Here is a 143,185-nt window from a genome sequence, read left to right as displayed (position 1 = left end):
GTGACTGTCACAGCACGCTGTGTGGCACGCAGTGGGTGCTCCCTTTGTATGACATCAGCGCTGAAGCAGGAGGCGGTCCATGGAGCTTCCTGGGGAGCTGAGTTGCGCTGGGGGCGTGGGAGGAACGCAGAGGGGCGCGTTCCAGCCTGAGGCCACCCCCGTGAGTCTCCCTGAGAGACCCAGGGCTGCTCTGAGCGGCTCCAGCTGGAGCTCTCCCCGTCCTGATCCGCCCACTGACTCACAGTCTCACCCAAGCCCTGGAAAAACAAACCCTCACTGTTTTCTTTCTGGGCCCCTTTCCCCGATTCTATCAGCTTCTTTCAGGTAGAGAAGGTTTATACTTCATCGGTTTAACACAAAATCCGCCCCCTGCACACACCCACACACGCCCGTGTGTCTCCCCACCCCTATTTTATTCCCCTAGGGACCCACACTGGCTATTTTTCCACAGGTACCTCCTAGGGACACAGTTAATGCCTGGGGTGCCCCTCACCGTGGGACTGCAGGCCCAGGGGAGCTCGGCTGCCTCCCTGTATCTCGAGCTGTACCAGCGGGCCCTGGGCCCCTGGTCATTCCCATCGTGCCTTCCTCACAGTTCCTGTGACTGGACCCAAACAGAATTTCCTAACTCAGCCAGGCGTGGTCGCTCATGCTTATAATCCCAGCACTTTGGGAGGCTGAGGCAGGAGGATACACTGAGGGCAGGAGTTCAAGACCAGCCTGGCCAACATGGTGAAACCCCGTCTCTACTAAAAATACCAAAATTAGCCAGGCATGGTGGTGGGTCCCAGTAATCCCAGCTACTCAGAACGCTGAGGCAGGAGAATCGCTTGAACCTTGAACCTGGGAGGCGGAGGTTGCAGTGAGCCAAGATCGTGCCACTGCACTCCAGCCTGGGCAACAAGAGTAAAACCCCATCTCAAAAAACAAACAAAAAACAACAACAACAACAAAAACAATTTCCCAACTCAAACCATCATTTCCCACTAAATCGAATTCATAGAGAAATGTCTTCCTCCCCAGCCAGGACACCTGGAAGACTGGAAATGGTGAGTGTTCGGGGCCAGCTACCTGAGACCCGGCGGGGCTAGTTGGAAACGGCCGGAACCGGCTGTGGCAGGACCCCAAGCTCCCTGCAGGCGACTTTGGGGTTTGGGACCCGAGTTCTGGCGCAGCTCGGCCCTCGGGCTCCTCGGCCTCAAGGTGGGGTTGGGCCAGCAGCCAGGACCCCGGGCGTTCTGTCCCCTGCCTGGCGACTGCGGCCCGGAAGCCCTCTCCGAGCAGCTCTGCCCCGCAACCTCGCGTCGTCTTCCCAGATTGTGCGGGGGCACACATGACATAAGGAGAGTCCTGCCTTGGGTGTAGGGTTCGTGTGGGAGGAGCTGCATTCCGTGGGGTCCCCAGCACGTTTCTTTTCTGTTAAAAATTAAACTGAGGAGCTTCTGGGTTGCTGAACACATGGCGAGGCTGGGATAGTGGGACGCCCAGAGAGAGCAGGGAGGCTCCGTATCCCCCACTCCACATCTTGCTCTATCATTCTCATCATCTGGCTCTTCATCTATGTGCTTTGTAATGTCTTTTATAATAAATAGGTAAACAAAAAAAATTAAACTGAGGCACTAAAAAAAAAAAGTCTTCCTCCTTTCCCTTCATTTTCTCCTCTAAGAACAGCATTTAAAAATATGGTATTAATGTGGTTTTTAAAGCCTGCTAGCTAGTGTGACTAGAGATAAAAATCCTATGAGAAACATGTTCTGACAGACTGAATTACATCTTGTTTGCTAAGAAGGGAAGGAACGCTTGTTGAACACGTGCTATGCATCAGGCCTAGGGCCTGCCACTGCCTCCAATCACTCTCTTCATCCTCAACAACGCAAAGGTAGGTATGATTATTTCACAGGTGAGGAATGAGGCCTAGAGAGCCCAAGGGACTTGCCCAGGTCACACAGCAAGTTGTGTCTGGGCCAAGGAATGGGGCCCAGAAGCCCTGACTCAGAAATGGAGTAGGGGTCTCCTCCTCTGGGGGATGCAGGAGGCTAAATGAGTCCTTTCTGGAAATGCTAGCCCAGTGAGCCAAATATGGTCTTTCCTCACCTTCATCTCACTCTGCTTAACTCAGCTCTGTGCACACAGTAGGTCCTTCTTACCTAATGACTTCTGTGCTTCATCCATCCATTCCTTTGTTCATTTGCTGAGCACCTACTGTGTGCTGGCTCTGTGCTAGGAGCCAAGGACATAGCAGTGAACAGACGCTGTCTTAGTTGGTTTGGGCTGCCATAACAAAATACCAGAGACTGAGTGGCTCACAACAGGCATTTATTGCTCTCAGTTCTGGAGGCTGGGAGGTCCAAGGTCAAGGTGCCAGCAGATTCCATGTCTGGGGAGGGTCTGCTTTCTGGTTTCAGAGATGGCACCTTCTTGCTGTGTCCTCACACAGTGGAAGGGGTAAGGCAGCTCTCTGGGGTCCCTTTTATAAGTACGCAAATCGCTCATGGTCTAATCACCTTCCAAACGTCCCACCTCTTAATACCATCACATCGAGAACTAGGATTCCAACAGAGGAATTGCTGGGGGACACCAACATGCAGACCTTAGTAGATGGTTGTGGCCACTACCTGCATGAGCTCACACACTAGGGGAAAAGGCAAGAACCAAATAAGCTCGTGAATAAATGCACACTGGGACCCATGAAAGCTGCCACTAACAACAAATGGAGGCAGGACACCATGGCTCACGCCTGTAATCCCAGCACTTTGGGAGGCCGAGGCAGGCAGATCATGAGGTCAGGAGTTCGAGAACAGCCTGGCCAATATGGTGAAACCCCGTCTCTACTAAAAATACAAAAATTAGCCAGATGTGGTGGCGGGTGCCTGTAATCCCAGCTAGTTGGGAGACTCAGGCAGGAGAATCGCTTGAACCCAAGAGGTGGAGGTTACAGTAAGCTGAGATCCCACCACTGTACTCAAACCTAGGTGACAGAGCAAGATTCCATCTAAAAAAACAAAACAAACAAAAAAAAGTAAAAAAAAGAACAAGTGGAGAGGGGTCCATGAGGTTGCAGCAAGTGGGGAGGGAAGGGAAGGGAGGTAAAGGCCCTGCTTCCTCAAAGTCTTCAGGATGCTACCTGGACAAAGGAGGAGAGATGGGAAAGACCAGGTGCCTGGAGAGACAGAACCAAGAGTGGAGAGAGAAAGTCAGAAGATGAAGAGAGGTCAGGCCAAGCCAAGCTCAATGGGCCACAGATGGGAACTGGGGTTTGATCCCAGGATGATAGGGAGTCACTGAAATGTTTTAAGCATAAGTGTGAGATGATCGGATTTGTGTGAACGGCATTCTAGGTGCTGTGGAGGGGAGAGGTTTTGTGTGTGACGGGTTAGCTTTAAGTTTGGAGAAGCTGCCTGGATCAGATGCTGGGAAGGCAGAAGGCACTGGGACAACAGACATACAGTGCAGCCACAAGGAAAATCAGTCTCCTCCACTATCCCTCTATTGCACCCGCACCCATGCTCTTTCAGAGACTTGTAAGAAATGTTGGTCCCTTTCATTATTCCTACCAGGGCCCCTGACATAGTCCCCACCTGTAACTCTTACAGGCCACTTCCCCACATTCCAGACATGCTCACACCCCCTAACAGGCCTGAGAGCCAGGTGGTATTTGATACTCATTTTCTAGAGATGCGAATTGGAGGTGGAAGCTGAGAAGCGAACTGCCCTAGGTCATTGGCCTCTAAGAAGTGGAGCAAAAATTGAGGCAGGTTCTAGTGGGTGGATTCTCTCAGCCTCACTGTCAGTTCGTTGGAAAATAAACTTGCGCTTCCTGAAAGAGCAGAAGGAAGTGCACGTCCACCTGGCCACAGCCTGCCACTCCCCTGGCTGCTGCCATGGCAGGGCTGTGGGCCCCCTGAGGCCCGGGGCCTGCCTTCGTTCATCAGTGGGCACTTTGTGAGTGCCAGATAGATGGATGTGACATCGCAGCAGCCTGCTCTGTCCTTCAATTCATTTGTCACTTGCTCAAAATCCCTCTCCAGCTCCCATCATCCTCTGTGAGACCTGTCAGGACCAGGGCCTCTCAGCAGCCAGGCTCTCACTGCCCTCTCCAGCCTCGTGTTTGGGACAAAGGATGTTTGAGGAGCCATAAGAACATCAAGCAAGGCTGTAAAAAGGAGAGCTCAGAAGTGAGGCCCAGGCCCTTTGGTTTTTCTATAAGCCATTGCTAGACCACCCGCTAAGTGCTAGGAATGTACACAGAAGCACTGCCCACCCCTACACCTACAACCAGCAGCTCGCAACAGTGCCTAGAACCCCACCATTAAAGCTGCTCCTTTGCAGCCCTCGGGAACATGCAGAATGATGAACAACCCACGCCTACACTGCAGACCTATACACTACTGCCCAGAGAGGGCTGGGTTCTTGGGGAGCTGGCTCGAGTGATGAACAACCCACACCTACACTGAAGACATGTATACTAGTGCCCAAAGAGGGCTGGGTTCTCAGGGAGCTGCCTTGCAAAAATCGAAGGGCTGTGGGAACAGGAAAACGAGTTTCAACTCGAGTGGAAATGAAAAGGTAGCCAGCCTGGGTGCAACTGTGCTATCTGCTAAGAAGCATTTGGGCTGGTGTGCTTGCTATTGTACTGCTTTCCCGCTTTACAACCAGAAAGGCACTGATTGGGCATTTTTCAGAGACTCCTTCAGGCCCGTCCTGCTGATTGAGACAACTTTTTTTTTTTTTTTTTTTTTGAGATGGAGTTTCACTCTTGTTGCCTAGGCTGGAGTGCAATGGCGCGATCTTGGCTCACTGCAACCTCCGCCTCCCAGGTTCAAGTGATTCTGCGTGCCTCAGCCTCCAGAGTAGCTGGAATTACAGGTGCCCACCAACTTGCCCGACTAATTTTTTTGTATTTTTAGTAGTGACAGGGTTTCACCAAGTTGGCCAGGCTGGTCTCGAACTCCTGAACTCAGGTGATCCACCCGCCGCAGCCTCCCAAAGTGCTGAGATTACAGGCATGAGCCACTGCGCCCGGCCACAAACTTCAACTCTAAGGCTTAGAGCAGCACTTTGCAGCATTCCCGACAATGGAATCACAGGATGGGGTTGTCAAAATGCAGATTCCAGGGCCTTGCCCACACCTACAGAATCAGGATCTCTAGGGCAGGGCCAGGGAGTCTGCATTTCAAATGCACGGCCCCTCGTGACTCTTATGCCTATTGAGGCCTGAGAGGCCCTGACACAGGAAGTAACCATCAGGGTGATTCTATCTGTAACACCGCAGACGGACTGGATCTGTAACACCGCAGACGGACGGGGGGATTCTATCTGTAACACCGCAGATGGACCGGGGGATTCTGTCTGTGACACCGCAGACGGACCGGGGGATTCTGTCTGTGACACCGCAGACGACGGACGGGGGGATTCTGTCTGTGACACCGCAGGCGGACGGGGGGATTCTGTCTGTGACACCGCAGGCGGACGGGGGGATTCTGTCTGTGACACCGCAGGCGGACGGGGGGATTCTGTCTATGTTGCTGCAGACAGACTCAGTTGCTCTCCTTGGAGAACTTATTAACCCCTTTCTGGGTCACGCTGCAAACAAGAGTTCCTCCTACTGAGAACTGAAGCTGGGAGAGCCACAGAGGCGGTTGTGTCTGGGCTGGGTCGGGGAAGGCAGACTGTAATTCAGCAGGCTGAAGTGGAGCGGATGACCAGAAAGGGCACTCCAGGCAGAAGGAACAGCCTGCAGAGAGGCTGGAGGCTGAAAGCACCATGGAGAGGAGAGGGAGCTATATATACTAAGCAGTCTGGAGGACCTCTGTTGGGGGTCATCACTGGTCCTCTCTGAGCAGGATCATCTTTGTGAGATGAGAATACATTTTTGTTTTGTCAATTCTACAAGACACATGGGTGTGCATTTCGACCTGTGTGAGATCAGAATGCCCTTTACAACAAAGAGCATCTTGGGTTGTGCAGTGCCGTGACCATACCTGCCTCCCACGGCCACTGGGAGGATTTGAGGGGAATGGAAGGAAAGCACCGCAGTGGCGTTTGGCAGCGCAGGAGCCCCATCAGTGGAGCTACACTCTCTCTGAGCTGGGGAGAGCCTTTGGGAGTTGGCTTGGAAATTTCCTAAAGGGCTCCTCTCCTCCCACTTTCATTCCAATGCCCTTTATGGCCCCAGCGGTGCCCTGTAATAACTTGACTTTATGACAACAAGCTCAGGTGAGCTGCTAGTCACAGCTGCTGGCCTGAATGGCACAATCATCTGTGTGGGTGGAGTTCTTGTCCCATCACCCATGGGCTGGGATCAAAGTCCTGTCCTTGCTGCCTGGCAACCCCCGAACTAGTTAATTAGGAGAACATTCAGCCTTTCCTTCCCTGTCCCATCAGGGTTTATTACTGAGGAGCAAAGGAGGGTGTGGGCTCAGCGCGGGGTTCCCAGCCCCAGCCCCACGCTGCGGCCTCATGGGGCCCGGCAGGATGCCTATGACTGGGCTGTTGTGACCTTGGGCAAGTCACTGAGCTTCTCTGAGCCTATTTCTTCTCTCTAAAATCGGAGAAAGAGCATAGCTTTGGTGAGAGTTGCTGTGAGGAACCATTCATTTGTATATTGAACAGATATGTATTGAGCGCCCACTGTGTGCACTTAGGCTCCAAAGATACATCTGTGAACAAGGCAGATGAGATGCCTGTCATGTTGCTGACCTTCCAGTGGGAAGGAAGACAATACATGGGTAACCGTATCAATATAGTTTCAGAGTCTTTGAAGAAAATAAAACGGAGGGCTGAGATAACCCCATGCTGGAGGGAGAAGGAGCAGGAAGCTTAAATCTATCTAGTCTGAGAGGCCCCTCGAAAAAGGTCACACTTGAGCTGAGCCCCTGGTGGTAAGATGAAGCTGCTTTGGAGATCTGGGGAAAACACTCAGGCAGGGGGACGGCAGGTGCAAAGGCCTTGAGGCTGGGTGAAGCTCAGTGTTGCTTCAAGAGCAGAAAAAGGCTGGTGTGGCAGGACCAAAGTGAACACAGGCCAGGGTGGTGGGAGACAGGCAAGAGGTCCGCAGGGGCCAGGTCACAGGGGACCATGTGGGCAGGTCAGAAAGTGGACTTCTATCCACAGAGCAAGGGGACACCACTGGGGGGACTCAACCAGGGCCATGCCATGGAGTGAGGACGCTGGCCCTGAGAGAATGGATCCAGGAAGCCCAGCTCGGTGGTGTAGATCTCACTATGACTGCTGTCTCTTCCCTGGGGGATCAGGAGAGCTGGGATCCCTCACACAGACCACTAGGATTGAGCACAGTCCTCCCACACCCACTGAGCTCGCGGATCTGTTCCCCTTATCCCGATGCCCCAAATGGTGATTCACGTAATGCGACAGTCAATAGCTGATGCACTCAGGTTAAATTTATGCAGACCTCGTGTGATATTAAAAATCCAGGGAGCATATATTTTGAGCACAGGGGATGCCAAAATGTATCTGCTTATATTTCAGGAATTTATTTAAGGAATTATTGGGCTGGTGTGAGCGGATGTTTATCTGAGCTTTTGCTCCCAGTCGGGAAGAAACAGGTATGCACAGCTTGTTTGCTAAAAATAGGGGGATCCTCAGTCTGCTTTCATGTAATGGGTCCTGAAATATCACCCCCCACGTTTCCCACCCCCACCTCAGGCTGAGCAGCAGAGCAGATCCACGGAGATCTGGCTGTGGAAGAGCTTTGCCTGGGAAAGGATTTGAGGCCATGGGGCCTCGCTTCAGGGTCAGCAGCTGCTGAATAAATTCACACACTCAGTGCACACCTATAATCAGGTCCCTCTGCAAGGCAGGTCTTTGGAGTCCCAATCCCCTGCTTGACTCTGACTCTGTTCCCCTGTGTAACTTTGTGCTAGGATGCTGGGTCCAGGTGGTTGCTTCTACCCCTAGAAGACAGGGACAGCGAGGCCCACCTTGCAGGCTGCTGAGAGGCTGGAAGTGGTGATGCTCAGAAGTGAGATCTGTGCTATTAGCAGATCCGCTCATCCCAGGGTCTTCCCTGGTTCTAGTGGGGGCAGGGCCTTCAGAGCCTGACTGCCTTTGGCCAGTGGCCAGAAGAGAACCAGAAGGAGGGTGAGGTGCTCACTGCTCGGAGAGTCCCAGATGAGTCCGTTTTATAGATGGCACAGAGGCCTGGGAGACGAGGCTGAAGGTGGCCTGGCTGAGCCTGGCCCCGGCCTTCGTCCCCCTCTGACCTTCTCCCCTGAGCCTCCTGCCAGCCTACACTCTCCACGCTAGCTGTCTGCCTGGGCATTCCTTGCATTCATTCAGTTACTCCATCATTCATTCATTCATTCATTCATTCAGTTACTCCTTCTTTCTTGCATTCATTCACTCACTAATATGCAGCAACTGTTTTTGGGCCATTTCACAGCCCTGGTTCAAGGCCTTAACTGGGGCATCTGAGGCCAGGAAATTTAGACTGCGGAGGGCTTTGCCCCCCAGCTGGGCTGGGCAGGAGCTCCACTCTCTGACAGTGGCTCAGAGTGGCCAGGGTGGGCCAGAGGAGCATTCGTTCTAGAGCCCCTTCCCCAGGGGCCAGCTCAGGGGAGGCTGGGGGACTGGACAGATAGGGAAACTGAGGGAGCTGGGGAGGCCCCCAGGTTGGGGCTGGGCAAGACTCCTTCTGAGCTCACTTTTCCCTCTTTCCCACAGTCTTCCAGGGAGGGAGGAGCACCTCAACCTCTAGTTATGGTGAGGCTGGTAGTCAGCTTCAGCTGGGGACACTTCCGGGTCAAGGCCTTTGGGTGCAGAAAGATCTGGGTGAAATGTCTCAGCTTGGCCACCACCCTTCCCTCAGGTAATACCAAGGTCATTTGAGAAGACACCTCCCAGCTCATGCAGTCCCCTCTGCCTGGTGTATCCTTCCTCACACACCCACCCGGCTTCCTTCCCGCCCCCTCACGGATCCCCTTACAGGTCCCCTTTGCAAAGAGGCCTTCTCTGACCACCCTGGCTGGAGGGGCCGCCCCCACCCACACATCATGCTGATTCGTTTGTCTCACTCCACGTAGCACCCTTACTTAGGGCAGGGACCCCAGCTCCCCTCTGAGTGGGGGAGGACAGTGGTCAGTGGTCAACTTTCCTCCCTATGGGACACACCCACTGGCTTCAACTTTGGTGAGGGAGGAGTGGGGAAAGGGGATTCACAGTGTGGAATGTTCTGAGATCGGTGCTATTCCTAGCCCCATTTAGCAGGTGAGGAAATGAGGCTCAGAGAGGTAAAGCACTTGCCTGAGGTCACACAGCAGGAGCACAGAAGGGTAGACACCCAGGTTGGTTGACTGAAGCCCTGGCTATTTTCTCCTGGGGAGGTTTGTGAAGAGGTAAGGGGATGACTAGAACCCACAGCAAACTGGCTGCAGTAGAGACTGACCGAGCGCGCAACATCACTTCAATCTGTCTTCCACCTGGGCATTATTAGAATTTTTTAAAAATTTAACTATTATCTTTTGTATTGGCAGTTTGCTGAAAAGAGATATAAAGGACAGAGTGGCCCAGGGCCTGCTATGTGAAGTCTCCTGCTCAGTCTCTGTCCCCAGGCTGGGTGGCACGGTGGCTTTCCCCTCCCCAACCCCCATCTGGCGAGGACAGGGCCTGTGTTGCTGGGAGACCCTGGCGATCATAGGGGATGGGGTGGAGGATGCTGGCAGATGGGTGGGCACAAGGCCCTTTCAAGGCAGCTGCTAGGATAGGGGCCTGCTTTGTGGGGTCTTTTCAAGAGCTGCAGCCACACACAACAGGGGACCAGAGAAGGCCCTTTCTTTGCTTTCTTCTTCCACACCTGCTCAGCCACCTGTTCCTCCAAAGGCTCCGGCCTCTCTCCTTCTCCTCTTGCTGACTCCACTGGGCTCCTCCTCCCTCTCCTGAGCCTCTTCCTGCTCCCCCACTGAGGCCCTCAGGGTTCCCTACACACTGGACACCTGCTCTTCCTCCACAAATCCTCAGCACAGTGCACAGCTTGCCTCCCAGGCCTTTGCCTGTGCTGTTCCTCCCCCATGAGTGCCTGTCCTGCTTGTCTTCGCTTGTCAGAGTCTACTCACACCCCCGTTCAGAAAGAGCTCTTCTGGCCTGGTGCGGTGGCTCACACCTGTAATCCCAGCACTTTGGGAGGCCGAGGAGGGTGGGTCACCTGAGGTCAGGAGTTTGAGACCAGCCTGGGCAAAATGGCAAAAACCTTGTCTCTGTTAATAATACAAAAATTAGCTGGGCATGGTGATGGGCGCCTGTAGTCCCAGCTACTCAGGAGGCTGAGGCAGGAGAATCTCTGGAACCTGGGAGGCGGAGGTTGCAGTGAGTCAAGAGCGTGCCACTGCACTCCAGCCTGGTTGACAGTGTAAGACTCTGTCTCAAACAAATGGACAAACAAACAAAAAAAAGAAAGCGCTCTTCGTATTTGGGGTTCACATAGACCCTAAGGGAATTTTGAAAACCACGTCCCCGACACAAACGCTTTTAGTTGGCATCTGAATGTTTTGTCCTAAGTGTAAATAGTTGCAAAGGTAATTTCTAGCATGCTGTATGCTTACCATGTGCTTTAAATAAAATCTCATCAAAACTTTGGAGCGTAGGTTCCGCTCACTTCTTTGCCTGAAAACTCTTCCATGCACACTGAGTGGCAAAGCCACACCATGCAGCCAGGTCAGGCTGACTTTCAGGCAGAAAACTATATGAGTTCATTTTCTAATCTACAAACATGCTAATGTGCATGTCTGCATCAACCCTGTCTTCTGAATTTTATTTCTAAGTCTAAGATGTACAGGGCGTTTGGCACCTGGATGGAATGAGGCTTCATCCTTCTGGCTTTCTTATGATGCTATCTCACTCTCCTGCCTGGGGATGTTTCCTTAGCACCTGGATGCAAATTTCCTTCCGTTTAGTGCCCTGGAAGATGTTCTTTTAAACTTCTTATTGTGAAATTCCACACACAGAGAGAGGGTCCATTGCGTATGGATAAAATTCACATGAAAACTAAAATGCGCAGTTCAATAATTTATCAAAAAGCAATCATCAAGTGAAGAAATAGAACATTTCTAGCTCCCCAGAACCCCGCCTTGGGCCACTGCTAATCACTACTCCTCCCTCCTGTTCAAAGGCAATCACCGTCCTGCATTTTATGATAGCCATTTCTTGCTTTTCTTTTGAGTTTTATCACCTACACATGCTGGGCTTTGAACATCATATAAATGGAGTCACGTAATATGCATTCTTCTGTGTCTGGCTTCTTTCACAGAACATTATGTGTGTGAATTACTCAGGTCGCTGTGTGTAGCTGTATTTGTTTTCTTCTCATTATGGCATAGTATTCCACTTTGTAAGTGTCTCCTAACTTATCGATCCATTCTACAGTGGATGGGCATTTGGGTTGTTCTCAGTTTGGGGCCGTTTTGGATAGCATTTGATGAATGCTATGATGCATTCATCAGCAGGTCTTTAGGTTCATATAAGTAAGTATTTCTGTTGGGCATACGCCTAGGAGAGGAATTGCTGGATCATGGGGGTAGAAGTATGTTTAACTATGATAGACACTGCCAAATACTTTTCTAAAGTGGTTGTACCATTTTACACTCCTATCAGCCAAGTAGAATTCCTGTCAACTCTTGGTATTGTCAAAATTTCTTCACATTTCTGTCAACTCTTGGTATTGTCAAAATTTTAAACTTCAGCCAGTCTAGTTGGGGTGCTGTGGTTATTTCATTGTAACTTTAATTTTTATTTTCCTGATTATTGATAAGATTCAGCATCTTTTATATATTTATTGGCCATTGGAACATTCTTGTTGTGAAGTACCTGGCTTTGCTCATTTTATATTGAGTTGTTAGTTTTTATCATATTTTTAGTTGTGTTTATTCTGGGGGAAAAAGTAGGCTCTCTTGTAGTTGTATGTGGGCAAAGTATCTTTCCCCACTCTGTAACCTGCCTTTTCACTCTCCTATGAATGTCTTTTGACAGAAAGAATTTAAATTTCAATGGAGTTGATTTCATCAATCCTTTTGGTATGGCCACCACTTCCTGTGCCATGTTGAAGAATCTGTCTACTGCTCTGAAGGCATGAAGCTATTCTCTACTTTCTAGAAGTTTTACATTTTGTCTTTAACATGTATGTCTACAATTCCCCTGAAATTGATGTTGTGAATGGTGTGAGGTCGGGATCAAGCTTCATTTTTTTTCCATATGGATGGCCAATTGACCCAGCACCGGTCACTGAAAAGCTTGGCCTCTCTCCCACTACTTGGCAGTGTCACATTTGTCATAAAACATGCATCCATTTATGTCTGACTTTTTCTTCTATCCCATAAATAGATCTATTTATCTATCCTTGTGCCAACACTGCACTTATTTACCATTGCTTTATAATAGATGTTGATAGCCAGAAGAGCTATCAACTCTTCTGGCTAAAAGTTCTTCCTTTTCAAAAATTGGCTATCCTTTACCGTTTGTGTTTCTACATACATTTTTTTGAAAACTAGAATTTGTTTTCCAAGTTACACACATAGAGACACACACACACAGACACAGACACACACACACACACACACACACCTGTTAGGATTTTGATTAGAGGTGTATGTGTTGAATCTATAAACCAGTTTGCAGAGAATTGACTTATTTAAAATATTGAGTGGTCCCACCATGAAAATTATATATCTATTCATTTATTTTAGCATTTTTTGCTTCCTCTTAACAATATTCTATAGTTTTCTGAGTATTTTTTAGGTGAACCAATTTTTTAAAACCTATTAAGTGAGTGATAGTACTGGCAACATTTGGGTATAGCAAAATCATGAAGACAGCTTCTATCCAGAAATGTTTCCAGAATGTTTTCTCTGTACCTCCAGCTGGCCTGGTATCATAGGGACTTCAAACTGTACCCATGTCTGGGCCCTGTCACTGGCCCCTCTTCCCCAGCCCACTCAAAGGCTAGCCTAGAGCTGGGGCCCTAATAAACATGTACTGAAGTGAACACTGCCTGTCGCAGGCTCAGCCCCCAGTGTTCAACTCATTACTAGAAAACTGACAATCCAATCCATGCCAACATACTAAGGACAGGTCTGTTTCAGCTCACTGTATAAAACTGTATCATTTCAAAAGTAGTCTATTGAGTTCTCTCCCATTAGAAAAGTTTTGGTCAGGTGTTGTGGCTCACACCTGTAATCCCAGGACTGTGGGAGGATCACTTGAGCTCAGGAGTTTGAGACCAGCCAAGGTAACATAGTGAGACTTCGTCTCTTAAAAAAAAAAAAAAATTAGCTGGGCATGGTGATGCATGCCTGTGGTCCCAGCTACTTGGGAGGCTGAGATAGGATTGCTTGAGCCCGAGAGCTCAAGGCTGCAGTAAGCCATGATTGCACCACTGCACCCCAGCTTAGGTGACACAGTGAGACTCTGCCTATCTCCAAAAAGAAAAAAAAAGTTTTATACATACTCATTACAGAATATTTAGAAATTGGCCAATAGGTAGACAAAGGTGGAAAAAAATCACCCATATTCCTGTTCCTCAGATATCATCACTGGCCAAGTTTTGCTGTATTGCCTTTCATCTTGTTTCTATACACATTTTGTGTTTGCTTATTTTCTTTTTACAAGCTTGAAATCACCCTGAGTTTAGAGTTCTGTGTTCAGCCTTTCTCACTTAACATTAAAACGCAAGCCTTCTCCCCGTGACTCTAAAAACTCTGGGAATATCACAGCCAGAAGCTCTGTGATTGTATTGAGTGGCTAGCCTGTTTACTAAGCCACTGCGGTAGGAGGTGTTTGTGACTTTATGTGGGTGTACATGGTGTACAGTGAGCGTCTCTGGCCGTCAATTAGCTTCGTCCCTATCTATCTGGGATTACATCCTCAGGACAGGTTCCTAGAAGTGGATTCCAGACTTGAAGAATGTGAACCAAAGCCTGTGAGGAGTTTAATAGCAGGAGTTCGAACCTGCAACCGTGGCTGTCATGGGGCACGTGTTTCTTGAAGATTTACTATTGCCAGACACTTGTGTAAATTCTGAAGCCTTATTAACTCATCTAATGCCCATGGCCCCCTCAGCTAGTTTCTGTTATTTGACTCATTCTACAGATACAGAACCTGTGGCACAGACAGGTCACGTGACCAGCCCAAGGTCACACCCAGTAAGTGCCCAAGCTGGGACTTAACCCAGGACCCTCAGGCTTCACGACCCTGCCTTGACACCCCAAGCAAATGGAGGATCCCGCTGGCTCTTGAGACATTCGCACCTCCTCTCGTGGGCTTCTTCCTCTTGGCCTAAGGAATCTCTTCCTTCTGCAGGCGAGGAGTCAGTGAGGTGGAGGACGGGCCTGAGTCCACTGTGTCCCAGCTGTGTAGCCAAAGGGCAAATCCTTCACCTCTCTGAGCTGCAGTTTCTTCATCAGTGAAACGGGCAAAGAGGGTCCCATAAGGATGAAAAGAGGCCACAAAAGGGAAATGGCTCTGTGAACTTGAAAGTGCTCCCACAGATGGGCTGTCAGCATGAACGTGCTTGGGGGAGGAAGAAGTCTCTGTCCCTGTCACCCACTCCCAGCTGGCCCAGGCCTGCAGCTCTTTCCACTTCACCTTAACTGACTGATTCTCTCAGAGCAGCATCCTGACACCAGCTGGGCTGTGATGGGCAGTCCTTGCTGGTAGCTGAGCAGGAGTAGCTGCTCATCCCATGGTCCCCAGGGTCTGAAGCTAGGTGCTGCACAGAACAGGTGCTCCAGCAGCAGTCATGGGATGGAGTTTCAGAGAGCCCCCCTGGGATGTCACCCAGTTAAGGGACCAGTGGTAGCAAACAGGAGTGGCAGGGGGCCAGAGATTATCTTTTTACACCTCTGATGACATTAATGACTCTCCTTTATACAGTGTCCTTGTGTCCCAAGAGTTTGGCCTGTCACTGAGACCCCATTGCTCTGAGCAAGCTAAGGTCACTTGCCCAGGTCACACGGCAAGTAAGAAGGAGAGTTGGGATTTAAATCAGGGTCTGTGTGACCAAATGCTAGATTCCCTTATATAGGTGGGCCCTATATATCCCACCTCAGGACTGTGATGCCCACAGCCTCAATGTCACAGTCTCATTAGAATCCCATCTGATCCTCACAACACCTTGCAGCCCTGATCTTTTCATGGCCATTTTACAGATGAGGACACTGAGGCCTGCCTGAGGTCCCCCCAGATGGGTAAATGCTGCAGCCTCAGCTGGTCCTGGACTTTCCGAGTCCCAGCCAATGTTGCAACTCCTCCAGCCTCCCAAGACAGATATGTCCCCTTGAGAAGAGCAGACAAAGTGATGAAGAACGGCCCTGACACGGTGGCTCACGCCTGTAATCTCAGCACTTTGGGAGGCTGAGGCGGCGGATCACCTGAGGTCAGGAGTTCGAGACCAACCTGGCCAACATGGCGAAACCCCATCTCTACTAAAAATACAAAAATTAGCCAGGTGTGGTGGCATGCACCTGTAGTCTCAGCTACTGAGGAGGCTGAGGCAGGATAATCAGCTTGAAACCAGGAGGCAGAGGTTGCAGTGAGCTGAGATTGTGCCACTGCACTCCAGCCTGGGTGACTGGGTGAGACCCTGTCTCAAAAAAAAAAAAAAAAAAAAAAGATGAAGAACAAAGACTTGGAGCCTGAGCCAGATTGTGGTAGGAAGGCTCCAGTATGGGCCAGGGTGGCTCCTTGGGTCCCTAAATAAATAAGGAGCATGGTCCCTTGTCACAGAGAGCAGTCAGGGTTCCACCGTCTCTCCTGGGATAGTAATGGTGGTTCCCAGAGATGAAGAGTGTGGTCTCTACACTGGGCCATGGGGCAACAGAAGGGACACACACCTGGTTTCATTTATTCTCCCAGTGACCTGTGAGACAAAACCTGCACCCTCTTCATTCTTCAGAGGAAGAAACTGAGGCTCCGTGAAGGAGGCTGCTTGCCAGAGGCCACGTGGCTGGGAAAGACAGAGCAGTGCTTTTGAGCCCAAGCCAGCCTGGCCCCAAGTCCAAGCTGTGCCCTGCTGCACTTTCCTTTCTTTTTTGAGACAAAATCTCGCTCCATCGCCCAGGCTGGAGTGCAATGGTGCGATCTCGGCTCACTGCAACCTCTGCCTCCTCCCAGATTCAAGCAATTCTCTTGCCTCAGCCTCCCGAGTAGCTGGGATTACAGGTGCCCACCACCATACCCAGCCAATTTTTTGTATTTTTAGTAGAGACGGGATTTCACCTGTTGGCCAGGATGGTCTCGAACTCCTGACCTCAGGTGGTCCCCCCACCTCAGCCTCCCAGAGTGCTGGGATTACAGTCGTGAACCCCGTGCCTGGCCCCTTGTGCACTTTCTGAGGCCTGCTGGGTTGCACCCTCCTGATCCTCCACTTGTCCCGCCAAGGTCTGCCTTTGCTCTCCTGCCTTTTCCAACCCCACCAGCCTCCTAGCAATACCTCACGAGATGCAGCCGAATCTCCCTTTACACGACAGATGTGCTTTAGAGAAAAAGTGTGCACTACGCTGGATCCTATTGTAAACATGACGGGATTTTAACCTCAGTCTTGACACAGCCTTCACTCTGCACCAGCTCCTTCCCAGGCTTCTTCTCATTTCATTCCCACTCTAGGTGTTTCTGTTCTCACTCTACAGATGAGGAGCCCGAGGCTCAGAGCAGGAACATGACATGGTCAATATCCTCCCAGCTGGGTAGAAGGGGGCTGGTTGCATACCCAAGCCAGGGGCCCAGAACTGGCCTCTGGCCTCTGTGGCATCTGTGCCAGAGCCAGAGAAAGGCCTGCATCTACTCCCCAGGGAGCCCAACTGAGCCCATGGGTGGCATATGAGGGTTGGTCTCCTGGACAAACAGGGCCCAGCACACCAAGGTTTGATTCAGGAGGACACACATGTCCCTGCTGTCCAGGACCCCGGTTCTGCCCTAAATCCTTCCCAACTTGGGATCCCCCTACTCAGGTTCCTGCTGCAGCTTATGTCACCCTGGGTGCTTCTGTGACTCCCCTGGTGCTCTGAGCCCAAATGACCCCAGCTCAAGGCAGCTGAGAAGGCCCGAAAGACCACAGAGCAACAGAGGCACCCAAGGGTTCAAGGCCCATCAGTCATGATTCACTTGCACAGTTCAGCGTGGCATCATCAAGCCCCTGGCTGGCCAACCCCTCCGGTTCCCTGCTTGGGTCCCCAACCACTTGGCTGCTCCTGACCCCGCCCAGCACCAAGACATGAAGACACCATAGTGATCAGAGCCAAGAGAGGCAACTTCACCTACCAGGCCTGCCCTGTGTCCCCACTCTGTTCTTTTCCTCTAGGAGAAATGTGCCTCCACCCAAGCAACTGACCCCAGGAATAATAATAATTAATAATAGTGGTGACTTCCTTCTATTAAACACTTGCCATGTGCCAAGCACTATTCTAAGTACTTGATACATATTGTCTAATTTAATCCTCAGAACAATCCTATAGGGCTAGTACTATCATTAGCTCATTTTACACACGAGAGAAGTAAGCACAGAGAATTTGAATAACAAGCTCAAGGTTACACAGCTAGATAGGCGGGAGGCCAGATTATGAGCCCAGATGATCTGGTTCCATAATCTGACCCCTTAATGAATACCCCATAACATGTGAGTGAACCCAGCCCCTGCCACTGGGTTCATCCATCCACTCATTCATTCAGTAAACATTTATTGAGCACCTACTCTGCTCTGTGCTGAGGACTTTCCATGCTTTGCCTCATTGCAAGTTTGTATCACCTATGAGGTAGATACTACTGTCATTCCCACTTTACAGATGAGGCAACTGATGTTCAGAGAGGTTAAATACATGCACAAAGATACACAGCCAGCAAATTGTTCAGCAGAGCAGGAGGATGCAAGTGCTCAGCCTTCAGAAGGTGGCATGAGCCAGAATATAGTAGACCTGGTGTGCCCAGCCAGGAGGCTCGGGCTCTGCCCTGCTCACAGGTGATCTCTCTATGTGGCAGAGGAGGCGGAGTGGCCGCAGAGGACTGAAATGACTTGCCCAGAGTCACCCAGCCAGAGAGTGGCAGAACCAGGACTCAGACCCAGACTGCTGGGCCCCATCTAACCCCTCTCTGCAGGGGAAGGGAGTTTTAGCAGAGAAGGGCTGCAATCAGCTTATGGGCATGTAGGGGTGGGTTCGGGGGGGAGATCCTGAGAAGGATAAGGCCTTCCCAAGCTCACATCTACTGACTGTTCACTGTGTGCCAGCCCCTTTTGATCCCTGCATCTATTTCTCCAAATGCCGTATGACATAGACTCTCAGCAGCTCCATTTTACAAGTGTAGACACTGAGGCACAGAGAGGACATGTAACCCTTAAGGTCACTCAGTTAGTGAGTAGCCAAGCCAGGATTTCAGCCTGGGTTCGTAAGAGTCACACAATCCAATATTCCAGTTTTTTTTCGAAAGTCCACGTCCCCCTGGGTGGGTTCTCTGCTGCTCCAGGAAGTCAGGAAGGGACAGCGGTTTATCCCAGGGCCAGGCCACGGCTGGGTACAGGACTCAGATGAATTAGTACAGCCCTGCCCTCAAGTTGCTGCAGGTAGGATGAGCCAGGCCCTCTACAAACTCTCAGCCATCTGAAGGGCCAAGAGGAGGAAAGCACAGACTCTGGGGTCAGAGTGGACTGGGTTCTAGTCCTGATCCTGTCGCTTTTGGCTGTGTGGCCTTGGACAAGTTGCTTCACCTCTCTGAGCCTCCCAGCATGCACTGTAGAATGGAGATGATAACAGCCCCTACCTTGCAGGAGGAGGTGAGGATTAAATGAGGAGACAAATACAAAAGTCTGAGAAGCAGCTCCTTAACCCTTAACTTCCTTTCCTGCTAATAGGGTTATTATGAAGATGAAAGAAATCAGAACCTAAGATGTTCAGCTAAACTGTTCTCTGCCTACGTGACTGTGGCCAAGCTATGTGCACTCTCTGGGCTTCAGTTTCCCCATCTGTAAAATGGGCATGTTGACAGTACTATCTCATAGGGTAATTGTGAGCTTGATACATCTATTGTGAGGCTTAGAACATACCTGGCACTCAATAAATGTTAGCTATGAGGTATAGTCATTATCATTGTAATCATACAGTGGATGCTAATTATTGGGATGATAGATTGATTTCCGTTCAGTTCAGCCCCTGCCGCAGGCTTCTATCCCATGCCCATGACATGCATTTCAGAGCATCTAAGCTCTGTCCCTGTGTTGTGAGAAAGTTGAGTGTGGAGCACCCATGACCCCAGCTCCCAGCAGGGCTGGCTGCCTCCCTTGGGTTTCAGGAAAATGTCAGTCCTTGGCCTTTTTAGATGTCTAGCATGGGACTATCCATCTAAATGCTGTTGATGTGTCTTTGGCTAGACTCAGGAAGAAGTTCTGTCTACTACTGTGTACCACAGATGAGCTTCCTTTGGAGCTGGCCCCAGGACCAAGCCTGTGTCTGCATGCACAGGACAAGGAAAACCAAAGGATGAGCCTTCTTTCCTTTTTTACCTTGGCCGCTAGGTACATGCTGCCAGACTCTACTACATAAAAGTGACTTGCTCAGCCTGTAATCCCAGGTGAGCAGTGGCTCACGCCTGTAATCCCAGCACTTTGGGAGGCCGAGGCAGGTGGATCACGAGGTCAGGACATCGAGACCCTCCTGGCTAACACGGTGAAACCCCGTCTCTACTAAAAACACAAAAAAATTAGCCTGGTGTGATGGTGGGCACCTATAGTCCCAATTACTCAGGAGGCTGAGGTAGGAGAATGGCGCGAACCCCGGAGGCAGAGCTTACAGTGAGCCGAGATTGCACCACTGCACTCGAGCCTGGGTGACAGAGCGAGACTATGTCTCAAAAAAAAAAAAAGTGACTTGCTCATTGGGGACAGTGCAGTGAGAGTACCAGGGTTTTTTGGTTTGTTTTTGCTTTTTCTTTTTAAATTTAAGATTCATGTACAGGGGGTACGTATGCAGGTCTGTTACATGGTTATATTAAGATTCGGGGGTTTAAGATTCGGGGGTACGTGTGCAGGTCTGTTACATGGTTATATTGTGTAATGGGGAAGTTTGCGCTTCTAGTGCACCTGTCACCCAAATTGTGACCATTGTGCTCAATAGGTAATTTTCAGCCCTCACTCCCCTCTCACCTCCTGGCTTTGGGAGTCCCCGGTGTCTATTGCTTCCATCTTTATGTCCATGTGTACCTATTGTTTAACCCTTACTTATAAAGTAAGAACATGCAGTGTTTGATTTTCTCATTTGTGTTTGTTTGACCTGGAGTCTCGTTCTGTCTCCCAGGCTGGAGTGCAGTGGCACGATCTCTGCTTACTGCAACCTCCGCCCCCTGTACTCAAGTGATTCTCCTGCCTCGGCCTCCCGAGTAGCTGGGATTACAGGCAACCACCACCATGCCTGGCAATTTTTGTATTTTTGTTTTTTTTTTTTTTTTTGTAAAGATGGGGATTCACCATGTTGGCCAGGTTGATCTCCAACTTCTGACCTCAAATGATACGCCCACCTTGGCCTCCAAAAGTGCTGGAATTACAGGCATAAGCCACTGCGTCTGGCCAGTGTTTGATTTTCTGTTTCTTAGTTATTTCACTTAGGATAATGGCCTCCAGCCCCATCCATGTTGCTGCAAAAGACATGATTTCATCCTTTTATATGGCTGCATGGTATTCCATAGTGTATATGTACCACATTTTCTTTATCAAATCATCGGTTGATAGACACTTAGTTTGGTTCAATGACTTTGCTATTGGAGCACTGGTATTGAAGCCCGAGGGATGCGGGCTCCTGGCTCCTCTGCTCACTGCTGTGCCACGTCAAGCATGTGGCCTCATCACCTGAGCTTGTTTCCTTTGTAGAGAGGACTAAGAACCCTCTGAGTTCTGCCTCCTTCTAGCTGTGTGACCTGAGCAGCTCTTTTCCATCTCTGAGCTTCAGCTTTCTCTCCTGCAAAATGGGAATTGACTTGTGTTAACGACCATGCTGCCAGGCTGTGACAAGGATCACTCGGAGGGTGCAACGTGGGGCCCACTATGCGGTTGGCACTTTGTAACCAGCAACTGAAAAATGATGCTTTTTCAGATAAAGACCTGTTGGAAATGGAAGGTTTCATAGTCAGGGTTTGCAGAAAAGCAGAGCCCTCCTGCAGCCATTTTAAAACCGAGCTTTGCAGTGTGACTCCAGATACTCGGCTCTTGAGTTGTGAGGAGGAGGCTGGGCAAACAGCCTGAAGGAAGGGGTCATTTCACGCAGGTGTCCACAGTGGGCATACCCCCAGCCTGGCCCGGCAGCTCAGTGTGCACCCTTTTTACAACATGCACCTGATGGCCTGTTATTGCATGGGGCAGAGCCTGCCAGGGCATGCCCCCAGGGAGCAATGCCAGGGAGTCTGGCCAGGGCACTCCCACTACCTAACGCCCTGGGAGGCTCTGCTGACGCTGCATAATCAAGAGAGACAGCCCCACCCAGAGGCCCCTGCAACCCATGTATGGGTACTGGTGCTCAAGGAGGGTGGCACAGTCTGTGCAACTCTGATGTGATTGGTGGAGATGTGTATGTGTGTGAAAGTCAAATCCAGGAGTGGCTGTGACTGGAGGCTGCTGCCCGGGCCCGAGGATGTCCCCACCCCATGCTCTGTCCCACAGGCTCTATGAAAGCCGTTAGTGTCTGCGGGTTCTGGTTCTGAGACCCCACCCATTCCTCTCCAGCCCCGGGGGCCTGCTGCCTTGGCGCCTGGGCAGAGCTGTCCTCTCTAAGGGACACTGCTAAGAAGATGAGACTTGGATATGGGCACACATAGGTTCACATTCCAACTCCTCTTAGCAGCTGCAGAGCCTTAGGCAGCCTTAGCCTCTCTGAGGCTTGGTGTCCTCATTTGGAAAAATGGGGATGCTAGAACCTATCTCCTTGGATGTGGTATGACTATAATATTTGGAGAAGGAAGAGATTCAGATTCCATTCCTGTGGTTATAAAGGCTCCCGTGCAGCAGGCACTCAGGGTCCAATAGTCCCTTCCCTTCCCTTGTTGCTATTAGACATAGTGCCTGGATCCCAGGCCCCTAACACATGCTGACAGCAGTTCCACTGTGTCCCGGCCAGCCCTGCTTGGGAGCTAGTGGGAAGAGGTGAGATTGGAAGAGGCAACAAAAATGGGAGGCCCACATCCCAGGAGATCAGCTTGGTACACAAGCTGCAAAGACAGGGGAGCACCTCTGCAGTCCTCTCAGGGTCAGTAGAGGCAGGACCAATCAGACTCGTAAACCTCAAACCATAAATCATCCCCATGGCTTCATGTGGGTTGTAGGGACTCAATGGATGATTGTACTGGAAAGTATACTTTAGAAGACACGTGACTCAAGAAGCCCCTCCTCAACTGGCTGGCAGGGAATATATGGTTTCTATTTGCACACCTCCTGGAACAGGGATCTCCCTCTCTCCCAAAGCCACTCTTCCACCTTTGTGGACCAGTTTTGTCTTCCTTCTCTAGTGTGGTGCCCAGAGCCAAAGCGACTTCTGGAATGGTTTAACCAACATGCACTGGAGCAACAAGCCCCTCCTTTGTCCTAAAGACTATACTTCTGTTAATGCATCCCCATTTTGCTCATTTGCTTACTTTCCCTACACATATCACTATTCATCAAACCAGGCTATAGGGCTACTAGCAGCTAAAACTCATTCCCTCACCGCCCTTTCTCTCCTCTCCCTTCTTCTCTCCCTCTCTTATTCCCCTTCTCCCTTTCTCCATTCCTTCTTTCTTCCCTCTCTTCTTCTTTCCTGTTTTTCTCTCGGCTCAGGGCAATGCATCTCTGCAGTCAATTTATACAAATGTGTATTGAGCACCTGTGTCTGCCAGCCCTGTTCTGGGCACTGGGGTTTCATAGACTATTACAGCTTGCTTCCTGCCCACAGGAGCCTCCTGTCTGGCAGTGGAGGGGATAGAAAGGTAACAGCTACAACACCTGTCTTGAGCGTGTAATTGAGGGACAGCACAAAGTGCAGAGGCACCTCAGAGGGGTAAGCAACTACTGTATGTGCCCAAATATAAGGCAATCCAAATAAAGGTTACAGGCACTCCCCCTTCTCCCTGTGAGAAGATGCACTTTATTGCTGAATAATATAAACTTAATGGGGTGAAGATGAAATAGACATCTACTTATAATATTTCATTTATTACTTTAGTTATATAAACATATTTACAATTATTCCCATATAAAATATTAATATGGAAAGATCGCTTTTGTCAGTTTCAAATTTCAGGAAACAATTTGATTCCAATTCATTTCTGTATGGCTTTGACACTAGTGCTACCATCGTGTGGGGTGGGGGGCAGGCAGCTTTTTATTAAAGCACGTCCTACTGTCAGAGATCCAGATGCTAACACACAGCGCTTTCGAATCCATGTGTCACGCAACCGCTGGGCACTGTGTCTCCACATCACAGGTCCGATCCGCATCACATTTTGACAGTGGGGATTCATTGGCTGCAGGTGAGCATATGTGATCTGTACAACATGGCCACTTACTAAGGTATCTGAAAGTGGCCTTTAAAAGGCCTATTCCCAACAACCTCTAACCTTTGCCGTCACAAAGTCACGTTTGTTTGCATTGCCTTATCTGAGGAAAATTCCCTCGATTCCCTTTATAAAATTGCAACCTCCATATGCAACCCAATCTCACATAGATTAAAGGAGGATCAGCCGGGTGAGGTGGCTCAGGCCTGTAATTCCAGCACTTTGGGAGGCTGAGGCAGAGGAACCGCTTAAGGTCAGAAGTTTGAGACCAGCCTGGCCAACACTGTGAAACCTCATCTCTACTAAAAATACAAAAATTAGCTGGGTGTGGTAGTGGGTGCCTGTAATCCCAGCTACTCGAGATGCTGAGGCAGGAGAACCGCTTGAACTCAGGAGGCAGAGGTTGCAGTGAGCCAAGATTGTGCCACTGCACTCCAGCCTGAGTGACAGAGTGAGACTGTCTCAAAAAAAAAAAAAAAAAAAAAAAGGAGGATCCCGCTAACGGACCTTTCTCAAACAGAACTTTGGGGTTAAAAATTAAGTCACTGAGCGAGCACCTGTAATAGGAGAAATTTGTAACTCAAATACAAGGCAATCTTATGTTCAGACATATGACGTCAGGGTGGGGTGGGGAATCACGTTTCCCGGAAGTGGAAGCTTGGAGCTGACTTTAAAGACCCAAGAACCCTCTGGGATGGGTCATGTACTGTAAACAGAAGGCACCGGAGATCTAGAAGGCTGTCTCCTGAATATCCCGCTTTTATTCGCATAGCTTTCAGGCCAGTTTTGCCCTGTATCATTGGAAGATCTTGGGCACCTCTCTTCCACTCTCAGAGCCTCAATTTCCCTATCTGTGAAATGTAAGTAATAATACATATTTCATAAGGTCTCAAGGGATACAAAAGCATGGAAAATAGAATTGAAAAAAACAACTCATTTGGAATCGGGTCTTCTTGGGGAAGTCATTGCCCTTCCTGGGCCTCAGTGTTCCAGCCTGTGAAATGGAGCTGGAGAAGGTCACAGCTGCACTTCCCACTGAGCGTGGTCCAGGTGCCTGAATGAAGAATGCCTGTTACTGCCTCTGCCAGGAACACTCTACCTATCTCTTCCCATGGCCAATGCCTTCTACTCCATCATATGGAGCTTATGTGCCCCCACCCCAGATTCTCCCTAAGCCCCCAAATAATGTCATCTCATCACTCTACTGGAATCTGTTTTATTTTCTTCTTGGCTTTGATTATTATATAATGTGATCGTAATTGCTTGTTATTTCTATCTTCAGCATGCCATCTCCAGGGCAGTGGGGACCTTGTCTGTATCTACCCGGCCCAGCACAGTGCCTGGCGCATAGAATGTGCTCAATAAATATTTTAACGAATGAGTGAATAAATTAATGAATATGGGTTCCCTCTTCCCAATCTTTGGACTCTAGGTTTCTTCTATTCCTCGGCACGTGGCCTAAGGGATGGAAAAGCCTCCACCCAAACCCGGGAACCCTGGGTGTACTGTCTCCAAGCCCTTTACGCGGTCTCAGGCGCCCTTCTGCCTCTGTGTAAGTTCCCCCGCGGCCGAAGCACTCTCCAAAGAGGTCTGCCGGGGCTAGGACTTGGCCGGCTGGGGTCCCGCGCCTGGAAGAGGGCCTGGCACACAGTGGGCCTTCTCAAAGTGTTAGAACAAACGGGTGACAGGCCAGCAGACTGCCGATCCTGGCACCCGAGGACACCCAGCTGCCCTGCGCGCCTTCCCGGCCCGGGCGCGGGAGCGGCGAGGGCGGGAGGCTTGGCTGTGCTTCTCCCGCCGCCTGGTGCAAACTTTCAAAAGATGCGGCGGCCGCGGCCCCGCCCCTGCACTGTTGCAGGCGGTGGGAGGCGGGGGCGGAGCCGGCGCGCCCGGGCCGGTGGCTCCGCCTCCTCCTCCCGCAGGCGCCGCCGCCGCCTCCTTCCCGGCTCCCGCCCCAGCTGCCGCCCGCCGGCTCGCCCGTGCAGCGGCGATGCCCCGGAGCGTCGACCCCGGTCCTGGTCTCTGGCCCGCCGCGTAATTAGCCTCCGCGCGCCCAGAGCGCGCCGCCGCCGCCGCCAACGCCGCGCCCGACGCAGCGATGGGCAACACGGTGCACCGGACCCTGCCAGGTACGCCGGGGAGCCCTGCCTGGGAGGCGGGCGCCGGGCTTCTCTCCTCTGGGGGACCCGCTGGGTGACTCCTGGAGAGCCACCCCACGCCCCTTGGAGCCCTCGGCGCGCAGCGGGCTGGAGTCTCCGGTACCTCCCGGACCCCAGCTCGGCGCGCGCCCCGCGGCTGGGCTTTGCACTCCGGGAGGGCGGGTGCCGCGTCCTGGTTACCTTGGGGACCCCAGTCCTCATTCTCCCGGCTTTGGCCAGATGCGCAAAAAAGGCCGCTGGGGCGATGCCGCGCGCCCCCTCGCCTTTGTTCCAGCCCGAGGGCGCTGATGAGCAAACTCAAGGCGACCTGGGTGGGGGTGACTGGAGCCGGGCTCGCCAGGGCTTCCGACGGCCAGAAGCCACCCGTGGTGCCGAGACTGCAGCTGCCGAGAGTGAGGGGTGTTCGCAGGGGCACCCCAGTTTCCAGCCTCCCAGCGCCCCCGCGGCACATGCTGCCTTGCTTTGGCCACGTTCCCACGCGCACCCCGGTTGCGCCCCCCTCTGGTGTCCGCTCCACTGGGGACTCCTTCGCCCCCTCGGAGTCGCTGCTGCAGATCGCTTCGCCCCCTAGTTAAAATCGCCCCAGAATTTCTGGGACAAGAGTGAGGGGATCCGGAGCAGGGTAACGGGGTAGGAGGAGGCCTTACTGGAAAATACATGGTAACTGTGGGAACAGAGCAGCGGTCCCGCGCCCGCGCGCGCCCGTGGAGGCTCAGTGCCCAGCACTTTGCATACCCCAGCTCGGTATGCAAAGAAGCTTCGCGATAAAGATGTGTATCCCAGTTTTACAAATAAAGAAATTGAGTGTCAGAAGAGGTGAAATGACTCACCCAAGGTTACACAGCTAGTAGTGGGAGAATCTGGAGTGGGACCTGTGTCTGCCCTCCCTCCCCTCACACGCCCAAGTCTTTAGAAGTATTTTGTCTTAAGGCTGAGCCTTTGTAGCATCCTTTGAGCAAAAGGTGAGAGGAGTGTGTGTGTGTTTAAAGCACAAAGGCTCGGCTCGGTGGGGAAGCAAGTCAGCTGTGAGGTTAATTGAGTGTGAGGTTCTGGAAGAGGGACATATCACCCCATCTCTGCTATAACACTCCCATATAGCTCTCCCTTCTAGGCATTACATGCAGTTAAAGAATAACTTCCCCTGGAGCGGGTTGGAATGGACAGTGCTGAGCCCAGGATTCCCAGGGTCAGCTTAAGGAAGAGGAGCCAACTCCTACTTTACAAGCCTCTGAGCTACTGCACTCAAACGTTCAAGTTCCCAGAGAGCTGAAGTCATCAGCAGAGTCACCAGCTAGTCAATGGCAGAGGTGGAATTAGAACACAGGTCTGCTTACTGGAGGGTGGCCTCTACCTTCTGTGGACAGGGCTATTGCCAGGTTGGGGGAGAACCCACCCGCGGGTCAGGAGATATCTGGGGATGTTGGCAAATAGGGCAGCAGATATTCTCGCCATAAAGACCCTGGGATGAGGCACCTCAGCACAGGCCCGTTTGCTTGGTTTCTTAATTTAAAAATGTTTATACTATTCTAGTAAAAAGCCATTCTGCCACCTGTGGGTCAGCCTTGGGGTGCGTAAAGGGACAGACACACGCCAGGCAGGCTAAATATAGCTGGAGATTTATGTATTCTCCATCCCTCTCAACCCTCTTTCTGTGGGCTGGGCCACCCTAGGCTGGGAGCCTGCAGTTAAGGTTGGTTACCCACTGCAGTGTCTAAGTATGGGGAAGTCAGACTCTCCTCTGGGGCTTGAAGCTTGCACTGAGTTTGAGGAAGGGGTCAGAACTGGAATTCCTGAGTCACATCGGGTGGCTGGTGCCAAGAATATGAAGAGCCGTTAATTGTTTTCCGACCTACCAGTAATGAGTTTCTTTCACACCCTGTGCTGTTTTTTATACCTCTGTGCTTGGCATGTGACGGTCCCCACGCATGGACTGTCCTTTCTTGTCTAGTCGGCCTTTCAAAATCCAGTTGTCGTTACCTCCTCCAGGAAGCCCTCCCTGACCACCCACAGTCTCATCCTTTGCTCTGCTACCTGGATACCTGAAGTCCCTTCCTGCTCATCATTGCAATGACTGTATTGTCATTGCCTGTCTCTGTGACTCTTTGGGGTTCCCTGAGGACAGAGCCCTTGTCTTGATCATCTTGTATCCCTGGTTGCCTATCCCAGAGACTAGTGCCTGGCAAGGGCTCAAAAACTGGTGCTGGAGCTCAAATGTTGCCTGAATCTTAGGCTGAAGGAACACTTGGCACAGTCTTGCCCTGTAGAATCCTTGTGCTTTCGTTCTCAGGAAAAGGACACATGCGTGGGGTTCTTTCTGCGGGACTTGAAATAGAGAGCTGGCATTTGCTGAGCACCTGGATTCCATGCCAGGCTTCCTGCATATGTGGCTTCATTTACACGCCAAGCATGCTTCTCCTCAAGGCTTCTGCACTTCCTGATCCCTCTCCCCGGCACATTGTTCTCCCCTCCTCCCCATGGCTCCCACCAGGCTTCCTTGGGGTCTCTGCTTGAATGAGGGGCCTGCTGTTGCCCCAACCCCACTCACTCCTTTGACCCAGCTTTAAGTTTCTCCTTAGCATGTGTCACTATGCGACACGCTGTATGTGTAGTTAGCAGTTTCTTATGTCTCCCCAGGGAGATTTTGTCCATTTTATTCACTGCTATACGTTTAGCACCTGGAGCAGTGGCTAGTGCAGAGTAAATGTTCAGTAAGTATGCGTTGGATGGGATGAATGGATGAATTTAATTCTTCTGACATCCCTGGAGTGTAGGCATTATCATCTCCATATTACAGTTGAGAAGCCAAGGCTCAGAGAGGTAAAGTGGCTTGTCCCAGCTCACACAGTTCATCTAGTTCGCAGAACAGGGATTGAAATCTAGGTTAACTTGGCTCCAAAGTCCTGCATTCTTATTCTGACATGCTGTGGCCTCCCAGCTCGTGATTTAGATAACATTTATTGGGTTCCCCACCATGCACGTGGCATACTACACAACACAATAAGGAAATGCCAAAGAAAGGGAAGATTCTTTATGATCGATTGCGGAAACCTCTTAGCAGCTCTTGCAAAGTGCATCAGCATAATCCGAGAAATGCCCTTTAAACAGAACTGTGCAGCATAGGACCTCATATCTACTAAGCTCCTACTGTGTGCTCTACATTCTCTTTCCAGTTGCAACTCAGCCCTGCAAAGTAAGGTGCCATTCTCCTCCATTTTAAAGAGATTAAGACACTTTGCATACAGTTAAACAGCGGCAAAGCTGGGCTTAGAAGACTGAGACCTGTCTGACTCCTAATGCCGTGTAGTCCTTCTCTCTCGAATCCGTTAGCCTTCATCTGGGTTTTTGAAGGGAGAAAAAAAGCGTAAGCAGGTAGGGATAGGGGAGGGCACCATTCCAGGATGAGAGTGAGGGGAGGTGGAGGGAGGAACTCATCCCCTTCTTCTCCTAACAGCATATTCCAATCCCTTCCCTCTGGCCTCTGGGGCTCGCCCGCAGCTCTGATTGGAGAATACACTAAATTCAAACTGCAGGTTGGCTTTAATCATTAAGTTGGCCCACCCTTGACCAAACCAACAGCTTTTTCGTATTAGCTCAATAATCGGGCATTCCGGAACTTTGGAGTGAGGAAAGTGTGTTGATCCCGCTCTATACCAAGCCCTTGGTCAAGGGCTTTACCCATAGTATCTATTTGAAATCCTCATTACAACCCTTTAGAGGAACTATATTTATCCCCATTTTACAGGGCAGCAAGTGGAGGCTCAGAGAGGTCAAGGACACAGAGTAAGGGGAGAAGCAGCCTCCCCTAACTTATGTGGACAGTCTGCAAGTGCTGCATCCAGACAAAGAAGCACTCGCCTACCCCAGACACTCTGACATTCTCACTTGCAGAGCCCCTTTCTCTTTTTGGCCCAGATAAGGGGCCATGTGGATGCTGAGCCTACCCGGGACACATCTGCTGCTCCCTGCCTTCCTATCTGAGCCATGGGTGGTGTTGCTCCTAGGGCCTGGCAGCCACTGTTTTCCCTGGATCTGGACTTTCTCAGCTCTTGGGAGGACAGCGACCCTTGTCACCCTCCTTCCAGCCACCGCAATACTGCATGGATGGCCCACGGAGTGATATTGCCTTTTCTCTTTCCACCTCTCCTCCTCCTTCCCCAGTCACCACTTCACGTTCAGTTGGGCTTTACCTTGCTTGTCTTGTCCCATCTTGCTCCCTTCTACCAGGTCATTAAGAACCACCTCTATCAGTGATTCTGTAGAATCAGAATCACTTGCTACCCTCATGAGCTGGCCCTAGTGGAAGGGGCCAACGTGCTCTAACAGAACGGGACACCCAGTTGGTTACATCACTAAAGAGCACAAGGTACTGCTACCCTGTGACTCAGAGAGGGACAGTCAGCACCCAGCACTCCAAGCAAGGCCTGGCCACCAGACCATGTGGTCTCTCCACCGTGGGTTGTGACCAGCTGTAAAAAAATCTTTAATGACATAGAATTTAAAAAATCTTGTGTATTTATGTAGTGAGAGTATTTTTGCTTCATAAACTTTTCAGTTGCGCATGCGGGTGTGTGTGAGATGTATGTGTGTGTTTTGTGTGTTGCTATGTAAAATGCATTTCTTTCCCTGGGTCACAGCGGGAGCTGTTGGGAGCTGGAAGGCCCCTGGCCTACAGCAGTGCAAGGCTGGTGTTATGGTGTTAGACTCACATCTTACAGTCAAGCTGCCTGAGTTCAAATTTCAGCTCAGCCAATTCCCAATGGCATGACCTCTCTGTGCCTCAGTTTCCTCACAGGGAGACTAGGGGTAGCTCCTTCATGGTTGGTGGGGGTGGGAATTATGTGGAATAGAGAAAGTGAGTGTTCAACACATGCCCAGGATGGTAGCCATCGTGGTTCTGGGAAGAGAGGCCTCGGGCCTGCTCCTGGAGTCCCTGGACTCCAGGGGGTGGCTGACAGGTGCCTTTCACTCCTTGCCTTGAAAACCCTGCCCCAGGTGACCACAAGCCTCAAACCAAGGGGCTGAAGATGGGGAGGCACCCCTTTCCTGTCTACTGACAGCAGTTCCCAAGGCTTCCTTGGGCTCTTTCCTGAACACCTGATTTCTGCTAAGAAGGATCTACCTGGTGGCTTGCATTTACCGTTCTCCTGTGTTCACCAAACCTCTAGGCCAGGCTCCATGCTAGGCAGGGGAACACAGCCTGGGTTTAGGGACTCAAGTTCTAGCAGGAGAGACCAACAAGGACACAGCAGTTAAAGTACATGGTGTTGGGGGAGCTCAGGGAGTTGAGAGCCCAGAAGATGATGCAGGGGAGGCTTCCGGGAGGAGGTGCACTCTGTCTAGCTGACACCAGAAAGAAGAGACATCAGCTAGGAGAAGGGAGTGAGAAAGGCTGTTCAGGGCACCATGTGCAAAGGCCTGAGGGAGGGGGAGCAGCACCGGTGGGGGGAGCTGTGGAGTTCTGAGGACTCTAGTGCAAATGGGGATGGGATGTGAGGTCACAGCAGTGGGAAGGGCTGGAGGCAGGGCCGGGCAGAGGAGGGGGTGTAGGTGGAGGCTTATAGGCCAGGCTGCAGTCAGGAGGCTTGGGTTTCTCAGCTGGCACACTCCCAACCGGGATAATGTGCTGTGTTTGCCAGCAGGGGCGTAGCATTTTCCCTGGGCTGGACCTCAAGGGCCGCTCAGAACAGGCTGTTTAATCTCCCTCATGGAGAAGAGTCAGCTCTGCCTCTCTTTTGGACCAAAGGGCTTTCTGTACTTATGGTGCTCTCTGAGGGCTTAAAATAGAAGCCCAGAAGCCAGGTGTGTGGTTAGAGCTTAAAGCAGAAAGGGAAGAGGGAGGGCGCCAGGTCGCAGCCTGGCAGGTAGCACACGCTCACCTGGGCGGCGTTGTGGGGTGGCCCAAGCTCGTGCACACCTGCCCCGCACTGGGCCGTTTATTCCATCCCATTGAAACCATCATGAGAGCCTTGCGAGGCAGTCTTCTCATGTCACAGAAGGGGAAACTGAGGCTCAGAGGGGTAGTGAGACCTGCCCAGCCCAGGTGGCCAGAAAGTGGCAGAGCGAATTGGATCACAGGCATGCTGGGCTCCACACCCCTTCCCCCCATCCCATGGGGCACTGCACCCTGGGGTCCCTTGGGGCTCCTCTTGCTGACTTGCTGCTGCCCCTTGTCCTCATCCTGAGCACCTGAGCCCCACCCTTCTTGCAGGTGCACCCCCTTTGCCCTCTGAAGATGAATTACTTCTGTCCCCAGCAGCCAAAATGAAGCTGCACCTAGAAAAGCCCCCGCCCCCACCCACCTCAGCCCAGGCCTGCAGACTCTGGAAATCTTGCCCGAGAGGAGAAGGGGTGAGCTGAGTTCTGTGCTCCTTCTTCCTGCCCAACTAGGACTCAGGCTCCTGACTCATCTGCCTGGTAAAAACTGGCCCATGCTGCCACCCCCAGCCCCCAGTGGCAAGCATCACAGTGCTCCCAATACCTTCCCTGGGCCCAGGGTACTCGCAGGCCCTTCCCCCACCCCGGACCTCCAGGCAGCCCCCAGCAGTCAGTGAGCAAGGGCCCAGGTGAGGGTGAGAGCCCTCTGTCATCCAGGCCTGCATCTGTCCTGCAGGTGAGAAGCATCCTGTCCCCATGCTGTGCCCCCAGCAGCAGCAGAGTAACTGCACGGGCTGGGGTCCTTCCTTCTCGGGTCTGAGTCTGGGCCTCGCCCCTTTTTAGCCAGACAAGTGACTTAACCTCTCTAAGCCTCGGTTTCCTCTTCTACGGAAAGGGGAGAATGATGTTACCTCTCAGGCATGCCAAGTGTCCAGCAGATACTAAGTGCTCACACGTAGCACCTGCTAGGATTATGTATTCACTGGGAGATGAGCCGCTGCTCCACACTGAGCTTAGGATTGGGTGCTCTCAAGGGAGACAGACACAAAAGAATAACCACTAACTTGTATCACGTAGCCCGTCTGTGCCAGACAGTGTTCTCAGCAGGCACATCCATGCCTATCAGGACAAGCCCTGTAAGATGGCTCCTATTATTATTGCCCCAACTCTTGGGAGAACATAGGCACAGAGAGGGAAGGTAACTTTCCCAAGGAGCACAGCTCAAGCAGTCCCACGTGATTCCAGCTACAGGGAAGGAACGTCAGTGTGGACGGGAGTGTTGGGTCAGGGTGGAGGGTTCCCATAGGGGCCATTTCCCATTTGCACTGGAAGCCCTCATCGTATTTGGCAGAAATCTGTAAGCATTTAGAAATCTTGGCAGGTTCATTTTTAATCGCTCACCTAGTTCTTTTAGTTTTGTCTCACATTGTACCTCTAGGCATGGGTGGGGGCCCTCTCCAGGCAGCCTGTGGGTTCACCGTGGAGATTCCCAGCAGGTAGTCCCCAAGGTCTGGTGTGCGGATCTCCGATTCCCTGCCAAGGCAGGTCAGGGGAGAGCTGATGCCCTGAGGGCTTTCTGGGCAGCAAAGGCCATGCCATCCCCGGGGAAGAAAAGACTCTCCAGCAGCATAGTCTGGGAGGGCCATGGTGACCTGAGAGCTGCAGACCTGAAGGGGAAGGGCACAGTGGACCCAATGCAGACATGACCAGTGTGTAGACATCACAGGAGAGCAGATTCCGGTTCAGCCAGAGGAGGAACTGTCTAACTGTGGGAACTGTCTGGAACTGGAAAGCGGGGAGAGCATGCCTGTCACTGGAGTACACAGGTAATTAGCCCAGCTGGGACTTGACATGGTTCTTGCAAAAGCCCTGGAGTATCCAATGCATTTCAGATAAATTGTCCACGAAGATGCCTTTTGACCCTGGGGTCTTCCGGGCAATGCCTTCCAGTGCCCATCTGCTGAACTCCTGCAGAACCCTTCACCTTTTTTTTTCTTTTTTTTTTTTTTTTGAGACAGTCTTGCTCTGTTGCCCAGGCTGGAGTGCAGTAGCGCAACTTTGGCTCACTGCAACCTTTGCCTACCGGGTTCAAGCAATTCTTCTGCCTCAGCCTCCCGAGTAGCTGAGACTGCAGGCACCCACCACCACACCCGGCTAAATTTTGTATTTTTTATAGAGATGGGGTTTCACCATGTTGGTCAGGCTGGCCTCGAACTCCTGACCTCAGGTGATCCACCCGCCTCGGCCTCCTGAAGTGCTGGGATTACAGGTGTGAGCCACCACTCCTGCCTGGCACCCTTCACATCTCACTTAGACAGTCCCCCTTTCAGTTCTGTATGGTGGAGGGTTTAGCACCACTTTATAGATCAGGACATATAAGGCACAGGACAGTGATGCCACCTGCCTCAGCTCGGTTCTCATACCTCCCTGCGTCCACCCAGCCTCAGAACTTTTAGACAGCGGCAGGTGTTTCTGAGCAGAGTTTGGGACAGCCATCCCAGGACCACAGACCCAGCCCACTCATCCCTTCTTTGTTCACTTTCTTATTACCAGGACTCAGGGCCACCCAGAGCTGGCCTCTTGCCTCACTTCTAGGCAGAGGGGAAAGTTCTTTAATGAATAAGCCATTTGGGGAAATTGGTGGGGTGGAGGTGTCTTGGGCAGTATTGGCACTTGGCAGAATGCCCACAGCTATTAAACAGTGCACTTTGTTTACAACCTCAACATTACACATTGTTTATATCACAATTGCATCCCTCAGGCATGTGCTTTCTTTCCTTCTGCTACAAGGATGATGGATTTATGAGATGGGTCAGCACTGTACTCGTGTCTCCATGGCCAGGTCTGCCTGGTAACTTTCCAGTCCAAACAAGCAGATCTCCACGTCTCAGAAAAGCTTCACTTCCCTTAAAGTTTGGGCCATTCAAGAGCGGGAGATGGTAGAGTGGAATTTCCATGTTTCTGCAAGAACTTCAGCCCTGCAGATAGGTCACTCAGGGGCTCTGTTCCCAGGACCAGAGGGTACTCCACATCCCCATTCCAGCTCCCATGTGGCATATGGGGATCCTGAGGACCAGAACCTGGCACAAGGTCACCAGGTGATTACAAATGGGGTCTTTGGCTGGAATCTCAAGAAAGGTGGTAGAAAGGGCGTTGGTTTGGAGGCAGTCCCAAGTTTGAATCTCAGTTCCACTGTCTCTAAGCTGTATGATCGTGGGTAGGTCTGATCCTCCCTGAGCTGTTACATATAAAGTTTCAGTGCCGCAAAAGGAATAGCACTCAAATATAAAATTTTCTTTTTAATTCTCAGCAAGGCAAGTTACTTCATAGAAGGATATGCCCTTACAGATGGAGCCATGATGAGCGCACACTTGGACAAGGGGAAGGGGTTCGTATCCCTGACGCACCTGGCCTCTGCTGCTGTGTCTTTCCGCTATTGGCTAGGATTAGACCTTGCAGGTTAAACTAATTCCGATTGGCGAATTTAAAGAGAATGAAGGGGTGAGTGCTTTGGCGGGAGTCAGGGCAGAGCAGGTAGCAGGTGATCGGAATGAGTCAGGGTGGAGCAGGTGATCGAAAAAGTTTGCTTTACGAGGAAGTTTAAAAGTAGAAGGCAAAGAATTGAATATACTGACATATTAATTATTTGAAAAGAAATTTAGAACTCATATCTAACAACCCCTCCCCTTGTATTTCCTTACAGCTTTCTTTTCAAACTATTTTTTTTTTAACATGTCTTGGCTTAGTTGTTTTGCTTGATTTTCCAAAAGCAGCAGCTTCTCTGGATAAGGTGGAGGATAGTTAAGTGAGGTTTTCGTAAGTGCCGTTTTTATGAGCCTCTGTATCAACTTACGGATGCATGGTATGACATAGCACCTGACAAAAATAAGTACACCTATTATGGCTGTGAGGGAAATAAGCATTGAGGGTATTATTCCTTTCCATTTACCGAATTACTTTTTTAGCTATCCTATAAAGAGGTCATTTACCTAACTCATTGGATAGAGCAGTCAGACCTTGCAATGCCTTTGTTATACTTCCATCGGGGCGGTGTTATTTGGGATGAAGGTGCAACATTGAGTTCTAATCATGACGCAGACTATTCCTCTTTCTGCTAATATCATGTCTAAGGCTATCCTATTTTCCTAAGCCATCTGGCTAGTAGTCCCTGATTGTTCAGCTATTCCTTTAACAGCATCTCTAGTGTAGTTAATAAATCGCTGTTGGTTGTAATATATGTAGTTTATCCAATCTACATTTTTATTAACTGTCACCTACCAAAATATTGACTCAAATCCTGTAGCTATTTGATTTCAGGCTTTAAATTGATCTGGTATTTCCTGTGGGACTCCAGTTGCTTTTAAATAGATGTGTCAAAAGACCCATAAGGGCTTCTCTTGCTTTATGTCTTATTTTTCCTCCCACTGGTTGATGAAATACCAGGGTGAAAGGGATAGCCAATTGGACTAAAGCACAAGTGCCACTCCAGTGATTCGGCAGAGTGTCCAGTAAAGGTCCACCACACCACCACCACACATCCACTCAGGGAGGAACAAGAAGGGCTGACTTATTGGTAAGCTCTTGAAAGTTCTTAAGCTCACTGCATCCCTTCAGGTCTCCAAGGAAGGCTAAGTTTCCTCCCTGTCATGAGAGACACCAAGTGAACTTACTGGGAGACGGAAGCTGGATGGCCCTCGGGGGCTGACCTGCAGGGTTCCGAACTTTGGGATATAGCAGAAAGAGCTTGGCACGACTTATTACTCCAGGCTGTAGAATCCTGGAAAAGAGCTACCATGCAGTCCATGCCTGGTCGACTGGAGGACCACCTTAGTGGAAAGGGGACAATTTGGGCCTCTGGCCTGCCATGTACACAAGCATAACAATTGCTTTTGTTTAACGCGCGGATAGAATATTTGATCCATTCCAACCAGGCATTTGCATCTTGGTATTCTGTCTTAATTGCCAAAGTTTAAGTCTTTAACTTATATGGTCCTCTAGTAAAATGAATGTATGGTTTTTAGGAAATTACAAAAACCGGTTGGGGCAGTCCATCCTTGTTCTTTAGTGGTCCACAGAACATTGGACCAACTGTGGCATAAAAGCTCTACATCAGGTGGCAAGACTCCTGGTTGACACTGGCGTCTTTATCGAAACCTTCCCAGATTAAATGGTCTCAATTTACTAATGCCCAGTCTGAAGAAAGTCAGGAGGGACAGAGGCACTTTTCTGAAGTAGAGAGCTGTCTTTGACTTGGCAAGTCCCCGCAGGGTATAACAAGGCAAGCATTAAATGCAATAGTTTGAGGCAAAATTGACTCGGTTATGTTAATAACTAGATGGTCAGCAATAGAGTGAGGAAGAAGAAAGAGTGATAGATGAAAGAGTTTAGCTTTAGTTTGGTAGGGTTTTCTCCTGGGACTATGGTCCACGACTCTGGAGGGGGTGGTGCTTTCTTGACTCAGGGGTGATGAGTCCATCCCTTTTTCACTGTACGAACAGCAGTCTTGGTGGCAAGCAGCACAAGGTAGGGTCCTTCCCAGGCTGGCTTGAATTTTCCTTCTTTCCACCCTTTGATGAGAACGTGATCTTCAGGTTGGTGCCGGTTTACCGGAAATTCTAGGGGTGGTACATGTGCTAAAAGACTTAGTTTTGAGGGAAAGGAGAGTGGGAGATAAACCAAGTATATCATTTCTAAGAAATTGACCTTTTGTTTTAAATTTGGAGACATCAGCAGTGGACTTTATAGTGCCTGGTGCCTTCTGAGAAATTTCCTTCAGCACCTATTTTTATTAGTTTTTATACTTAAGAAATCCAAACACCATTTTATATTTGACAATGCTTCCTATGATTTTTATACCAGATAAGCTAAATTTCATCTTTATATTAGTGTATCAATGTTAAACTTAGTTTTAATAAAACTTTGTAGACATATTTAATTTTTAATGTCTGACCATGAGGTAAGATTTTTTATAGACTCTTAACCTTTTATAATTCTTGTTAAAGAGCAGGTTCATGCTTTAAGAAAAACCTATTGTGTTATTTTATATAATTCTTGTTAAAGAGCAGGTTCATGCTTTAAGAAAAACCTATTGTGTTATTTTAATGTCCAGTTCACAGAAAAACTGGATACCCTTTTAACTTTAGCCAGTATGTTTACACACAGAATTTCCTTTACAATTAACATTTTAAAACTTGCTTAAACCTTCGAAATAAAAAAAATTTTTAACCTTTTAATGTAGGTAAAAATCCATTCTTAGGCCTCTTTATAATCCTTTTACTAAAAGTCTATTTTACTTTCCTTATACACCTTGCACATAAACTTTTTTCAATAGTTTTACATTCAGGAGGCTTAATTACTTTTAAATTATACAACATTTCTTGCATAAATTCCTTTTTATAATACACTTTTTCTTTCACGACTTTCACAGATAATTCTTCAACATGCCTCAACTTTCTGACTTATTGCAAACATCTCTTTCTTTAAACAACCAGTTATTTTAGGACAAGAATTTACCATATAACATTCTTTTTATATAAATTCTCCCCGACTTTTTTTTTTTTTCTTCCTAAAGATGATAACCATTCTTTTCCAAAGCGAACTTCCTTCATGTCTGTGGACTAGACTACCTAAAGCCATAAGATTAGAAGTTAGGATAATACATGTTGCACTGTCGACTTTTGGCAAACTTTACTTTTGTTGAAAACTGTATAAGTTTGGGATTTCAACTATCCTTTGCTGTTAATAAGACCTCGTTTAGTCCAAATTAACTTAGAATTGGTATAGAAGGTTCCTTCCTGGTTCTGTAAGTACTTGAAGACTTGGCTGAGTGGAAACAGCTCACACTTTGAGCAGACCAATTATCAGGCAATTTTCCTAATTCTGCTTTTACAACAGTTTCCTTATCAATTACTGAATACCTATTGTGTCTTTTTCCCTCATCACCTGGGAGGAACCATCTATGTCCAGTCCTGAAGGGAGCTCCTCCTAGGTCTGGTCAGACTTTGTATGGTAATTAAGATTTAGATCCCCTGTTAGGAAACCTGCTGGGTTAAGGGAATTATCAGTGGTTAATGTTAAATCATCTAACAGAATAGCCCCATACTGTAAGATTTTTGAGTTAGTAAACTATTTTTTTTTTTTTTTTTTGACTTAGGATAGTTCTGAACTGGTGAGGTGTACTCACAATGAGGTTTCCTCTAAAAGTTATTTTTCTACTTTTTTCTGTTAGCAAAGCTGTTGCCACTACAGATTGGATGTATCTGGGCCATCCGCAGGGTACTGGGGTAAGGATTTTTGATAGAAGGCTATGGGGTTGTCAGTGGCCTCAGTGCTTTTGGGCTACGCTCTTGTTTACGTCAACAACAAAGTGGTATTGGAGTGTTACACGGAGAAGACCTTTAATTATCAATTATAGGTTCTAAATGTACCTTGGCTTTTAAAGGACTAGGCTACATTATTTTCTTCTTGACTACTTGTATATCTCTCCCTTTCTCTTGACTGTGTCTCTCTGACTCCCTTTTTGTCGGTCTCTTCCTCTCTCTCTTTCCCTCTCCTCTCTGCTGGTCTTTCCTTGCCTCTGCCAGCCGCTTAGGCTGCTGTTCTCCCCTCTCCCTCTTCACCTAGGGGAGGGACCAGCAGGAGTGGAGCTACTCTTTCTTCCCCGAAGAAGAATGTGGGGGTTTGTGTGACGTTCAGCCCTTGAAATTAGCAGAAGGCTCAACACCTCAAACCAGGGATGTCTCATCTTGCCTGTCCCAGAAGGCTCAGCCCCTCAAACCAGGGGGTGTCTTGCCTTGCTTGTCCTGGAAGGTTGACCTGTTTCCCCTCTTTCCCCCTCTGAAGGTCCTTTGCACACTTCCCACTCGTGCTGTCCTCTCTGGCTGCTCCCCAAGGGAGAATTAAGCTCCTCTTTGTGTTGGTGTGCTGGTATAAATCCTATGGCAGGATCCGCCCCAAGCCATATGAGGTAGCTATGGAACCGCAAAGAGGACCCACTCACTCCGTCCAGCAGTAGGACTTGTCACCATCCACACAAATGACACCACAAGCAACGTGGTTGGTGATCACTCACGCACACACACATTTCGCCCTCTAGAATGTGACCACCAAGGAAGTACTTTACCAGCTTCCACGGCTTCTCCTTCCTTGGTCTATGCACAGAGTCATCGCTGCAGTATGTGAGGATCCTTTAAGCTAGGTTGCTGGCCAGGTTTTTGGCTTTTTTTTTTTTTTTTTTCCACCTACTGAGAGCTCGGGTTATTCCTCACACTGGGTGGGTCTTGATTTCTCACCCTTGAGGCTGCCACAATAGGACGGGGTGCACCTCCTCACGAGAACCAGAGACCACCCCTGGAGGGGAATGTAATCACGGGTGAGCCCCCAAATTGTTGTATATAAGGTTTTGGTGCCACAAAAGGAATAGCACTCAAATATAAAATTTTCTTTTTAATTCTCAGCAAGGCAAGTTACTTCATAGAAGGATATGCCCTTACAGATGGAGCCATGATGAGCGCACACTTGGACAAGGGGAAGGGGTTCTTATCGCTGACGCATGTGGCCTCTGCTGCTGTGTCTTTCCCCTATTGGCTAGGATTAGACCTTGCAGGTTAAACTAATTCCGATGGGCTAATTTAAAGAGAATGAAGGGGTGAGTGTTTTGGCGGGAGTCAGGGCAGAGCAGGTAGCAGGTGATCTGAACGAGTTAGGGTGGAGCAGGTGATCAGAATGAGTTAGAGGGGAGCAGGTGATCGGAATGAGTTAGGGTGGAGTAGATAATCTAAAAAGGTTGCTTTACGAGGAAGTTTAAAAGTAGAAGGCAAAGAATTGAACATACTGACATATTAATTCTTTGAAAAGAAATTTAAAACTCATATCTAACAACTGCCATGTCCTCATCTTTAGGATGGGGATAATGACAGTCCCTCCCTCCCTAATGGGGCTGCGATGAGGAATAAATAGGAGATTCTAGGAGAAGTCCAAACCCAGCACAAGCTGGGAACTCTGTAAGTGGCCATTACCTTTTTTCCTTGGAGGCAAGGGATCTGTGCTCCCAAAATTGATCTGAGCGGTAGAACCAAATAATCCTGCTATAGACTATTTGAGTCAGCACCTCACATCCCCATGACAGATGACTGCTTGGCTGGGGAAGCAATTCTGCACGATGACCGACGGCATGCATGGGCTTTGGATTCAGACCTGAGTCGAATCCTCACCCTGCTGCTTATCTGCCTCATGAACTTGTGCCAGCCCTTTACCTTCTCTGGGCCTAATGTCCCTGTTGTGAAATGGGCTCATAGGGCTATAGAGAGGCCCAGTGAACCAAGGACTGTCAGATCACCAGAACTTAGGACACATGGGATGGAGATTCTAATCAGGGCTCCTGTGGGCGGAGGATTACCCAGGTGCCGAGGCAAGAGACTGAAGGCACAAACTGTTTCAGTACAATAAAGAAACTAGTTAGAATAAGAATAGCCATAATACAAATTAGATATAGAGATGATCATGGAAAATTATCAATCATTATAAACATTATTAATCATTAACTTTTAATATTACTCTTTGTTGCGTTACTAATATAACCTATGAATAACTGGCGGGTATAGGGTCAGATATTGAAGGGACATTGTGAGAAGTGACCTAGAAGGCGAGAGGTGAGCCTTCTGTCACACCCGCATAAGGGCCGCTTGAGGGCTCCTTGGTCAAGCAGTAACACCAGTGCCTGGGAAGGCACCCGTTACTTAGCAGACCGCGAAAGGGAGTCTCCTTTCCTTGGAGGAGTCCGGGAACACTCTGCTCCACCAGCTTCTTGTGGAAGGCTGGATATTATCCAGGCCTGCCCGCAGTCATCTGGAGGCCTAAACCCCTCCCTGTGGTGCTGTGCTTCAATGGTCACACTCCTCTTCCACTTTCATGTTCCTCCCATACTCCTGGTTCCTCTTTGAAGTTCGTAGTAGAGAGTGGTAGAAGGAATAGTGAAAGTCTTGAAGTCTTTGATCTTTCTTACAAGTGCATAGAAGAAAACACTGAGGTATGCTGCCTTCTCTCTCTGCTTCAGCTACCCTAGAGGGAAGGGCCCCCTGTCCAGTGATCACATGACTTGCTTCACCTTGTCAATCACTTAGAAGATTCACCCTCCTTACCCTGCCCCCTGGTCTTGTATGCAATCAATAAATATCAGCGCGCCCAGCCATTCGGGGCCACTACCGGTCTCCCAGGCCCAGCTGTTTTCTCTTTATATCTTTGTCTTGTGTCTTTATTTATTACAGTCTCTCGTCTCCGCACACGGGGAGAGCACCCACTAAGCCCCGTAGGGCTAGACCCTACAGGCTGCAGAGCATGCCTTCCAAGCACGTAGCCCTTTACCTCTTGGGGAAGGGACAGAAGGCCATGTGGGCTGCCTGCAGGCATCCCCAGTCCACGCTCACCTGCTCTCAAGAGCCCTTCAGGCATCTGGGGGAAGCCCTGCGTGGTGGGTGAGCGGGAGAGAGAAGAGAAGGCTGCATCTTCAGAGAAGGACGAGACACGCATCAGAGTCACTCCCTGGGGGGCCTCAGAGGCGAGCATGGCTGGGAAGATGACATTAGCTGACCTACCTTGTGTCAAGCACTGTGCTGTCCTCCTCCCCTGCAGGGATGACTTCTGCACTTTGCCGGCAGGAGCCACAGCGTCTTTGTCATAGCCTTGGGAGCCAGGCTGGTATGAGTTCAAACACCCGTGCCACAATTCCTGGTCATGGGCAGCTCACCCAACCTCTCTGAGCCACCCTCCTCCCTGGGGTCTGGTAGCCATCACCTCCTCCAGCACCGTCAGGAGGTTCCCGCAAGGTCCTATGGGTGGGGGGCCATTGTCCCCTGGGAGGTTTGCCTCTCCCATCAGGCCCTACCCCCAATTCTTTTTCCGGCCTCAGGGACACTCATCCCTGGGGCTCCATCCCCCTGCTGTAATCAGTCACTTTCTTCCTTTTTTAGATTCTTTGCTTATTGTTTGTCCCAAGTTCCGCCAAACTGTGGTCTTTGAGCAGCTCAAAACAAGCTGATTGATGACATCCACCACCATCCCTGCCCCACCCCCAGCCACAGCTTCCTGCCTGAGACGAAGCCAGGGCATTGCTCACCCTCTGTGCCAGAAGGTGGATTAAGCTACTTGTACGTAGTCTAGCTTTCTTCTTGCAGGTCAGGATGTGAGAGACCTTGGGGCCAGCAAGCATTTTGCCCAGCTGTTGGGGTTGTAAAGAACATTTCCTCAGTCCAGGAGCAAGAACAGCATTGCTCCAGGGGAACTTGGGCCAATGGGTCTATTGCTCCAAAAATGCTGCCTTTCAGGCCTTGCAGGTGCTCTCCTGGGGCTGAAGTTGGGAGCAGTCAGGCTTCTGGGCACCACCCAGGCTGGGGGAGTGGCTGTCCTCAAGGCAAAGAGAAGGAGAAACGGCAGGCCTGGCAACCTCAGCCAGCTTATCACTGGGCAGCTGCCAGGGGCTGCCAGGAGGAGAAGCAGGCGCTGAGGGGCAGGACCGCGTCAACCGTTGGAAGAGAGGTTCAAAACCTGGACTGTTTTCTCACGCCTGCCATGCTGGGTCACTTTGACTGGCAGGGAAGAAAGGAAGGCCCAGGGTTTCAATCTCATTTTTCAGAGAGGTGGATCCACAGGGGTTTCTTCCCTGATCCAAACCCTTCAGCAGCCCCCAGAACCTCCTGGAGGACTTCAACCTCCCTGCATGGCCTTTAAGACCCTTTGTGATACTGCCCCTGACTCCCACTCCTCTCCCCTCTCCCTTCTGACCCGTACTTCTTGCAGTTCCCCAGTGCTCTCAGCTGATTCTCATCTCCAGGCCTTTGCGGGTGCTGTTCCCTCTGCCTGAAACACACTTCCCCATCCTTTATCAACCTCCTAGCCCTGCTTCCTCAGTCTGCAGCTTCTCAGTTCCCCTGAGAAGCTGTCGCCACTGCCCCAGCCCTCCCTGGCCACCACCCTGTGCAGCCATGGGGTCTGCTTATGTCCATCCTTGCGGCTGGTCTCAGCTCGAGGGGGCAGGGACAGTATGTGACTTGTCAGTGCATGTACCCAGCAGCCAGTGCGGGCCCTGGCCCAGAGCAGATGCTCTGTAAATGTCAGATGAAGGAGGAAGTGATGTACTCGAGAAGGAATGAGGGCACATTCCCCCCACCTCTCACTGTAGTGGGGCCCTAGCCCTGGGAGCCAGTGCCTCTGAAGTTGGAGTTTCCTGGGTCCCTTTATCAAGAAGAGACCTCAGTCAAGGGGCCCGGCAGAGGGTCGGAGTCAGCTTGGGAATCCCAGCCCCTGCTAAGCATGCTTTGAGGGGGCGTCGGGATGACCTCACCCCCTGGGAACTCTCGCATCAGAGCCCACTCAAGCTGAGAGGTCTGCCACTTAGGCCTGGAGGGAGTGGGCTTTTCTCCCCACAAGCGGCATCACGACCTCTGGCCTCTCTCTGGGATGTCCTTGCAGCTGTTGACGGGGTTTTGTTTGCAAAGCAAAGAGAGCAGAGTGGCAGTTTCCAGCGCGGGCTGGCCCTTTTCCCTTGGGGATGCTGGCCAACCAGGCCTCTGAAAAAGGGAACAAAGTCCCAGTAAGCTAGTGTCTGTCTCCTGAGTGCCTGTCACTGCCCCATTCGGCAGAGGTGAGGAAGGGTTGGTTATGTTTTTTCTTTTCTTTTCTTTTCTTTTATTTATTTATTTATTTATTTATTTGAGATGGAGTCTCCCTCTGTCACCCAGGCTAGAGTGCAGTGGCATGATCTCAGCTCACTGCAACCTCCGCCTCCTGAGTTCAAGTGATTCTCCTGCCTCAGCCCCCCGAGTAGCTGGGATTATAGGTACCCGCCACTACGCCTGGCTAATGTTTGTATTTTTAGCAGAGGCAGGGTTTCACCATGTTGGCCAGGCTGGTCTCGAACTCCTGACCTCAGGTGATCTGTTCACCTCGGCCTTCCAAAGTGCTAAGATTACAGGCGTGAGCCACCGTACCCAGCCTGGTTATGTTTTTTTCCAGCCCACTTTTAAACCCATCAATGGAAAATGGAACTTTGTTGGCAAGGGTGACTGATATCTTGACCCCTCTGGATATGGCAGGAAGCCTTGCTCACTACCAGCCTTGCCTTTTCTTCTCTCTAGGGCACAGCCTGCCCTCCTCACCCCAACACACATGAGCGCCATGTTGCTTCCTACTGCCAACAACGCTGGTTTACATTTTGGACTTGGGCAAATGTCATTTGAACCAGAGATTTCTCACTCAAGATCTATAGTCCAAGGACACATGTTGTGAAGGTCCAGGTCCAGGAAACCCCTGAAGTTGAATATCAGATTGTGCATGGTGTCTGGGTGTGTTTCTGGGGGGAAAGCCTCTATACATTTTATTGCTTCTAACATGGTCCATGAACCATTCCCCACACCCCGCCAACACAAAGGTTATGGCAGTTGCCTTGAAGAAGGGGTGGGGTGGAAGAAAGCGCATGAGCCTGGTCCTCTCAGACCCTCAGTTTCCTCATCTGGGAAATCAAGGTGGTAAAGCTCACTCTGGAGAGTTTTCCTAAAGATTAAACCCAATCAACCAAGACATGTACCCAGTACATAGCAGAGGCTCAGTGAAACTCCAGTGTAATCCTCACGTTCAAAGGAAGAGGCAGAATAGACCATTCTCCCATTTGGCAATTCCCTTTCCTGATGGAGAGGAATCTGCCGAAAACCTCAGCCAGCATGCCATCTGCGGAACGCCGGCAGGCTGGAAGCCGGCGTCTCGGGGCCAGAGTATCGGGAGCTGTTGCTTCCTGCCATCCTCCTGACGGTGACTGCCATTTCCTTGGGCTCTTTTTAGATCAAAGGAAGGGCTAGGCTGGGGAGATGAGTGAGGATCATTCAGGGGGTGGCACAAGGCGCATTTAGGACACCTGCTAGGATGGCTTAAAAATAGGCCTCTGTCCTTGGACACCAAGTGGAAGCGACTCCAAGGTTTTCAAGAGGCCTCTGCTGGCCAAGGTTATGAGCCCTCCACGGGAGAAATGTTTCGGAACGTATTTTCCCAGCTGCCACAGGTAGGCATCTCTGACCCAGGAACAAACCTTTCCTAGTCAAAGGAACTAAATAAGGTGGTTAGAGGAGGAGATGAAGTGTTTAATGAGCACCTACTACATGCCACACACTGTGTGTCTGATGGGTTTGCTCTGTGCCATCCTCACAACAACCTTGCAGTGTAGAGATGACTTTTCCTACTTCTCTAGGTTGTTGGGGGCTGGGGGGGAAAAAGAAGTTAAGTATGGACCTCAAGATCACACAGCTAATAAATAAGCAAAACCAGAATTTAAACCCAAGTCTGACTCCAAGCCTGTGCTCTTTTTCACCACCTCTCAAACTGTGATGTAGAAATAAAAAGCAAGAAAGAGATGGAGGTGAGAGGGCAGGGCTTACCCAGCGGTTGGACATGTTATTTCCCATGGGGAAGGGAAGGGAATGTTGTTTATTCAACATCTACTATGTGCCAGCACTTCTGCTGGGATTTTTCTATGCTCTCATTGCCCCTGCCAGCAGCCTGAGACAGGGGTCTAAGGTCACGTGCCATTTACAGATGACAAAACTGCAGCTCTGGGAGGTACAGTGACTTGCTCAAGGCTTTCAGACAAATCAGTAGCAAAGCCCAGGCTTTCATCCAGAGCCCATGAAGAAAACCTCCCAGCCACTCAGGTAGCAGTTCTTATGTTGACCTGCCTTCCAGAAAGACTTGCCAAGGCTGGGCAGTGGTGACCCTCACAGCCAGAGCAGAGTTCCCCCTCCCTAACCAGGGGCAGACACTCATCACCCACCCTCCAAATCTCTGCCATGCATTTCGAGTCTGGGCACTGTTTCCTTGACTAACTCCTGGAAAGACACTGCCCTCTAGTCTTGGCGGGGCTGGAGCAGCCTGTGATTAACCGTGGAGGTTGGGCTGGGCATGGTGGCTTATGCCTGTAATCCCAGCACTTTGGGAAGCTGAGGTGGGTGGATTGCTTGAGCCCAGGAGTTCAAGACCAGCCCCAGCAACCCTGACTCTACAAAATAATAATAATAATAATAATTAGCCAGGTGTGGTGGCACACACCTGTAGTCCTAGCTACTTGGGAGGCTGAGGTGGGAGAATCACTTGAGCCCAGGAGTTTGAGGCTGCAGTGAGCTGTGATCATGCCACTGTACTCAGCCTGGGAGACAGAGCAAGACCCTGACTCAAGAAAACATTTAAGGCCGGGCGCGGTGGCTCAAGCCTGTAATCCCAGCACTTTGGGAGGCCGAGACGGGCGGATCACGAGGTCAGGAGATCGAGACCATCCTGGCTAACACGGTGAAACCCCGTCTCTACTAAAAAAATACAAAAAACTAGCCGGGCGTGGTGGCGGCGCCTGTAGTCCCAGCTACTTGGGAGGCTGAGGCAGGAGAATGGCGTAAACCCGGGAGGCGGAGCTTGCAGTGAGCTGAGATCCGGCCACTGCACTCCAGCCTGGGCGACAGAGCCAGACTCCGTCTCAAAAAAAAAAAAAAAAAGAAAACATTTAAAAAGCCATGGGATTGACCAGGTGCAGTGGCTCACGCCTATAATCCCAGCACTTCAGGAGGCTAAGGTGGGTGGATCACAAGGTCAGGAGTTCAAAACCAGCCTGGCCAATATGGTGAAACCCTGTCTCTACTAAAAATACAAAAATTAGCCGGGCGTGGTGGCGGGCGCCTATAGTCCCAGCTACTCAGGAGGCTGAGGCAGGAGAATCGCTTGAACCCAGGAGGCAGATGTTGCAGTGAGCCGAGATCACACCATTGCACTCCAGCCTGGGTGACGGGCAAGACTCCATCTCAAAAAAACAAAAACAAAAAAGCCATGGGATTTGGGCCAGGGCTGTCCCTTCTCCCTTCTATGAACCAGAAGGGCAACTGCAAAGGTCTCCACTGAGTTCCCACCTCACAGAAACCGCACCTCCCCGACTTCTTCTTGGAGTCCCTGGACTCAATTCTTGGCCACTAGTGGGGGGCGCGGCTCATTGGCCAGGGGCCAGCACCCACCCAAGGCCAGCAGGGCCTCAGTCTTTCATGCGAGGGTGGCCAGTGGAATTTAGTCGCTGGTGTGGTTTGGGGGCCTCTTCCTGGCAGATGAGGTTTTATTTATTATTATTATTATTATTATTATTATTATTTTACCAGCGACAGGGTGTCTGTTTGAGTCTAGTCCTGGTGCCAGAAGCTAAGAATCTGCACCCACAGACTTGGCCATTTGGGGGACTAGCTGTAGTGACTGCCAGGAGGCGAACGGTGGGGGACATTTGGCCCTCGATGGAATATTCCACAGCCATGAAACAAGCAGAGAAGGCCTGGGAGCGATGCGGGGAAATGCTTTTGATGTAATGTTGAGTTAGAAAAGAAAAAGCAGGATACAAAATTGGCTGTGCATTCTGATGGTAAGAAAGTCAGGAAACTACTTACATTACTGAGTACTTCAGTGGTACTTATGGAAAAAAGTTAGGACAGGGGAAAAGCACGGGCTGGGGATCAGACAGGCTGGGTCACATCTCAGCGCTGCCCCCTTGCAGCTGCGGGGAAATGTCTTTGCTGCCTGGAGCCTTGTTTTCTCCTGGATAAATGGAGACACGAATCCTGTAGGTGAAGGTTTGTTTTAAGAATTAGCTGATATCATGTGTCAAAAAAAAATCCAGCACAGCCATGGTACATGGTGAGGGCACAGCCCATGGTTCTCATGTGAGATCAGGACTGGGACAATGCAAAATGCAGAGACAGGGTGCAAAAGTGGGGAGAGGCAGCAGGCAGTGGGGTAGATCTTTCTCCTCTTTTCTGAACTTTCTATGATGTGGCTGTTGTGTTTGTTTTAGCAATTTAAATGATAAAGTTCAGGTTTGCCATTGACATCTCCAAACTAGGATGATCCACAGGGCCCCTGGAGTCCAACCTCCACATTTTTCTGTTTCTTATAGGAACCGCTTTCCCTGAACCCAGCTAAAAGCAGATGCTGGTGTATTATTTGAGATTGCTTGTTGTTTTTCTTTTATTTTAAGCATCTTCAATTTGTGTAAATAACACATCCTCTCAGAAACTTTTTAACTCTAGTTTTCTTTATCTCACGTCAGAGCTCTGGTCTCGGGGGGCAGTGGTGGGGGGCGGGAAATAAGAGTGTTTATCTCTTATTCCCTGAAGGAAGTCAGATCATGTAATCAAGATTAAACAAATATGTAAACTTCGCTGGTTTCTTGGCCGCATTTTATCCTAACATATAGTTGGTTTTGCAGGAAACTTCCCCTATAGTAACAAGGCAGTACTTCTCTCCACCCCAGTATTCATTTAAATTGCAGGCCGCTCTTAAAGAACATCTCTTGGGATTCCCAAGCCCTTCTGTAAAGAAACTCTCCGACGGAGAGATGAGGTCAGAAAACAACAGTGAAGGGGAGGGGAGATAAAAATCATCAAATAAGGCTGGCCATGGCCGCTGGTGCTCAGAAGGGCTTTTGATCTGTGGTCATATTTAATGTTTCCTGGAGGATTTGGCAGCTGGAGGGGGCCTTGGCCTGCTGGGCACTGGGCGAAGCTGCACCAGGAGCTGAGTGCCTTGTACAAGGCCACCGTGAGCATGGACAGCACAGGCCTCTGCTGTCCCTGAGCTACCTCCGCCGATGGTCTACACCTGGTGCTGCTTCCCCTGCTCATTTGGGATTTGTCCCTTCCTCTTAACCTCGTGGTTCTAGAGATGGCCCACAGCCTGACTCTGTGCACCCTCCTTGCTGCCCTGGAGGCCCCTCCCTGACAGGCAGTGTGGGCGTGGCCGTGGCCCTGCTTTGCCAAAAGCCCTGTAGTAGCTCCCTCTTGCCCGTGCAGTGCAGTCTGAGTCTCTTGGGCTGGCATTTAGGGCCTTCCCATCTGGTTCCTGTGATGTCTGCAGCACCCTCGCCCTCACCTCTGCAAGGCAGTGACTGCCCAACCTGGCACACCCTCTGTCACACCTACCATATCACTTTACCCTCCCTCCAAATTCCAGCCTCCCCCTGCTTCTGCCCCTACCGTTCCCCTTGGCTCCCTCTCCTCCCTCGAGACCTGGCTCAATGGGCATCCCACTATTCCCAGCCCCTAGCTGAGTCCAGGGCCTCCTGCAGGTCCCTAGTCCCCCCAGTGCCATCGCCTAGATGGTCTTTATCATGCCTGTTGTCATTGGGCATTCAGCTGTGTGTCTGCTTGACCCGGAGAGACTCAGATCTCCACGAAGGCAGGATGTGTGTGATCTGCAGGAAGGAGTACTGGATGAAGAAATGAATGAGCAGTGGAATGAACATTTTGTCTGCTACCTGTGCCAGTCCAGTGCCTGGCAATTCTGCCTAGGGATGAAGGAAGTCAATAGGCAGCCTCTAGTCTCCCTCTCCTGCCTTAGGGATCTATGGCCCAGCACTCTGTCAATCTTGTGTTGGTTTCTAAAAGGCAGAGAGACTATGGTAAAATGGTAAAAAACAAACAAACAACAACAACAACAAACAGAGCTGGGATCACACACACCTGGCTTCAATCCCTGGTTTCATCTCTGCCCTTAACTAAACCAGCTGTGTGACTTTAGGCAAGTGACTCGACCTCTCTGAAACTCCATTTCTTCATCCATGCTGGGGATGGATAACAGTAGTCCTTACCTCATAGAGACACTACTAGGATTAAATGATGAAATGCATGACACATGACCAGCCCAGAGGAAGTGTCTGAATGCGCCGTGATTCTATCAGTCAGGACATTGTTGGTTGCTAGTATCAGAAACCCAGCTCAACCTGGCTTAGAGCAGAAGAGGGCGCCCCTAGCCAAAAAGTCTGCCGTCATCTGATTGGCCACCCTGGTCTCTAAAGTTGGAGTGAGGTCAATCCACTAGCTGCCGGAAAGCAAGATCTCCCAAGGAAAACTGGAGCATAGTAGCCAGAAAAAGAGGGATGGATACTGGGCAGGCAAAAACAGCAGGTGCCCCCACGACTAACTGTGGTGGGAGGTGTAGAAAGGCGGAGGCCTTCACCACAGCCCAACGCTGAGGGAGGTGGTGCTCAGCCACCCCTCCCAGGCCTTACCCTTCTCGCATGAAAATGACCTCCATATTCTGCCTCCCTGCATCAGGGGTGGCCTGGCCAGAAGAGCCCAAGAAAGGACTTTCTGCCCTGACCCTGACTGACCTTGAGCTTGGGCAGACCCCTCTCCCTCTGATGGCCCATTTTCCCATCTGTAAAATGGGCTTGTTGGAGAAGACGATCCCTGAGGTCTGCTCAAGCTCTCACTGTAACACAGGCAGCAACTGGTGTTTATCAAGCCTGGTGTGTGCTGAGCCCAGAGAAACCAAAGATGGCATGGACAAGCCCCTGCCCTCCGGGATCTACTACTGGTATCTCCCTACCCTGTGCTTACCACCATCTGCTTCCCATTCAAGTGTCTGTTATAGAACCAAAAGGTCAGCTGGGTGTGGTGGCTCACGCCTGTAATCCCAGCACTTTGGGAGGCCGAGGTGGGTGGGTCACTTGAGGTCAGGAGTTCAAGACCAGCCTGGGCAACATGGCGAAACCCTGTCTCTACTAAAAAAAAAATTAAAAATAAAATAAAAATTAGCCGAGCATGGTGGTGCACACCTGTAATCCCAGCTACTCGGGAAGCTGAGGCAGAAGAAGTGCTTAAACCCAAGAGGTGGAGGTTGCAGTGAGCTGAGATCATGCCATTGCACTCCAGCCTGGACAACAGAGAAAGATTCCATTTCAAAACAAACAAAAAAAAGAACCAAAAGGCCTTTTTCAATTTGTTTTATCTATTGAATATAGTTGAAATGTCCAAAGCAAGTAGACTGAATGTTTTCTATTTTCCTATATAAAAATGAATGAAAACCTTCAAATCTGTACTACCTTCAAGACATATCCAGAATCTAACCCCTTCCCACCAGCTTTACTGGTACCCACCCCCGATAGGAGCCATCATGATCTCTGCCATGGAATAATCCAGGAGCTTTGCTGGCCCGAGCATCCTTGCCCCCGCCTCCCAGCAGTCCACTCTGCACACCGTGGCCTGGGCATTCCTATCATGTCTCTCCTCTAAACCTCCAGTAAGGTCTCATCGCATTCAAAGTAAAATGGTTAAAGAAAAATCAAACAACAGGCTCTCCCCACTCCCCACCCCAGCTCTGATCTCATTTCTACCCGCTTCCCTCCTTGCTCCCACCATTCTGGCTACACTGGCTTCCTTGTCATTTCTCAGCCACACCTCAGGGCCTTTGCACTTGCTGTACCTCCTACCTGGAATGATCTTCCCCCAACCACCCTCCCAGCTCATTTGCTTCCCTCCTTCAGGCTTCTGCTCCAAAGTCACTCATCAGGGAGGCCCTTCCACAAAGTCCTAGGAAAACACCTCTCTCTGCCCCGCCTCATTGACTGAGTTTTACTCTGTAATGCTTCCCACCAGGAAGAGTATGTTTTTTATTGTCTGACTTTGCCCACTGGAATGTCAGCTCCATCAGAGCAACAACCGTGTCTGTCTTGGTGATTGCTGTATTCCCAGTGCCTGGCATGGTGCCTGGCGCATACTACGCACTCGCTTCATATGTGTTAAGTGAATGAATGACTGAAGCCCCTTATGTTCCTTTCTAATGTGGAACCTTGGCTTTTTTATTCCTTATATTTTGTCTTCTGTGGGCCAGCGGCTTCTGTTTGGAGAGCGGCCTCCCAGCTTCCAGGCATGATTTCCTCTCCCCGTGACTGAGCCTTCCTTCTTCCAGGGCCTGGGGAGGGGCTCCATGTCTTGTTTGCCTCGTCATTGCCTCTCCCTCTTCATTTGCCCCTGCCCTAGCTCCCATCAGGCTCAGCACTCATCGAACCACCCCGCCCCCGCCTGCACTCTGTGGTGCGCCCAGAGCACAGTGCACCCCGTGGCTGGGCGTGGGAGGAGTGGTCTTTCATTCCTGGGGTCGCCATTCTTCTCATTGTGTGCCTTGGGCGGCCTGTGGTTTGTGAGAATTTACCATGTAAATTGTAGTCAGCTGCTGGGTGAAGAGCAGCAGAGATTCATATAGTAATCACCAGCCCTGCCACCCCCCAGGATCCCAGAGCCCCCCAGGAACCGCCCCTAGGATGGGAGGAGGAAAGGTAGGGGGAGAGGAAGAATCCCACTTGACATTGAGCCACCTGGCTTTGTGACCAGGTCCTTTGAAAGACCACCCCAGGATTCCCCAGGTCCTTCAAAGCAGAATGTCTTTAGAAATGAACCCCAAAGGTGTCCGTTCCGGAAAAGCCAGCGTTGCTCATAAGCAATGCCTTCATTTTCTGTGGCTGAGGGGAGGGGAAGTCCCTGAATCCTGGCTTGGATGTGCTTTGGAACCTCAGTAATATATATCATCAGTAATAATATCATGATTAATGACTTGTTACACACACACACTGTGCCAGGTAGTACTCCAGGGACTTCATCCACATTCTCTTTCAGCAGCTGTGTGAGTAGAGTCATGTCCCCGTTTTCCAGGCAAAAAGACAAGCTAGAGAAGTGACAGCTCTGCCCCATACCTCCCACCTAGGAAGTGCCAGAGCTGGGAATCAGGCTGCTGTGGCCATTTCTATGGACTGACCTGTCTTAGCTTTTGAATAAAAGCAGGGGAGGTATTTGGATGCTGTGCACAGAGAAAAGCAGCCAAATACCTCCACTACTAACCCCAAGAATCCAAGACTTTTGGAGGCGCTCTGTGGCCCAGAGGTGGCCCCGGGAGGTCCTTGTAGATTTGGAGGGATTTGATGGGGATGGAGAAGTGATTTGGCCCCTGGCTGGCTGTCGTGACAAGCTCTTGGTGTTGGCCCCTCTGACAGTGAAACAGCTCTAGTGCTTCACCGCACACGCACTAAACCTTGGTTTGCTTATCTGTGGAATGGGTATGGTGACTGCTGTGGCAAAGAGATTAGGGCCGGTTAGGGCTGGTCGCCCTTTGGTGTAGCCTGGAACCTTCTTATCAATAACCAGTCCAATTAAGATGGAATTTCAAATGAAAATGATTGTTAAATAAAGACCAATCAGGGCCCGCAGGAGTTCGGAGGAGGCCTAACCGTGCTGCCTGTCTCTTTCCGCAGACCCGAGCCCACCGGCGCGCCTCCTGGCCACCCGGCCGTGCTGTGGCCCCGGTCCCGAGCGGCGCCCGGTCCTGGGCGAGGCGCCGCGCTTCCACGCGCAGGCTAAAGGCAAGAACGTGCGGCTGGACGGCCACTCGCGCCGGGCCACGCGGCGCAACAGCTTCTGCAACGGCGTCACGTTCACGCAGAGGCCCATCCGGCTGTACGAGCAGGTGCGGCTGCGCCTGGTGGCCGTGCGCCCGGGCTGGAGCGGCGCGCTGCGCTTCGGCTTCACTGCGCACGATCCGTCGCTCATGAGCGCCCAGGACATCCCCAAGTACGCCTGCCCCGACCTGGTCACGCGGCCCGGCTACTGGGCCAAGGCACTGCCCGAGAACCTGGCGCTACGCGACACGGTGCTGGCCTACTGGGCGGACCGCCACGGCCGCGTGTTCTACAGCGTGAACGACGGCGAGCCGGTGCTCTTCCACTGCGGCGTGGCCGTGGGCGGCCCGCTCTGGGCGCTCATTGACGTCTACGGCATCACCGACGAGGTGCAGCTTCTGGGTAGGTCGCGGGCGCGGCGCCCCCTGGGGACCTGGCAGCGGTACCCTTGCGCGTGGGTGTGTGTTTCATTAGTAGCCACAGTCACTTACGGAGGGCTCCTTTTGCCAGGCGTGGCACTAAGCGCTTTACGCCTTTTAACTCATTTATTTCTCACAACCTACCCTCCCGTTTTACAGATGCGAAAACTGAGGCATGAAGAGGTTAAATTATTTGTGCTGCAAAGCCAGGATTGGGACCCACATGGCTTGAACCCATGCTCTGGCCCAGGTTCATTCACTAACTCATTCCTTCATTTCCTAGTTTATTTGTTCATTCATTCACTCACTCTTTCATTTACTCATTCGCACATGTATTTATTTGCTCGCTCCTTCGCGCATTCATTCACACACTTCCATTTGCTCATTTAGTCGTTCATTCACCCACTCAGCGTCAAACTTAGGCTCTGATCATAAACACCCGTGCAGTACCTCCACGGCACGTGCAGAGAGGAGTTAGGTGTGGCAAACCCTGGCCCACATTAAGGGGCTTGGGGTGCTGGGGAGGCTGACAGGTGTGAGCCCGATTCTCACGGAGGAGACAGCCACTAATGCCCAAATCCTGACGGTGAGAATTCATGGGAGTAGAAGTTTGCTGCCTGTATCTCAAGAGCTTTTTTAAAAAATTGTAAAATTCACATAATAGAACAGCAACCATTTTTAAGTGTACAACTGAGTGGCATATGGTTGGCAACCATCACCTCTATCCAGCTCTAAAACATGTCATCACCCCAAAGGGAAACCCTACCCATTAAGCAGCCACTCCCTATTCTCCCCTCCTTCCAGCCCGGACAACCACTCATCTGCTTTCTGTTTGAGACCTTAGCGCTTGAACCTACAGATTGCGCCGGAACCAGCCCAGCCTCGACCTCTTGGGGAGTAAAGAGAGAGCAGGTTTGTCAGGGAATCTGGACACAGCTCTTGGTGTGGCTTCCATGCATTGCTGAAATGCATGGATCTAAAGGTTTGCAGATGTTGACAGACTGATACACCTGTCCATAACCCCAGAGTTGATCCTTCTGAGTCAAGCCTTCTCTTCTCCAGAGGTAGCCACTCTTCTGATTTTTCACCATAGGTTAGTTTTGCCTGTTTTTGAACTTCATGTGAATGGAATCACACAGTATTTACCCATTGGTATCTGGCTTCTTTATCTCAGCATCGTATTTTTCAGATTCATCCACACTGTTGCTGTAGCAGTAGTTTGTTCATTTTTATTGCTAAGTGTGCTAAGCAGTATCCCATGAGCTGGATGACCAGAGTTGGTATATCTGAATGTTTGGGCAATTTCTGGCTTTTCAGCTGCATCTTGTGGGAGAACCCTGGCCTGGGCTTCTCGCTCCTCTACCTCATCCCTTTCATTAGCCCACCATTAGGCAAGGAGGAAAGATTCATGCATCCAAGCTATGCCCCAACCCACAGAAGGAGGGAGACAGTAGAACATCTGAGTGGTCAAGAACAGGGTGTTGGATCACATAGACCTCTGTTCTGGAAGTGACTCTCCGTTTGCCAGCTGTGTGTCCTTGGCCAGGTGACTGAACCTCTCTGTGCCTCAGTTTTTTTTTTTCATCTGCAAAATGGACTCATGATAGCACCCACGCCATGGGATTATTGATAAGGTTACATGAGATGATGTCTAAAAGGGATGCAGCACAGTTCCTGGCACAGAGAAGGCACTCAAGAAGTAACAGCTAAGAAATAAGAAGCTCTGCCCATTTGCAAGTGAGCCAGAGCTTGTGTCCAAATTCCAGGCTTAGACCAGATTGTGAAGAACTGCCCACCCTCCAAGCTGGAGCCTTACTTGGGCATTTTAACTGTGTCCCCTCATGCTCTTCTCCATGAAAGGCTTTGTTATTTCACCTCCAGGAGATACAGGTTTCTGAAACCTAGATTTCCCATCATCTTTTTTGGAGCTCTTTGTTCCTATCCAGCAGGGAAGCAATCCCACCTCATTCACCTGCTCATTCGCAGCCCATGTCTCTGAGTAACAGCCAAGAAATCACAGCCACTCCATAATCAGCTCAAGTGGATTCGGATTTTTTAAAAAAATAAAAATTGGAAGCAGCCTCTGATGACTTAATGAGGCTGCATAAATCTGTGAGGTGAACTCTCCCCGCCCCCCCCACTCCATTTCCTTATTCAGCAAACCTTTATTGAACTCCTACAACATTCTAGGAAGGGAGACATAGAGTCTGCTGGAACATCAGTGTGACATGGCAGACGTGAGCCTCAGCTTCCCTTATCTACAGGTCATCCCTGAGCTGTGCTCATTGATGGAAAGTACCTGGCACAGGTGCCACAGGATAATGATCACAGAATTACTCTGTTCTTTTTTTTTTTTTTTTTCTCTGCCTCATATGATCTGCAGGAAACACAAACATAAAGGAGGAAAATGGGATTAGAAGGAATTTCATCCATGGGTGATAAGATCATGGGTGAATTTTACTTCCTTATATCTCTGAGTCACCTTTTAAAAATACATATATGTAAAGAGCTTGTATTGCTTTTATAGTCAGAAAGAGCAATAAGGTTTATTGTCCTTTCTGAAGGTTATATGAGATAACAGAGGGGAAGTTTCTGACACGTGATTGAGGCTCAATGAGTGTTTATTTTCTTCCCAGAGGAAAAGCAAATTGTCATTGGTTACATCTGGGTAAAGGGATTATGAGTGACTTTTTTTTCCCAAGATAACAATGATTTATAATCAGGAAAAACGTTACAATAACATAAGAAGCTAAGCAGTCATGATTTTGTATGGTTTAAGTACAGGAGACAAATACCCTGCTGTTTCCAGGACAGGATGAGGCACCATGAGAACATCAAAAATCCCACCCGCAATCTCCCAATACCTGGGAGGATTTGGCTTCCTGAAGGTGGTGTCCAAGGTACCCAATGGATACGTAAAGAGACAGCCAGTTTCTGTGCTGTCCTGAGCACTCTGAACTCCTTTCCATCGCAGGGAACAAGGGGCTGACATGGTTCCTTTAGAGCTTCCCAGTTGTAAATTCTAGAATTGAAAACCCCTGAGACCCCTTCATTCCTCCCTCACCACAATCAGGTCACATTGGATAAAGCCTGAAAACCAACAAACAAAAGTGGCATTTGGGTAAATAGGGTTGTCAAACCAAGCAAATACAAATATAGGACACCCAGTTACATTTGAATTTCAGATAAACAAGGAAAAAAATTTTTTTTGACACAGGGTTTCATTCTTGTCACTGAGGCTGCAGTGCAGTGGCATGAACACAGCTACTGCAACCTCGACCTCCTGGGCCCAAAGAATCCTCCTGCCTCAGCCTCCCAAGTAGCCAGGACCACAGGCTCATGCCTGGCTAATTAGGAAAATTTTTTAGTACAAGCATATCCCATGCAATATTTGAGACGTACTTATGCAAAAAAAAAAAAAAAAAAGGGTTTATCAGAAATTCAAATGTGGCTAGGCACAGTGGCTCACACCTGTAATCCCAGCACTTTGGGAGGCCGAGGCAGGTGGATCACCTGAGGTCAGGAGTTCGAGACCAGCCTGGCCAACACGGTGAAACCCCGTCTCTACTAAAAATGCAAAAATTAGCCAGGCCTGGTGGCAGGCACCTGTAATCCCAGCTACTTGGGAGGCTGAGGCAGAAGAATCGCTTGAACCTGGGAGGTGAGGTTGCAGTGAGCCGAGATGGCACCAATGCACTCCAGCCTGGGTGACAGAGCAAAACTCCATCTCAAAAAAATAAATAAAATAAAAACATGTAACTGAGCATCCTGCATTTCATCTGGCAATCCTTGTCTAAGAGGCATCCACCCCATCCGTGGGGCTGGGGTGTGTTTTATTTGCCCTCGATCTTGAGCCAAAGTCTCAGAAATAAAAAAGGGCTCGTAGGCCTCACATATTTTTTTTTGCCTGGTGGAACTGTGGGCCCAACCCAGCATCCTCCTGCATGGAGCCCAGCTGCAGCAGACAGTGCTGCGTCTATGGGCCAGACCCTGGGGTGCCCTTTCTAGATAAAGAATCCAGAGTTCCAAGAAGGAAAGTGACGAGCCTAGAACCACCAAGACGGTCAGTGGCAGAGCCAGGACTGGAAGACTGCTGCGGCAGTATTTAGTTCGCATGGTGCTTACCTGGGGAGCTCTGACAATCCCATTTCCCAGGCTGCACCCAGACCAATTAAATCAGAACCTCTGGGGGTGGCACCCAGGAGTTAGGATTTCTTAAGGGCCCCCAGGTGCTGCCATGGTTGCACTCACGATCCCTTTTGCATCCCCTTTGCGTAGGTGTATATTCTCCCTTCCTTCTTCCCTCCTTGCTTGGGAACCTTGGGTGTCAAGTTCTTTGGACTCCTCTGTCCAGGGGATGGAATCATTGGGCCATGTAGACCCTGTCTCTTGCTTTAACTTTTTTGCTTCATCCCCAATCCCCACTCCTTTTCATGCCTTCTCCTGACCAGATAGGCATCACTCTGATTCATAATCCCATGAATGTATCTTTTGGAGTCTCGCTCTGTTGCCCAGGCTGGAGAGCAGTGGCGCGATCTTGGCTCGCTGCAACCTCTGCCGCCCGGGTTCAAGCTATTCTTCTGTCTCAGCCTCCCGAGTAGCTGGGATTATAGGCATCTGCCACCACGCCCCGCTAATTTTTGTATTTTTAGTAGAGACGGGGTTTCTACTGGGTACCTGTTGGTCTCAAACTCCTGACCTCAGGTGATCGCCTGCCTCGGCCTCCAAAAGCTGGGATTACAGGCATGAGCCACCGCGCCCGGCCAAATGTATCTTTTAAAAATAGGTAGATTTGTTTTATATGCATATATGGATGGTATTGTGCTAAGGATCTTATTCTGTTTTTCTTTTTCCACTCACCCTTTTTTGGGATGTATCTGTACTGTTGTATGCCTATCTGGTTCCTTCCTCCCTTGTGGCCCCTGCCCACTGATGGACACCTGGGTTACTACCAGTCCCCCAAGCCACACACGCAGATAGTACTGTAGGGCGCGTCGTCTCAGAGGGGTGCTCTATGCTTGTTTAATGTTCTCTGGGGTACAGATCAGGAGGGGCTTGTGGGTCCTGGAGTGAGTGGGTCCATCCTGAGAGGCTTAGATTTTTTGAGATGCTCCTCAGGGCCAAAGAGAAGGGACTGAGCGCAGGAAAATTACTTTTCGCTGAATTTAGCAGTTCCTGGAGCCAGGAACGGAAGCTTCTGCCGGGCCATGCACTCCTTTCCCTCTCCTCTCCCTGGCTCCAGGAAGCATTTATTAGAGGTGGAGTATCCCTTATCAGAAATGCTTATGATCAGAAGCATTTCAGATTTTAGATGTGTTTGGATTTTGGAATATTTGGATTATAGTTAACATTTCATCATCACTAATCTGATATCTGAAAATCACCGTTGATGATTCTAGATTAGTGTTTTTTCATGTTTTGTGCTCCAAAACTTCAGAGGTTGTAGCATTTCACACTTCAGATTTTCAGATCAGGGATACTCAACTTATGTCTCTTTTCTGTGGAAGCCCTTTCTGGAGGTCCTCGAGTTCAGGCCCCGTGCTTTTTTGAGGCAGCCCTGCCCCTCTTCCTAGGCAGCTCCAGGGTGGTCAGTGTCAGCCCTGCCGTCCTTCCTCTGCCCAGTGGTGGAAAGGTGGTCAGATTGAACAAGCAATGCCAGTCGAGGGTCATGGCATATCAGACCATATTGTCAGAAATCTTTGGTTGCAAGGGACAGAAACTCAGTTCAGTCTCACTTAAGGAAAAAAAAGAAAAAGAAAAAGAAAGCATGTGGCCGAAAATTCCTGGGAATGGTTGCCTTTAAGCCTGGTTCAATGCAGGGACCCAAAGAACAGCACCTGGAATACTTGTCTGTCTTCATTTCTCATTTTGCCATCTTCTCTGGTGGCCTCGTCCTCAGCTGGACTGTCCCTTTGGGGTGGAGGAAAGGCCACCAGCATTTCCAGTCTTGTGTCCCACGAGCTTAACAAATCCAACAGAAGAGCTGCTTTCCTAGAAGGTGTGCCCATTGTCTCTAGATGTAGCCTCATGGATCCGGCCTGAGTCACACGCCTATCTCTGAACCCATCTCCATGGCCAGGGGGATGAGACGAAGTGATTGGCCAGGTTAAGGCCCCCCTCCCAACTCCTGAGGCAATGGGAGGTGGGGGTGGGGCAGTTCCCTCCAAAGAAAAGCTGGGTGCTGTTACCAGAAGAAAGGGAGTGGATGCCAGGCAGCCAGAAGCAACAGCCCTGCATGGGCCTTGGAAAGGAGTCATGTGCCCAGCTTGGAAGCGCTGAGATCCCTTGTTAAAGATAGTTACTACGCACTTACTCTGTGCCAGGCACAATGCTGAGAGCTTGACGTAGGTCACGTCTTCTGTTCCTTACAAGAATCCTGTGAGGCAGGAAACTCATTTGCAGACTCCACATGGATAGAGAACTTGGCCAAGGTTACATAACTGTTAGTGGTCCTAAAGTCAGAGTTTGTTCATTATTGTTATAAAGTGTTTGATGAAGACTTGAACTTATGGAGCTAAATGCAGGGTTCAGAGGTCTGGGCGCACCATTCCAGGCTGCAGGAGAGGAAACTGAGGCCCAGAGAAGGGCAGGGACTTGCCCAAGGTCTCCCAGCTGGTCAGTGGCCATGGTGGGGGAGGGAGGTGTGGACCCAGGAGCTGTCTCTGTGAGGGGCCTCTAAGCACATCTCAGGCCGGGAGGATCGCTGCTGTGCTGCTGGCTTTAGGCAGAGCCCCAGTGGGAGCCACACAGAGTCATTAGCTTTGCGGTTAGTGTTCTTTTTTCCAAACAGACCAGGCCAGCACCCACCTCCTCACCCCAACAAAAATCATTTGCATGGCAGGGTGTCCTGAGGGGTTGTCCTTTCCCAGTCTGGAGCGAGACTGCCACTGCATGGCCGCCAGCCTGTCCCACCAAGGGCTTCTGAAGGCCTGTTCTGTGCAGGCATGGAGCTGAGCGCATCGTGATCCCTGTGTTCTGCCCTCTTTAATATTCCCCACAGGCCACTGAGATGGGATGAGGGTCCCCACTTTTCAGGTGGGCAAACTGAGGTCACATCCAGAATTGGCCAGGGTCCAAACGAGGCCTGTGTCTGCAGTCCAGCCTTCTCTGGTTGGCAGAAGGGCATCTGGAAAAGCACGAGGTCAGTGGCCCACAGACCCGGGTCCTGCCTCAGCACACCAAGGCCAATGTTTGCCATCTTCTTTTCTAGAACCCCAAGCCCTCTCCCTTGGTGCCCACCCCCTCAGCCATCCCCCTGTGGCCATGGACAAGGAGCCCTGCTCCTGTCCCCTCCTGCCTGCTCATGGCCATGGTTCCTGTCATTTGTCCACTTCCTCCGCCTCCCCTGAATCATCCCCGTGAGCACACGGAAGAGCCCCAGTGGCGTCCATCTTTTTAAACACCCTCCACCAGCCCCCTCACCAGCCCCAGTCCTGCCTCTCTGCCCTCCCTCCCTCCGAGCAGGTCTTTCTTAAGTGCTGGTTATGCCACCCTCTCCTTTTCCCTCTTAAGCTGTGCCCTGAGGCATGCGTCCCCGCCCATCACTGACCTTCAGCCTGTCAGACCCGGAGCCTGCATCCTGGGCCTACTTCCGGGCCCCTCACTTTCAGCCCAGGTGACCTCTCCCGGCTGCTTGAATGTTGCTGCTTTGTTCTCGAGCCCCTGCCGTTCCTCCTGCTTTCCTGGCCACCCCTCGCCCTGCCTGTCCTCGCTATGTTGAAAGCCCCAGGGTTCTATCCTGGGCTCACTCTTTCCTTTTTAAATTCTTAAATTGTGTAATACAATATGCATATTGGAAGGCATCTAAGAACAACTGTAGCATTCAACAGATTGTCATAAAGCCAGCCTGTTTCTATCTGCCCTCTTTCTCCAAGTCATCTGAGCCAATCATTGGACTTCACATCCAGGCTGTTGGCTCCCAAACCCATCTCCCCAGCCCTAACACCTCCCTTGAACCCCAGGCCTCCCACTCCTATCCAGCCTCTCCTCCTGCATCCGAGGGGCATCCCACACTGAACATGCTCAGACACAACTCTTGAATCCCCCACCTCCTGCTCCTCAGCCAGCCCCACTGGCAATAAGTAGCACCACCCACTTGGTTGGCCATTGGCAGTAAGTGGCACCACCCACTTGGTTAACCATTGGCAGTAAGTGGCACCACCCACTTGGTTAACCATTGGCAGTTAAGTGGCAGCACCACTTGGTTGGCCATTGGAAGTAAATGGCAGCACCCACTTGGTTGGTTGGCCAGTAACCCAGGTGTCATTCTTGATTCCTCTTTTCTTTGCCTTGGATCCACTGTGTCAGTGAGTCCTGTCATTTCTGTCTCTAGTACATGGCCCAAGTCAGTCCCGCAGAGACAGAGTGGTGATTGATGGATGGGTTCCTCTGTCTCCAGTTGTCCCTGCCTTCACTTTCATGTCTACACAAGATGGTTTCTCTTGAGACATACATTCTGCTTTACTTCCAGCCCAGATATATTGGACCTAAGAGAGAAAGGGGAGGGGAAAAAAGGGAAGAGCTGGGCCCTGGAAGTGGCTCGGGAGAGTGGGAGGTCAGGGGCCTCCTTGTGCCTGCCTGGAGATTGCTGCTGTGTGCTGGTGCTCAGTGGGTATTCATGGCGGGCCGGCGAGGACATTAGGCCCACGGAGACTGAAACTCCGACTTTGGCCCGGTGCTGGGCAGCTCTCAGAGCTGAACGAGAACAGCAGCATTGGGAGGCAGTATTGCTAGCCAGGGGCCTTGCTCTGGACTCAAAGCCTGGGCTGGAATCCCGTCTGTCACCCCCAGGCTAAGTGGCCTTCAGTAACTCACTCCACCTCTCAGAGCCTCAGTGTTCTCCCACTGTGAAATGTGCCCATTTTACGGAGCCATATAGGATACTGGTGAGGACTGAAGGGGACAATCGGTGTATGGAGCTGCGTCTAGTAGATGCTTGAGAACATGGTTATGTGTACTTGTTTCAGCCACGGGTAGAAGCTGGGCAGTCTCGACATGCTCCCTCGGTGCCTCTTGATGTTGCTGGATTTCTGCCTATAGCCGACTGGTTCTCTTTAGAAGAAATGCCCCTTTGAGCAATGGATTCTGAAGTGTCTGGCCTAGGCCAGCGCTGTGCTGTCTTGGGCCTGTCTCAATCAGGGCCCATGCCCAAGAGGAACAAAGCTCCTTCCACAGAGAATAAGTGGGGCCATGCAACCTTTTCTGAGGGGCTGCCATGTGCCAGGTACCCAGCACAATGTCACATTCATTGTAACCCAGCCTTGTAGACACACCACGCTTCTGGCACCTCAAGAGTCTTCACATGTGCTGTTCTCTGTGCCTGGAGAACCTGCCCGGCCACCACTCATCTCCAGGTCGCAGCCCGTTGATCAGTCAGGGAGGCCTTTTCTGGCCTGCTTAGTCCCCGTTTTTACACCCTTAGAGAATCCCGGTTCTGTCACTCTCCAGCTCTGTGACCTCTTGGAGCCTCAGAGTTCCCCCACTGACACTTCCCCACATAGGACAGAGGCTCTTGGTGGCACTGGGCACAGTTTTCTGTAAGATAGCTTCATAGAGCCTTACTCTCCCGCTTGAAAGGGAGCTCCATAAGCACAGGAGCCACGCCTGTGTATTCACCTCTGTTCACCCAGCACACAGCAGCACTGGGCCCACAATAAGTGCTCTATTACATTTTTATGATCATAATTAATGTTTTGAGCACTTAGTGCCATGCTCTGTATTACTCTTCATGAAAGTAATTTCCATAACATGGGGGTGTTTACCATTATCGCTCTATGTTATGCTGAGGGAGCTGAGGCTCTGGCAGGTGAAATGGCATACCTAAGGTCACATAGCCAGGAAGAGCCAAAGCCAGGACTTGAACTTAAGTCTGCCGGTCTCCATAGGCCACGCTCTTAATAAGGATGCTGCACTGATGGGCTCTGGCGTGGAGCCGCTGGGGGACAGGAGGAGGAGTTAGGGGTGGGGGCAGAGGCAGAGGCAGAGTGTTAGCAGGAGCAGGGTAAGGCCAGCGCCTTTAGGGGCGGGCGACTGTGAGTGGGGCAGGGAGCTCGGGAAAAGTGCGTTTCACCGAGACTTCCAGAAACACGTACTGTCTAAAATGCTTTTTCAAAAAAACTGCCTGTTTTATTCTACCGTTATTTATACGCCTTTTCTCTGATTATAAGAATCAATTTACGTTCATTAGAGACAAAAGAGAAAACTAGAAAACTATAAGAAGCGGGCCGGGCGGGGTGGCTCACGCCTGTAATCCCTGCACTTTGGGAGGCCGAGGCGGGCGGATCACGAGGTCAGGAGATCGAGACCATCCTGGCTAACACAGTGAAACCCTGTTTCTACTAAAATACAAAAAATTAGCCGGGCGCGGTGGCGGGTGCCTGTAGTCCCAGCTACTCGGGAGGCTGAGGCAGGAGAATGGCGCTAACCCGGGAGGCGGAGCTTGCAGTGAGCCGAGATCGAGCCACTGCACTCCAGCCTGGGTGACAGAGTGAAGACCCCGCCTCCAAAAAAAAAAAAAAAAAAGAAAAGAAAACTATAAGAAGCAAATTTCTACCCAGACATAACCACTCACATTTTAATGTATTTCTATATTTTTCCTATGAATCCTACGTACACATTTTCTACAAAAGTAGAATCAAACCATGTGTTCAGTTTTGAATCTTTTGTTCATTTAATGTTATAGGTATTTTCTCATATTATTAAATATTAATTGAAAACTCGATTTTAAAAAATTTTCTTCTGATAAAAATTTGTAGCTGTATTAGTCTGTTCTCGCACTGCTATAAAGAACCACCTGAGACTGCATAATTTGTAAAGGAAAGAAGTTTAATTAGCTCATGGTTCCCCGGGCTGTACAGGAAGCATGGCTGGGGAGGCCTTGGGAAACTTAAAATCATGGCAGAAGACAAAGGGGAAGCAGGCATAGCTTACCCGGCCAGAGAGGGAGGAGAAGGGAGGAAGAGTGTGAAGTGGGAGGCGCTACACTTTTCAACCACCAGATCTGGTGAGAACTCACTGTCACAAGAACAGCAAGGGGAAAGTCCACCCCTATGAGCCAATCACCTCCAACACTAGGGATTACAATTTGACATGAGATTTGGGCGGGGACACAAATCGAAACCACATCAGTAGCGTACAAGTTTATTGTAGGAAAACTAGATAATACAGAAATATCTAAAGAAAAGCCTTTCATAATCTCACCCCGAGATAATTACTATTAATATTTTCTTATGTCTCTCTCCAGCACTTGATTTCCTATGCACATAAATAAAATGACACAGACAGACAGATGTAGACAAACGCACACATATATACTTTTTTAAAGAAACAAATTGAAACCCCACTTCTTCCCTCAGGCTATGGGAAGCACCCTCGCTAAGGCAAAGCATACACACTCAGATGCCCACAGAGCCCAAACAAGTAGCTGACACCTTTTGGTGAGACCCTGAAGAGGGCCACCTCAGGGGCATCAAGAGAGATCAGACCACCTCAACACAAGGGCAAGCTTTAGCCCATCGTGGCCAAGCCAGAATTCAGCTCCTACTGCCAGATTTACTGGTTTTCCAAGTGCTGTAAACCCAGTTTAAGTGAAAGGTGTCTGAGGGGGTGCATTTGGACCCATCGGAGCCTGGGTCATAATTTGAAAAAGCATGTGCATTCTTATGATTTCACTTCATACTTGGAAAAGTAAAGAGGAAATACTTTTCAAGATACTACAGAATAACATTTAACAAAATCTTGGCTCAAAGTGGTCTGTTTAAAAAGTCTAAGAAACACTTATTTTCCTACTACGGTAAACAAAAATGTATCACTAAAAAAATCCTTCAAAATATTTTAATGACTCTTTCCTGATGATGTTGTTATTTAGCATAGCAGTCTCTTCTAGACCTTAGTCATTCATTCATTCATCCAATAAACTATTAATAGTGAAGGCTATTTGCCAAGCCCTGAGAACATGGTGGTGACCAGACTGACACAGACCCTGCCTCCAGAGATTCATATTCCAGCTAGGGAGGCAGAAAATAAACAGGTAATCTACTAAAGTATGAACACCTGTATTACCCAAATGATTAAGCACTATTTTTGCTTTTTCACCTATGTCATATGAGGAACATTTTTCAAATCACTAAAAATTACTTAAAAATGTTTTCACAACTCTAACTTTTAAAGAACTTTCCCTTCAGCCGGGCGTGGTGGCTCACGCCTATAATCCCAGCACTTTAGGAGGCCAAGGTGGGCAGATCACTTGCGGTCAGGAGTTCAAGACCAGCCTGGCCAACAGGGTGAAACTCCGTCTCTACTAAAAATACAGAAATTAGCAGTGCGTGGTGGCAGGCACCTGTAATCCCATCTACTCGGGAGGCTGAGGCAGGAGAATCGCTTGAACCCAGGAGGCAGAGGCTGCAGTGAGCCGAGATCATGCCATTGCACTCCAGCCTGGGTTGACAAGAGTGAAACTGTTTCAAACAATAAAAAATAAACTTTCCCTTCATTTTGTTTTACCAACTGAGGCAATCTCCTGTAGACTTTTCTGTCAATGCTTAAATACCTGTCCAGGGCCAGGCACTGTGCTCTGTGCTGTGAACACAGCAGTGAGGACAGACCCAGGTCCTCGCTTCTTTCAGAGGCAGCATGTGTTGAAGAGCCCAGGCTCTAGAGCCAGCCAGCCTGGGTTCAAGTCATGGGTTCAGGTCGTGGCTTTGCCACTTGGTAGCCGTGTGCCCTTGGTCATGTTCCCCAACCCCTCTGTGCCTCAGTTTCCCTGTGAGCTCAATGGCAGGAAACTGCACATGCCTCACAGGGTGGTTGTGTAAATTAAATGAGGTAGCGTGCGAAAGCTTAGAGGTGCCTGTTGCATAAGGCCACGAGCACAGGTTTGCTTTTTATTGGAGCTTAAGTCCTAGCTGGGGAGATGGACAATAAACGATTTTTAGATGCCCTTTTAATAATCAAAGTATGGAAGCCTCCGAAAGAGGGAGAGAAGGGGAAAGGGTGGATAGAAAAGGAGGGATGGAAGAAGAGAAGGAGCCAGGTTAAAAAGGGCCTTATCTGCCCGTCCCAAAGGTAAGAGCATGTGAAGGAAACCGAGGATTGTGCTTAATGCAATTCTGTGCACCTGTGACTCACTAAATAACACAGAAGGGCAAACGGAGAGTTGGAAGCCAGGGTGGAGTGGGGGCTGCTCGAGGCCCGGCTCAGTCGCAGAGGCCTGCAGGGAGCAGCGGTCGAGGAGCGGCTCACGACCAGCCTCACGCGCCGCCTCGCCCCACCATGTCCCTCCCTTTGTCCGCACAGAGAGCGCCTTCGCCGACACGCTGACGCCCGCGCGCCTCAGCCAGGCCCGCTTCAGCGCCTGCCTGCCGCCCAGCAGCCACGACGCGGCCAACTTCGACAACAACGAGCTCGAGAACAACCAGGTGGTGGCCAAGCTGGGCCACCTGGCGCTGGGCCACGCCCCGGGCCCGCCGCCCTCTGACGCCGCGGCCGCCGCCATCCCGTGCGGGCCCCGTGAGCGCCCGCGCCCTGCGTCGTCGCCGGCGCTGCTGGAGGCCGACCTGCGCTTCCACGCAACACGCGGGCCCGACGTGAGCCTGTCGGCTGACCGCAAAGTAGCCTGTGCGCCGCGGCCCGACGGCGGCCGCACGCTGGTCTTCTCCGAACGCCCGCTGCGGCCCGGCGAGAGCCTCTTCGTGGAGGTGGGCCGCCCGGGGCTGGCAGCGCCCGGCGCGCTGGCCTTCGGCATCACTTCGTGCGACCCGGGCGGGCTGCGGCCCAACGAGCTGCCCGCCGACCCAGACGCGCTGCTCGACCGCAAAGAGTACTGGGTGGTGGCGCGCGCCGGACCCGTGCCGAGCGGCGGCGACGCGCTCAGCTTCACGCTGCGGCCCGGCGGCGACGTGCTCCTAGGCGTCAACGGGCGTCCGCGCGGCCGCCTGCTGTGCGTCGACACCACGCAGGCGCTCTGGGCCTTCTTCGCCGTGCGCGGCGGCGTCGCGGGCCAGCTGCGCCTCCTCGGTGAGTCCCCGGCCCCGCGTGCGCGAGGCCCCGCCCTTCTCCAGTCCCGCCCGTTCTCGCCCTGCGGCGCTCCTCCCCGGCCCCGCCCTGCTCGCTAGGTGCTGCACCGTCCAAGGCCAGCCCGCACTTCCCAACTGAGCGCCCAGCACGATCCACCCCGTCCAAAATCGCCGGGCTCCACCCCGGAGTTCCCGATTCAGTGGGTCCACGGTGCGCCCCGAGAACGTACATTTCCGGCAAGTGCCCGGGGATGCTGACGTTGCGGTTCTCTGGACCACATTTTTATAAACCACCGACCTAGATAGGTAACTGGCTGGTCTCCAGGTTTGGCGGGCTGTATCCCCGCAGTAAATGGTCAGTGCGATTTTTAGTTCCGTTGTTATGATTTGCTATATTAGGGTGTTTTTAACTTGTAATGCACAGTAAGTGTAGGGAAAAAAATAAATTCGACTGCACATGAAAGGAAATAAGAATAGTATCGTCCACAGAAAGTGGAATGGAGGCTTGAACCATCCTATTTTGAGATAATTTTTGCCTTTATTCATGCCACAAATAGGCAGAGAGCAGCCACCAGCTGTGGACCCGGCCGTGGGCACCAGGATAGGGCCAGCAGAGAACAGGACACACTCCATGCCGGTTAGGAGCTCACAGTCACCCTAATGGAGAGCTGCACAGTGTGACATTTGCTACAGCCAGGGGCTCCTCTCCTAGCTTGGTGGAGTGAAGGAGATGTTCAGAGAAGGCTTCCCGGAGAGCCTGGCTCCAAGTTCATGGCTCAAAAAGTAGAGTCCAAGCAATAAGAACCAGACAACAGCTCATATGTTCCCTCATTGAATTTTATCCTCCCTTTGACCCTATGAAATCAGTATCATTATCCCCACCTACAGATAAGACAAGGAAGCACAGAGAGATTAAATGACTGTCCCAGGGTCACATCGCTGGTCAGCTTTGAAGATGCTGGACAAATCACAGAGTCTCCTGAGCCTGTTTCCTTTGTGTAGAAAGAGAGGGATACCTGCTTCACGGGGTGGTCATGAGGGTGAAATCAGGTGCATATAATGCCTTGAGCAGGGCCTGACAAAGCCCTGGGTTTAATCAGTGGTAACAGTAACAACAGCAGCTGTTGCTGTCTTCATGAGGGCAGAGGAGGAGCCGGGTGGCAGTGGTGGTTATTTGTTCAAGGTGTTTTTTGGGGAGGGGGAAGGTTTGTTTCGTTTTGTGTTTTTAAGGAACCATCAGACATAGTCATCATTTCAGCCCGAGATGAAGTGCCCATTATCTGTCCATTCATTCTCAGGTAGGGCAAGGGAAGGGGCATCTCTTCATCCTAAGAAATAACCTGTTATTGTCTGAACCAACAGCAGGCTTGGGGAAGAAAACTCAACCATGTTGAGCACTAGTAGTCAGGGATCTTCTTGCAAGGGGCAAAACCCCACTCACAGTGCCCTAAGCAAAAAGGAAATGTCTGGGAGTATATTGGGTGAGTTCAGGAACAGCTGGATCTAGATACTGGAAGGATGTCAGCAGGATCCCACCTCTCTTTCCAACTCAAAGCTCTGCTTGCCTCTGTGTTGGCATCACTCTCAGGCAGGCCTTTGCCACAGGTTGGCTCTTCCAGCTCCAGGCTTCCCTCCCAGTGAATGGAATGAGTTCCTTCTTTCCTAGCAGTTCCAGTAAAAGTTGCAGACTTGGGTCTCAGGGGCCTTACGTGGGTTATGTGCCCTTTCCTGAACCACTACTACTGAGACCAGGGAGTGGAAGTTCCTATCAGCTCCTGGCCCTTATCCTATGAAGGAGGGCACGTTAGTATCCCAAAAGGACATCCCAGGGCTGTTTCTGAAAGAAATGAGAATGGAGGCTGGGTAGACAAAGAACAGAGGCACCACACTTGGACGTGCTCTTCAGTCCTCAGCAGAGCCCTGGGAGATAGCTCTGGTCCTCTTGTTAGACAGACGCGAAAGCTAAGGTGCAAAGCAGTGAAGAACTGTGGACTAGCAGGCCAGGTCCAACCTCCCACTGCCCCTGATGGAATCTCTTCGGGCCTCAGGTACCCTGCAGTCCAGCCCTGCGACCACGACTCCATCAGGGTCCCTCAGCGGCTCCCAGGACGATAGTGATTCAGATATGACCTTCAGTGTCAACCAGTCCTCCTCGGCATCTGAGTCATCCCTGGGTAAGGAAATGCAAACCCGGGCAGGGGCAGGGGCTGGCGGCTGGCCTGGCTCTTCTGGCTGTGCCAACGGCCTTCCAGGGGCTGAGCAGGGTGGCCACCTTTCCCCCGCATCCTCTCCTTCCCTCAGCTGTATGCTCAGCAGAGGGAGAAGTAGTGTCTAAATAGGATATTCCAAAGGGTGACAGTGGTGGCATTTTATCTTGGTGTTTGGGAGTAGAAGAGTAGAGAAAGGTGCAAAACCCAGAAGGTAAACTAAAATTAGTATCTCCCAAAAGTGTCCTCCCACTGGTCCCACCAAGAAGCACTGCATTCTTGGGGTTGCCCCAACAGAGCCCACCCGAGAGACATTATTAACGTATGTCCTCTTCTCCCTTTCGGCAGTGACAGCCCCCAGCTCCCCGCTGAGCCCCCCGGTGTCTCCCGTGTTCTCCCCACCGGAGCCGGCAGGCATCAAGAATGGCGAGTGCACGGTGTGCTTCGATGGCGAGGTGGACACGGTCATCTACACGTGTGGACACATGTGCCTGTGCCACAGCTGCGGCCTGCGGCTCAAGCGGCAGGCCCGGGCCTGCTGCCCCATCTGCCGGCGGCCCATCAAGGACGTCATTAAGATTTACCGGCCATAGCCTAACCTGCCCACAGGCCTTGGCCAGAGCAAGGTCACCTTTCTGAAGCCCCCCTGGGCTGGGCAACCACGAGCTGCCAGGGAGTCCAAGGGCAGCGGCCGTCTCTCCAGTGGTGGGCAAGGCGTGACAGTCGTGTCGCGAGGCCCCTGGGGCCTCAGCCCAGGCAGGGGTTGCTTCCGGCTCCAAAGTGCTTTGCCCTCAAAAGGCCGTCCGAGAGCAAGCTCAGGAACTGCCTGGCAGATCACCCTGTCCCTTGGTGACCTTTCAGCTGGGAAACAGCGTCCTCTGTCTGTGCAATGCTTCTTGCTGGGGTTGGGTTGAGTGTGAGAGAGGGGGAGGGGAGGGAGGGAGAACAGAGAGAATGTGTGTGTGTGAGAGAGAGAATGAACGCGTAGCGATTTTACCAGGGGTCCCGGCTCCGGGAGGGAACGTGCAATCCGGAGCCCCGATGTTGGCATGACTAGAAGTTGTTTGCTTTCTGGGGATGAGACATAGCTGGTTTTGAATGTACGAAGCCTGACCCTAACAGAACTCCCTGGGGTGGTGTAGAAAAGAGATGCTCAGATTCTCTAAGGGGAGGCAAAAATAACTCATTGTTTACAGCTCCAAAGCATCAACTCCTTGAGAGGAAGGTGGGCAGAGAACAGAACAATTCACTTCTTCATTTCTTACTGGGTCTTAGAGCTGGGTGTGATGGGCATCGAGGCCAAGCCCTCTGGGTTGTGTCATCTTTTCACCCCTTCACCCCCAGACCGTCTAATAATATACACATCATACCTTGTCTCTGTCTCTGGAGGCAAGTCTCTGTAATGCTCCTCCCCATCTCCAAGGAGAAGACCAGCAGTAGGTTCTGTTTTTCTGTGGGAGAGAGAGAATCCTAGAGGCAGGTGACGCAGCTAGAGCTGGAAAGGCCACTCCACGATGCAGACAGCTCTCTACCTTCCTGCGGTGGCCCCTGGGCTTGGTGTTCCCAGGGGACCTGCTGGCAGGAGGAGGAACGAGGGCTTTATGACTTTGGTTACAACTTTTGGTCCTTGTTCTGATTCTCAGTGTATCTTCCTCCGCTGATTACTAAAGTGTTCACTGATAAGTATGTTAACTAATGACCGAGACAGTCACTACAAATGCTGGCATTGGGATTCTCTCCCTTCCCAGACCTACCTGCTGGTATTTCCTGGGACCCTGGCCCTGACCCACCCCCGCACCCCTGCCCATCTCTGCAGACTCCCAGATCATACCTGGGCTGAGGGGCTGGCCCAGGCCTGTCCCTCCCTTCTTGCCCCCAGTTCTGGCCACCTCTGCCCTCTTCTGTGCTGTCCCATTAGGGAAGTCCCTTGGCCTGTCTATTTTTCAGTTCCCAATTAGAAGTCTAGAACCTGACACCTCCAAGAGTTCTTGGGAGGACCAGCACAATGTTCTGAAAAGCCTGAGACGGCTTGCAAAAAGCAAGTACCATTTGTATTACAATTCCTAATCTGTTCATGTCCTGCTGAAGGAGGGAAGGAGGGACAGGGGAGTTGATGCATTCATATAATAAACACTTGCTGGGTGTCTGGGTGCCCAGAGCGAAGCTGGGCCCGGCCCTCACCAGACCCAGCCCCATAGACCAGCTGGTGCCCATGCGATGCTGGCGGGTTCAGGGCCTCCTGTTCCTCCTCTAGCTGGGAGTGGTCACAGTTGTCTGACCTGATTCTAACTTAAGGCCCCCACTCTCTTGCCCCCTCAAGAATCCTTGATTATTTACTTTTCCCTAGAAAATCTGGGGAAATTCCCACATTTTAATTTGGCAGCAGAATCTTTTGAGCAGCTTTTGGAACCGCAGTGTTTGACAAAATAAGAGCTTGAGAATCCAGGCAGCCCTGGGTGCCTGGCTGAATTCAGTTTCCCGCATGTGCTGGGTGTGGGCGGGGCCATGCACAAGCCCTGCATGGGAGGAAGACTCACCCCAGGCCTGTGGTGCTCCAGGCAACCGTCTCCTGACTACTCTGAGACCCAGCCACAAGCTGTGGGGTCTCAGTGGCCTGGGGGAAAGCAGCTCCACTCTCCTGCCCTTCCTGGCTGCCCCTTTGGGTTCCAGCCAGGGTCACGTCCAGCCTCCACTGGGAAAGCAGTGACTGAGGCGTGGACCCAGGGATGGACCAGGCATCTCCTGGCAACCTGTGACCTTGGGAAGAAGGGAGTCAGTGGCCCATTCAACCTGCTCTGCAGCTGCTATAAATAGCCTCCCTGTTTCCAAGAGGAGGTAAGGGGGTGTTTATCTTCTAAAAACCAGACGTTTCCTGATGCTCTGAGCGTTAGTGCTACAGAGGAGACGCACACATCCCCACTATGTTCTGTCTTGAGAAGGAGACAAGAGAAAGGAAAAGGAGCCACTATATTTTATTTTGCACCTATAGTGTGCCTTGGCACTGGGCTAGAGAGGCGCCTTCCTGCGTGAATCCTGTGAGGCAGGTCTTATTGCCATAATAAGTCATATCTAAGACACTGCCGGTCATAAAACACACTGTTTTACATACCATAAGGAAAAAACGCCGCCAATCTTAACTAAGATGCTAAAACTGTACAGCTCCTTCCAATCAGAGATGTTCACGTGTGAAGAAGAAAAAATTGTGCTACTTACAATCTATGAAAGCTGGTATTATCCCACGTGGCAGGTAAGGAAACTGAGGTCCTGTGAGTGAAACGACCTCATGATCACACAACAGGAGATGGCAGGGCTGGGATTCAAACCCGGGAGTGTCTGGTGCCACATCCCACACTCCCACTGCCTGGCTCCAAGTCCCAGGAAGCTCAAGACTGAGTTTTCTCCCTTGAAACTCACCTGGAGAGAGTCCGGGCACCTGTGCCTATGTGGAGGTTCCAGCCCCAGCCAGGGCCCCTCCGCTGCCCACACCCTGGGAGGGGAAGCAGCCTCTCTTGCAGTCTCGTCTGCTCACTGCCCACCTTCTGGCAGAGCCGAGCTCTGTGAGATCTGGACTCCAACCCAAGGGCCCTCTTGTTATGCAGGGGTGTCCACGGTTGGGGAGGGACCTGGGGCCCTGTGATCGCCACCCCCTCAAGCGGGGCCCCAGCCCCTTGAGCACCCCCTCAAGTGACCCAGCCCTCAGCTGTTCCAGGCTCACTGCCCATCGTGTGCTCTTCTGTGCCACAGCAGCCGGGGCTCCAGGGCTAGGACAGGGGAGACCTGAAAACACCCCATTGTCAATGGTCTTGTGCCCGTTCATTCGGAGCCTCCTGAAAAACTGGGCTGTTTCCAAGGCAAATCTGGCTCCTTGTCCTAGCAGGTTCTCAGAACGGGGAGTCCCCTGGGATGGAGCTGGTCCCCTCACCGCGGCACCACGTTTCCAGTCCCTTGATGCCCACTAATCAGCATGGCCTGTGTTCAGGACACAGGGTGAACTTTGACCCCCTGGTGCTGGTCCTGTCCTAACACATAGTAGGTACTCAGTAAAGGTTTGTTGAGTGAACCAGAAATCAGATGATGAGTGCTCAGGGGTTTGGTAAAACAGCACCACATACACATGCAAAGATACTCCGCAAACATTTGCTGAGCACCTAATATGTGTGAGGTGCTGTGAGGATAGAGCAGAGAGGACTGTGCCCCAGCTGTGATGCCAGCAGGGGTGACACTAAGAGGGGAGTGGGGTATTTGGGGCAGAATCCACTGGGCTCTCTTGGCCATCTGCTGCCTTGGGTCCGTGGAGGTGGGTGTCCAAAGGCTGCCTTCTTGATCAGAACCTGCTGCACGCTTCACAGAACCTTCTCTGCATTGGAAATGCTGGGCACGTTGCAGTCAGTGAGCTGCTGCCAAAACGGCGTTAAGCAGAACCCCCAGAGGGCCGGCGGGTTGGTGATCACCCTCAGGTCCTGCCAGGGAGACGCAGTGGGGAAGTTGGCTAATTGCTGCTTTCAGGCCCTGGAAATCAGTCGCCAAGGCCCAGGAGAACCCCAGTGAGTCCGTCCAGTTGAGGCAGAGAGGCAATAACCTCCCACTTCTCGGCCCTGCCCCTGCCCCAGTCCTGGCACGGGGCACCGGCTCAGGAACACACGGCCTCCTGGCATTTCTTGGTATTTAACTGTCTCGCTGTCTTATCCGAGTCCCTAATGAAACGACTTGTGCGACAATCTGTCTGTGCCTTACGAAAGTGTCTGTGCACTTTTTATCCTTTTTAAAAGCAACTTTTAAAAGTGGATGGGGATGGGGGGGCTAGCATACGTGGTAGGGTTCTAGAAATCTGTGATCATCGCTGAAATTCTTTTTGCATCCTGTTTTTGATGTTGGAGTGATGAAGTGTACATCCCCCACCCCACACGCCACTACCTGTGTACAGACCTTTTAAAACATGTCTTTTCTGATTCAATACTGTGACCTCTCCAATACAGTCTAATCCTTGGTGATCTGTAATCAAAGTTTTAAAACCTGGGAAGTGGGTTGGGAAGGGTTTGCACTGGTCTTGCGTGTTGTGCTTTTCTGTGTTGTGTGTTTTGATTTTTGTCTGTTTTTATCTGTTTTATATTGACATAATTTTCCTGTTTAAAAAAAAAATACAACTTTGGCTTGTTAAAAAAAAACTCTTCAGAACTCAGTTTTTAAAATCCCACTTACATACGCTGATGGGGAGTGAAGGTGAGGATCCAAATCATTGCCAGCCTTGGGGAAATAAATTGCAAAATGTCTATAGAACCCCGACAATGTTTGATGCTTTTGCCAAATAACACACTTCTGTGAAAATCACAAGGAAATCATTCTAATCAAGGATGAAATCTACATGTAAAGATATTCACTGCAGCATCTTCTAGAGGGGTAAAAAGTTGTGAGCAACCCTAACGTCCAACAACCAGGGTGTATTCACCAAGACTGTTGGTTACAAGTGACAGAAACCCAACTCAGATAGGTTTTAGGGGGATAAAGAGCTAGGGAACTGAAAAGTCCAGTAGCAGAACCCACTCTGTGTGCAAGTGGAACCAGGGTCTGAAATGCTGCATCAGGACCAGCCTCTCCCCTCTCGCTCAGCCCTGTGATCTGGCCCCATTCCCAGGCAGGTTCTCAAGATGCCTCCTGCAGGGCCACCAGCATCCTGCCTTTGAGCAGTCCCTGCAGGGACCAGCTCAGATCACGTGTCCGCTCCTGAACTAGTCACAGGATGGAGATACGGGGTTCTGATTGGTCAGACCCAGGGTGGGTGCTCACCTGCACCCAATAGCTGCCCTGTCTGAACTCTGTGGGCTGAAAGTGGGGAATCGCAATCTCCAGAGAAAATGAGTCCTAAAGAATGCATGCCCGAGGCGGGCAGATCATGAGGTCAAGAGTTCAAGACCATCCTGGCCAACATGATGAAACCCTGTCTACTCAAGATACAAAAACTTAGCCGGGCGTGGTGGTGTATGCCTGTAATCCCAGCTACTCAGGAGGCTGAGGCAGGAGGATCACTTGAACCTGAGAGACGGAGGTTGCAGTGAGCCAAGATTGTGCCATTGCACTGTAGTCTGGGTGACAGGGTGAGACTCCATCTCAAAGAAGAAAAAAAAAAAGAATGCATGCAGGTTGGGCAAAAACAACAGGCCTCTGTGTAGGGAAGAGTCGAGTAAACCATGATACCGATACATATGGGGCTAATGGCATGGGCATGAAGCCAGACTGCCAGGGCCTCACCAAGACATTGGGGAAGATGCTTAACCTCCTTGTGCTTCAGTTTCCTCATCTTCAAAGCAAGAACAATAATAGTCCCTGATTTTAGAATGGGTGTAAGTGTTATTGAGATCATACAGTGATGTGCCAGGCACAGCATCTGGCACCCAGCACCAAGCAACGATTGTTAGTTTATAACACAGGTTTATGTTAAAATGTGATTTTAAAAAATCAAGATATAAAATTGCACATACACCGTGATCTCATAGATGAAAAAAAAAAACAGACAAAACACCAACAGCCCAAAAAGCTGCCCATGCATTGGAAAGAGCAGAAAGAAAGGAGTGAAATGTCCATGAGGGCTGTGTCTGAGTGATGGTCTCATTGGTGCCTTTTTCTCATACTTGCTCATTATAGAAAATTTCCCAGATTTCCCAAATTTCCATAATGAGCAAGTATGACTTTTCATTTAAACTTGTTACTTGGAAAAAATGATCTCCCTACTCTGCAAAAGCCAGAGAACAGCTGGCCCTTGCTGGAATTTGTCAGGAATTCCCAGGCTGATTGTCTGTGAGTTTAAGATCCAAATTTAGTCATGGTGGAGATAAGGACCTGTAAGTTTCTAGCAGAGGCCAGGCCAGCCTGACCAGTTTTGGTTGGGCTTCCTCTAGGCCAGGCTTTGGGGCCCAAATTTCTGGGGTGGAACATGGCAGTGGTAGCAGGAGTGGGAGCGGGGAGTAGGGGAGTGGGGTGAACAAGGAGAGGGAGCTGCCAGGCCTGCTCCTTCTGGATGGTTAGAACAGCCTGGCTTGGTGACACTGAGTTTTAGGAAGCAATGGGATAAGAGAAACCAGCATTTATCAAGCATCACAAACCACACATTCTCACAATGAATCTTCACAATAGTGTTCTCATTTTACAGGCAAGGAGGCCAAAGGGAAAGCAGGATTGGCCCAGGTGGGCCTGCTCCAGAGTCAAGGCAAAATCTTTCAGATACACGTTTCGCACCTCTTTACCAAAGTCTTAGGGGCCGAGGCTGCCCAAAACCCAGGATCCTTTCTCCACTTCCAGATTTCCTTCCCACAACGCTATGTCCTCCTACTGGACCAGGCAACATTTTCACAGATGCTATCTGATAAGACTTTTTTGAGTAAAGAAAAAAAAGGTAGGGCCGAGCGCAGTGGCTCAAGCCTGTAATCCCAGGACTTTGGAGGCCAAAGCGGGTGGATCACCTGAGGTCAGGAGTTCGAGACCGGCCTGGCCCACATGGTGAAACCTCGTCTCTGCTAAAAATACAAAAAATGAGCCAGACGTGGTGGGGTGCGCCTATAATCCCAGCTACTAGGGAGGCTGAGGCAGGAAAATGGCTTGAACCCAGGAGGTGGAGGTTGTGGTAAGCTGAGATTGTGCCACAGCACTCCAGCCTGGGCAACAAGAGCAAAACTCTGTCTCAAAAAAAAAAAAAGAAAGAAGAGGTCATTTTTTTTTTTTTGAGATGGAGTCTCGCTCTGTCGCCCAGGCTGGAGTGCAGTGGTGCGATCTCAGCTCACTGCAAGCTCCACCTCCCGGGTTCACACCATTCTCCTGCCTCAGCCTCCCGAGTAGCTGGGACTACAGGCGCCTGCCACCACGCCCAGCTAATTTTTTGTATTTTTAGTAGAGATGGGGTTTCACCGTGTTAGCCAAGATGGTCTCAATCTCCTGAACTCATGATCCACCCACCTTGGCCTCCCAAAGTGCTGGGATTACAGGCGTGAGCCACCACGCCCGGCCAAGAAGGTCATATTAATCTAGGCCCACTGCATTGTAAGAGACTGAAATCCAACTTAAGAAAAAAATAAAAATAAAAAGGAGAGGGAGCAGAATGTACTGATTCATGCCCAGAACAGATCAGTCTAGCTTCAGCAACAGCTAGATCTGGGTGTTCACATGATGTCCTCAGGCCTCTGCCTCTGTCTCTCAGTTCTGCCTTCCTCTGAGCTGATGGCACTCTCAGGCAGGCTCTCCCTTTTCAGCCACCAGAACATCCTCCAGTGACTCATATCATGCCAGTTTAGTGACCCTTTAAAGAAGTTTCAGGAAAAGTCCCGTGTGCTGCTTCTCCTTTGACTCCTTGGATCAAAAGCTCAGTCTCTGAACCTGTCACATGCCCACACCTGATACAAAACTAGGAATGTTCTTACCCTCAAGAACCAACCTATCTGGAGGGGAAGGCAGACCCCTAAACAGACGTGTTCAGACCAGTGCACTTCTGAGGTGTGGGACCGATCCAATTCAGGCCATGAGGGCTCGGGATCATTTAGCGGTGTAGTTTAGGCATCCTTCTTTCTCCTGCCCTTGTGTGTTCTTACCGACACCTGGGCCATGCTCCCTGGCACATCCGATTCCTCCTCCAGTGCTGCAGCGCACACACCCTCACCAGCCCCTGCTGCCTGCAGCACGCCTAGCCTGGCGGTAGGGCGGAAGGTTCACTACTGTGCCTGCAAATCTCTTTTCCTCATTCTCTGGGTTCCTGCAGGGCAAGCAATCCTCCAGAAAGATGATAATAATACCGGATCATTTAATGAGCACTTACTGTGTGCAAAGGATATCCATGACATCAGTACATCCTCACAAGAGTTCTCTGAATAGGCTCCATCATTACTTTCATTTTATAGGCGAGAAGCCAAGACTCAGAAGGAATCAGTAACTTTCTCCTACTTTATGTGGCCTCTCAAAGACAAAAGGTTTCTTCTCTTTCTGTTTGTAATTATGTCCTTGGACCTAGACCCCCTGGTTCCCAAGGGCAAATGGGCCTAGAACATTTGCACCTGTGTTTTCACTGAGTCCTGCCAGCCACACATTGTATTACAGTCCCATTTTACAGGGAAGGGAAGGGCTGCCCCAGATCACACTGTTTAGGAGCTGTGGGGCCAGGATTTGAACCAGGCCTGGCTCTTCCACCACATCACAGCGTGTCTGTGGGTTCATCGTCAGGAGGAGGGGGAGGGAGAGGAAGAAGAAGAAGAAGAAAAAAAAACAGGCAGATTCAGCACCTCGAAGGGCTTTTTCTAGAAGGACATCAGCTGTGTCCTGACTCACACAATGCCTATCCGTTCAATTCCAAGGACAGGGAATCTTTGCTTTTCCTTCAGGCTCGGATCTCCTGGCTCTCGGAAGCTCCCACACAGGGATGTGCAAAACACGAATATTCCAGGCATCGAGCTATGGGAACAGAACCCCAACCTTGGCTGTTAAATACACCTACGGAGAAGCTTCCAGAAGCCCAGTGGCAGGGTGTGTAGGGGAGGAACTGCATCAAACTGAAGTGCCTCAGGCATCCTGATCCCCTCTGCTCAGCCTCCTCCCCTCTCAGCTTGGGCTTTCCCAGGTCTAAACCCTTCTCCCCAGACAGACAGCCTGACTCTCCTGCCTCTCTGGCTGCCCAGGGAAGGCCTTGGCCATCCTTTCAGGAGCACAAGGGCCTGCTTAGGAGGGCTGGGCCAGCCTGACTGAGTTCACATCCACGCTCCACCCCAGCCAGCAGGGGGCCTGCCCTCCCCACCGGGCCTCCTGAGAGTGCCTTTCACATACCAAACTTTATGTGAATGTGCTCCCTGGAGCTGCACGATGGGTATGTCCTCTTCTGAGCCTCCACATCGTGGCCCCTACCTGGGGCCCTGTAAGACCACAGCCTCCCTCAGCCCTTAGGAGGCTGCATCCTGGCATCTCAGTCCAGAGCTGGGGTTTCCAGTGTGATGGGGTCTAGTGTGGTGGGTGAATTCCCTCCAGCTGAGGGGACAGGCCTGCCTGTGCTATGGGATCCTGGGCAAGTTGCATACCCTCTCTGAACCTCAGTTTCTGGAGCTTCAAAGGAAGAGGGATGTCAAATTGTGTCAGGAAGTGGCTGGCATTTGGCAGGTGCTAAATGCTTTTTAGGAGTATTCTAGACCCTGTTACACCAGCTACCCCTTGCTCATGCCCTCCCATGTCCCATCTGGGCCAGGGGCAGCCTCCATCCTCCTACAACTTCCTGGGCCTCCCGTGCCACCTCAGTGAGCCTGTCCTGCGACACTGTCAGCGGTATCCACAGGTGACGCTGCACATCCCCGGCTCCCAACACAGGGTCTACCAAACAGTAGAGCCTTAGTGCGTACACCCCTCACCCACACCCAGTGTGGAATTTCTGGCATTAGCACACCTCCCTTCCACGAAGAATGAACCGGAGTGGTGAGCTGCTGGTAGGGTCGTGCCAGGCCTCGGGGCCGGCCCAGGCCCCCACCCCTTGCTTGTCTTGGCTCCCAGTTGAGAGCGCTGGCCCCAGGCCTGGGAGGCTGACCGACCTTAGACTCCGGGGAAAGCCACACTTTTGCTCAACTCCCAGGAGCAGCCCCACATTCCAGGAGGGGCGTGGGAAGCACCAGGCCTTCCCCAGCTGAGCTGAGCGGGGAGCTGCCTGCAGCCACACTGGCCCCCACAGCCTCAGCGCTGGCCCAAGCCCACTTTGGGTTCCCCAGGGACAACCACCCCACCTCAGAGGGATGGAGATGGGGCTCTGAGAGATTGCTACTGCCACCCCAGGAGAGAAACACCAGGACGTTCCCAGGGAGCCCTCTCTAGCTTCCCCATCTGTCCACAGTTTCCCACGCTGACTCCGTCTCCTTCTTCTGGTGCCACCCCACCCCGATCAGCATCAGAAGAGTTCCCTGCATGACTCTGAGCAACAGCAGACTCCCTTCCGCCTCCGTCCCCTCTGACAGGTGGTCCCAGGGCTGTCTACAACCCACTCGAGGGCCATCCCTCCCAGCTGACCTTGCTGTCTTTCCACCCTGCAGCTATTTCAGCTCTAGTTGTTATGAACACAGACCCAGCTTGGGGGAGCCTCCCGCAGTGTACCCCCCAGCTGGACCTTGGAGGCTGGATGGCCCTCGGCCGGCAGAAGCTCCTCCTGGGCACTCCCTGCAGAAAGGAGCTGCCCAAACGCAGAAGCTGATGGGCCCCCGTGCTGGAGGAGCCCTCCAGGGTGGGGGCGAAGGTCCCAAGAGACATTTGCCTTCCGCAACAAACCAGACTTTCTCCAAGAGGTTCCCACGACCCTGCTGGCTGGCGCTGCTGAGCAGGCTTCCTCCCACAGGGCAGGTCCCCTTGGCCCGCCAGGAAAGGATGGACGGACAGGCAAAGGGCAATGAAACAGCCTGGGCCGGGAGTGATCCTGGGTGAGGGCTCCGTCCCCTCTGGCTTCCCTTACGGCACCCTCACCATAAGGCAGTGAAACGGAAAGTCCTGAAGCACAGGGAGGCGGCTCCTGGGCGGATTGCGCAGGATCGGACGGTTTCTTTCTAGAAGATGGAGCATTGTCGCTCTCTAGTGGCCATGGTGAGAAGTGGCAGAGACCGGAGCCGAAAGACATTGGTCAAGGTCCAGGTGCTGGACAAATTTACTCCCCCTACCATCCCCCTCAGCACATCCTGCAGAAGCCGCGACGACCGGGAAGCCAGACTCCTGCAAATGGCTTTGTGGATCTGCGTAACCTTGAGGAGGCGTGTCAGGGTGACACCGGGTCTGGGTCTGGGGTCAAGTCTGCGTTTGTGGGTGAACTGGAGCTGAGGGTGTGGTGGGCTGGGGCTGGGGCTGGGGCTGGGAAAGGATCTCCCCGCCCCTGCAACGCTGGGAGGATGGCACATGGACACGATGCTGCTTTACTCTGGTCCTACTGATCTGACCCGCTCCGTTTAACCCGCACGTCTGACCCTGTGCCAGCCACATTAGAATAAAACCAGGAGGGGAGGAAAATGCAATACTTTTAAAACCCTCAAAGATAGACAGAAATGGCAATGCAGCTAAAACTGAACCTTTGACCATCAAAAAAAAAAAAAAGTGCCTCCCTAGTGCTTAAGATATTTACGCCCCAGCTGGTTCACGAAGCTTGCTCTGGGGCCGGGCATGGTGGCTCACGTCTGCACTTTGGGAGGCCGAGGTAGGCAGATAACTTGAGGTCAGAAGTTCAAGACCAACCTGGCCAAAATGGTGAAACCCCGTCTTTACCAAAAATGCAAAAATCAGCCGGGCGTATGGCGGGCGCCTGTAGTCCCAGCTACTCAGGAGGCTGAGGCAGGAGAATCGCTTAAATGCAGGATGCAGAGGTTGCAGTGAGCCGAGATTGCACCACTGCACTCCAGCCTGGGCAACACAGCCAGACTCTGTCTCACAAAAAAAAAAAGAAGAAGAAGAAGAAGAAGTTTGCTCTGGATTTGTGACAAGCTCTGTAGATTGGAAACCACTGTAGGTTCTGCCTTTCAAGCAGGAGTAGCAGAAACCCAGCACAATCGGCCTGTGTCAGTCTTGATGGAAGTTATTTACTGGCTGTGTGGCACTGGAAGGGGCTGGACTAAATGGGTTTCCAATGATGATAGCACCATCCTCCTCTCTCGCTGCCTCTGCACACGGTAGCCCTGACATGCCCAGAATCATATTCTTCCAGATTCAGGTCCATCCTTACAGCAAGATCTGGGGTTGTATCTCCCTGGACTGACTTCAGTATGAGAAGAACATTAATGATACGTTGTTAAGTAAAAAAATGTAAAAGCTACAAAATCATATATACCATATGATACCATTAAAATATACATGAATAATTTGTCATGGGAAAAAAGGCTGAAGGAATGTACCAAAATGTTAACAAAAGTCATCTTGATGGAAGTATGGTGGTGGTGAAGTAAGAGTGGTTTAATTTTCTTCTTTTGCTTCTCTACATGTAAGAAAAAATTTAAAATTCTTTTTTTTTTTTTTTTTTGAGACAGAGTCTGGCTCTGTCGCCCAGGCTGGAGTGCAGTGGCCGGATCTCGGCTCACTGCAAGCTCCGCCTCCCAGGTTTACGCCATTCTCCTGCCTCAGCCTCCCCAGTAGCTGGGACTACAGGCACCCGCCACCTCGCCCGGCTAGTTTTTTGTATTTTTTTGTAGAGACGGGGTTTCACCGTGTTAGCCAGGATGGTCTCGATCTCCTGACCTTGTGATCCGCCCGTCTCGGCCTCCCAAAGTGCTGGGATTACAGGCTTGAGCCACCGCGCCCGGCCGAAAAAATTTAAAATTCTATAAGGAACATTTATTGTTATAATAAGAAAAAAATGTTATTATTGCTTAATGCAACAAGGGTCTAGATAAGGACATAAAAAAAGAACCGACAAGAGGAGACAATCTTCTAAAGACAATGGTCAGGCCAACCGTGGGGCTCACGCCTGTAATCCCAGTACTTTGGGCTGCCAAGGCGGGCAGATCACCTGAGGTCAGGAGTTCTAGACCAGCCTGGTCAGCATGGCGAGACCCCATCTCTACTAAAAACACAAAAATTAGCCAGGTGTGGGGGTGGGCACATGTAATCCCAGCTACTCAGGAAGCTGAGGCAGGAGAATCACCTGAACCAGGGAGACGGAGGTTGCAGTGAGCTGAGATCATGCCATTACACTACAGCCTGGGCAACAAGAGCGAAACTCCATCTCAAAAAATAGAAGATAAAAGACAGTGGTCAAAGTACAGCATGGTGAATTAGCAAATCAATCTAACACGACAAATCTCTGCTCTGACCATCCTCATTGTCAGGGACCAGGGCCAGAAATGGAAGCAAATGTTACAACAGAATGGCCAGTGTTCTGGGCAGGGTAAAACCAGGACATTGTGGGAGCCCTGACTAACCTGAGAGGGTCGGGGAGGTGTCCAGGAAGAGGAAACTTGGAGGAGCATTTTGAAGGGAGAGGTGATGGCCTCCAGGTGGAGGAGAGGACGAAAGGATTACCAGGCAGATGGAAGAGCACAGCAAAGGCGCAGGGGCAGCTTATTCCAGCTTGAGTGGCCCATCAGGCCAATAACCACAATAACAACAAAAGGTATACGAAGAAGCTGGTTTGGAGAGGATGCTGAACTCCACCTTGAGGGTTGCTTTCGAAGATTTCTTTTTAAATAGTTCTTTTTGCTTTCCTCTCCTCCTTCATATAAAATAGAAAACACGCTCTGATTCAGCTGCTAAGCCTCTCCCCAGGGGCGTGGTTTGCCCAATAAATTGCAAAATTGACCTACTAAGGCTAAGAAGTTAAGTCAAATTAAATCACAAGAGAGTTTTCAAGGACTACTTACCATTCCCCACTTGTCTGCCAGGGAAGAAGGAGCCATGCCCTGGGTGTGGATGAGATATGAGCTCTGTCAGTTCTGTGACCCCAGCACAGCCATTGGCACTTGCTACCCTCGGACCTCTAGGAACTGGTAGAGAATAACCCCAAACTGCCAAGAGTTTGCCTCTCTCGGGGCTCCAATGGCGTTATGAGACTCCCACCCCTTAAAGAGCCTACAGAGCCCACCCTTGCTGTAGAGAGCAATGACCGCTGCCAGGTTCAGCCCACCCCTCCTTCCCGCATAAATGAGAAGGGCCTCCCCTCCCTCCTGGATAAACGAGAACGGCCCTCCCCTCCCTCCCGGATAAATGAGAAGGGCCCTCCCCTCCTTCCCGGATAAACGAGAACAGCCCTCCCCTCCTTCCCGCATAAAGGAGAACGGCCCTCCCCCTCCTTCCCGGATAAATGAGAACGGCCCTCCCCTCCCTGGATAAATGAGAAGGGCCCTCCCCTCCTTCCCGGATCAATGAGAAGGGCCCACTTCTCCTTCCTGGATAAACAAGAAGGGCCTCCCCTCCCTCCCGGATAAACAAGAACGGCCCTCCCCTCCCTCCCGGATAAACGAGAACGGCCCTCCCCTCCCTCCTGGATAAACGAGAAGGGCCCTCCCCTCCTTCCCGGATAAACGAGAACGGCCCACCCCTCCTTCCCGGATAAACGAGAAGGGCCCTCCCCTCCTTCCCGGATAAATGAGAAGGGCCCTCCCCTCCTTCCCGGATAAATGAGAAGGGCCCTCCCCTCCTTCCCGGATAAATGAGAATGACCCTCCCCTCCCTGGATAAATGAGAAGGGCCCTCCCCTCCTTCCTGGATCAATGAGAACGGCCCTCCCCCTCCTTTCCGGATAAACGAGAAGGGCCTCCCCTCCTTCCCGGAAAAATGAGAACAGCCCTCCCCTCCTTCCTGGATAAATGAGAAGAGCCCTCCCCTCCCTGGATAAATGAGAAGGGCCCTCCCCCTCCTTCCCGGATAAATGAGGGTGTGACAGGCCCACCCCTTCTCTGCAAAACGGAATGCCAGGGCTGCTTTGGGATGTGTGGCTCGATGTTCACAGTCACCTTGGGAGTCAGAACCACGCTCGGCCTCTGTGGCAGGACACCCAAGCTCTGTCATATCTGTTCCTTTGGCTCCTCCTGCCTCCCACCTTGCTCCTCCACAGCCCCCACGGCCACCCTGCACCTTGCAGTACCCTAGCCAGCTTAAGCCGCCTCTACAGATGCACATTGCTCGTGGTTCCAGATACTAACTGAGTCCTCTTGACCCCTGGCATTTCCCCTGCTTACCTGGAACCTTTCCCTCCTTCCCTACTCAATGGAAAGATGCCTCAGGGCAGAAAGCAAACAGAAAGGACTCTGGATTTACTGCATAACTGATGCTCTCAGAGAGGCCTGGGCTGCCAGGGGAGCAGGCAGAATAGTGTTCTGCTCCTGCTGCCCATCAGCGCCTTGGCTCTATACCTCTGGAACTTGGCCATGACCTTGAGGGAAAGGGAAGGAACACCAGTGAAATGCAGTCTCAAAATAGAAATTAAGTTGTTGGGAAAGCAAGCTTATTTCATGCATGCCCGAGTTAATGGGTTGAGACTCACACCTGTTGCACACAGGTGTCTGTCTCAGTCTGGAAGTTTCCCACCCACATCCCAAGTACACACACACACACACACACACTCACACACACACACACACACAGCCTGAATCATGCCTACTTACCTGCTCACCATCCAAACCTCAGTTTCCATATGACCTCCTCCAGAAAGCCTTCCCCGATAGACCCCACCCCTGCTCCCACATCACCGGGCTGGGTTAATCTATAAGCATGTTCTTACTTCTCTGTCTCCTTCAGTAACTATCAGCTCCTCAAGAACAGGGATGAGATCTAGTTCCCTGTGGCATCCCTAATGCTCGGAACAGTGCCTGGCACTTAGCGGGCACCCCACAAATATTTCTTCACTTAAACGAATGACCACATGGCAGGTGAAGAAGACAGGACTTGGGGAGGGTATCCTAAGAGGAAGTTCTTTCTGACAGCGGCAGACATCGGCATCAGGCCATGCCTGGGATGTTCCTTCCACCTGGTGCATGCTGAGCCTTTCTCGCCTCTGTCCTGCTGCTTAGTTTGCTCCACTTCTCCCCTCTCCACTTTTTGGGAGGGTTCTGGGGAGGGTGGGCAGAAGGGGAAAAGTGTAAGAGGTGTGCCGACTGGGGCTGGAGGGAGGATTTTGCGGCATTTGGAAGACACAGTAGGTGGGAGACGAAGCTAGGGTGTCAGTCCCGTTGATGGTGACTGGGAATTACAGTAGAGAAACGGCGCTCTGTAGGCACTGCTGGTTTTGTGTTCACAGGACTTTCCTCACACTGGCACATGGATCACAGCTTTACAAATGCCACATCCTCAAGAAAACACAGCAGACAGTTCCTGCCTCTTCCTCTGCCTCCTCCTGAATCAGAAGGGAAGAGAGATTTCTATCTGCCTGGTGTGCACCACCCTCCATAGTTTATACCTGGGTCAGCTCTTCAGTTAGTAAACATTTACTGAGCCCCACGTGTCCCAGGTGTGGAAGGTCCTTTATTTTCTTACGCTCTTTATCTGCATAATATTCCCTTTTAGACACAACGCCTTGGTCGCTGAAGTGGACAGCTGTTATTTTTCTCCTGCCCAGCGTCTTGGAAACAGCACCTCAGTCTTCCTCAGGGGCACCATCCTACCCCGCCCTGTCCCTGTGCATCGCACAGGCTGACCTCATTCCCTTGACCAAGAACTATGGCCTGGCCCATCAGTGCCTCCCACCTCCACCGGACCCCGCCCCAGCCAAATTCATTGTCCATGCAGACACAACAGGGATTTTTCTTTTTCTTTTTTTTTTGAAACAAAGTCTCACTCTGTCGCCCAGGCTGGAGTGCAATGGCACAATCTCAACTCACTGCAACTTCCACCTCCTGTGCTCAAGTGATTCTCCTGCCTCAGCCTCCCGAGTAACTGGTATTACAGGCGCCCACCACTAAGCCCAGCTAATTTTTGTATTTTTAGTAGAGATGGGGTTTCACTATGTTGGCCAGGCTGGTCTCAAACTCCTGACCTCAGGTGATCCACCCGCCTGAGTCTCCCGAAGTGCTGGGATTACAGGCATGAGCCACCACACCTGGCCGGGATTTTCTTAAAACATAAAACCAAATTCCATCATTCCTCTGCTTAAAATCCCTCAGAGATTCTCGTATCAAACTCTAAGTTCTTTACCAGGGCCCGCAGGGCCTTGCATGACCCGCATAGAAGTCTCAACTGAAATGTGACTTGCTCAGAAGGACCCCTTGTAACCACACTATGGAGACCTTTGTCTATCTCAGCACCCTGCTTCTTTGGTTTGTTTGCTTTGTTTTGTTTTGTTTTTGAGACAGGATCTTGCTGTGTTGTCCAGGCTGAAGTGCAATGGCAAGAACAGGGCTCACTGCAGCCTTGACTTCCTGGTCTCAAGCGGACCTCCCACCTCAGACTCCAAAGTGCTGGGATTACAGGCATGAGCCACTGCACCCAGCCACTCTGTTTCTATTCTTTGGAGCATTTATCACATTTTGTCAGTTTAGCTTCCCCCTCACTACGGAGAGGGTGAGGGAGGGGAGGGACAGCCCTCTCCCCTTCACTTCTTATTCCCACCACGTGGCACGTGGTAGGTGCTCAATCCATCTTTGAAGAAGGCTGGGATAATGACCTTGGGGTGGGGGAGGCCAAGCAGGGATGTGCTGGGCTAGTGCAGTAGCCCAGGACAGAGATGGAGAAGGTCTGCGCTCAGGGGCTGTGAAGCCAATAGACATAACTCAACGGAGGGTGTGTCTTATCCATCTGGGCTGCTCTGACAGAATACCATAGACTGGGCGGCTTGTCCACAGCAGGCACTTCTTTCTCATAGTTCTGGAGGCTGGGAAGTCCAAGATCAAGGTGCCAGCAGATTCTGTGCCTAGTGAGGGCCACTTTCTCACAGACGGTGACTTCTCGCTGAGTCCGCACATGGTACAAGGGGCAAGGAATGTCTCTGGGAACTCTTTTATAAGGGCACTAATCCCATTCATACAGGCTTCATACTCATGACCTAATCACCTCCCAAATGCCCCATCTCCTAACACCATTACATGGTGGGCAGTGGGGTTGAATTTAAACATGAATTTTGGAGTGATACAAACATTCAGATCATAGCAGGGAGGATGTATTTTGGGGGCAGAGTAAACAGAATGGAAACTGCCTTTGCAAAAATCATAGCTGAGAAAATTACAACAGTGAAAGACACCAGACCTAACTGACCCCATCTTGATTCTAACCTTGACACTGTCCTTGTTCGTTCCTGGGCATAGGCTGAACTCGCTTTAGGAAGGAATTTAGTGTATGGTTTATAAAATAGGCCTTCCCAAAAGGCTAAACTGTTCTTGTAAAACAAATGAAAGGCTACCAGCCACCAAGTCAAGGTGAGAGGGGCTGGAATTCCAAATATTACCAGCCATTATTCCGGAAGTCCTAAGATTTACAACTTCCCCAATTACTCTTGAAGGTAACATCACTATTGTGAACCTAGATCAGCCTTTGGAGGTGTCTTTTTAGGATTTTGCATTTCTATCAACTAAATGGCCCCACCTGGACCTGACAACCAATTCTGTGGCCCCCACCCAGGAACTGACTCAGCAGAAGAGAACAGCTTCGACGCCCTATGAGTTCATCCCCAAACCAACCAATCAGCATCCCCAGTTCACTGGCCCCCTACCCACCAAATTCTCCTTAAAAACTCTGATCCCCGAGTTTTCAGAGAGACTGATTTGAGTAACAACAAAACTTCAGTCTCCCACACAGCCGGCTCTGTGTGGATTACTCTTTCTTAATTGCAATTCCCCTGTCTTAATAAATCAGCTCTGTCTAGGCAGCGGGCAAGGCGAACCCCTTGGGCGGTTACAGAATGTGCTGGCAGGCTGAATGGTGGGGTGGGGGGAGAAGGATGAACCCTACATTTCCCACTTGAGCACCTGTGTGGGACGGTGGTGCCAGGGCACTTGGAACGGTGGGAGGGCAGGCGTTACAGGAAAACCCACACATTATGTTTGGGATACATTCATGGTGGGATGTCCGTGAGACATTTAAGAGAGGGGTTATGTAGGCAGCTAGACTATGAGTCTGGAACCGGAGGGAAGGTCTAGATTCAAGACATAAGTATGGAGGTCAACAGCACACTGACGGTGCTGAAAATCACAAATGGTGTGAGATCCATTGGAGAGAGCACGTGTGGAGAGAGGACGGGAGCTCGGGATTGCCCTTGAGGTTGTCCAAGATTCTGAGATCACATAGAGAAAGAGCAGCCAGCAAAGGATCCTGAACAGAAGAGGCCAGTGCAGGCGACAGGAAAACCAGGCCGGGGTGGTGGCCCTGAGCTGAGGGAAGAGTTTCTCAAGGAGAGAGAAGTCGACAGTGAAGACACTGCTGAAAGATGGGCTGAAAGATGGGAATGGAGACGTGGCCTTTGGATTCACAATAGAAAGGTCCTGGGAGCTTGACAAGAGCTATTGCAGGGCCAGGCTCAGTGGCTCATGCTTGTAATCCCAGGACTTTGGGAGGCCAAGGGGGATCACTTGAGGCCAGGAGTTTGAGACCAGCCTGGGCAATATAGTGAGAACCCATCTCTACAAAAAAAAAAAAAAAAAATTAGGCCAGGCACAGTGGTTCACGCCTGTAGTCCCAGCACTTTGGGAGGCCTAGGCAGATGGATCACCTGAGGTCACGAGTTCGAGACCATGCTGGCCAACATGGTAAAACCCTGTCTCTACTAAAAAAATACGAAAATATTAGGCAGGCATGGTGGCACACGCCTATAATCCCAGCTTCTGGGGAGGTTGAGGCAGGAGAATCGCTTGAACCTGGGAGGTGGAGGTTGCAGTGAGTCAAGATTGTACCACTGCACTCCAGCCTGGGAGACAGAGTGAGACTCTGTCTCAAAAAATAAAATAAAATAATAAAAAATTAGCGGGTGTGGTAGTTCACTCCTGTGGTCCCAGCTACTCACGAAGCTGAGGTGGGAGCATCGCTTGAGCCCAGGAGGTTGAGGCTGCAGTGAGCTGTTGATCACACCACTGCACTTCAGCCTAGGTGACCAAGTGAGATCCTATCTCAAAAAAATAAATGAATAAAATAAAATAATGAATAAATAAAAGCCATCCCCCATTTTCCAAAGCCCTCCTCATGAGCAATGCTGAATCACAACTAAGAACCATTGCTCTAGCGCACATGTCAACAAACTTGTTCTGTAAGAGACAGATGGTAAAGTTTTTCAGCTTTGCAAGCCATATGATTTACTGGCACAACTATGCAATTCCGTCATTGTAGTTTGATAGCAACCACAGACAATTCCTAAGCAAATGAGTGGGACTGTGTTCCAATAAAACTTTATTTAAAAACACAATTGGTGGGCCAGATTTGGCCCATGAGCTATAGTTTGCCAGCCCTTGCCCTAGCATGTGTGCTGATGAGGATCACCTAAAGAAGAAGACATTGATGATGTGGAAGGGAGGGAAAACCAAACAAGTGAGGCTTCCAAGAAAGCAGGAGGGGATCCAGGGCCCAAACGCTGTGGTGGCTGTGGTGGGGAGAAGGACATTTTCTGCTGTATGGCAGGCAGAAAGCAGATGCAGGAAGGAGGTAGATTTGGTGGTGGGCATATGCAACTTGCCCCTGGAGACCTTCTATTGTTCCATGATAAATGAGTGGAAGCCTCAGCTGAGAGTGAGGGAGAAGAAGGGGTTCTGAGAACATAGAGACAAGAGAAAACCATCCTCTCGAGAACCACGGTAAGAGTGCAGGGCAATGAGAGACCATTTGGGAATCATAAAACTGAATGGAAAGTGAACTCAGTCAACTTGGCAGTGGTATTTATATCTCCTCCCCTCCCAAATTCATATGCTGAAGCCCAAATTCCCAGTGTGATGATCCTGGGACTTGGGACCTTTGAAAGGCAATTAGGTCCTGGTAGAGCCCTTGTGATGGAATTAGTGCCCTTAGAAGAAGAGATATGAGAGCTGTCTCTCACTCTGTCTCTCTCTCGCTTTCTCTCTCTCGCTCTCTCTCTCTCTCTCCACCTGCCCCCTCACCCCCGCATCCCTCTCCCTCTTCCTCCTGTCCCCAACATGGTGTGAAGACACAGCAAGAAGGTGGCCATCTGCAAGCCAGGGAGAGAGCCCTCCCCAGGAACCAAGTCACCAGCACATTGACCTTGGATTTCCAACCTCCAGAGCTATAGGAAATAACCATCTGCTGTTTAAGCCCTGAGTCAGTGGGATTTTGTGAGAGTAGCTGAGCTGTGACAAGTGGGATTTTACTCAGCAACACTCAGCTGCTCCGGAGTGCCCTGGAAAGGGGAAAGGGTGGGTTTATCCAGGGTCAGGGCTTTGCCAGGCAAGCAAGAGGGAAGAAGCGGGGCACAGCAGGGGGTGGGAGGAAATGACAAGGTGTGGATGGCAGACCACAGGACCTGAGCTAGGGAAGGTGGGAAATGACGGCTGCCGGGCAGGATGGATGGTGAGAACAGGATGGGGCCAGTTGGCTGGAGGTTGAGGACCAGGGACTGGACATCGAGGAATCCTGAGCAAGTGGCCTGGAGGAGTGGGAAGTGGTGGCCGAGAGCTAGGACATAGACTTGACACATCAAAGTTGAGGCCCCTTCTGAGAATGGCGGAGAATGGTGCGATGGGGGCAGGTGGCTGAGCGGGAGGAGCAGGTGGCTGCAGGTGAGGAAGGGGTGAAGCTTGAGGCCTGGGGACTTGCCTGGGTCACTCCCATGTGGATTAAAGTTCCCCCACCCTCCCAGTGAGCTCAAGTCTTCTGTAAATACAGGCGCGGGTCAGGGGCACGAGGTGTCCTGGGGGCCGGCAGATGGCACCAGTGACTCGGGAGAGAGCAGCACAGCCAGACGTCTGCGGCTCCCAAAGGAGAGGAAGGAGCCAGGAATCCACATATCCGCTCCAGCTCCCAGGGCCCCAGTGTGGGGAAACCTCTTCCACCTGAGATACCCAGGGCACTGTGTCCAGGACATAGCCCGTTTTAGGCTCAGAGGAGTGGGGCATGAAGGCCTACTGGACTCAGAGGGGACAGGACACACAGGGAGGGGAGCGTGGGCTGGGAGTGGGGTGAGCACCTGAGGGCAAATTCGCGTGAGCTGGGGGTGTGGGAATGTGCATGCATATGCCAGTGACTGCAAGTGTGTGTGTGAGTGTGGGGGGTGTGAGTAACCGTGTTAGTGTATGAATGTAGATGTGTGAGAGTGTAAGGGTGAATGTGTGTGTGAATGTGTGGGTGGGTGAGTGTCAGTGTGGATGAGTGAGTGTGTGGTGTGGGTGTGTCTGCGAGAGAGAGAGAGAGAGAGAGACAGGAGAGAGAGAGAGAGAAAGAGAGAGAGAGAGATGGATAGAATGGAGTTGGCTAGCGGGTGGTACAGGGCAGTGCGGGGGGAAATCCAGAAGCTGCTGGAAGGCCTTGAAAGCTGACAGGTAGGCTGGGGTGGTCGGGGGCCTCCGGGAGGGCTGTCACCGCCTCTCCTCCTGTGTACTCCTGAGGCCTCCCCAGCTGAGTGGCGGCTCTGGGGCAGCTGCTCCTCAGAGTTCCTTTCATCCACATTATTGGCATTTTCTGGATTGCTGCTATAGGTTTTCCTCATTAATTTTAAGAATTGCAGCCAGGTGCAGTGGCTCACGCCTGTAGTGCCAGCTCCTCAGGAGGCTGAGGTGGGAGGGTCCCCTGAGCCCAGGAGGTCAAGGCCACAGTGAGCCATGGTCGCAATCACCGCACTCCAGCCTGTACGACAGAATGATACCCTGTCTCAAAACAAAAGACTTGCATGGGATTCCACGGATTGTGTACCGCATTATTTATTCAGCATTCCCCTGTTAATATAACACACATTCTTCTGGTATGCAGAAATGATCGATTGCCAACATCACTGTCACACAAGTCCCGAAGGCATCTTTTGGCTCATCCCACAATTGCTTCTACAGGATAAATTCCTTGAATGGGAATTGTTAGGTAAAAACTCTGCAAAGATCTAAGATGATAAACCTATGCCGCCAAAATGCTCTCCCAAAGGGCTGAGTCAATTTACAAGTAAGCCAGCAACGTGAGAATATCCACTTCTCTCCCATCTCACCAATTCTGGGTATTATTTATTTTTCATCTCTGATCAGTTAGATACTTTAGACATACGGCATCTCATTGTTCTTGCAAATTACTGTTATTTGATTATTAGCAAGCATATACATTTTATTATTTGAGTATCGTCTATCTTCCTGTGAATTGCCTTTCCTTGTCTTTTGCCGATTTTGAAGCAAAGTGTTCCTGGTTCATAAGAGTGCTGATAAAAACAAAAATCCTTTGTTAGCCATATATGCTAAAAATATTCCTCCTAGTTTATTATTTGACTTTCTATTCCAATGGGGAAATTGTGCATTTTCCTATTCCCCAAATCCTATTATTCTTTATATTTGAATCGCATAAACATCCTAAGGTAATTACTGAGAATTTATATCTTTCAAATATTAAATTCTCCCCTTCAGATACATAATAGCTATCTCCGTTATTTTTTCAAGTTTTCTTTTTTATTCCTTATAAACTTTTATTGTTTTCTATGTTAGCTACTTCCCATGTTGCTGGAGGCTGACTACATGAAGACTTCTCCTTCATGGTGAGCAGGGCACTAACTCGGTTAAATCAGTCCTCCCACTTAGAACAACTAAAGAACCTGGACAATTTTTTTTTTTTTTTTTTTTTTTTTTTTTTTTTTTTTTTTTGAGGCGGAGTCTTGCTCTGTCACCCAGGCTGGAATGCAGTGGCGCAATCTCGGCTCACTGCAACCTCTGCCTCCCAGATTCAAGCGATTCTCCTGCCTCAGCCTCCTGAGTAGCTGGGATTATAGGCGTCCACTACCACGCCCAGCTAATTTTTGTATGTTTAGTAGAGATGAGGTGTCACCATGTTGGCCAGGCTGCTCTCGAACTCCTGACCTCAAGTGATCTGTCTGCCTCGGCCGCCTAGAGTGCTGGGATTACAGGCGTGAGCCACCATGCCCAGTCCTTGGATGAAATATTTTTTAATCTAGGTGAAGACATCGTGAAGTACCCAAGCAGACAGGCCTTCCGGGGCCAGCGTTTGAGGCTGCCTTTCCCTGAGAGCAGCTGCCTGTTCAGGAACAGCGACCCAGCAGCAGTAGCTGTGGCAAGGCTGAGACAAGCAGAGCTTCCACGGTCTCCTGAGGACAAAATGCAGACTTCAGGGCTGGTCACAGGCTGACGGGAACATGTGAACACCCTGGGTTTTCCGTTGAGATCCCTCCCAAAGGGAAATTCTCTAGAAATAAGGGGAAATCAGAAATAGGTCAGACTGGCTGGGCACAGTGGCTCACAGCAGTAATCCCAACACTTCGGGAGGTCGAGGCAGGTGGATCACTTGAGGTCAAGAGTTTGTGACCAGCCTGGCCAACATGGTGAAGCCTCGTCTCTAGTAAAAATACAAAACAATTAACTGGATGTGGTGCGTGCACCTGTAATCTCAGCTACTCAGGAGGCTGAGGCAGGAGAATCATTTGAACCCAGGAGGCAGAGGTTGCAGTGAGCCGAGATGGCACCACTGCACTCCAGGCTGGGTGATGGAGCAAGACTCTGTCTAAAAAAAAAGAGAAATAGGTCAATCTTTAAAATGATGAAAGCCCACTGGCTCATAGATATTTTCTAATTTTCTTTCAACCCTCCTTCCTTTCCGATTCATGATCTAATCTGTAATCTAATCTTTAATCTAATGCATCTATCTCATACCTTTTTATATGTTGTATTTCCATTTTTATTTAGTTTCTATTTCCATTTTTATCTAGTTCCAAATATTGATATTTTCTATTTTCCATTGAGTTCTTCTTTGACCCAGATTATTTAGAATTGCATTGCTTAATTTCTAAGTAGTTGGGGATTTTCTAATTATCTTTTGGCTGTTGGTTTCTAACATAATTCTACAATGTTTGGATAACATACTCTGTATTAGTCTGATCTTTTGAAATTTGTTTTTCCCCTGGCATGTGGTAAATCTTCATGAATGCTCTGTGTGTACTTGAGAACAATGGATATTTTGACATTGTGGAGTGTGGTGTTTGAAATACGTTAATTAGGTCAAGTTTGTTTATCATGTGGTTGAAATCTATTTTTTTTAATTTGTCGTCTGCTTCAGTTGTGTTAAAAGGCTTCCTCTGTGACTGTGGATTGAATATGTCTCCTTTAGTTCTGTCGACTTTTACTTTATATATTTTGGAGTTATGGCATTAAGAGCATAAACACTTAGAACTGTTATAGCTTCATAGTATACTACAATTTTTATCCTTATGAAATGTCTCTATCCTTAGTAATGTTTGTCTTAAAATCCACTTTTTGGGGTCCCTTCTGGCCCATCCTTCTCTAAGCAGCCATCACAGGTGGGGTCAGGATCAGCCCTCACCTCCTCCGCCTCCACACCCTTTCTCACCGTGGCATCCTCCCCTGCAGCTTTTTTTTTTTTTTTTTTTTTTTTTTCTGAGACGGAGTCTTGCTCTGTCGCCCAGGCTGGAGTGCAGTGGCACGATCTCGGTTCGCTATAACCTCCACCTCCCTGGTTCAAGCAATTCTCCTGCCTCAGCCTCCAAGTAGCTGGGACTACAGATGCGCACCACCACACCCGGGTAATTTTTGTTTGTTTGTTTGTTTTTAGTAGAGATGGGGTTTCACCATATTGGTCAGGCTGGTCTTGAACTCCTGACTTCGTGATCCGCCCGCCTCAGCCTCCCAAAGTGCTGGGATTACAGGTGTGAGCCACTGCGCCCAGTCCCTTGCAGCTTTAATAACCCAGGTGACTCCAGAATATGTTTCTTCCTTGGGCCACTCTCCAGAGCACTGTACCCTGTAGCCACTGGACAGCTCCTCCGAGCCACCACCTAGGAACTGCAAACCAACATTCAATCCCAGCACTTCCCCCCATCAATCAATTACTCCATCTGTCAATCAATCAAATAACAACACCCTGGTCCTTATCTTACATTCTCTCCAGCTGAGAAGTCCTGGTTTGTGGAGTCATGTCAGACCCTGTCTCTTCCTAACCCCCCCCATTCAGCCCATCAACCAAGTGCTACTCGTTTTACCTCCTAATTACATCTGGAGTGTGCTCTCCACTGCCCACCAGAATCCTTGTCCACAAGGCCTCCATCTCCCCTTAGGAGGGCTGCAGCAGCCCCTACCAGATCTCCCTGTTTCCATGCTGCTTTAAGCTGTCTCATGCAGAGGTTGGAGTCCTCCTGCCACTAGGATTCTCACCCTGTCACCCCCAGCTCAGAACCCTCCAATAAAAATAACAGCAACAACAATAACACATCGGCCGGGTGTGGTGACTCACGCCTGTAATCCCAGCACTTTGGGAGGCTGAGATGGGTGGATCACCTGAGGTCAGGAGTTCGAGACCAGCTGGGCCAACATTGTGAAACCTCGTCTCTACTAAAAATACAAAGTTAGCCCTGCATGGTGGTGCACGTCTGTAGTCCCAGCTACTCAGGAGGCTGAGGCAGGAGAATTACTGAACCCAAGAGGTGGAGGTTGCAGTGAACCGAGATCGCGCCACTGCACTCCAGCCTGGGCAACAGAGGAGACTCTGTCTCAAAAGCAAACAAACAAACAAACAAAACAATAACAAATCTGCCAGCCCTCACTGAGCACTGCCAAGAACCTGCACCGTTCCAGGCATGTTACTTGTGCAGATTCATGTAATCGTTACGGAAGCCCTATGAAGGGGCCTCTGTTACCACCCCCATTACCCGAGCGAGAAAGCAGGCACAGAGAGCTTAAGCAACTTGCCCAAGGTCACCCGGCTGACCAAGGTAAAAACAGGACTCGAACCCAGGCAGCCTGGAGTCAGAGATCACCCCCTTAACCACGCATCACCCCGATGTGCCAAGGAGATAAATGAATCTCCTCAATGAGGCTGAGAAGGCCTTGTGAAATCAGGCCTGCCGCCCTCCCAGCCATTCTTCCACAGCTGCCTCCTCCCACCCGACGTCTCCGGCTTTCACACTCACCAGACTTCCTGCCTGCCCAGGGCCTTTGCACATGCTATGTGCGCTAGGAAAACTCGCTCCTCCCTGCTTATAACTTCCAATCAGCCCTCTCCCCTAGGGGCCTTGGCTGCCTGGGCCACCGGGCAGTCCCTTGGGCATATGATCTCATGCACCCTGAATTTCTCCTCCACCCATTTCTAACAAAGGCTGTTTTAATACATCTGTGCAGGTGCGTGAATACGGTCCCTGATGGACTGTGAATGTGGCTAGAGCAGCCATCGTGTCTAGCTTCGTCCAATGTGGCCTCCTGTGCCTATCCCAGTGGCACTCAAACAATGCTTGTGGAATGGATGGGTGAATAAAGAAATGAATGCGTCCCCGCAGATGGGGGGCTGCAAAGTCCTGGGGTCAGGCTCTCTGCCTTCCTCGCCTTTGTTCCTTTGTTCGCTGACCGCCAGAGGGCGCCAACACCCGGGAAATCGCCCGCCTGATGCGTGGGACAGCCGCGTGGACTCCAGGGGCGGGTTCCCCAGCAAGGGGAAGGGGCCAGGTGCCCAGTGGGTGGGTGCCGTGGCCTCCCTGAAAAGCACGGTGGGCAAATAGAGACTAAGGCCTGGTTTGACTGCTTCCCCGGCAGCTTCTCAGCTGTGACCAGCAGACACCCTGCCCCTCAGGGGGATGGCAGAAATCCTTGCTGCCGCCGTAGGAACGAGCCCAAGGGCCTGGGATAGGAAGGGATGTGTCTACACAGCAAACATTCGTGGATGGAGCCAGCCTGGAAGGGGACTTCTAAGTGAGAAAGAAAAACAAATACTGGTCCCTTACTCTCACATGCCTTCAATCCTGGCAACTCCGATAGGTAGGTAGGCATTGCTGTTCTCTATGTCTGCAGATGGGGAAACTGAGGCACAGCTGTACCCAGTGGAGCGTGGCGATGCCTTCCCACCCCTTGCCTGCCTACTGGCCACCCCTGCATCTAGCTGCCTCCACGTCAGTGGTTCTCATAGTGCGGTCCCTGGAGCAGCAGCAGCACCTGTCCACCTAGACCTCCCGATTTAGAGACTCTGGGGTTGAGCCCAGCAACCTGTGGCTAAAAGCGCTCCAGAACATTCGGATGTGCAGTCAAGTATGAGAACCTCTGGTCTGCACCAGCCCTTTCTCGGGCCTGGGCAACACACCTGTGAGGACAGTGAGGCAGGACCCTGAGGGAGGGCAGTGAGAGGTCAGGCTTCTCCATGGGAGAGGTGAGGCAAGTGCCCACCAGGTGGAAAAGCCCCAGAAGATATCTTGCCGCTTCTGTACCCACTCAAAGCCCAACAGACAGCCCAAGGGCTGCAGAGGGTTGGCAAGCACCAGCCATGCAGGTTCCCAGGACCCTCCCTTGCCTCTTCCAGGGTGGGCCTGGACAGCTGCCATCCCAGCTGGTCCCCAGCCATTCCTCTGCATCCTAACATTGGAGAACTGCAGGCTCTGTAGGTTTTGGACCAGCCAGACCCAGGTGTGAATTCTAACACATCTGTGACCCTATACAAACCCTGTCCCTCCTTTGATCCTTGGACTGCTCCTGAATAGAAGATGGTCATTATGGAATAAAAAAAGAGAGAGAGAGAGAGAGGGAGAGTGTAGTTTAGAGAATCGGAGATGGCTTGGGACATTCAGAGCAGGAAATGGGGCTTATGGGGTGGGACCAGCAGCAGATCACAAGCAATGAATGCCATCCTCAGAACACGGATTTTGTCCCTGGGGCAAAAGCATTATCCCAGGTGGGCAAGATAATCAGATTTGCATGTTCCAACATTGCACTGAGGGTCTGAGCTGATGAGGAGGCCGTCCCTGGTGGGCTCTTGGCACCAGCTCTGGGCCAGACCGCCTGGGTCCAAATTCCTACCCTGCCCCATCCCCACGGCTGCAGGACTTTGTACAACAGACATAACCTGCCAGTGCCTCAGTGACCTCATCTGTCAAAGGAAGATAAGGGGAGTGGTGTTCATAAGCACCAGATGAGAGACCTCATGTAAAGTCCATGGCGGAAGGGCCCCATCTGAGGTAGCCATTACTGTCAGTCAGTGATATTGGCCCCAGTTGGTGGGAGCCAGCTGCGGAGAGCAGTCCGTGAAGGCCCTCTATAGGCAGCCCTAGGAACAGCATGGCCCCGTGGGCACAGTGTAACAGGATTCCCTGCACTCCTGGGTGCCCCAGGGAGGGAACTGATGCCCGGATTGGACACTAGCCCCCTCCTCCTCCCGAGGCTTTGGGCCTGGCCCTGCACACATGACCCAGCTTCCTGTTTGTGATGCCAGCGCTGGAGGGAGGAAATTCAGTGCCCCCGCCCCGGGGCTGGAGGGCAGGAATGTGGACGTGTTGACGTCAAAGCGTGTCCTAGTTCTGGGGAAGTGGGATGGGAAGGGCTTCCTGCTGAGCCGCCTTTGATTCCAGGTCTGAGCTGGGAGAGTGACCCTGGACAGCCGGCCCAGAAGGAGTTCGGACACCCAGAGCTTTCTCTGATGGCCATGACGGGCGCCAAGCTCCGGGTCCTTCCCCAACATAGCTGTGTGGCCTTGGGCAAATCACCACGCCCCTCCAAATCCCCCACCTGTAAAGCGGGATTGAAAATGTGTATCTCAGAGCATCAGCCGCTCATCAGATGCATAGTAAGCTCCTACTGTGTGCTTCATCCCAGGGATGAAGCCTGCCCTGGCTGTGGTGGGCTCCGGCCAGCATCCCCCAGGCTGGTGGACCAGGGAGTGAGAGGGGCTGGGAGGAGAGGACACTCATAGACAGAGGCACAAAGCATGTCCGGAGGTGGCTGGGGAGGAGGTTTCCCAGCACTAGGGCTGTGACTCAGGCTGAAGCCTGAGCCCAGGCACTTCCTGGCTGGTGACTCAGTTTCCCCAATTCTACAGCAGCATCACACAACACCTCCTTTTCAGCATCGAAGAGGCGTTGAGGCATGGCCAGTACGTGTCTGGGGGGTCCTTCAAAATCTGATTTGTCAAGCAGTTAGAGGGTGCTCAGGGTTTTGTGTACGTGTTTTCTCTCTCAGGTGAGCCTGAAAAGATCAGGACTGCGACTCCCGTTCTACAGAGGGACAACCTGAGGCTCAGAAAGGCGAAGGCGTTTCAAGATCCTTAACAGAGGCTCCGAATCACTGTGCTAGAAAGTGGCAGGGTGGGGAAAGAGCGCTGGGCTTTCTGACTTCAGCAACACGTTCTCCAGTAACCAGACTTCCGAACAGTGGCAGACGGGGCCCTCAGCCTGGCAAGCACACACCATGGGACCTGTCCCACAGAGGGCCTCCCAGCCCGCTCTGCCAACCTCACCCGCAGGCCCCCGAACTTGATGGGGTTGACATAGGCCGTGGAGACCTGTGCAAATGTCTGTCTTCCCTTCTCCAGTTGACCCCCTGCATCCCCCAGAGAACCAGGCCAGGGCCTGGGGTCACACTGTCCTCTGCCCAGCACTCCTGGGAAGGCAGAAGGTGAGACGCAGGAGAGAATGCAAGGCGAGAGTAGGCATTTATTTGGCACTTCCTAGGTGGGCTGGGCTGCTCGATGAGATTTTAGGTACATTATCATCTTCAAGAAGATTCTAGAGGTAATGAAACTGGCATCCAAGAGGGGAGGTGACCTCTCCAGGGTCTCCACCCTGTGTGCCTCAGTTTCCCCAACTGTGACATTGGATGAGGGAGCTTATGCTCAGGGAGGCTGAGAGGGCTCCTAAGGAGGGCTCAGAGCAAGGCCTTGGGACAGCATAGTCCCTTAGTCCCTGCAAGGGAGTGACCGCTAAGGGCCTTCCTGGGAGCCCTCAGCCCCAGCCCCCCGCCCTCCCTGCCCACCCTCCTGTTCACGCTCTTCCTTTCTCTAGAGCACAGTTCAGCCCTTTGGGGTTCTGCACTTTGGGACTAGAGAGACCTGAGTTAGAATCCAGACTTGCCACTCACTGGTTATGCAACCTGAGCTGAGCTGTTCTTTTTCTCTGAGTCTCAGTTTCCTCATCCGTCTGCATAAATAAATGAGGATAATACCAGCCGCATTACAAGGGGTCTGGAGATCAGGACATCATATCTTTCACTAGAAAGTACCTGGTACTAGTACCTGGTACGCTGTCTGACGCAGAGGAACTATTTAATACAGCGGAGCTGTTGTTATTGCTGTCACTGTCATTGTTGGCGTGTATGAATGTCCAGGCGGCAGGCAGGCCTTGCTGGGACTGTACGGCCATTTCCCTGATGCCCGACAGGTGGCGCTAGAGACCCCTTGTTGGCTCCCAAGAAAGTGCTAAGAATGAAGTCTTCACACCATCGGGAAGAAGCCAGACTTAGGCGCCTGGATGGTTTTCAGCTCTGTTAATTCCCTGGGCAGATGCTTCCTGAACACCCCAACAATGTTCCCAGGTCCACTACTGGGGCTGCAGGCCTGGGGCTCCTCTCCACCAGCCACCCCGCCCTGCCCCTACAGGCCTCCCTCCACTGCCTTTCTCTCCCTCCCTTTATCTCTCCTGCTTCCTCCCTCCTTCCTTTCTTCCTTCCTCCTTACAAATAGGCACTGTGCACCTACTGTGTGCTGGGCTGGGCACGATGAACTGGGGGTGCCCAGGGAACAAGACCTTTGAAAGGCTGTGCCCTTTGGAACCTCCAGACTACGTGAGGGCACAGAAATAAACAAGAGAAAGGAAAAAAACAAAAACAAAAAACAAAAACAAAGATGCTTTCAGATCCTGGCAAGCATCAGGAGAAAACACAACAGGATAGTGGGATAGAGGGATGGAGGAGATGGGGTGAGAAGAAGGTGGAAGGGGGTCAGAGGGAAGGGCCAGTGCGGAGGGGGCCACCGGAGCAAGGACCCTCGGACATGCAGCCCAGCATATCACGGAGAAGAGACAAGAGGAAGCAGTCGGGTGGGGGCAGATGCCATCAGAATCAGAAGCGGGTCTTCGAGGTACAGACTAAAGGGCCGGTCAACTGCTGCAGCAACCACAGCCACCACTAATGCTTTACCGAGCACCTACTAGGTGCCAGGCACTGGCATTGTCCCATTTTATTGGCTGGGAAACTGCAGAAGGGACTGCAGCCAAAACAGAGTTTCCAGGGGCCCTGGAAGTCCCCAGGGCCACTGGTGGAAGAAGGAAGAGAGAATGCTCAGTGAGAGTGGGCATGTATTTGGCATGTCCTCAGTGGGCTGGGCTGCTTTATGCTATTTTAGGTACATTGTCACCATCAGGAGGATTCTAGAGGTCATGAAACTGGCGTCCAAGAGGGGAGGTGACCTGCCCAAGGTCACAGTCGGGGAGTGGCAACCCTGAGACTTGAACCCAGGTCTTCCCCATTTGGGCAGACGGCCCCCTGTGTCCAGAAGCCTCAGAGCCCTCTGGAAGGCCATCTTCCTTGGGCCTCACAAATTATCTGGCTACAGTTTGCCCCTGAGCCCACCTGTCAGCAAATCCACTCCACATCCCTCGGGGATCCCGCTCTATTCCACCTCCAGCACTCCCACCAATCCCCATCTCTCCCTGGATGGCTGGATCCTATTTCCTCCTTTCATGACACTCTGACCATCCAAAGTTATCAGACCTACTTGTGTACATTCATCTCCCCCACCAGACTATACCCTGACTCCAGTGGGTCTCCCCAGCCTCCTGCCTCAACCCCCCTAACCTTGCACCCTACCCTTCACCACACGGACATGCTTACATCTTCCTGAACAAGCACACCACTCATGAGAGCAGGCACAGACCCATCTTCATCCCCCTCTCCCCACAGCTGAGCACAGTGTATGCATGGAGAAGGGGCTCAGTGAAGATGGATGGATGGATGGATGGATAGATGGATGGATGGATGGACAAATAGATGAATGGATGGGTGAATGGATAGAAGTCAAATGGATGGATAATGATAGTGGACAAATGGATGAATGATGGATGGGTGGAAGGATGATTGGATGGATGGATGGATGGATGGATGGATGGATGGATGGATGGGATGGATGGATAGGATGGATGGATGGATGGATGGATGGATGGATGGATGGATGGAATGGATGGAATGGATGGATAGGATGGATGGACAAGATGGATGAATAGATGGATGCATGCATGGATGGATGGATGGATGGGTGGGTGGATGGATGCATGGACTGGATGGATGGATAGGATGGATGGATGAATCGATGGATGGATACATGGATAGATGGATGGATGGATGGATGGACGGATGGATGAGTGATGGACGGATGGATAAATGGAATGGATGGATAGGATGGATGGACAGGATGGATGAATGGATGAATAGATGGATGGATGCATGGATGGATTGGATAGATGGCTTGGATGGATGGATGGTTGGGTGGGTGGGTGGATGGATGCATGGACTGGATGGATGGATAGGATGGATGGATGAATCGATGGATGGATACATGGATGGATGGATGGATGGATGGATGGATGGATGAGTGATGGACGGATGGATAAATGGAATGGATGGATAGGATGGATGGACAGGATGGATGAATGGATGAATAGATGGATGGATGCATGGATGGATTGGATAGATGGCTTGGATGGATGGATGGTTGGGTGGGTGGGTGGATGAATGGATGGATGGATGGATGGATGGATGGATTGGATAGATGGATAGAATAGATGGATGGATGAATAGATGAATAGGATGGATGGATGGATGAATAGATGGATGGATGCATGAATGGATGGATGGATGGATGGATGGATGGATGGATGGATAGGATGGATGGATGAATAGATGGATGGATGCATGGACAGATGGATGGATGGGCAGGATGGATGGATGGATGGATGGATGGATGGATGGATGGATGGATAGGATGGATGGATGAATAGATGGATGGATGCATGGACAGATGGATGGATGGGCAGGATGGATGGATGGATGGATGGATGGATGGATGGACAGGATGGATGGATGGATTGGATGAATGAATGGATGGATGAGTAGATGGATGAATGCATGGATGGATGGATGGATGGATGGATGGATGGATGGATGGATGGTTGGATGGCTTGGATGGGTGGATGGATGGATGGATGGATGGATGGACAGGATGGATGGATGGATTGGATGAATGAATGGATGGATGAGTAGATGGATGGATGCATGGATGGATGGATGGACAGGATGGATGGATTGGATTGGATGAATGAATGGATGGATGAGTAGATGGATGGATGCATGGATGGATGGATGGATGGATGGATGGATGGTTGGATGGCTTGGTTGGATGGATGGATGGATGGATGGATGGATGGATGGATGGTTGGATGGCTTGGATGGATGGATGGATGGATGGATGGATGGATGGATGAATGGATGGCTTGATTGGATGGATGGATGGATGGATGGATGGATGGATGGATGGACAGACGGACAGATGGATGTTTGAAAGACTACTTGACCTAAGCCTATGTTTGCTCTTTGACCCACAGGAAGGAGGTCAGAATGAAAGATAGCAGCAGCAGTGACCCAGGTAAATAAGTCCTCCAGTGTGGAGCTATGGTAGGGAAAGGGGGTTAGGTGTCAGTGCTGGGGATGGGCCACCAGCAAATTCTGGTAACATCTAATGTGCACGGAGCAATGATGAGTAAACTCCAAGACGTGACCTAGAGCATCTCTTGTAAAGAACAGAGAGAGGGTGTAGTCCCTGAAGCTGGGACCAGGGCAGCAAAGCACGTCAAGGCTCTGACTCAGCCAGGAGCCATGGGAGTTTGAGAAACTGGGTACAAACACCCACTCCATACATGAACACAGCCCTGTATAGGCACGAAGGACTCTCACTTGTGGTGCCATGACTAAGTTTCCAACCATGGTTCTTGAAGCCAGTGGGACTTTACTCATGGTGTCACAGATGGAGAAACAGATGCTTCCAGAGGGGAAGTGACTTGTCCAAGACCACTCAGCCAGAAAATGGCTCACAGTTGGCTCAGGTGGGAGTTGGTGGGGTCAAGTGGCTCTGGAGGGGGCAGAGGCTTGGGGTACTGGACTGTGAGGCCAGACTCAAGGGTCCTCAGGTGTAGACTCAGATCTGCCGCTCCAAGCTATGTCCTGAGTACCCCAAGTGCCCTTCCCCAAATTCAATCTGACCATGTCATGCTCTTTGTTGGAATCCTTAGGTGGCTCCCCAGAGGTGCAGGATCCTGTCCCAGACACTGGCTTGGCCTTCTGGCTCCTTCATCTCCTGCCTTGCAGATTTCTCCAACCTTGTGCCTCCACCTTCCACTCTCTGCACGCTGCCCTCCACCACCCTGATATGCTTATGTTTTCCTGAACAAACAGACTACATGTGCTTTCTAAGGCCCACACACATTTACACAGGCTGAGCCCTCTGTTGGAAACACCTTACCAACCTTCTTCACTCCAGTAATTACTACGATGTCTTCAAGATGTAGCTCTGGCCTCAACTGTCTCTGATCCACCCACTTACACGTAGGCGGGGCAAGGTAGTCCCACTCCTTTCTGCCCCAATTACATGCTGTGCTGAACTCTACCATCAAGACAATTACCATAGGCGATAATTAGCTGGTTACTAGTCTGCCTCCCCAAATGGACTGTGAATTCCAAGAGAATGAGCTTTGGGACTTATTCACCTCTGTATCTGTAATGCCTGGCACAGCAGCTAGTTATTATTTGCGGAAGGGAGGGAGGGAAGGCAGACAGTACCTTACAATCTGTGAAGTGTTCTTTCACGCATCTTATTATTTTTAAACTTGAGGCAGCAAGGAAACATGCTGGGAAGGGTCCGCGCCTCGTGAAAAGTTGTCCTGCAGCAATCCTTTATAAACCTGGTGTCTGGAACTCAAAACATAGAGGAAAATGGGGCCAAGTGTTGGACTTTCGGAATACGGATATGCAGAGAAGCAACTTATGCTAGGGAAAGGAGTCAAGCTTTGGAAGTACTGCAGTTCCAGAATGTTTCTAGCTGCACGAAAGGAAACCCAATTCCAAGCCTCCCCCTGACTTAGATAACAAGGAGCTTGCTGGCTGGTGTGAGCAGAGCTGAATCTTCAGAGTGATGCAGGCTGTCAAGGAGCTGGGTGAAGCTTTCGAGGACCTCTGTCCTCTTCATAGGTTCCCAAGTCAGTGTTACCCTGAGCACATGGCACGTGCTTCTCATTCCTCTATAGGAGGGGACATATTCCAGTATTCATCCAGGAGTCCATTGGGCAGTTTTTCTGATTGGACAGTCTTGGGTCACATCAGTATCCCTGAACCAATGCCTGTGGCCAAGGGAATGGGAGGCATTAACTGGTTCCAGCCCATCAGAGCCCTCCTTGGAGCTGAGGGGGCTCCCCTCCAAGCATGCTGGCTGTGGTTGGGGGTGAGGGGTGGTAGGTACTTAGAAGGAGATCCGGGGATTTTTAGAAGGAATGGGTACTGGGTAGGCAGCCAACAAGCGTCCCCATCTCCTGCGTTCAAACTTTAACCCTGCTTCTTCTGTCACCGTGGGCAAGTCTCTCCACCGCTCTAGGCCTCGGTTTCCCCACCTGTAACACGGAAGAGTTGTATTTCCATCACAGAGTGGTCGTGGAGACTCAGGGAGACAGAGTGTAAGAGCCTAGCCCAGTGGGAGGGGCCCAGGGGATGAGCCAGGGTCCCACCTTCCTGGTTCCTGAGGTTCTCAGGTGAGACTACATTTCTCCACAAGGGAGCCGTGGTCCAGCTCATGAGAAATGTCACATGAGAAATATTTCTTGCTGTTTGTGAGACAGGAGAGCACGTTTGTCCCAACGGGGCCAGCCGAGCCATTCAGGGGACAAGAAGGGCCTGTATCTCACCTGGCCTTGGAGTCCATCTCAGCAGCACTGAGCACGTCCTCATGCTCAGTCCCTGATCCATCCCAGACTCACTGGTGTCCCTTGGCACCTCACGTGTTCTCTTCTGCAAAAGGGGCCTGCCTGGCCATGTGGCCAAGAGCACAAACTCTGGAGCCAGGTGGCCCAAGGTCACCTCCCGGCTGTGCGATTTGGGGGCAGTTAATTGACCTCTCTGTGCTTCTGTCCCCTCATCGGAAGAACAGGGACGATCATCATTCCTACCTCCCAGAGTTGTTACAAAACTTCAAGTAAGTCAAATCTTTATAAAGCATTTTATGAATGGCTAGCACAAAGCTAAAGCTACTGGACCCAGTTCAATGAGCGCCAGAGCATTATTTTCCAAGCTCAGTCAGTTCCAGAGCGCTTTGATGATTTTTGCTAAATCTGCAGAGCACTTGTTTTCAAACTTAATATTTGTTTTTAATTGGCTCACTGAACTAAATGTATCTTAAAAGGAAATGTTGCATCACCACCCTGAATGGAAAACTGGAATCATTTCCCATCAACACAAAAATGAATATAACAAGTGCTTACCATGTGCCAGGCACTCTGCTAAGCACATTAGAAATATTAACTCATTCATCCCCATGAAAACCTTATAAGATGGACACCACTGTATCTCGGTTATATAGAGGGAGAAACGGAGGCACAGGGCTCTTAAGTAACTTGCACAAGGTCACAGCTGGAATGCAGCAGAATTAGGATTTGAAACAAGGCCTCCTGGCTCCAAGAAACAGATAGATAAATAAAACGAAGTCACCTCTTCTGTCTCAAGGTGGTTGCCTCCTGCAGGCTCTGTGCTAGGGCCCCTATCTGTTTGTCATGAAGGTAGATCAGCAAGTGGTAAAGAGGTGTTAAAGCCACAGTAGCACGAACCTGAGACTTTCTCCTTGAAGCAATCAGAGAATGGAAGGACAGTCAGAAAAAAACAAATTTCTCACTGCGGGATTTACTGATGTCCTTAATGCCGAGTGTATATAAAATCGTCTTTCCTGGAGCCAGCAGTGTGCAGCCCATATCTTGTGAAAGCCTAAAGCGAAGGGAGTGCCCAGCAGCACCAGCAGCATTTGCATCCCCACATCCACATCCCCAGCCCCTGGCATTTTTTAGGTCAGGACGTTGTTCACCATCGAGATGGGCAAAGCCAAAGACAGGGATTAAGAAAGACATTAAAGCCACTTAATAAGAATAGGCGAAACCTAAAATTAATCACCAGTAAAAGCAAATTAACTACCTGTACAGCAGTAATATCATCTCACTGTCATGCTACAGAGAGGGGGGAAAAGAACAATAACCTCTTAACAGCCTGAAGACTACATTACCCTTGTTCTAAAGGCAATAGAACTATATTTAGTAGATTTATTGTTCACCAAGCCCGAAACGATTTTGTGGCTATTGTAGCTTTGAGCAAATGAGCAAATATCTTAATGTTGGAGAGTCAAGGTTTTCACCAAGGAAGCTATAGATATGGAATAGCGGAGATAAGAAAGAAGCCTGTGGTGTTGGACTGGAATTTCAGGTAAAAGCATAAGCTCATGACTTAAATACACCCAAACATACTCTGTCTGCTGCAAGGGCCTGAGCCCAGTGACACCCCAGTGTCAACGAGCCCACCTATCACCCCAATCTTGGTTTCTTTTCTTTTCTTTTTTTTTTTATTTAGACAGAGCCTCACCCAGGCTGGAGTGCAGTGCAGCAGTGTAATCTCAGCTCACCGCAACCTCTACCTCCCCCAGGTTCAAGCGATTCTCCTGCCTCAGTCTCCTGAGTAGCTGGGATTAAAGATGCATACCAACATGCCTGGCTAATTCTTGTATTTTCAGTAGAGACATGGTTTCACCATGTTGGCCAGGCTGGTCTCGAACTCCTGACCTCAAGTGATCCACCCACCTTGGCCTCCCGAAGTGGTGGGATTACAGGCGTGAGCCACCGTGCCTGGCCCCCAATCTTGGTTTCTAAATCTCCTTCCCCAACAAACGGAGCCAGGGCAATTTGGGGAAATGGACAAGTCCAAGGCTGAAGCAGGAAAGATACAAGATGAGCTTGGAACATCAAGTTTTGCCAAGAAATAAGGAAGTGAACAAAGAATGCTGGGGACACATCAAAAGGACACAGGAGCCGGTTTAAAGAGGCCACTGTTCCAACTGTGGAACAATTTGGGCATTGACTCATTGCGGACAATTGAGCATTGAATAATGATGGCAGTGGATTATAACATATTAAATGAAAGAGAACCCATGAATGCACCCTGGTAAATATAAAATAAAGGGAAAAAAGGAAGGAGAGAAAGAGGGACGAAGGGGGAAGGAAAAGTTTTTCCTAACGGAAAAAAATGTCACTTAATAAATGAAGTGGGGAAAATGGGTTTATACAATCCTCATTTGTGAATTATTGTAGTAAACATTAATTCATTTATCATCAGTGGATGCCGGGGGATCATCAGGTCAGAATCACCCAAGAATGGTGGAGCTAGAAAATCATTTGGCTCTGTAAAAGTAAAAATTGATTTGGTTAAGGGAGAGAGGTTTGTTGGGAAGTGGGCAGGACCTACACACAGTCTGGGAGCATCATCCTCCCTATCGCTTATGGATCCCAAAAGGGAAAAGTGGCCCTTGGCAGTGGAGAAATCTGGCAGATACCAGCTTAACGAAGGGATTAGCTAGACCATCCAACGTCGAGCACCTCTTGATATGATGTGCTAAGGACACGGCCACACTGCTGTGCAATCCTTGCCAAAAATGTGAACCCTGAATCTAATCATGAGGAAACAATCTAACAGACCCAAACTGAGCTGGAGGACATGCCAAAACAATGAGCCTGTGTTCTGCAGAAAACGTCAAGGTTGTGAATGAGGAAGAGAGCTGAGGATGCAACTACTCCAGATTAAAGCGGAGAAAGAGGCACGGCAGCCGAGCATCGGCTGGACTCCGAGCTGGAGTTTGGGTGGTTGAAAGAAGCACTCTCAAGGGTGTTATTGAGACAAAATTGGCAACATCTAAATAGAAACTTACATACGATCCTCATATCAGAGCAATGTTGCCTTATCAAATTTCTACTGTGATTATGCAGCGGGGGATACTGAAGTATTAATATTTAGAGATGAAACGTCATGATCATGATGTCTACAACTTACTCTCAAAGGGTTAAGCAAAATAGTGTGTGTGTGTGTGCGTGTGTGTGTGTGTATACAGAGAGAAAGAGAGAGAGAGAAAGCACGTGAGTCAAACATTAGCCATTGGTCAATTTAGGGAAGAGTTTCTCAAGCTTGTCACAACTGACATTTTGGACCAGATAATCCCGTGTTGTGGGGACAGCTGGCCCTGTGTATTGTATGATGTTTAGCAGCATCCCCGGCCTGTACCCACAAGGCGCCAGCAGCGTCCCTAGTTGTAACAACCAAAAATGTTTCCAGACATTGCCTGCAGACATGTCCCTGTGGGGAGCAGGCATACCCGATGGCTGAGAGCCACTGGTGAAGGACAGAGAGGTGTTTATTAAGCTATCCTTGGATCTTTTGAAATGTTTCCAAGTAAAAATGTTTTAACGTTAGGTTATACACCAAAGGGAGAGGGCTACAGGTAGTGGGAGCAGGGTAAACGGAGGGTCATTTACTCCCCTGGCTGAGCTTTTACAGCTCTGCCGCCCCCGCCACCATCAAGCTCCTTGGAGGGAGATGACTTTTTCATCTCCATCGCCCCGCAAAGGGGCTTGGCCACAGTGATGTGCACCAATGCTGAGCAAATTCACAACACTCTCATTTACAACGGGAGGTCAGCTACTCAGCCATCAGATGGGCCTTGTCACCAGTCGATGGAGCCAGCATCAAGTCAGCAGAGGTGAGGCTGGCGATGGAAGCCAGACCCAAAGGGCTAAGATTAGGCGGACAAGTGCAGAGGGAGGCTCAGAGCCACGGCCTGGACTGGAGCTCCCAATGGATCCAGTGTGGGATGTGGAGACTTTTGATGGAGCTGGACAGAGGGGATGTGAAGTAAATATTGATTGGGTCTTAGGACCTCAGTCAGACAGAACAGCCACATCTGAGAGTGAGGGGACATCAGGCCCCCAAATGCACCCCTCCAAAGGCAGTGAGATCCCTGACTGCAGCCTTCCACCCCTGCAGTCACCATGGCCATCCCAAACTGGACTGATGGAACATTCTAGAAGGAGAGACTCAGACAAGAAGGAGGAGAAAGTGGTGGGGGGCATCTGTGGGATCTCAGTCCCTCTGCACAAAGCAGGTGTCTTATCTGGCCTTGCCTGGGAGAAGACTGCTGACTTGAACCTAGCCTTGCTAGAACATCCGTGGCAGTTCCAGAACCCCAAAGACACGGGTCCGGCAGCCCCACATGGCCTGGCTCTCAGTACCTCTCCGACCTCCTCTCCTAGCACTGCTCTCCTCCCTTACCCTGCTGCGATCACACTGGCCTCCCTGCTGCTCCTCAGGCTCATTCCACCAGTACCCCGGCCGCAAGGCCTTTGCACTTGCTGTTCCCGCTACTGGGAACACTTTACCTCACATCCTCTCAGCGCTCCTCTCTCACTTGTTTCAGGTGTCTGCTCAAGGATCACCTTCTCAGGGAGGTCCAATCCGGCCACCACCCCCACGCCTACCCCCACCCCAACCCCAACCCCCACCTACCCCAACCCCCAGCCATCCTACCCATCTTATTTTCTTCACAGCACTTATCACGCCCTGAAGTGACATTTTCATTGGCTCTCTTGGTCATTGCCTGTCTCTCTTGCTAGCATGTAAGTTTTGTGAAGATGAGGACTTTGTCCTATTTGCAGTCATATAACCTGCACTAGAACAATGCCTGGCACATAGTGTGTGCTCAATACATACTTTAATCAATGAAATCACTTCATTAATTCATTTTCCTTCTGCTCTTTGGTAAGGTTGCTTTCATCTTCAGAGGAAAAATGCAAAACCTGCCTCTCTTCCTCTCAAGTCCTTGCTTGGCCAAACCCTTTTCTCCTACTCCAGGGGAGAATTTGATTAAGTGCTTTTTTGTTTTTTGAAGGGTGGGGAGACCACAGTAAGCATGCCATTGAGCCTCACTTGTCTCCGCTTTGCTCTTGAAAGTAGATCCCTGAATGTAGATTCTGACCAACCCCGGAAAACCCAACATCCTATTGAACAGCACTAGGGCCTGGCTTCTGAGCCCTGCCACAGTTGTTCCCTCTGCTGGAACGCCCTTCTCTCGCTGTGTGTATGAACACCTCCTGCTAACAACCCTTTTCACCTTGGCTGAAATGTCCTTTTCTCTAAAAGGACTTCCCCGATCTTCCAGTCTAAATTAATCTCTCCCACGAAAGGCAATTCTCTTCATTGTGGGGCTCACATTTATAATGAAATACTCTCTGCTCGTTGGTTGATTTTCTGCCTCCCGTCCTAGACTGTCAGCCTAGGAGGGCAGGGGTCTGCCTGTGCGGTATCCCGCTGCACACCTAGTGCCCAGCGACGCCCTGCAGCAGGTGCTGGCCGAGTTTGTGTGGGAGGAGCTGGAGAACAGCCCCATCCTGAAAGCCGGCAGCCTACAGAGCCCATCTCACTGGTCCTCCTTGGTGAGAGCTCATCTGGGTCCTGTCTGCCCATAGGGGAGCCCCACAGCCCTGCTGTCCTCCCTGTGTCCCAGGAATTCTGCTGAAACACTCCAGAGACAGGCAGCTGGAACACTCCAGAGACAGGCAGCTCCTCCCCAGCACTGCACTAGGCATGGGATGGAAGGAGGGCGCCTCTGGAGAATTTTCTTGAGCAGTAGAAGGGCCCCTCCTGGCCATGGGGGTGGGCACGGAGATTGTCCCTTTAGGGAGGATTCAGCCCCTCAGTCCCCACCCCCCATGGTGCAATAAAGTTTCCAGTTCAAAGTCATGACCTTCACTGTTAAGACCTCAAAGGGAACAGGTCCTGGTTCTCATCCTCGCCAACTTTCCAAAGCCCTCCCGAGGCTCCCCCTGGCCCTCAGAGAAACCCCTTAGCCTGACATTCCAGGATCTCAACTGGTGACAGCTCTGGCGTCATTTGCCACCACTCCTCCCTCCCCCACACCTGCTCTGCCACACCTGGCTGCCTAGCATCCCGGGGCACCCAAGCCCTTTCACAACCTCACGAGTCTGCGTGTGTGGAGCCACTTCCAGGACACCCTCCTGGCAGGGCAGAGCTGGCTTTTCCTACAGCAGCTCACCCTTCGTCCAGCTGGGCCCCCAAGCCTCCGCAGCAAAGGCAAAGCTGTGCCGAGCACTGACCCATGCTGGACATGGCCAAGGTGCCGCTCATGAGCTCATTCAATCCTCACAACAAACCTATGGGAAGGCGCTGTTCATTCATTCAGCACGTGTTAGTTAAATATTGACTGTGGGCTACACACTCTTCTAGGTGCTACGGATACAGCAGACAACAAAACACACAGAAACCCTGCCCTCTGCAGCTTCCATTTTAGTGAGGAGAGGCAGTCACTAAGTAAAATGTAGGAGATATTCAGTGATGATTGGAGTTATGTGGAAAGATAAAACAAGGAGGGTGACAGAGAGATCCTGGGGGGATGGAAACTGCCCTTTAAATGTGGGGGTCAAACTTTGGGAGGCTGAGGTGGGCAGATCACCTGAGGTTGGAAGTTTGAGATCAGCCTGACCAATATGGAGAAAGCCCACCTCTACTAAAAATACAAAATTAACCGGGTGTGCGGGCAGGCAACTGTAATCCCAGCTACTAGGGAGGCTGAGGCAGGAGAATCGCTTGAACCCAGGTGGAGATTGCGATGAGCCGAGATTGTGCTATTGCACTCCAGCCTGGGCAACAAGAGCGAAACTCCATCTCAAAAAAAAAAAAAAAAAAAAAAAAAAAAAGGGGGTCAAATAAAATGCTTGAAGCAAAGACCTGACAAAGGCGAAAAAGTGAAGGTCCATGTCTAGGGAAGATCATTCCAGGCAGAAGGCACAGCCAGTGCAAAGTGCCAGGGCAGGACGTGGCCCCGCCAGTGAGAGGGAGGCCAGCGTGGCCCAGGCAGAGACAGCAAGAGCGGGTGGTAGGAGACGAGGCAGGGAGGTGAGGGGAGGCCACATGGAGGGACCACGGGCCACAGGAGGACTGCAGTTTGTGCTTTGATTGAAACAGGTAACCGCTGCAGAGCACTGGGAATGAGCTATCGTGAGCTGTGGTGGGGAGCAAAGAAAACACCAACACCACGGAGCAGCACCATCACCACGGAGCGGCACCATCACCACGGAGGGGCACCATCACCACGGAGGGGCACCAACACCACGGAGGGGCACCATCACCACGGAGGGGCACCAACACCACGGAGGGGCACCATCACCACGGAGGGGCACCAACACCACGGAGGGGCACCATCACCACGGAGGGGCACCAACACCACGGAGGGGCACCAACACCACGGAGAGGCACCACCAGGCCGCCGCAATATTTGGGCAATACAAGCTGGAAGGGCTCCTCCTCGTTCCAGGGCCCAGGCCTGGGCACGTCAGGGTGTGGACTTGGGGAGGGCCTGGGAATTCTGGGGCGCAGCCTGACAACCCCAGAGGAAAGCAGAATCCACGACTAACACCAGTGGGGTTCCCAGCACCCTCCGTCTCAGCGCTTCCTCCCTCAACCCCACCAAAGAACAACGGCTAATCCCAATTTCTGTATAGGGAAACTGAGGCTCAAAGAGGCAAGGTCACTTGGCTGGAGTGAAACAACCCAGAAATGGTAGAACCAGGATCTGCACCCCAAAGCCTATGCGCTCGCGCTGCCACGGATCCCTCACTAAGCCCCGCACGAGGGTCGTCCATTCTGGCTCGCGATCCCTTACCCATAATTCCAAAACCCTGAAACCAAAAGATAGTTCATAAGTTTGGCCCCAGAGCTCAGTTGGCACGACCCAGCTCCACCATTCACGAGCTGTGAGGCCTTAAACAAGTCATGTCATCTCTCTGAGCCCCACAGTCCTGTAAAATCTGTAACACGGGAGAGTCACCATGCTGTCCTCACCAGCAGCCAGGAGGCCTGAGTGACTGTGGGGGCCCAGGATTCCGCATTTAACAAGCCCTCGAGGGACTTCTGCTGCATACTCTGCTTGGGCACCACTCTTTTAAGTCATCTACCTGACTGTGCCACTTCCACGCTCTAAAGTCTTCCGTAGCTCCTTATTGCCTGCTGGGTAAAGTCCAAGAGCCTTAGCATGGCCGGAACTAATGGGAAGCTACATATTGATAGTTTTTATTTTTTTCCACTTTACATATGCATGCTTTGATGCAGAAACAGCTGTGTGTTTGTTTATGGGTGAAGACCATCCATAAATGTGTTAATTGATAAAGGGTGTGTGTTAGGTGATAAAGGTTGTACAGTTAACCCTTGAATAACACAGGTTTGAACTGACTAAGTCCACTCATATGTGGATGTTCTTCTGCCTCTGCCACCCCTGAGACACCAGGACCAACCCCTCCTCTGCCTCTCCCTCCTCCGGCTACTCACCGTGAAAGGATAAGGAAAACGATCTTTATGATGATCCACTTCCGCTTAATGAACAGTAACTATATTTTCTCTTCTTTATGATTTTCTTAATGACATCTCCTTTTCTCTGACTTACATATTGTAAGGATATAGTATATACAACATATAACCACAAAATATGTGTTAATTGACCATTTACGTTATGGCTTCCAGTCAGCAGCAGGCTATCAGTCATTAAGTTTGGGGGGCGTCCAAAGTTATAGGTGGATTTTGACTGTGTGGGGGGATCGGCACCCCTAACCCCCACGTTGTTCAACGGTCAGCTGTATTTCCCCTTTTAAAACCTGAAAAACCCAGAATCCTGAAACCTCCAGCCTCAAGATAAGGGATTGTGGGCCCTTAGTATTCTATGGCACCTGTTGTTTGCTAGGCACCAGGCTGAGCGCTTTGCACAGGTGATCGTATTTTGTCCTAGCTGACCTAGGCAGATGCGCTGTTATCATCCCCACTGGACAGATGAGAACACTGAGGCTCCAGAGAGTGAAGCAACTTGGCCAGTTCACATGGCAGTAACAGAATGAGCCTCGAACCACCACCAGGTTCAAACCGCCACACGCGTCATTAGCATGGACCATCCTTCTCTCCTGCCCTCGCCCCTGTCTGCCAGCCTGGCTGGGCACCAGGTAAACAGGTCTGAGGCATGAGTCACCTCCAGCAGCCTATCATGGGGCTGGGAAAACAAGCTGCCACCTCCTGTCAGCCCGGGCCATAAGGGGAGGGCTTCGAATGCTGGTTACAGCCTTTCAATTTTATCCAGAAAACAATAGGGAGCCATGGAAGGGTTTAGAGCAGGGAAGTGTTGTGGTTATGTAGATGCCCTAAAGGAGTGGTCCCCAAACCTGAGTGCACGTCTGAATCCCCAGAAGGTTTGTACAACACAGAGCGCTGGGCCCCACCCCAGGGTTTCTGATTCAGTCGTTCTGAGGTGGGGCTGGGGAATTTTCACTTCTAACAGGTTCCTGGGCAACACTGTTGTGGGTGGTGCAATGACCACACTTCGAGAACCAATGTTCTAGACCAACACAGTGGGGGAAGGGTAGCAGGTGCGCCTGGACTTTCCACTGTAATAAGGGCCATCATTTTGGGGTGCCAGGGATGTGCCACATTCGTCACTTAACCCTCACAGCTCACACATGATGAACGGAGCCTCAGGAAGGAGAAACTGCCTGCCCGGGGCCACACAGCTCAGAAGTGGTGGCCAGGGACTCCATTTTGGGGACTGGGGTTCCAGAAGGATTCCCCCCTCACTGCCCTACCTCTTACATGGTACCTGTGACAGGGCCCGTGGAGGATAGCGTGGGTGGTCTGTCCTTAGTAAGCTGCGCTGAACTGTTATGGACTAGGTCAAGGCACCCTGGAGTCAATCAAACAGATGTGGGACTTGGCATTCCCGAGCTCTGGACGCCCAGACCCACTCCTCCTGTGGGCCCCCAGCTGCGAAGAGACTGCTCTGACTCCCTGTCACTCAGGCAAGGCGAGGAGCAGTTTCAAGCAGACTCAATTACAGATGCTGCAGAGGGAGGGAAGGGTCGTCAGAGCGAGCCTGGAGACCTTCATCTCTGGAGAAGCCTCTGCCTCCAATCCCCCAAATGGCTGCATCGGAGAAACCCAGGCCATTTCTCCCACAAGCCCTGATCTCCAGCCGGATCGTGCCCTCAGCCTCCCCTCCGAAGGGCTCATCCTGGAGATGGCCGTCCTCCATGTATCCCCAGGAAGGGATGGCACTGGGGGAAGAGGAGCCCATCAGTGGCTGTCATGGCTCTGCTCCCAACAAGGACTTGGCTCATCGTCCTGGTCCCCTTTCTGGCTGAGTGACCTTGAGCCCCAATCTGGGCTTCTCTTTCCTCATTTGCAGACTACCTGCCTGCCTCACTGGCTTTGAGGTGTGAACGCAACAATATCAGGAAAACCACTGCTCCCTGAGGACCTACGATGGTGCCAGGCCTATTGTCAGAGACCTGCTAGACATTCACAATGGATGTGATGGACATTTAAACACACACAAAGACGCTGTGCCTGCCAGAGCCCTGCTGTTCAGCTTGCTCCCCAGACAGGCCTGGGGACACCCCACCACCACCCCCTGAAACAAATCAGGCAGATCATTAAGGGTTAAATAGGAGTGGCGGCTGTTTGACTGAAAAATGATTTTCCGAACTTTTCCATATGCTTGAGATATTTTATGGTACAATCACACCGGCCTGCTGAGTGTGAAGCCGGCCTGGGAGAGAGGAGGCAGGATGGAGGAACTGGGTCAGGAGCCGGCCAAGCTCCTGGCCATCCAGATGTAATGGTGGAGCAGATGGGAGGCTGTGAGTCACCAAGAAATGCCCGGATGATTGGGATGTTGCTAAAACTCTGAAGTCCCAGATTCCCTTGTGGGCTCCTGGCAAGGGTGTGGAGCCAGTGAGTCCATCAACCAGCCAAGCAAACCAGGATGTCCAAGGTGACTGAGTCTGGGAGCAGGGACCAGCCAACAATACCCTTCTCAGTCTCTCCACGTGGTGGAATGGGGAAGTGAAGCCATTCCGGGGAGCTCTTGTGGTTCTGTGTCCAGCCTGAACCACAGCTTCACCCCACTGGCGCCGGCCAGGTGGACCTCCTGAGGTCTTGGGGTGGGCCCCTGGCTCCACAAACCAGCCAGAAGCGGCAGATCAGCTCCCAGCTCCTAACCCCTGGGCCTGGTTGGAAAGCACCTCAGCCCCAGGGACGGGTCAGCTGCAGCTTGTTGTGCTGTTGCTAAGTTCTTCGCTGATCAATCCGGGCCTCATGGGTTTTTTCCCTCTGGTTTCATGTTCTGACGGGAACTGAGTGAATCTGGAGCGAGTTAATTGCAGCCACAGCATTCCAGAGGGTGTTACGCTGCGAGTTCCTCCCTGGCCCCAGCTCCCCGAGTCCACACCCTCCCCGGCTGTGGGCTGTAGGCTGGAATATGAGCAGCTCTACAGGACCGGACCCCGAGGGATCCGCTGTCCTTTCTAGACACTAACTTGTCTTCCAGGGAGGAAAAGGTTTAGGGTCAAAACACAGATCTTCTCCTTGGTTCCACAGCTCTCTTTTCTGGCATTTAGGCTCCACACATTTTGTTCCAAAAGTTATCCCCCAGCCTCTTGTCCCACAATGGCCTGCGCTCTCTCTGAGCCAGCCGGACCAGGCTGTTCCCCAGATAAGCCTGCACGGGCTCACCTCTCCTCTCCTTGCTGTCTCTGCCCAGCCAGATCTGAGCCTCCCGCCCTCCCTTCCTCCCTCCCTTCCTCCCTTCCTTCCTTCCTCCCTTCCTTCATTTTTCCTTCCTTCTCTCCTGCAGACAATATTTGTGTTGTCATTCAGTGAGACAGGCAATATTGTGAAGCTTAGAAATAATTGATTTATACCTTTCATAAATAAAATTACCAGAGAATATAATTTCAGGTGGAAATGAGCACTTTGAGAAAAATTAAGGAAACAGATGAAGAGGGGACTAGGCTGTGTGTGTGTGTGTGACATATATACCCTAGTCCCTTCTTTATTGCTTCCCTCCTATTTATTTATTTATTTTTGAAACAGTGTCTGCTCTCTTGCTCAGGCTGGAGTACAGTGGTGCAATCTTGGCTCACTGCAATCTCCACCTGGCAGGTTCAAGCGATTCTCCTGCCTCAGCCTCCCAAGTAGCTGGGATAGCAGGTGCCCGCCACCACACCTGGCTAATTTTTGTATTTTTAATAGAGACGGGGTTTCACCATGTTGGCAGCCAGGCTGGTCTTGAACTCCTGACCTCAGGTGACCCGCCCATCTTGGGCTCCCAAAGTTCTGGGATTACAGGTGTGAGCTACCACGCCCATCCACCTCCTTAGCTTTATAAAGTGCGTATTTCCACCCAAAATGATATTGTCTTTTAATTTTATGTACAAAATGCACAAATCACTGATTTATAAACTTTATAATATTGTCCATCTCTCTAAAGTGTAAACTCTATAACTCTATGACAATATATTATATGTATGTGGACTTGTGTGTGTATGCTGTGCCTGTGTATGTATAAGTGTGTGTGTATATATCTATGTGTATTTGTGTATGTAGTGTGTGTGCGTGTGTGTGTGTGTTTGTGTGTATGGGGGCCAGTTGGGGAGACGAGGGAAGGCCTCTCTGAGCAGGTGAATTTGGGCAGAGACGTGGGGGAGATGCTTGCGCTGTGGGGCACCTGGGAGGGAGGACTGCAGGGTAAAGTAAGGAGAGTGAAGGCAAGGGAGGGACTGGCAGGGCCTGAGCAGCAGGGCTTGGTGCACTGGCCAGGCACTGGGGGTGTCCCCCAAGCGTGTTGGGGGGGTGGCACTCTCAGAGTCATATTTTCAAAGGACCCCTCTGGCTGCCACGTGGCCAAGGATGGAAGCCAAAGAGGGACTCAAGGCCAGGCGAGAGACAGCCGGGCGGTCCTGAGGGCTGGGCACTGGAGGGGTAGGTGGCAGCTGGGCCAGCATATATTTTGGAGGAAGAGCTGTGAGGCAGCCCTAGGTGGGAGGGAGATAAAGTCATCAAAACAGCCGCAGGCTTTGGGGCTGATCCACTTGCAGGAAGGGATGGAGGCCACGGTGGGGAAGGTGGGAACAGAGCAGGGTCACAGAGGCAAACCCCAGAGGTGGGTAGGGTTCCAGCCCACAGGGAGCCTTGGGAGCCCCGCAGCCAACCAACAAAGCTCCTCTGGACTGCTCTGAGGACAGCAGAGGAGCCACCGAAGACTTGCAGGCAGGAGAGTTCTAGGACAATTCTGATGTGACCTCCTCACAAGAGCCTCTCGGTGCATGTGGCCTCTCCCCTGCCTAAAATCATAGAGTCACTTCATCTGGTCATCTTGACTCAGTTTCCCCAATAATTTGTTGCATTCTAAAAACTTTTGCTCTGCGTCAGGCACTGGACTAACTTCTATACCAGCGCTGTTGCATGAATAATGAGGTAGAGATTATTTACAACCCTCCACTATTTCACAGAGGCAAAGACAGACACAGAGAGGGGCAGCCACTTGCCCAAGGGCACACAGCTGAGAAGCTGGGATTCAGACCCAAGGAGTCTGGCTCCTGAGTCTGCATGTCCAACCACTCCACTCCACCTCCTGGCTCCCCACACACATACACACGTGCACACACACAGAAACATACACACGTGCACACACACAGAAACATACACACGTGCGCACACACAAAAACATACACACGTGTGTGCATCTGCACGTGAGGCATGGAGAGCCTGTGCTGGATGATGCTGCCCCAGCCTGGTTTTATGTGCAGGGACCCTCTCTGTGTTTATTCATTCACTGGATAAATATTTCCAGGGGAGGGTCAGACTGGGGCTGCTGGGAAGCTGCGTTTCCTGCCTGCACAGGGATAGGGAGAGGTGGGGACCCGGGGTGGTGAAGTTCGTCAGGCAGAATGCTCGGTGCCTGGAGAGAGGGAAGCCCCACACAGGGCCAGGGGCAGGCCAGAGCAGGGGCAGGAGAGCGTGGGGAGTCACCCCAGCCCTGTGTGACCATAGGCAAGTCACCTCTGCTCCCAGCCCCAGATTCCACCTTGCTGTCATTGAGACAGTGATGCCTGCCTCCTAGAGCTGTTGTGAAGGTTCTGCGGGAATAGTCACAGCACCAAACCTCTCACAGTTGTTCTTTCTTTCCTACCTTGGTGAAAAAATGATGACTGTTACACTGCCACTCCATAGAAGCAGGACTTCTGTTTCACAGACTGGGTTTAACATTCCCAGGGCCTTTTTTTTCTCTCTCTCTCTGAGAAGTTCTTTTGCTCAGCAAGGCTGTCGGGGGCACTAGTAAAGGTTGGGTGCACCTCACTTCCCACCCCCCACCCCCCAGTGACTCTGGCAGCGGATGCAGGGACACCAAGCCACAGGGATTCTCAGCTGTCGCTTGACACAGCAGATCCAGGGCCCTTATTTAGAACCTTGGCTTGGGGGGCCGGGGCAGACACTCTCTGTCTCAACAGTAATTCCTTTGCTCTCCCCACCTCCTCACCCTCCTGGGGGTGGGGCTCAAGAGCTCAGACTCCCCAACCTTGGGCCCAGGTTCAGAACCTTTCCTGGGCCCTTCCAGAAACCCTCCCTGCCACTGGCTGACCAGTGGCCTGGACTCCTCCACTCAGTGGCTGCTGCAGAGTGAGTTAGTGACCTGGAGAGAAGGAAATAGAGGCTCCCTCTGCAAGGGAGGTGTGTTATCAAAATGTTTCCCTCTGCTGGGAACCCAGACCCCTACCAGTATCACTGGAATTGAACACCACATTAGACAACATGTGTCTTCATAAGAACACACATAACACAGCAGACAGCCTAGAAGGAAGACTAGAAGGAAAGATGGCAACACGTTGATATTCCTGTCTCTGGGTGGTGTGAGGTTATGAGTGGTCTTTATTTACATGTCTTTTTTTTTTCTGTATTTGCTAAACTTTCTCCATTGAAAATGTACTACTATTAACACCACAAGAAAAAAGTACTTTTTAAAAAGGATATAATATTTTGTTAAATGGAAGCATAAGATATAAAATATCTCACTTATGGATGCAAAAATATAAGTGTAACATTGAAAAGTGAAAATTATAAAATTACATATAACACGCATGAGAACAGAATACATGTCAGATCTGCGACTAAAATAATGTGTATGTGCATTTGTAGATTCTGAATAAGAAAATTATATGTGAGAGAGAATGAAAGTACTATGCCCTGTAGGGTCCCCCATTACAACACAAAGAGAGGGCTCCCATTTATTTATGTCTGACTGTCTTGCTAGGCTGTGAGGCACTTGAGTGTCAAGGGAAACTTTTACTTCTCTCTCTGTCCTTCTGAGGACATTTGTGGATAAACAAGCAAATATCTTCTTTAAAAATAAATGAGCTGGGCGCGGTGGCTCATACCTGTAATCCAGCACTTCGGGAAGCCAAGGTGGGCAGATCACTTGAAGTCAGGAGTTCAAGACCAGCCTGGGCAACATGGTGAAACTCCGTCTCTACTAAAAATACAAAAATTAGCCGGGCATGTTGGTGGGTGCCTGTAATCCCAGCTACTTGGGAGGCTGAGGCAGGAGAATAGTTTGAACCTGGGAGGTAGAGGTTACAGTGAGCTGAGATGGTGCCACTGCACTCCAGCCTGGGTGACAGAGACTCCATCTCAAAAATAAAAAAATAAATAAATAAACACATTAAAATTCTACAAACAAAAAGCATACCAGAAGTGATGCACAAATGTGTCTCGTAAGTCAGTAAAATACAGAGGGTTGTATATTTTCAAACAGATATCTTCAAGGGCCCTTGGGCCTGCTTGTGGGCCCTCTGTTGTGCCCACCAGGCTGGGAGGTCCAGGTGGACAGGGGCTGTCTCTGTCAATCTCAGAACCTGAGGCACCCAGTGCAGTTTGGATGTACTTGCGAGTACAATGAAAATACATGGAAGTGGCCAGGCGCAGTGGCTCACGCCTGTAATTCTGGCACTTTGGGAGGCCAAGGCAAGTGGATCACCTGAGGTCAGGACTTCAAGACAAGTCTGGCCAATATGGTGAAACCCTGTCTTTACTAAGGATACAAAAATTAGCCGGGTGTGGTGGCACGCACCTATAATCCCAGCTACTCAGGAGGCTGAGGCAGGAGAATTGCTTGAACTCTGGAGGCAGAAGTTGCAGTGAGCCAAGATCGCACCACTGCACTCCAGCCTGGGCAACAGAGTGAGACTCCATCTCAAAACAAACAAACAAACAAACAAACAAACAAAAAACATGGAAGCATGTTGACAATCAGAAAAAAGCAATAGGCAAGATGCTCTTTATTTCATAAAAGAGATCAATAGGTCCTCAACGTCAGACACAAAGATAGGGGCAGGTGTGTCCCAAGTACAGGCCAACATCCTCCTGAAGATGGTGCTTTCTCTTCCTACTGGGTTCTCCCATGGAAACAAGAGGCAGCCCACACCAGGAATTTAGGGAAAGTGCCATTGGCTCAAGAAGCAAATGCCAAAAGCGAGGACAGAAAAGAGTTCCCTGCTGTCCTTCCTGTGTCCTGGTGCTGGGTTTACTTGTCTGCGTTTCCCTCTAGACTGAGTTCCTTACATGCTGGGGCTAGGGGTTGGGCGTGCTTCTCCACCTTTGTCTACAAAACCCAAAACAATCAATTAAATTCAAGTAGCATTTTTGTCACATTTCTACTCCCGGGCCTTTTCACTGGAGACAACAGAATGAGTGAACATTTGGGCATTTGTTCAAAAATATTCATTGGGCTTCCAGGATGTGCCAAGCACAGCTGTGGCTTCCACACTTGTGAAGTTCACTTGTGCTATTGCAACTGCAACTGACATTTTAAATCCACTCCACACTGTATGTATTTTGACTTGGGGATTTTTTTTTTTTTCTTTTTAAAAGAAAATAGTGGCCGGGCATGGTTGCTTACATCTGTAATCACAGCACTTTGGGAGGCCAAGGCAGGCAGATCACTTGAGGTCAGGAGTTTGAGATTAGCATGGCCAACACGGTGAAACCCCATCTCTACCAAAAATACAAAAATTAGCTGGACGTGGTGGTGCACGCGTGTGATCCCAGCTACTCGGGAGGCTGAGGTGGGAGAATCACTTGAACCCAGGAGACAGAGGTTGCAGTGAGCCAAGATCATGTCATTGCACTCCAGCCTGGGCAACAGAGTGAGACTCTGTCTCAAGAAAATTTTTAAAAAAAGAAAAGAAAACAGATTTCCACTCCTAGGAATATACTAGGTATATACTCAAGAGAAATGAAAATATACATCCACACACAAACTTGTACACTCACAAATGTTCATAGCAGCATTCTTTATAATAGCAAAGAAAAAAATGGAAACAACCCAAATGTCCACCAAAGAATGAATAAATAAAATATAGTTTATTCATACAATGATGGATATTTGGCCCTAAAAAGGAATACAGTACTGTTATGTGCTATGATGTGGATGGCTTGAGAACATGAAGCGAGGTGTAAGGAAAGAGTCACAAAAGGTCACATCTTGTATGATTCCATGTATCTAAAATGTCCAGAGTAGACAAAACTATGGAGACAGACATTGGATTATCGGTTGCTTACGCTGGTGGTGAAGGGGAAGAGGAGTGACTCCTAATGGGGTAGGGGTTTCTTTCTGGGGTGATGAAAATGTTCTTGAACTGATTGTGGTGGTGGTTGCACAACTGTGAATATACTAAAAACCATGGAATTGTCCATTTCGCATGGGTGAAGTATATGGTATGTGATTATATTTCAATAAAGCTGTTATAAAACAAAAAAGAAAGAAAATAGAGAATTTCCCCTTTCAAGCACGCCAAGTGTCGCGGAAATTGATTTCACAACCGAGCGATCTGCTTTGGTTTATGAGTGGAATTTTTATTTTTCAGCAACTTTGAGCTCATTCTTCAAGACTCCTTTTCTTAAGATTCGCTTTGTCCTCAGAAGCCTCCGGTTTCCCTTGCCACCACCTGTCCCCAGTCCAGAGAACGCTATCTGTGGCCCTCGGCCCACCTCGTTCCTCGCCCACCACTGCCCCCACCCCCAGTGCCCACCCTGCCAGGCTGCTGCCAGCTCCCAAATGCCACAGCTGCCACCTGGGGCCCTGGAGACGCCGGGGCCCACAATGTTGTGATGTGTTTGGATGGGGAGTGCATTCGGTGCCAGCGTTACCAGGCTCGAAGGGTGACTAATCTCGTCTGCATTTTTGGTTTCAGCTGCCTGGCCTGCCCAGCTGGAGAACCTCGCATCTGTCAGCTGTTTTCGGAGCAGCTCACCTCACAGTTGTGGATGCCGGAGTGTAAGCCCACTTCCCAGCCCCTCAGCACCACCTACACATGAGTGTGTGCCACAGAAATCGATTGAACACCTACTATGTGCTTGGCACTGTTCTGAGGACACAGCAGTGACAAGGAAGAGTACTTGCTCTAACAGAATAACAAAAATACATAGGAAGGAAGGAAGGAAGGAAGGAAGGAAGGAAGGAAGGAAGGAAGGAAGGAAGGAAGAGAAAGAGAAAGAAGAAGAGAGAGAAAGGGAGGGAGAAAGAAAGAAGGAAAGAAAGAAAAAGAAAGAAAGAAAGAAAGAGAGAGAGAGAAAGAAAGAAAAAAAAGAAAGAGAGAGAGAGAAAGAAAGAAGAAAGAAAGAAAGAAGGAAAGAAAGAAAGAAAAAAAGAAAGAAAGGAAGGAAGGAAGAAAGAAAGAAAGATCTAGATAATGTTAGAGGCTCTGCTCATCTAAATTAAACAAGGTGAAGCGATTGTGAATTCTTAGAAGAATTTCTGATTGGGTGGTCGGTGTGGGGACGCAGCCTCTCTGAGGAGGTGGCTGAGGACGAACTGCATGAAGATCTGGAAAGAGAGTGAGCCAACATGGTTCCTGCCTCACAGCCAAGGGGGAAGGAGAGAAAATGAAGTTGGGGCAGTGGGCAGGCCAGGTTTTCCTTTTTAAATGCAACAGGGCCAGGTGCGGTGGCTCACGCCTGTAATCCCAGCACTTTGGGAGTCCACAGTAGGTGGATCAAGAGATCGAGATCTTCCTGGCTAACACAGTAAAATCCCATGTCTACTAAAAATACAAAAAATTAGCTAGGAGTGGTGGCGTGCACCTGTGGTCCCAGCTACTTGAGAGGCTGAGGCAGGAGAATCGCTTGAACCTGGGAGATGCAGGTTGCTGTGAGCCGAGATCATGCCACTGCACTCCAGAGTCTAGGCGACAGACTAGGGGGGAAAAAAAAAAAGCAACAGGAAACCATTGAGGGGGTTTCACTATAGAGGAACAGAATTTTACTTACATTTTCTGAAGCTCCCTCTGGCTGCTGGGTGGGGAGTGGACAGGTATTGGGTAAAAGGAAAGTTGGGACCAGGACAGCTTTCACTCCTGGTTCAGGCCCCACTCTGTCTGTCCCCTACTTCTTCCAATGGGACCTGGGCAAGTCCCCGCCTCACTCTGGTAACACTGTAGTGGTTTTTGTTGACTTTTTGTTTTTTGTTTTTTGTTTTTTTTTTTCAGCCTCGGTTTCTTGTTGTTGCTAGGCTGAAGTGCAGTGGGCTCAAGCAATCCTCCCGCCTCAGCCTTCCAAGTATCTGGAGTCACAAGCATGACCCGTGGCACCCAGCTAACTTTTTTTTTTTTTTTTAAATTTTTGTGGAAGAACAGGATTTTGCTGTGTTGCCCAGGCCGATCTCAAACTCCTGGTCTCAAGCAATCCTCCAGCCTCAACCTCCTGAAGTGCTGGGGTTATAGGTACTAGCCACTGCACCTGGCCTAACTTTACTTTTTAAAAGGAAATTATATCATAGCCAAAGGCCATGGGTTTGGTGCACAGGTTACATATGTTTTCTAATCCACATGAACATAAATATATAACTTTTTTTTTTTTTGAGATGGAGTGTCACTTTGTTGCCCAGGCTGGAGTGCAGTGGTGTGATCTCAGCTCACTGCAACCTCTGCCTCTCGGGTTCAAGTGATTCTCCTGCCTCAGCCTCCCAAGTAACTGTGATTACAGGCATGCACCACCACGCCTGGCTAATTTTTGTATTTTTATATGACAGGGTTTTGCCATGTTGGCCAGGCTGGTCTCAAACTCCTGACCTCAGGTGGTCCACCCACTTCGGCCCCCACAAAATGCTGGGTTCACAGGCATGAGCTATAGTGCCCAGCCTCCAAAATATGTAACTATTTTGAAAGTTTAGGTGACTGAGTAAATATAGTCTTAATACTAAAGATGAATAGTGAAATTATAAGAATAAAGGTTTATGGGAACACATGGATTTGATACAGTATTTTTTTCTAACATACATTAAAATAAAATAATTATTTTTTTAAAAAGTTAACCCAAGTACCAGTTTGAATCATCTCATGCAAGTTTGGGAAATAGCAATACATAAGCTAGGATTGGGGACTTCACACCAGCTGGGCTCTGGCTATGGTACTTCCTGGCTGTGAAGCTTTGCCCTGGTTACTTAACCTCTCTGAGCCTGAGTTTCCTCTTCAGTGAAGTGGAGATAATGACCCAGCCTCATCAGGGTGTTGTGAGAATTAAATGTGTGAGAAGTGTTTAGAATGGTGCTGCACAGAGCACTGGCTGAACACACAATATCTAGTTACACAAATCAAACAGGCACAATTAAATTCCACCAGGAGGCCGGGTGCACCACTGCACTCCAACCTGGGCAACAGAGTGAGACTCTGTCTCAAGACCAAAAAAAAAAAAAATTCCACCAGGCTTTCCTGAGCACCTACTATGTCCTGGACCCTGCAATAAGGACTAAGGGTCCAGAGGTAAACAAGAACAGTCCCTGCCCTGATACCATTAATCATCTAACTGGAAAGACAGATAAGCCTCTTCGTTATCACAACCCACGGTAAAAGGGGCATAGTAAAAGGATGCTACAAGGGGTACAAGTGGTCCAGAGGAAGGCGGGATTGCTGCTGCCTAGGGCAAAGTCATGGACAGCTTCTAGGAGAAGGTGCTGGTTAATCTGGGTTTTGATGGATGAATAGGAGTTTGCCAGGCAGACAGAGAGGAATCAGAACATTCCAGCCACAGGGAACAGCATATGCAAAGGTATGGAGGCCTGAAGTAGGAAACTACTAGAGCATAAAGTGCAAGAGGTTGATGGAGATACCCCCAGGTCCTACCTTTACCTCAAGCTTGGAAGGCACCTAAATCAATGGGGGCTGTGAACCCACGCCCCTGCCTCCATTTTCTCCTGAGCCTGAGTGGAGATAAAGAAACTGGTGGTTCAAAGAGGAATAGAAAGAACTCAGCCTCCAGAGTAGATGGTCATGGCGTGAAACCTTTTACCCTGTGTAAACTGGTTTCATATTTTCCTCATCTGTGACATGGGAATGAGGTACCTGATTTGCTGAGAGTTAAACAAGACAATGTGAATAAAGGGCTGGGCACAGGCCTGGCTCACGGTAGGCACTCAATGCCAGGCTTCCTCGTTCTTGTCCCCATCCCCCATCCCACCCCCACTGCAGTGTGTAGCGAGCTGAGCCACCCAGGGAGGGTGGGAAGGAGACTCCCAGCAGTCTGCATGCCCAGCCCAGCAGAAGCCAGACCAGCTAAGCCAGCCCCAGCCCGTCCTTCCCCTGGCCCCACCATGCCACTCTGCATACCCGGGAGTTCCCAGGTGGGCAGGTCATGGTGAATGAGATGCATACACATTGCTAAGGACAGCTGAGTGACCTGTGTGCTCTGGCCTCTGCACACACGATCCCAACCAAGGACCCCTTTGCTGGATCTTATCACAGCCCATTTTATCCTCCAGTGTGCAGACAAAGAGGCCTTGCCCAAGGTCACACAGTCAGGATCAGGATTTAAACTCAGGTAGGGGCTCCAGGATTCCTTCTTTGTCTCCTGCACACACAAGTGCATGTGTCTGTGTGGTCTGAGTCCCTCCAAGGGTCCCCCAACCAGACTTTCTGGCCACCAGCCCCACCCCTGATTTCCTCCCTCACTCCCTCCACCCACGTCATAGGGAACCACTTGCAGTCCCTGAAGACTCTGCTTACTTCACACCCTGTGCCTTCTGCGAGCTATCCTCCACACCTGAAATACTCTTCCTTAACCCTCACTCCCCACTTCACTCCTCTCCCATCTGCCAAACTCCTACTCATCCTTTGGGGCCGAGCCCAGTTGCCTCCTCCAAGAAGCCTTGCCCAACAGAGTCAGTCTTATCATCCTCCTTGATCATAGGGTATCTTTAAATCACAATGACTGAAGAGAGAACAGACTTTCAACTTTGATCTTCTTAGTGTCTACTAATCACTTACTTTTTGTTTGTTTTGTTGTTGTTGTTTTGTTGGTTTGTTTTTGAGATGGAGTCTCACTCTGTCTCCCAGGCTGGAGTGCAGTGGCTCCATCTCGGCTCACTGCAAGCTCCGCCTCCCAGGTTCACACCATTCTCCTGCCTCAGCTTCCCGAGTAGCTGGGACTACAGGCACCCACCACCACATCTGGCTAATTTTTTGTATTTTTAGTAGAGACGGGGTTTCACCGTGTTAGCCAGGATGGTCTCCATCTCCTGACCTCGTGATCTGCCCGCCTCAGCCTCCCAAAGTGCTGGGATTACAGGCATGAGCCTCTGCACCCAGCCTACTAACTTCTTAATGAACAAATAAGAGAATTCATAAATCAACTACTTTGCCATTGCATGCTTTTAAGAGCTGGAATTGTGTTTATTGATTTTTGTGGTTGTAGAGAGCAGAGTGTGGCACACTGATGGGGTTGCCATGTGCAACCTCACAGACTGTGCACTGCACAATGCCTTGGGGTGCTGAGCACACAGGCAGCGATGTGAATTACACTGTCTGGAGATGGGCAACCTGCCAGCCCTGACACTTGGCCATTCTGGAAATATTTGAAAGCCACTAGGTGGTGGAGCAAAGGGGGCACAGGCATTGCATTCAGACTTACTTGGGTTCAAATCTCAGTTTTGCCACTTCCCCACTGTGTGCTCCCAGACAAATGACTTAACCTCTCTGAGCTTCTGGGAATAGGCACCCACCTCACAGAGCTTCTGCTAGAGTTATATAAGTCACTAGAAAATGTCTAACATGTAGCAGGCCCACAGTAAGTGTTCATTCCCCTCCTTGAACATCTGGAATTCCTATTCTTCTCCCCTAACTTCCAGACTGTTTGCGTGTCTAGGATGCAAATGAGATATCCTAAGCCAGGCTCTTCCTAGATCGGCTGCAATACCTTTTTTGTCCTTGCTCCTCTAAGCTTTGGCAATAGGTCCAGTTCTGACACAAATTAGTAAGGTCCTATTCCTCCAGGAATTTCTCACTGGTGCCCTCACATATGTGCATGAGAATGTGCACTGAAGTATTGTGAATAGAGGCCAAAGATTGGAAACAACCTCCATGCCCATTAGAAGAAACAGATCAATGAATTGCTTGCATGCATGCAGTGGGTGCCACACGTAACAAAGAGGCAGCTCTCCACAAACTCACAGTAAGTCAACTCCCGGATAACGTAAGAGAAAAAGAAAGGTATGGAATAATTCATTGAATTGAGCAGCTGGGGGTCAGGGTCTAACCACAGAACAGAGAAAATGGCATGAGCATTAGTCAATGCTCAGCTTGCCCAAGGATGGTGCAGACCTGGTACCGTCAGGATGTAGAGGAGAGAAGTTAATTCCTTACACACCACAGATGCCATGGGGCATTGAGACCTAGTTCTCTTGTGGAAGCCCCCTGAGAAAGCCTGGCCAGACCATCTCTGGAAGGACATGCAAGAAACTGATAACATCAGTTCCTGGAATAGAGAATGAGGTGACTTGGGGTAGGTTTGCAAAGAAGTCACTTGTCACAGATCAGACCCTTGAATAGTTTTAAGTATTTTGCTATGGATGTGATTTAACCTGTAAAAATGAAAGCAAACCATTTTAAATAAGGATTTTGTAAGGCCCATATGTATGAAATAATAATAACTTGCTGTTTGACCTTGGGTGGGACTCATGGGGACTCCATATCTCCATCTTTGAAATGAAAAGACCATCTCAAGAAGAAATGCAGGCTCCACATCAGAGACCCATTCCTGAGTCCCAGCACCCAGGGCTGTGGGCCTGGGCAGAACATTGCATTTCAGTGGGACCAAACCAATCAAGGCAGGTTTGTCCTCAGAGGGAATGGGACATCAGCCATCCTGAGCCACTCCAGATTCAAGCGCACACTTTATGTCCCAATAACAGAAGCTTGTTGCTTACACCGTTTCCAGGGAGCAGGATTACAGCAGCCCCTGACTCAAGGGGCCTAATTTTAAACACTGGGTTCTGGGCAGACAGAATAAAAAGGCCAGACCCTGGTTACCTATAAGACACACGTACTGGAAAAAAAAAAAAAAAAAAAAAAAAAAAAAAAAAAAAAACAGTGACCCTGAGGGCAGATAACGGAAAAGAGAAAACAGTCTCTCCCTCCTACCTTTCTCCTCCCGCAGACCGACTTCTCCAGCAAGTACGGATCCTCCAGGAGCTCCAAGGAGCAGGAGACAGGCAGATATCACTGCCTTGGGGGCAGTTCCCATTTTACCCAAGTCTCAAAGCTGCCTGATCCTAAGAATTCCATCTGGAACCATCAGCTCGAAACAGATCACTAGGTCCCAAACAGGTGGTTCTTAGGGATCTATTTGAATTTCCTGATTGTATCATAATGTTTTTCATTTGTTTGATTGGTGAGTTTGCTTTACAGTTTGTTTAGATCAGAGTCCTAATGAGATCCAGACATGGTGACTGGTTGACATGTCTCCTAATCTGCTTTAGTCTAGAGATGCACCCCTGTCTCGTGTTTATTTATTTACTGTTTATTTATTATTTGTCTCTCTTTTTTCTTGCATTTTATTTGTAGAAGAGACCAGTTGTTTATCTATAGAATGTCCCACATCTGAAGAGTGCTGACTACATCCCTGTGGTGCCACTTAACATGTTCCTCTGTCCCCTGTAGCTTCTGTAACCTGGTTGAATCTAGGGACTTGTTCAGATTCAGATTACAGTTTTGGGCAAGACTGTTCCATGGGTGGTGCCACGTTGTTCCACCCAGAGGCTCATACTACCTGCTTCTCTGTCTCTCTGTGATGTGAGCAGCCATAGTTGCCTAATGCCTAGTTCCATTATCCCATCAGGAGTGGAACAATGACTTTCTAGTCTATCATCCCTTCTACATTTTTAAGCAGAAATAGAAACTTCCATTCATCAACCATTTGACTACCTGGAGGTGCCATTTATATAGAAAAGGCAGAATTAATTATTCAAATCCTTTTTGGCACAGTGAATATGAGCTTGTAGTGTGAGTGGGCAGGTTCCTCTGAGCCTGTCTCCACAGGTGTAAACTGGAGGTGCTGGTGACCTCACAGCTTTATCCTGGTATTTGGGGAGAGCTCATTCTCTTAGCAAATGCTGTGTGCATATGCATGCTTTCCCGGGCACCTCGCAAGGTTTCCCAGCCTCTTCCCTGGCCCCAGCCTCAGCCCCAAACCCACTGTTGAAAGATGGCCAATGCCAGCAGGACCCTCCCTAAGCAATGCACAAATTCTAAGCAAGACACAAATCCAGTTTGCCTCTGTGGCCCGCTCTGCAGATGAGAATGCCAGTGCCTCCCTCCCAGGCTGGTTGTGGGTACCACATGAGATAATGCCGAAGGGCCTGACACTTGGGGAAACCCAGTAAGGAGTCCTCCCTTTTCCCCCTCAGGAAGCATAGGGCTCTAGGGCCCTCCTACCCTAAGGATCGCACGCGGGCGCGCGCGGACACACACACACACACGCACACACACACACACCCCGGGCATCAGTCCCTCCCAGCAGCCCCGGCAGCCAACCGGGCAGCCCTATTGTTCAGCCACTTTCCCAGCCCGAAGGGGGCCGCTGGGAACGCGAGGAGGCCCCGGCCCTTCCTGCTCCGTCGCTGACGCGCGGCCTGCGGAAGGAACAGCGCGTCTCTCGGGACCAAACGCATTCCATTCATGCCCTGGCCGGCCGCACGCACGTCCGCACCTCCGCTCCCAGCGCACAGGCTCACTGGCGGTCCGGGCCCGACCTGCTTAGGGAGAGAGAGACTTCTTCGGAGAAGTCAGAGAAGCAGATCCCACTTGATCTCCCGAACCCTCCCTCCGGGAGCCCTGCGAGGATGGGCGCATCAGCCCATTCTAAGAAATGTGGAGCCCAGAGGCCGGGTGCGGGAGCTCACTCCTGTAATCCCAGTTCTTTGGGAGGCCGAGGCGGGCAGATCGCTTGAGCCCAGGAGTCGAGACCAGCCTGGCCAACATGGTGAAACCTTGTCTCTACAAAAATACAAAAATTTGCCTGTTATGATGGCGCAAGCCTGTAGTCCCAGCTACTTTGGAGGCTGAGGTGGGAAGATCGCTTGAGCCAGGGAGCCCGAGGCTGCAGTGAGCCATGATCGCACCGCTGCACTCCAGCCTGGGTGACAGAGCAAGACCGTGGAGACAGAGAGAGAGAGAGAGAGAGAGAGAGAGAGAGAGAGAGAGAGAGAGAGAGAGAGAGCGCCAGTACCTCCTAAGCAGCTACTTTTCTCTTTTCATCCTCCTCCTGACAACCTGGCCAAATACAGTATCTTTCTAGGAAGTAACTGAATCCAGGTTTTCCTGGGTCCAAAGACATCATTTCTCCATACAGCACAATGGTGGACTCTGACACCAGCACAACAGAACTTAAATCCTGGCTTCATCACTCAGCTAGCGGCCAGGCAAAGGCAAGTTGCAGCATTTCTCTGTGCCTCAGTTTCTTACGCGTAAAATGGAGATGATAACAGTCCGTACTGATAGGGTAATTGTGAACATTTTAGAAAACGATACATGTAGTTCAAGCTATTGTTATAATTTAGCTTCTAGAACTTTAAAACCTGTGAAATGGAGCCGGAGTGACTGATTGTCCCAGTTTGCTGGAGCTGAGAGCCCTGCATGCAGGAATTTCCATGCTAAAACCAAGACAGTCCCTGGCAGACCAAGACAGATGGTCACCCATAACAAAGCTGTTGGGGTTTTTTTCTGTTTGTTTTTGTTTTGTTTTGTTTTGTTTTTAAGACGGAGTCTCACTCTGTTGCCCAGGCTGGAATGCAGTGGTATGATCTCAGCTCACTGAAACCTCCACCTCCCAGGTTCAATCGATTCTCCTGCCTCAGTAACGAAGCTGTTTTTAAAAGTCCATGCTCCTCTCTAAAGGACAGGACAAGGGCCATTTCATGCTCTCACTATTGAGATTTTCCCAGAATTCCTTGGGCCTCGAGCCCTTTGTCCTGCTCTCCCTGCTCCACCCTTGCTTAGCCAAAGGGAAACCAGACATTCTTGACATGAAAATTTTCCACATCCTTCAGGGCAATCTTTTGGTGCCAGAAATAGTCAGTAGGATTTGGGAGATAGCCCAGGCCACTAAAAATAGCTTTCATTGCCCCCCGGAAGGCCTACACCATCTCGACCCCAGACGGCCTATTGAGCTGCCAGCCTGGGCCAGCGCCTTAAATGACCAAGAGCTCTGCTGGTCTGGCTGACCAAGGGCACAGAGGAGGTCAGCTCCCACTCAGCTTCCTCAAACCGGCTATCAGGCCAGGACCACCTGGGCCGCCCACCCAGAGACATCCCCTCCTCCACTCGCTGTCGTGCTTATGTCCTTGACTCAGGCAAGCACGGCACCGTCGCACGCGTCCACACCTGGACAATCACCCACAGCCTCACGGGCATCCATACAAACGGGAACACACAGCCACACTCTCCCTGCCTTCTGTACACTTCAACATACACAAAACAGCCAAACTTCTCTATCTTTGCATCTATTCCTCGGCAACTCCCACTCCATCTCAGGAAGATTTTTGTTAAATTTGCATTTTTCTGTTGGGACCTGGAGCTTGAGAACGAAAAAACAAGAAGTTTGAATATACATTCTCAAAATATTTTCAAACTGTCTGCTGCTCCCCGCAATCTGACATCTGTCCTCTATCTGCCTCCTACCAAATCAATAAGAATCCAAGGCCAATAAAGAAAGAGGATCTGGCCAGGTGCAGTGGCTCATGCTTATAATCCCAACACTTTGGGAGGCAAAGGCAGATGGATCACTTGAAGTCAGGAGTTCGAGACCAGCCTGGCCAACACAGTGAAACCCTGTCTGTACTAAAAATACAAAAATTAGCTGGGCGTGGTGGCAGGAACCTGTAATCCCAGCTACTTGGGAGGCTGAGGCAAGAGAATCGCTTGAACCCAGGAGGTGGAGGTTGCAGTGAGCTGAGATCGTGCCACTGCATTCCAACCTGGGCAACAGAGCAAGATGCTGTTTCAAAAAAGAAAGAAAGAAAGAAGGAAGGAAGGAAGGAAGGGAGGGAGGGAGGGAGGGAGGGAAAAGAAAGAGAGAGAAAGAAAGGAGAAAGAAAGAAAGAAAGAAAGAAAGAAAGAAAGAAAGAAAGAAAGAAAGAAAGAAAGAAAGAAAGAAAGAAAGAAAAGAAAAGAAAAGAAAAGAAAAGAAAAGAAAAGAAAAGAAAAGAAAAGAAAAGAAAAGAAGGAAGGAAGGAAAAAGAAAGAGAGAGAAAGAAAGGAGAAAGAAAGGAAGGAAGGAAGGAAGGAAGGAAGGAAGGAAGGAAGGAAGGAAGGAAGGAAGGAAGGAAATCCTTGGGGAGCACCCATGGGGTTCCAGATGCTCAGCCCAGCCTTGAGGCTTGGCCCTCACAGCCTGGGAGGAAGAAGGTGGGAAGGTGCCCTGCCCAGGGTGAGGAGCCAGGGCTAGGAGGCCAGGACACCTGGGGGTCATTGCTACACGCAGGAGCAGAAGCATTTGCTGGTGCTTCTGCCTAGATTCAGCTCCAGGCTGCCTGCCTGCTCTCTGAAGGGGAAACAGAAGAGGAAGAAGAAGAGATCTATACTGGAACTAGCCCACCAAAAATGTGGAGGCCACATCCTTGCCCTGTGGAAAAGCAGAGAAAGAAGAACTGCCTGCCAGGGTCTGACAAGACCCCAGCAGCGGGCAGGAAGTGGAGTTCCCGTCAGGACCCTCCCACTCACATTCTGACCTGTGCCGGGAACTTTCCCTTCACTATGCTTCAGCTCGCACTGGCAGGTGGTGTACACAGGGCACCTTCCTGTGCAGACAGCCCATGGTCCTTCCTGTTCACCTGCTCATCCATTTATTCCAAAACACATTTCTTGGGTACCCACTATGTTCTAGTCCTGGGCTGGTGCTGGGAGAAACAACTGTGAACAAGACCGCCAAGGTCCCTGCCCTACAAGTGCCTACAGGGCAGTCAGGGAGACAACACGAAGCCACAGTCACCCTTTAACAGAAGCTGGAGCAGTGCCTGGGCCATCGTGTGCTCAGGGAATGTAGGCTGCATGGGACAGCCATGGCTGAGGGTGCTATGGAACCAAGGAATGGATGCCCAGACAGAGGAACGTAGGCTACAGGAGGTAATGCGGTCAATAAGACCTTCTGAGCAGGGGGAGAAGTCGGCCTCACAAAAGGGTGTGGAGAGGGGTGGGAATATGTCGGGTGTGAGTGTGCATGTTTGTGACTGCACATGAGCGTGTATGGGAATGAGTATTGTGTGAGCAAACGTATTTGAGTGTGACTATTACGCATGTGTGGATGTGTGTATGATTGCTTGTGAGCGTGTGCGTGTGTTAGTGTTCAGGAATGTGCAGGTGGGTGTGAGCATGTGTGAGCGTGAGCATGCGTGAGTGCATGTATTGGAGCGTGTATGTGAGCATGCATGGTGTGTGTTTGTTGGGTGGAGGGGTTAGAGTTCCAGGCAGAGGGAAAGGTGCAAACGCTCTGTGGTGGGAGTAAGCTCAGTTTCTTGAAGAAATGAAAGAGAACCCATGTGTTGTTTGCAGTGGAAGGGACACTATCCGTAGTGATATATAGTGAGGGCTCACCATGTGCCTGACCCTGTGCTTACTACAGTAACCCATTTGGCTCTCTCCACAACCTGATGAGCTATATTCTATTACTAACCCATTTTACAGATGAGGAACCTGAGACACTGAGAAGTTAAATAATTTGCCCAAGGTCACAGACATTGGAAGCAACACCACTAGAATTTCAACCACAAGCCTTGCTCTTAACCACTCTGCCAGAGACCCAGACTAGCTGGGCCTATGGAGGACACAAAAAGAGTTGGGCTTTATCCTGGATATGATAGCAAGCCACTGGAAGGTTCTAAGCAGAAATATGACTTCATGTATTAGAATGAGGTTCATTTCCAATAAAAGCCCAGCATCACACTGGCTTAAACAACATAGGAAGATAAAAATATAGTTTGCTCACACACACAAAAAGCCCACCAGATTCAAGGGAATGAGAAGACAAGCCACAGACTGGGAGAACATATTTGCAAAAGATATATCTGATAAAGAGCTGTCATCCAAAACACACATAGAGCTCTTAAAATTCAACAGTAAGAAAACAAACAACCCACCTTAAAAATGAATAAAACATACCTTAGATACCTTACAAAGAAGATACACAGATGGCAGGTGAGCCTGTGAATAAATGCTCAGCATTATATGTCATCAGAGAAATACAAATTAAAGCAACAATTATACACTTAGTTAAATGGCCAAAATCCAAAACTCTGATGCCACCGAATGCTGGAGAGGATGTGGGGCAATAGGAAGTCTCATCCAGGGCTGGTGAAAATGAAAAATGCTACGGCCACTTTGGAAGACAGTTTGACAGCTTCTTACAAAACTAAACATACTCTTGCCATGCAACTCAGCAATTGCACTCCTTGGCATTTGCCTAAGGGAATTGAAAATATTTCCACACAAAAACCTGCACGTGGATGTTTATAGCATCCAGATTCACAATTGCCAAAACTTGGAAGTAAGCATGATGTCCTTTAGTAGGTAAGTGAATAAACTGTAATACATCCAGAGAATGAAATATTATTGAAATATTATTCTGTGTTAAAAAGAAATGAGCTATCAAAGCCATAAAAGAGACATGGATGAATCTCAAATGCATACTACTAAGTGAAAGATATCGATCTGAAAAGGCTACATACCATATGACATTCTGAAAAGGCAAAACTACGGAGACAGTGGTTGCCAGGAGTTATGGGGAGGGAGGGCTGAACAGGCAGAGTACAGAGGATTTTGAAGGCAGTGAAACTCCTCTGTATGATACTGCAATGGGGGATACCTATCACTACACATTTGTCCAAACCCACAGAATGTTCAATACCAAGGGCGAACCCTATTGTCAACTATGGACTTCAGGTGATACTGATGTGTCAGTGTCGTTAACAGACTGTAACAAATGCACCACTCACTCTGGTGGGGAATGTTGATAGTGGAGGAGTCTAAGTGTATGTGAGGACAGGGAGTATATGCGAAATCTCTGTACCTTCTGCTCAATTTTGCTGTGAGCCAAAACTGCTCTAAGAAATGGAGTCCATTGAAAAAATTTTTTAAAAAAGAGTCAATGATGCACACAAAAACATGGATTAATCAAAAAAAGCATGCTAATTGAAATAGACACGATAAAGGAATACTATATAATTCCATTTATAGAAAACTCTAGAAAACGCAGCTTTAATCTACAGTGACAGAAAGCATAATGCTAGTTGACTAAGGTGGGCAGGTTAGGGACTGATTGGGAAGGAGCACAGAGGAATTTTTTATGATGGATATGTTCCATATCTTGAATGTATTGATAGGTATAATACACTCTGTAAGCATTTGTTGAAATTTAAAAATATATAAAACTGTATAAATCTGTCAGAATTTATTAAACTGTAGGCTTAAGTGAGGTATATTTATTAAAATAAATACTAGCTCAATGAAGTTAGAAAAAGGAAAACTTTAAAAAGTGCACCAGAGCTAATGATAGTGCTCTGCTCCATGAAGTCCTTGTCAGACATACGAAGAATCTGAGATTTATTTTCTCCCACTTGCAAACTAACAACTGAGCTTATCACAATTGCACAGATGCTAGCAGAAGACACAGGACTCTTACGTCAGAGACAAAGGAGTTTATTACTCACAACACAGTAGGCAGCACAAGCTTTATCTTTGCTCTGGTTTACTTGCCCCCTAAGTTCCATGGGGCTGCAGCAGGAGGCCCAGGTGGATGCCATGCACACAGTGGGCTCATGTTAGAGCTGAAATATACTGAGCTTAGGAAACTCCTCATCTTATAAGCATAAGAGGCTGATAACAAACCTGGTCAACATTCGACCTGGGGAAAGGCATTATCTTTATAATCCTGGTCCGGAAATACATCTGTCCTCTGCTCCAGAGTGCGACACTATTCCTGCTCCCCCAGGCTATCTGCCATACAGCGTCCTTGAAAAGATGGTTCCACACAAAAGGTGTCACAAGAGGTATAAGAATGCCACGGAGAATTGCCCCTCAACAGTCCTAAGGGAAGGAGACTCCTTCTGTCTTGCTGTTCTGCCAACATTCCCAACATCACTTCATGGTTAAAAATGGCTGCCTCAGCTCCAGCCATCACTCTGTATTCCAGACCACAGGAAGGACAAAACAGGGAGGAAATGTATCAGCCCTCTCTTTAAGGACACTCCCTGGAAGTTGCACACACATTAGGTTTGACTTATTCAAATAGCTATGCCTGGCTGCAAGAGAGGCTGGGGAATGTGGGACATACACCTGGCTAAAAGCCTATTACTAAGGAAGACTAGAGCCTGGGGAACAACCAGCCTTTCTGCTCTACATAGTTAGTGTCACAGTGGTCTGCGAATCTCTACATAGTCAGCGTCACAGTGGTCTGTCACAATGGTCTGTGAGTGGTCTATCAAGTGCTGAGGACACATGAACCTTTATTCCAGGAGTCCGTGGGGGAGCTTCTCATTTAGTAGCCATCCTTGGCACTTCCTACCTTCCCCAACCTTAAAGGGGATGTTAGGCCCCTGAGTGAGGGTGGGATTCACCCTTGTCTTGCCCAGTACAGTGGAAGGCCCTGCCAGGCTTGGGTCTTGGAACACACACTCTGTTAAACCTGAGGTGTGGGCAAGTCCTCTCCTTCTCCAGGCCTCAGCTACTTACTCCAGATGACATGATGTATTCGTTTGTTTTGCATTGCTATAAAGGGATACCTGAGACTGGGTAATTTATAAAGAAAAGAGGTTTATTTGGCTCACGGCTCTGTGGACTGTAGAGGCAGTATGGTGCCAGCATCTGCTCAGCTTCTGGTGAGGCCTCTGGAAGCTTCTAGTCATGGTGGAAGGTAAAGAAGGGAGCCTGTGTATCAAATGGTGAGAGGGTGCAAGAGGGAGAGGGAGGAAGAGCCAGACTCTTTTAAACAGCCAGATCTCGGCAGGTGCAATGGCTCATACCTGTAATCCCAGCACTTCGGGAGGCCGAGGCGGGAAGATCACTTGAGGTCAGGAGTTCAAGACCAGCCTGGCCAATGTGGTGAAACTCCATCTGTAATAAATATACAAAAATTAGCCTGGCATAGTGGCAGGTGCCTATAATCCCAGCTACTCGAGAGGCTGAGGCAGGAGAATTGCTTGAACCTGGGAGGCAGAGGTTGCAGTGAGCCGAGATTGCACCACTGCACTCCAGCCTAGGCAATAGAGTGAGACTCCATCTTTAAAAATAAATAAATAAATAAATAAATAAACAAACAAACAGCCAGATCACACATGAACTCATAGAGCGAGAACTCACTTGGCCGGGCACGGTGGCTCATGCCTGTAATCCCACACTTTGGAAGGCCGAGGCAGGCAGATCACTTGAGGTCAGGAGTTTAAGACCAGCTTGGTCAACATGGTGAAACCCCGTCTCTACTAAAAATACAAAAATTAGCCTGGTGTGGTGGTGGGCGCCTGTAGTCCCAGCTACTGAGGAGGCTGAGACAGGAGAATCATTTGAACCCAGTAGGCAGAGATTGCAGTGACCGAGATCGCACCACTGCACTCTCCAGCCTGGGTGACAGAGCAAGACTCTGTCTCAAAAAAAGAAAAAAAAAGGAACTCACTCATTCACTCATTACCCCAAGGACAGCACCAAGCCATTCATGAGCCATCCCCATGGCCCAAACACCTCCCACTAGTCCCCACCTCCAATACTGGAGGTGACATTTCAAGGTGAGATTTGGAGAGGACAAAACACCCAAATCCCATCAACGGTTTGCTAAACGCAGCAATAATAAGAAGCCCGTCCAGCAGGCTAAATGGGTGTACTAAATAAGTCACATATGTAAAGCACATGCTGGGTGAGACTCTGTCTTAAAATACAAAATAAAACAGATAAGTAGGAATCTGAAGCCCAGAGAGGTGATGTAACTTGCTGAAATTCACACAGCAACGAAATGCTACACTTGGGGCTAGAACACAGAGCTGCTGCCTGAAGTCTTTGGCGATGGCTCAGGAAGTGTTAAGTTGTTGGTGACGATGAGGATATGAGGAAGGAGACTGGCCAGTGAAACCTACTACAGACCCTTCCTCTGGCTGGTGGTAAAGGGAGAACAGCCTAAACTGCTCATCCGATGATGACATTGAGGGGAGCTGGGGCCAGCGGCCAGGCTACTTCTTTCCAGTCCTTCTTCCCGGCTGGTCATTTCCTTGGCTTCAGAGCAGCACGGTGCCCACACTCTGAAACGCCCACCAGAGAGGTCACGGGGCTCTGATCCTTTTTGCGTAAAATAGCAGGATAAGGGCAGTGACCCTTATGAGGGCTCTTGGGAATTCAATTCTAGGGAAGAAGGTTGGGCCTGGAACAAGTACTGGGGCCTTTAATCCTCTTATAAAATCTACGGAACAGCAGTAAATTGGCTTCAGGTCATCTGTCAACACTTGAGATGGGAGTCCTTCCTGTGCTATGTGCTCACCCTTCTAGGGCTCAAGGGTCACCTCTTCCAGGAAGCCTTCCTGTATTGTTCTCTCATCTGCCCACTCCTCCCTGCATTTCTTCACCCCCTTGCTCTGCCCACACCTCACCTACAGCCCCAGATCACTGTGCCGAAATCATGGGCCAATGTATCAGTCTCCACCACTTGCCAGGAGAGCCTGAAGTCAGAAACCGTGCCTCCTGCATCCCTGTGCACCCAGCGTCCCATGCAGGGCCCGGCACTACTCAGAGCTCAGTATGGTCAGTTCTCTGACTGAACTGTGGGCGGGGGCTAAAGCATGTGTCTCCATCAGAACTGTCTTCCAAAACCTCCCTAGCAACACCCAGAACAGGACCCCAAACCCTGCCGCTGCCTTCAGGCTCTGCCGGGCTGGTCATATCCTAGAAGGAGGTCCCTCACCCACAAAGTGTTCCTTCCTGTATTCAACCATTCACTTCCTCACAATGTGTCTAGCCCTGCAGTGGGGGCTGGGGACACAGAAATGAAAAAGGCACGATCTTGCCCTCAGGTGGCTCACAGTCAGGTGAGGGAGGCCAATACCCTCTCCCCTGCCTCCCTCCCTCCTTGACTGTCTTCCTTTTCCTTTACATATGTATTTTTTGGGCAAGAGACACACAGCTACGCAGAGTGACAAGTGCCAGGAAGGTGGCTGTTGAGAGCTCTGCGGGAGTCCCGAGAAGAATCCCCAGCGG

General features: G+C 50.4%; 1 protein-coding gene across 2 annotated transcripts; it reads left to right on the top strand.

Moving 5' to 3' along the window:
- Positions 1–25,442: 25,442 nt before the first annotated feature.
- On the top strand, positions 25,443–75,157 carry NEURL1B (neuralized E3 ubiquitin protein ligase 1B). 2 transcript variants are annotated; one of them, XM_008015303.3, is made up of 5 exons: positions 25,443–25,631; positions 53,623–54,168; positions 67,479–68,198; positions 70,246–70,371; positions 70,753–75,157. In XM_008015303.3, exons 1-5 carry the CDS (start codon positions 25,601–25,603, stop codon positions 70,995–70,997), a joined length of 1,668 nt encoding a protein of 555 aa, XP_008013494.2. In that variant the 5' UTR covers positions 25,443–25,600; the 3' UTR covers positions 70,998–75,157. The 2 variants fall into 2 exon arrangements, with proteins under 2 accessions (XP_008013494.2, XP_037866309.1); XM_038010381.2 differs by lacking the exon at positions 67,479–68,198.
- The last annotated feature ends 68,028 nt before the right edge of the window (positions 75,158–143,185 follow it).

This window comes from Chlorocebus sabaeus, chromosome 23 (assembly GCF_047675955.1).
Source record: "Chlorocebus sabaeus isolate Y175 chromosome 23, mChlSab1.0.hap1, whole genome shotgun sequence".
NCBI classification, from domain to species: Eukaryota; Metazoa; Chordata; class Mammalia; order Primates; family Cercopithecidae; genus Chlorocebus; species Chlorocebus sabaeus.
This window is presented reverse-complemented; position numbering and strand designations above follow the sequence as displayed.

What these genes read in the sequence shown, in the direction of transcription:
- NEURL1B (XM_008015303.3), top strand. Translation starts at nt 25,601, where the DNA reads ATGGGCAACACGGTGCACCGGACCCTGCCAG. An exon ending in GGTGCACCGGACCCTGCCAG is followed by an intron (nt 25,632 to 53,622) that starts GTACGCCGGGGA and finishes CTCTTTCCGCAG; the next exon opens with ACCCGAGCCCACCGGCGCGC. An exon ending in CGACGAGGTGCAGCTTCTGG is followed by an intron (nt 54,169 to 67,478) that starts GTAGGTCGCGGG and finishes TTGTCCGCACAG; the next exon opens with AGAGCGCCTTCGCCGACACG.